Below are 144,179 nucleotides of genomic sequence, written 5' to 3' on the forward strand. Positions count from 1 at the left end.
GTTGTCTTTCTCAGGATGAATTTATCTGGTTCATTGCATCTGTCTACAAATTCATAATATCATACTATCTAAAAGCTGAATAATACTCCACTGTGTAAATATACCACATTTTCTTTATCCCGTCTTTTCTTAAGGGACATCTAGGTTGTTACCTGTTTCTGACTACTATGAATAAAGTCACTCTGAACATAGTAGAAAAAGTGTCCTTGTGTTAGAATGGAAACTCTTTTGGGTTGTGTCCAAAATTGGCAGGATCTTGAGGCAAAAATTAATTCCCAGTATTCTGAAGAACTGCCATATTTGTTTCCATAGTGATGATAGTTTGCACTTAGACAACCAATGGGAGAGTGTTTGACATGCTCCACATCCTTTCCCCCATGATCTGTCACGTTTGTTACTGATCATAGCCTTTCTGACATATGTAAGATGAAATCTCAGGATAGTTTGATTTGTGTCTCCTTGATGGCTAAGTATGATGAACATTTCTTTAAGTGTTTCTTGATCTTTGAGATTTCTCTCTAGTGAATTCTAAGTATATAATATACTTAGAATATGTATATGTATATGTTATTTCATGTGAGATGTCGGACAAACTCTGGATATAACAGATAGATAATAGATAGATAGATAGATAGATAGATAGATAGATAGATAGATAGATGATAGATAGATAGATAGATAGATAGATAGATAGATAGATAGATAGATAGATAGATAGAGTAGTTTGGTGAGGTCTAGGTTCTTAAGTTCTTTATATATTTTGTTTTTTGTTTCTTTTTTATTTTATCTTTAAGTATTATTATTAAAAATTTCCAAGACCTCCCCTCCTACCATTTCCCACCCCTCCTCCCACTCTCCCTCCCCCTTCCTATCCAGTCCAAAGAGCAGTCAGTGGTCCCTGCCCTCTGGGAAGTCCAAGGTCCTCCCCCCTGCATCCAAATCTAGGAAGGTGAGCATCCAAACAGACTAGGCTCACACAAAGCCAGTACATGCAGTAAGATCAAAACCCAGTCCCATTTTCCTTAGCTTCTCAGTCAGCACTGATTGTTAGCCACGTTCAGAGAGTTGGGTTTGATCACATGCTCCATCAGTCCCAGTTCAGCTGGCCTTGGTGAGCTCCCATTAGATCAGCCCCATTGTCTCAGTGGGTGGGTGCAACCCTCCCGGTCCTGACTTCTTTGTTCATGTTCTTCCTCCTTTGATTCTCATTTGGACCTTGGGAGCTCAGTCCAGTATCCCAATGTGGGTCTCCGTCTCTGTCTCCATCAATCTCCAGATAAAGGTTCTCTGGTGATATGCAAGATATTCATCAGTATGGCTATAGGATAGAGCCATTTCAGGCTCCCTCTCCTCAGCTGCCCAAGGAACAAGCTGGGGACATCGCCATGGACACTTGGGAACCCCTCTAAAGTCAAGTCACTTGCTAGCCCTAAAATGGCCCCCATAATTAAGATATATACTTCCCTGCTTCCATATCCACCCTTCCTACAGCCCTCTATTGATGAAAATAGTGTTCTGTCCTATAGGACGAATATTTGGACTTGGTGGTGGTTTTGTTTTTTGTTATTAAAATATTTTTGAATTCATGATGTCCCATTTATTGTTGTACCTGCTAAATACATGTTCTGTTTAGAGTATTGTCTCCAAACGTGATGCATATAATGCTCTTCTCTACTTTCTCTTTTATCAGGTTCAGTGTTTAGTTTTATGTTGAGATCTTTGATATATTCGGGCTTGAGATTTGTGCCGGGCAATGAATATGGATCAATCAGCATTCTTTTTCTTGCTGTACCTTGTAGATCAATAGCATTCATTAATGCATTCCTTTTTTCCCTTGAGTACTTTCTGGCTGATTTATCAAACCCAGTTTTTAAAAATTCTTCTCTAGTACATTATACCCTGAGGGTAGTTTTCCCTCTCTATTCTTACATGTTTCCTTCCACTGATTCTTTGGTTTCATGGGCATCTGGATCACTGTGTGCTGAATGCTGTGAGCATCTGTCACATGTGGAACGTTGCTGTAGTGCAGCTATTTGCTGTCATGTTCTTTCACTGCTTCTGACTGTGCACGCAACAATTTACTATTCAAAACCAAAGCACGACAGTTGTGGTTCATTCCCCATACAAAACACAGACATTCAATTGAAGTAAAATATAAATTCACAGGAAAAGGAATTGTGAATTGATGAGTTAATATTTCACAGTATAATATTATATACTTCATGAACAGAGAGGAGAGGTTGATTAAACATTTAACTGAGGCTGGAAGTACAGTTCCTGTGGGTTGTGATGTGATGCTAGTCCAGAGGTCTTGGAAGCCCCAGTGCTTCATTCTGTTATTTCATGTGAGATTTTGGCCAAATTCCCTCCCTTCAGAGCAGGTCAGTGTTTTCCTTCAGTTAGTTTTGGCAGTTTATGTTCAATACAAAAACAAATGTTAAACTATTGATGGTGCTCCCCAAAAGAAACCTTGCAGACCCACAGTAGGCTTAAGTATTCTTTGAAAATCCTGATTTTACTCAGATCAGACTCTAGGGCATTCCAATTTTGAATTTTTGGATTCAGAGATTTACTATGTCACGTAGGCTTCACTCAAATTCACAACTATTTCTTCCCCAGAGTTTGGATAGCAAAGTATGTGCTACTTATTAATCCACTTTTAGTCTTCAATCTGTCATTTAACTTAAATTATTAATCTGATTTTTACCTAAATAATTGTCTGCAGTGTTTAGCATTTTCTATGAAGTTTCTATAATTCAACTCTAAAATTTTTCGTTTGAAAGTTTATCTATCTCTGACTTTTAAAAATAAAATGATGTCCCATGTGTAATCTTTACAGTGTTGTGAATATATTTTAGATTTTGGAAACACAACATCTATTGAGTCTACATTCTCTTCAGTGACCAACCCTTGCATGTCTTCATTGCCATTCCAAAGCTGTTCTGAACATTATCATCCTTTTAAACTTGCTCTCTTTTGCTGACATCCACCAACACTGACTTTGCAATTTAGGATATAGATCTGTATGCACACCTGCAATGGTTAATTTTGGATATAAGATGAAATGCTGATTGACATCCCATTCTCACAGAAGCTCACTTAAGTCACCATAGTTCACATATTCCCACAGCTTAATTATCTCACCCACTGTGACAGTATTTATGGAAATAATGATTGGTAATTGTTTCAGTACTTATATCATACAGTGTGAATTGCCTTTGTCCCAGGCCAACATACAAACAGTGTTTAGATGAAATTTTGTGGCTATACTGCATGTCCTGTGAAGGTTCATGTTGACATTATATACACAAATAGAACTTCATAGAGAAATGAAAGAAGGTATGCAGATGCCACAGATTTTAAATTTCTAGGCAACTGTAGGATAGATTACTGTCTAGAAAGAACAGGTACAGCAAATCCTGAAAAGTGAAGTGTAGTGTCTGATGAGCAGAAAGGGACAGAATGCTGGGAAGCATGCTGACATAGCCACACCAGTGTTGGACAACCACTTAGTAACTACATCTTGTAAAGACAGATAAGCTGTAAAGACAATAGAGACTATATAGAAGAGAACGAAACAGCTCACTAGAATGAGGATGCTTTGTGTTGCTCTGGTCTCAGGTGATAACTTAAAAGACAGGGAACTGTGGATGTGCTGAACCCTTGCCTTGTGGTTGAACAGGATAAACACCATGTAGCTACTGGCCCACATCATCATTCCCATGAAGATGAAATCATTGAATATATGCAGGATTATAGTAACTATACCGATTTGCCTCTCTGTATTTATAATAACACAGTATCCAAGATCTTTTATCCCAGTAATATTTCTTTGACCCCTTATATCAGTTGTATACCAAGGAATCATCAAGTTTACCAATATCTGGAGGGTCCAGCACAGGCCCAGGGAAGGACCAATGATCCTGGGAGCTCTGACTTTGAACTGTGCCCACATGGAATTACTGGGACTGATGGTGATGGCCTGAAAGACACTCATCAGGGATGTGGAGCCAAGGGATACTCCTCTGGCAACCCTATGAATATATAAGGTAAGGCTACATGAAGCATAGTCTATATGGTGAGTCTGACTAAAAGTAGTTATTGTCTGAGGGATTCCTTTGCAGAGAACAATGAAGTTGGCTGTGGTTAAGTGTTTGACAATCAGGTCTGTGGGCTTCTTTGTCCTGTTTCCACAGAAGTCAGCAATGATTAAACTGAAAAGCAAGGCTGAGTTCCCCAATATTCCCAATAGAGTCTGGGACAAGAAGAAGAATCCTACAGCCACATCTCCGAAGGCCATTCTGTCATGGTTCTGTGCCACAGTCATCAGTTTTTGAGGATAGTTTTGAAACAAGTTTGATGATTTTCTTCTTAGCAACTCAAGCAGTATACTGCATAGACAATATCAACTCATGTTCATAAGTAATAGTAAAAGTTTTTCTGTCTAGTAAAGCATTTGCTAGATCTCAATGAATACCTGTAGTTTGAATTTCAGATAATTAACTGGGAAATTGTTGTAAAGTTAAACATTATATTGCCATTAATAACGAATACCATTTTCCAAGTGCTCTAGAATTAATTGATACCTTAACATTCAAAAGTGTACTGGTGATAGGGTCTACTAATGAAGATACATTCAGCTGAATGCAGACAAACGACAGGTTTCCAGTGACCCAACAACTAGCAAGAGGCAGAGACTTACCAGAAAGGAGACTGCGTGAGTCCACAGAAAAAAAAAACCACTTCTAAGTAAGATCCTATTGAGAACTGATACCTACTAGGAAAGGTGGAGTCTACTTCCTTTAAAATGTGACCCCTACTAGGTCAACAATTATGTAGAAATGGTATCACATCCAAGAGCATTTTGGCCATATAATCTGTGCTTCATATGTTAAAAATTAAAAAAGACATAAACGTAGGTGTTAATAAAAATATAGTAAATATGGATGTAATGGGAAAATATTAGCGCAATCAAAATATATGACACAAATTATATTACTCAAAGATATTAAGGACAATAAACTATAGAAAAATAGAACATGAACAAATTTGAGAATAAAACATAAATGGTAATAAAACTTAGAAGATATTTTATTTAGTGGCTGTTGTGCTTTGAATAGATATTCCACCCATAGGCTCATGTGTTTGAGTGCTTTGTTCGAAGGGAATAACCATATAAAGAGGAGTAGCCTTCTTAGATTAGGTGTGGTCCTAATGGAGAAAGTGTGTCACTATGGGAGTGCTGTTTAAGATTTCTAAGTTCAAGTCTAGCTCCTGTGGAGCATTCCTCTTTTGCTGCTTGCCAGCTCCTTTTCTATCAGTCTGTCTGCCTGCCTTCTGGCATACTTCTTTTGATAATAATATTGTCCTAAATCTCTGAAACTATATCCAGTCTCAATGAAATGTTTTCCATCATATTCATGGTGTCCCTTCACAGCAAGAAAAACCAAAGACAAAGACCATAAGACATCAGGAAAGAAAACATTGAACTCTTTGTCAGCACACTCACATGTAATTGCATTACAAATGTCTATGTACATATGTGGGTTATGTTTGCTTTTAAGTATTTTGAAAATTCTTTCCTAATCTCTAAATTGTTGTGCATTGTGAAAAATGCCATCACATATAATCATGTCTACAAAAATATTTATAGCAATTATTTTTAATGCATTTAGGGCAGGGTCATATGAAAATATTTATTCCATAGGAGGATTCCTGTTGAGTTTCTTGTACGTTTTTTATAATGAAATTAAAGTGCAATGGACACAATATAGAAATATTATATAAGAGTTGCATCATTTTTAACTCTGAGATATAAAATTTAACTATAGCAATATGTTACAGAAATTGAGAGATAATAAAATATTGTCATTCAAAGGTGCAATGGGTACTTGACATACAGCCCAATAATGACTGACATGTCTGTTTATTTCAATAGCAATTTATAGGTTAGGAATGGTAACACATGCCTTTAACCACAGCACATTTTAAGCCGATACAAGTAGATCCCTGCTGAGGTCCCCAGTTAGTTCCTTGGGCAGCTGAGGATAGGGAACCTGAAATGACCCTACCCTAGAGCAATACTGACGAATATCTTGCATATCATCCTAGAACTTTCATCTGGCGATGGATGGAGATAGAGACAGAGACCCACACTGGAGCACTGGACTGAGCTCCCAAGGTCCCAATGAGGAGCAGAAGGAGGGAGAACATGAGCAAAGATGTCGGGACCACGAGGGGTGCACCCACCCACTGAGACAGTGGAGCTGATCTACTGGGAGCTCACCAAGGCCAGCTGGACTGTTACCAAAAAAGCATGGGATAAAACTGGACTCTCGGAACATGGCGAACAATGAGGGCTGATGAGACGCCAAGGACAATGGCACGCGGTTTTGATCCTACGCAATTTGCTGCCTTGGTGGGAGCCTAGCCAGTCTGGATGTTCACCTTCCTAGATATGGACGGAGGGGGGAGGACCTAGGACTTACCACAGGGCAGGGAACCCTGACTGCTCTTTGGACTGGAGAGGGAGGGGGAGAGGAGTGGGGGGAAGGGGAGAGGGGTGGGAGGAGGGGGAGAAGAGTGGGAGGAGGGGGAGAAGAGTGGGAGGAGGGGGAGGGAAATGGGAGGCTGGGAGGAGGTGGAAATTTGTTTTTTTTTCTTTTCTTTATTCTCCTTTTATCAATAAAAAAAATTAAAAAAAAAGAAGATCCCTTTGAGTTGAGGCTATCCAGATCAACAATACAAGCTCCAGGACAACCCAGACTTGAAAATGACCCTGTCTCTAAACTAAATGAATAAAAAGTAAGTTCTGGGGAAAATGGATATCTGTGTCTGGAGGAGGTTGAAATAATAGGGACTTTGACCCAAGTGACATCAGGTCACATTCACACAGTTAATCAAATACCCATGGACTTGAAATCTGGATATTAAAATATCAGTTTACCACTTGTATCTCTTTTCATAACCCTAAATTTGTAGCACTCTAAGAATAATGTTAAGTTTTCACAATGCCACTCTGTACAGGCATTTCCAAGAAATAAAAAGAAAATTCTGTATCCACATAGAGCAGAATTGGAAAGCAGAATTTAAGGTATAAATATACCTCAAACAAATCACAAATTGCTCTTGTAACTAAATTCTGGGAGATATTTTACCTTCTAGTGAACAGTGTTTGTGCTTCCCAAAATAAAAAAAACAAAGTTGAATTCTGAGAAATGGAAACATTTTCAGATACCAGGATGCCACCATTCTGGGAACAATTATACTGTCGCCATCTTTGAAAAAAATACAAATAAAGAAGAATCCATATTATGTTTCTCACCTGCACCCTTGTCAAATCATGTTGGGTTAAGGTCTGGGGCTGAGATTCAACCTGCTCAGTTGCTCTTCCCTGAAAAAGGATGATCAGTTAGATTTCTTCTTTCAACCACCTTTCAGATACTGCCCTGTCCCCTGCACACTGGGTGCTGGAAGGAAAGCAGCTCACCTGTGCAGAGACAATACATATGTTGTGTAGGCTGCTTCATGGGGACCCAGGGACCAATAGGACCTATAACCCTCATATGGCTATGAAGTTGATGAAAACCCCTAAGATGAGGCCGAATGTTCTTAATATTCATCACCCAAGAGGATAACAAACACAGAATTGCTGGGTCATGCCAGAAGTGCAGAAAATAAAACTTTAGGGCAAATCTTCAATGCTGCATCGAGTGATTCCCTGATTTCCTTACTCCCTACAGTGCAATAGTACCTACCCCACATATCATTTTCCTCTCATGTTTTAATTCATTGTGATAAATGGGTACACAGGAAAATGAAATTTAAGAACAGGTACAAGACACAGCAGAATTAAATGGAGAAGGTACACACAATGCATGGCCGGTTTTATGAACTTTCAAGTAGTATTCCCTGGGATTTCTGATCATTGCCTGGAAGATATTCAAGAAGCAGATGGGCCAATGGACACACTCCTGACAAATCTTCAAATGAACAAAAAGAGCCTGCACAAAAAATTATTCAAAAACTGCTTCACCCAAAAGCTGCCATTTTGTGGAGGCACTCCTGAAGAGAGACTGATCAAGATATTTACATGAATGAGGTACATAACATTCAAGCATGTTGACTTTACTGTGCAATCTCTATAGTAAAGGAATAGATAGTAGAAAATAATAGAGAAAATTACAAGCATTCTTGTTATACATTTTGAAAATAAAATGATTATTATTGTCAGACTCCACAAGTCCATTCTGTAATTTGACACAATTTTCTTTAGAATATATTGCCAGGCTTTTCATCTGGTCATAATGAATAATAACAAATGTTTATACCAGGGGAACAAGGAGGACACATTTAATATATGAGTGTGCCAATAGTTAATAACAAAGGGTCCTTTAATCTCAGGATTTCGAGGGCTGCCTAGATCACATGAACTTTCCATGTATGTTGTTGTGAGATGGCTCAGATCTCAGAACGAAAAATTGTTGAAAAGAGAGCTATTAACTTTCATAGGAAATGCAGTATTCAGTACAATGTGATATTCATGTACAAGAAACAATGAAAGATGACACTCTGTACAAACAAACACAATCCAGGATATACTGGTATTTGCTAGTCATGGTATAAAAGAATACATCTTCATTAATGACCAAAAACCTTACATGCATAATTTTTTATGTATAGTGCTCCTAAAATTAAAAGATAAAAATGGGTTATTTGTATTTCCACTCAGAATGTTACTACAGCCTCCAATATATCCATCTACAATACAACTCCTGTCATCAAGTCAGGAAGATTTTAATAGCCAGGTTATCCACTATCTGCTGTGATATTATTTCTGCTAGAAATGTTGGGGAACATATGCCCTTGAAATTTCTATATGGTTGGCTATATACCTAAAATATGACACCAATAGAATGCTAACTTAGAAGGAGAAAATCTCATTGGTTGTATTTTATACGCTTTTATCAATTACTAAAGATATAAGTACATTTTTTGCATCATCCATTCACAGTCATGGAAGCTGTGACCTCTGTAGTCACAACACATGCCCTGAGACAGAACATGATCAATTAATTAATATGTGCAAAGTAAAAAAAAAAACTACATACCATTTCCAAGTTGAGGAGATGTCCTGTCATCATTGACTGTGGAAAAAAAATGTCTGTCCTGCTGAGCAAGAAATGTTTGTGCAATGGTCACCATGTGCCAGAGGCCAAGGGGCCACAATGACCAAAGTTTGCCTAGGAGGGTTCACAGCATGAACAAATGGTGTGGAGGTTCTGGTGTACTAGAGAAACAAACCATGGATCACAACCTACAGAAATAAGAGATTGAACAACATTTGGTATCAAAGACTCAGCAGAACTATATGGACCAGCATCATCTGTAGGTGGCTTATCAACTCCAAGAGAAAGATTTGAAAACCCAAGCTCAGTGACAAAAGTACTACAAAGAATTTTATCTAAAAGATTGAAAACCTGCTTGGAAATCAGGAAAACCTGACAATTGAAGTGGGGAGACAGGGCAATCAGGAGAAGATAAATGAGGACATAGTTGTTACTTTAACATTATAGACCCACAGGGATCAGGAATGTGGAGATGCTGAAATTGACCAGAAAGTGTTGGGAAAAATACTTTCGGAAATTGCTTGATTTCTAATTACTGAAGATGATAAAATACTTTTAAGAAATCCAAAGAGTGAGAAAAGCTTCTATGGAGAAAGGAAAGCATGAGTCTGAGTGCAAAAAATGCAACTAAAAAAACTCTAAAATCAGACGACAGTAATACACAAAATTTTCTCAGATTGACAGACCAACCCAAATATAACTACCTATACTAATGGATCCTAAGCATCCAGATGACATCCATTTTACAATCCAGCATAATGTTATTCTTTATTTCTCAAGAGCAGAGTTCTCCTAAATGTTTCTATAGCAAGTAGTAATAAAAACATTAGCCCTGTAAATGGTCTTGCTGAAGTGAATATTACTAAATGATACAAAATGGAATCCTCATTAGTTGCATTCCTTCTAGCTGCCTTTCTTGGAGTTATTCTCGAGTATTTTCATAAGTGTAAATGAATTCAGATGGTTTTAAAAATAGACTTCTGAATACCATTGCTGAGGAAAACAATAATAGATACACAAAATCCCATGGACTAATAATAAATCAAAATATATAATAGTTGTTGATTAAACTCCATTTATAAATTCCTTGAAGAAGTAAAATGTTCTCCAACATCTGAAATGCTTAATAAGAGATCTGAAAATCAGCAAAAGTGCAGCAGAGGTCTGTTTTTGATTTGTTAGTTAATGGGAACTTTTGAGATTCTTACAGCATTGTGTTTGTTCTACTTACTCTGTTGTAAGATGTGCTTCCTTTGTTAAATTTCCATGGAATGTATTGTTATGATCCTTGTTTCTTCAGTTGAAACAGTCTGTTAAAAACAAAGGAAAGTAATGAAAGAATAAAGAAAGAAAAAAGAAAGGAAGAAGGAAGGAAAGAATGAAAAAATGAAAGAAGGAATTGAGTTTGGGTTGAAATTTTTGGTTAAATGGCAGCTGTTGTGCACATAACCATCATAGAATCAAAATTTGAGACCAAATTCCCAACAAACACTTTTCTATGCTTGAGAACTGTGGTAATGACTGAGGGTTGTGTTCACCAAAATGTTGTCAGAACATCAGCAGCATGTTCATTATTTGCAAATTCACTACTCTATTTGTTGATCATTCATGTCCTGAATATAACATCATTTAGTATACAAACTGTCCACAGGACTCACGTAAAAAGTAAACTTTCCAAAAGATCAGCCCCACTGTCTCAGTGGGTGGGTGCACCCCTCACGGTCCTGACTTCCTTGCTCATGGTCTCCCTCTTCTGCTCCTCATTTGAACCCTAGGAGTACAAACCGGTGCTCCAATGTGGGTCTCTGTCACTATCTCCATCCATTACCAGATGAAGGTTCTATGGTGATATGCAAGATATTCATCAGTATGACTATAGGTTAGGGCCATTTCAGGCTCCCTCTCCTCAGCTGCCCAGGGAACTATGTTCTTACTGGTCTCATACAGTGAAATACCATTCGGACTTTTATATGTTCACTTTATTTTATTTTGCTAAGAGTTAAATTCATAATGAAAAATTTAATTTTATAGTTTTATTTTTATTATATACATACTGATCTGTGTTACTGCAGTTCTACAATCTTTTTCATGTTGCATTTATTATTATTATTATTAAAATTTCCACCTCCTCCCCTCCTCACCCTCCCACACTCTGCTCCCCTCCCTCTCCAGTCAAAAGAGCAGTCAGAAGTCCCTGCCCTGTGGGAAGTCCAAGGTACTCCCCCCTACATCCAGGTCTAGAAAGGTGAGCATCCAAACAGACTAGGCTCCCACAAAGCCAGTAAGTGCAGTAGGATCAAAACCCAGTGCCATTGTCGTTGGCTTCTAAGTCAGCCCTCATTGACACCCACATTCAGAGAGAACAGTTTGATCACATGCTCTATCAGTCCCATTTCAGCTGGCCTTGGTGAGCTCCCATTAGATCTGCCCCACCGTCTCAGTGGGTGGGTGCACCCCTCGCGGTCCTGACTTCCTTCCTCATGTTCTCCCAACTTCTGCTCCTCATTTGGACCTTGGGAGCTCAGTCCAGTATCCCAATGTGGGTCTCTGTCTCTATCACCATCCATTGCCAGATAAAGTTTCTCTGGTGATATGCAAGATATTCATCAGTATGACTGTAGGATAGAGCCATTTCAGACTCCCTCTCCTCAGCTGCAGAAGGAACTAGCTGGGGACATCTCCTTGAACAGCTGGGAACCCCTCTAGAGTCAAGTCTCTTCTCAACCCTAAAATGGCTCCCTTAATTAAGATATATACTTCCCTGCTCCTATATCCACCCTTCCTCCATCCCAACAGTGTTATTCCCTCAAGCTCTCCCCATCTTCCCCTTCTCACTTTTTTCTCCCCATCTCACCTTACCCTCACCTCACCCAACCCCCAAGTTTCCAATTTTTGCCTGGCAATCCTCTCTCCTTCCAATATCCAGGATAACTATGTTTTTCTTTGGGTTCACCTTCTTATTTAGCTTCTCTAGGATAAAGAATTATAGGCTCAATGTCATTTATTTATGGCTAGAATCCACTTATGAGTCAGCATATACCATATTCATCTTTTTGAGTCTGCATTACCTCACTCAAGATAGTGTTTTCTATTTCTATTCATTTGCATGCGAAATTCAAGATATCATTGTTTTTTCTGCTGAGTAGTACTCTAATATGTATATATTCTACACTTTCTTTATCCATTCTTCCATTGAGGGGAATCCAGGTTGTTTCCAGGTTCTGACTATTACAAATAATGCTAATATGAACATATTTGAACAAAAGCTTTAATAGTATGATAGGGCATGTCTTGGGTATATTCCCAAGAGAGGTATTGCTGGATCCTGGGGTAGGTTGATCCCACACTGATTTCCAAAGTGGTTGCACAAGTTTGCATTCCCAACAGCAATGGATGAGTGTACCCCTTTCTCCATAACCTCTCCAGCAAAGGCTATCATTGGTGTTTTTTAGCCATTCTGACAGGTGTAAGAGGGTATCTCAAAGTTGTTTTGATTCGCATTTCCCTGATCACTAAGGAGGTTGAGTATGACCTTAAGTGTCTTTTGGCCATTTGAACTTCTTTTGTTGAGAATTCTTTTTTTTTCTGAGACAGGGTTTTTCTGTAGCTTTTGGTTCCTGTTATGGAACTAGCTCTTGTAGACCAGTCTGGCCTCAACCTCACAGAGATCCGCCTGTCTATGCCTCCTGAGTCTGGGATTAAAGGCGTGCGCCACCACTACCCAGCTTCTGTTGAGAATTCTCTATTCACGTCAGTGCCCCATTATTAATTGGATTAATTAGCATTTTAAAGTCTAGTTTCTTGAGTTGTTTATATATTTTGGAGATCAGACCTTTGTCCATTAGCGGGTTGGTGAAGATCTTCTCCCAGTCAGTGGGTTGCCTTTTTGTCTTAATGACAGTGTCCTTTGCTTTACAGAAGCTTCTCAGTTTTAGGAGGTCCCATTTATTCAATGTTGCTTTTATTGTCTGTGCTACTGAGTTTATACGTAGGAAGTGGTCTCCTGTGCCCCATTTGTTGTAGACTACTTCCCACTTTCTCTTCTATCTGGTTCAGCGTGTTCAGATTAATATTGAGGTATTTAATCTATTAGGACTTGAGTTTTGTGCAATGGTGATAGATATGGATCTATTTTCATTCTTCTACAGGTTGACATCCAGTTATGCCAGCACCATTTGTTGAAGATGCTTTCTTTCTTCCACTGTATACCTTTAGCTCCTTTGTTGAAAATCAGGTGTTCATAGGTTTGTGGGTTAATATCCGGGTCTTCTATCCAATTGCATTGGTCAACTTCTCTGTTTTTATGCCAATACCAAGCTGTTTTCAATACTGTAGCTCTGTCATAGAGTTTGAAGTCAGTTATGGTAATGCCTCCAGAAGTTCCTTTATTGTATAAGATTGTTTTTACTATCCTGAGTTTTTTGTTTTTCAAAAAAGTTGATTATTGTTCTCTCATGGTCTGTGAAGAATTTTGTTGGAATTTTAATGGGGATTGCATTGAATTTATAGATTGCCTTTGGTAGAATTGCCATTTTTACTATGTTGATTCTACCCATCCAAGAGCATGAAAGATCCCTCCATTTTCTTGTATCCTCTTCAATTTCTTTCTTCAAAGCCTTAAAATTTTTGTCAAATAGATCTTTCACTTCCTTGGTTAGAGTTACCCCAAGATACTTTATGCTATTTGTGGCTATCATAAAAGGTGATGTTTTTCTGATTCCCTCTCTGCTTCTCTATCTTTTGTGTATAGGAGGGCTACTGATTTTTTGAGTTGATCTTGTAACCTACTGCATCACTGAAGTTATTTACCAGTTGTAGTTCTTTAAAGGTTTTTTAATGACATCTTCTATTTCCTCATGACTTATATGTCTATTTAAATTGTTTACCTGGTCTTGATTTAATTTTGGTAAATGGTACTGATCTAAAAATAAGTATATTTCTTTTACATTTTCCAACTTTGTGGCATATAAGCTTTTGTAATAAGACCTAATGATTCTCTGAATTTCCTCAGTGTGTTATGTCCCCTTTTCCATTTCTGATCTTATTAATTTGCATGTTCTCTCTCTGCCGTTTGATTAGTTTCGCTAGGTGTTTGTCTTTCTTGTCGATTTTCTCCAGGAACCAGCTTTTTCTTTCATTGATTCTTTGGATTGTTTTCTGTGTTTCTATTTAGTTGATTTCAGCCCTCAGTTTGATTATTTCCAGTCTTCTACTCCTCCTGGGTGAGTCTGCTTCTTTTTATTTCTAGAGTTTTCAGCTCTGCTGTTAAGTCTCCAATGTGAGCTTTCTTCTTTTTTTAATGTGGGCACTTAGAGCTATGAACTTTCCTCTTAGCACTGCTTTCATAGTATCCTATAGGTTTGAGTATGTTGCTTCTTTATTTTCATTGACTTCAAGGAAGATTTTTATTTCTTTCTTTATTTCTTTCCTGTCCCAGAGGTGGTTCAGTAGTTGACTGTTCAGCTTCCATGAATTTTTGGGCTTTCTGGGGGCAGACTTATTTTTAAAATTTAACTTTATTCCATGGTTATCCAATAATACACGGGTTGTTACTAATATTTTTTGTAGCTGTGGAAGCTTGCTTTGTTACTGACTATGTAGTCAATTTTTGAGAAGGTTCCATGAGATGCTGAGAAGAACGTATATTCTTTCCTATTTGGCTGGCATGTTCTATAGATGTCTGTTAAGTCCATTTGATTCATTACCTCCATTAGTTCTCTTGTTTATCTGTTAAGTTTCTGTCTGATTGACCTGTCCATTGGTGAGAGAGGATTGTTGAAGACTGCTATTATTAGTGTGTGGGGTTTGATGTCTGCCTTGAGTTCTAGTCATTATTTTACATAAGTGGGTGCTTTTATATTAGGGGCATATATATTTAGGATTGAGACTTCATCCTGATGGAATGTTCCTGTTATGAATATAAAGTGTCCACTCCATCCCTTCTGATTGATTTTAGTTTGAAGTCAGTTTTGTTAGAAATTAGTATAGCCACACCCACTTGTTTCTTAGGTCCACTGGATTGAATAACATTTTCCCACCCAACCCTTTACTTTGAGTAGATGTTTGTCTTTGTGGTTGAGGTGTGTTTCTTGTAAACAGCAGAATGTTGGATTCTCATTTCATGTCCAATCTCTTAGCCTGTGCCTTTTTATAGGTGAATTGAGTCCATTGATATTAAGTGATATTAATGACCAGTGGTTGTTAACCCCGGTTATTTTTCCCCCTTTTTTGGTGGTAGAGTTTGTGTGTTTCCCTTCTTTGAATTGTGCTGATGAAGGTTCGCTAGATGTCTGACTTTTTGTGGGCATTGTTGGATTCCTTGGATTGTGATTTTCCTTCTATTACTTTTTGTAAGGCTGAATTTGTGGCAACCTATTGTTTAAATTTGTTTTTATCCTGGAATATTTTGTTTTCTCCATTGATGGTGATCGAAAGCTTGGCTGGGTATAGCAGTCTGGGCTTGCATTCCTGGTCTCTTAGTTTCTGAAGCACATCTATCCAAGACCTTCTGGCTTTCATGGTTTCCTTAGAGAAGTCAGGTGTAAGTCTGATATGTTTACCTTTATAAGTTACTTGACATTTTTCCTTTGCAGTTCTTAATATTCTTTATTTGGAATATCCTTATTTAGGTTGGGAAAGTTTTCTTCTATAATTTGTTGAATATATTTTCTGGGCTGTTGACCTGCAATTATTCTCCTTCTTCTACCCCTATTATTCTTAGGTTTGGTCTTTTATTGTGTCCCAGATTTCCTGGATATGTTTTGATGAGAATTTGATGGATTTGCTGTTTTCTTTGATCAGTGCATTTATTTTCTCTATGGTGTCTTCAACATCTGAGATCCTTTCTTCTATCTCTTTTATTCTGTTGGTTATGTTTGTCTCCATCGTGTCTGTTTGTTTACCTAAATTTTTTATATTCAGCTGTTCCTCGGTTTGTTTTCTTCCTTGCCTCCATTTCAGTTTTCAATTCTTCAACTGTTTCCATTACCTGTTTAATTGTTTTTTCTTGGTTTTCTAGCGTATCTTTTATGGATTTACTCATTTATTCATATTTTTGTTATTTTTCTTACTCATTTCTTTAAGGGGTTTTTTTCACCTCCTGTTTAAGGGACTCTATCACTTTCATAATGTCAATTTTTTTCTACTTCTTCTGGATTACTGTGTTCAAGTCTTCCTGTTGTACGTTGCTGGATTCTGGTATTACCATTTTTTTTTAGATTGTTGGAGGAATTCTTGTATTGATGCCTTCCCACCTCTTCCTGCAAATGCACACCAGTGGATCTTCTGTTACAGGATCAGGGCCCCTTCCTGGCCAGTAACCTTGCAGAGAAAACACCTAACTTTTTGCTTACAGGCTTAGTGAAACCAGGGACAGGAGTCTTGGAGGTCAAATGACCCCCACAGACAAAAGGGCAAACTTGGAGAGGGGAGGGTTGTGTGGAGCCAAGAAGTCCCTGCAGCAGGAGCTGGAGGTGTCATGCACTCTTCTCTGGCTGGGCAGGTTCACACTCACCCCATGGGTGGGTAGCCTCAGTGCAGGAACAAGAACTGTTCCTGGGCCAAGGACCTTGCAGACACTAGGGCAGGCTTGGGGTTGGGGGCAGGGATGTATGGAACAAAGAAGTCCCTGCAAAAGGAGCTGGAGGGGCCCAGTGCTCCCTCTCTGCTTATTCCACCTCGCCCCAGGATGGCACCCACTCACCGGTCTGAAAGGTTGTCCTCAGCACAGGGACAAAGCTCTTATAGGTCGAAGGACCCCACAGACAAAAGGGCGAACTTGGAGGGGGAGGGTTGTGAAGAGCCAAGAAGCCCCTACAGCATGAGCTGGAGGTGCTGTACACTCCCCACCAGCCAGGCGGTGCACACTCATCCCTCTGGGTTGGTAGATTCTGTGTAGGAACAAGAACTGTCTTCTACAATCTTTTATAACTGATCATATAACATGTTGTGTATAACACAGACATAAGTCAAGGACCAATGCTCAGATTCCACTGATTTCTTTCTTAACTCAACAGTGACCACAATCTTATTGCACTCATTGAACACGACCACAAAAGCTCCCTCTCATATGTTCAACTTCCTTAATTATGCCTGGCCATCATCTATGATGCTTTAGTCACTATTGTCGCTTGTCAGCCAGAAATAACAATAAGTATCTAGTAACAATTAGACCCTTATAATCAGGTACTTATTTATCTTATAATGATTTATGTTCAACCTTTGATCAAAGAAATGTAGAAAATTTTATTCCTCAGTTTCTCTGCTTTCAAAGCATCACACTGATCATAGGTAAACAATTTGTAGTGGCCTCATAGTCCAGGTTATGAGAGACTAAGTCCTTCCTTATTCTGATGTCACCCAAAGTAAGAAGTTCAAATGTAGAGTATATCCTAATTTCCCTAATATTCTCTATTGAAAAGGATTCTACCTCCATACTCAAACTTGGATCTTTTCTATTTTGTGGATTACAAGTTAGACTTCACTGCTGTTTTCTACTTTTTTTGCAGTATTGTCTCATCTTATATCCTTGAAGTTTTAAGAAATGGCAGGTGCAACTAGGTACTAGTTAGCATGTGTTTAGATGCCCAACAGCAACAATAATTTATGAGTACAGCTATCCCGTTGGTTTGACACCATAACTGTCTGTTATGGATAATAACATTATTTATACTCTCAATACGTGATCTTAGAAACACAAAGGGTAAAAGCCTTTTAAATCCAAAAGCTGTGTGTGCCAGAGTGGATACCGGAAGGTTTTGCCCATGGGTAGTGGTTTGCAAACACAGTCACCTAAGTACATGATTATGAAGCAATGAGATTCATTCATAAAACTCTCCAGTCTTAACCACAATTTGTTTTCTTCACTTGACATTCTGCTGACTTTGTTGATACTTATTATATGCTTTTGGTTGAAAAAGTTTTCATTTTGTGTGTTGAAAGAAAGCTAATGTTAAAGAACACTTGCAGGTGTGGAAGAGAAGCTGGGTCAGTTCCCAGCACCCACGTGATAGCCATAACTGTCTTAACTCTAGTTTAAGGAGGATCTGACAACCGATCCTGTTTTCTGAATATACATATGTTCATGCAGGAAAAATATTCACACACACACAAACACACACACACACACACACACACACACACACACAAAACCCTGACAAATAAAGAAATCTTTAAAAGATTTAAGAGTTAAGACTAAAAGTTTACATTTTGAAATAAAGATATTTTCATAGGCAAATATCAAATGCAAAAAAAGCTTTTGAACTTTTACTAAAATGCAGAGTCCTCAAAGTATGGTCTGTCATGATAGAAACTGGTCCATTTCCCACACACGAGGGACCTGATATTTATGATGCCACCAAAATATGCTTTGTTTTCATAATGGTGTTAAAGTTATAGTTGATGTGGTATCCCCCTCTGTATGCTGTGAATAGCATTGGTTAGTAAAGGAACTGTTTTGAGTCTATAGTAGGGCTATAGGGGAGCAGAATTAGGTGGGGAAAACTAAAGGGAATGCAGTGAGCAAGGGGGCAGAGTCAGAGAGACAACATGTAGCCCCACTGGAGACAGATGCTGGAACATTAGTCTTAAAGTTACAGCAAAGTAATGATACACAGATTAATAGAAATGGTTTAAATTAATATGTAAGAGTTAGCCAATAAGAAGCTAGAGCTAATGGGCCAAACAGTGATTTATTTAATATAGTTTCTGTGTGATTATTTTGGTTCTGGGTGGCCAGAAAGAACAAGCGGCCTCTCACTACATATAGTTGTAGCTATAGGTAAATTACTAATACCATTACTCTGTAAAATTTGCATCATGAAACACTGATGTGTGCTGAAATTGCATATGAAGAAAATTAAGTTAGTATAATACTTAAAGTTCTGCATACACTTACTACTTTTTATATTGATGACTCTAATAAAATTTATAGTGCACTCAATTAAATATGATGTATGTGAGATATGTAAAACTGAAACTGAAGAATGTGAAATACTATAATACTGTCAAAAGTAAAGTAAAGAACTTAGTGCGGATACACATAGATGACGGGTAGTGAGTGCCCTGCCCTGCTATGCGGAAAGCCCTGTGTTTTATTAGCAACAATGATAATCAGTAAGATATGGCCTTCCATCAATTTGTACATATCATAGAATATTTTAGAAATAGAGAAGATAACTTAAGCTTAAGTAAAAGAGGTAGGTTTCAAGCCACTCGTTTTACAAGTGCTCATTTAATATAGATTCAGATACTGTATCTCAAATTATAAAACGTAAGTACTACATACTAATATCTTGTACTCCAGAAAAAAATATATATATATATGTATTCCGTGGTTGCGTGCTTTCTATATTTTAATGCAATATTTAATATCATCATGTAACCATAATAATTATAACAATCATACTGCAAAGTATAATCCTACTACAACTATAATAATCATACTGCAAATACAGTCTACACATCAGATAAGATAGGTGAATGATCACATTGACTTTTTACTTCAGTCCTACAGGACCTTCACAGACACACTGCATTATCCTGGTATTACCCACAGTCACCCTCTTTCAGAGATTTATATTATAGTAAAAACCAAAACCATCTCTGAGGAGTGAATGGCCATAGGGTAGAGAGAAGGTGAGGAGAGTGGAATGATGGGAGGAAAGGGCACTGGGTCTGTATGAAAAGGAAGATTACTTTAGAAATAAAATTAAAAAATAAACTATAATCCTAGCAGGGACTGGCACAAGGTTATAGAATTCTGTCTTTCCCATTAACCTCATAGCTCTGTAATTATTCTCACAAGTTCTCTGTCTCTCCCACAGATCTGTTTCTACCCAGGATACCAATTACTAGACCCCCGCAACTATGAAGGTCTCTCTTCTTTGCTGGCTCTGCTGGTCAGACTGAAATACAAAGTACGCACCTGGCTTCTTGTCTCTGCAGGGTGATGTGTTTATGGAGCTGATCCAGACTCATATATAAGCAGCCATGAGTGAGTCACTTGAGGTTGTTGACTCTGACCTCACCTCCCTTCACAACTGCAATCTTCATTTCACCTGCAGTGGCAATGGCAATGCTCTCATTGGGAGACAAAACTGCTTCTCAAACTTTCCAGTTACCAATTAACAAAGATAATTAAGAGCTTCTTGTGAATATTTCCAAATCAACAAAGTAAGATCCATTGAGTTTTCATGATCCCTCTAGGCTCAGCAGAGTCCTGTGGAAGGCTTTAGAAAGTTTGAGGTCAGATGTGAGAAAGTTAGAGAAGTCTCTGTGTCCCATTGGGTTCCTTGGTTTAATGACTCCTTCTAAGACAGAACACTTAGTCTTTTTTTATGATTTACATCATTTCCTACTTAAAAGTTTCTTTGAGTATATTATTGTTCAGGTCAAATTTATTTACCACTATCTCCTTTTAACTTTTTTTCTTGTCCCACACTCCAATTCCCTTCAAATTTAATGTTCTTTTTTATGAAAGAAAGAACAGCGTCTGCTAAAAGGTGCTAGCATGTGCATAGTGGAGGCACATCTATGAAGGGAGGGGTAGCCTCTCTCTTAAGCCCTGAATCCTTAAAGAAACCTGATACTTCTTGTCACAGAATTAAAGTGACCAACATCTTTTAATCCAGAAGTGGGCTTCCTGGATGTTTTTACTCTGCTGGAGTTTTGTCTGGATTGAGTTCTTAGTCTTGATCTTGAGTGGGTTTTGTGTACTGTTGCAATAAGTGAATTCACAAGTGCAAGTGTCCTCTTCTTCCTGAAAAAAAAAACCTGTTTCTTTGTATTCATCTTCCACCTCTAGTTTTTACACACTTTCTGCCGCTTCTTCCATGATGACCCCTAAGTCCTGGAAATAAAAGTAGTGATATACATACTCCAATTTTTCCTGGCCCTCCACAGTTTTCAGCAACTTGAATGAGTGTGGACTTCTGTGTTAATCACCATTCACTGCAAAAATAAGCTTCTCTCATGAGGCCTGAGGGATAGTCTAATCTTCCAGTATAAAAATAAGAACTATTGGGCATTTTATTGCTATGTCCCTTTAGCTGAGTTAATATTAGATTTTCCCCCAAGGTTTATATACTCTGAAGTCTATATAATTGTGCCTGATAATTTTACCAGGAATTGACACCATCATGTCTGCTGAGCTTTATTTTGATCATGAAGTCATTATTACTTGCACGATATTGATAAAATATTAACCCAAGCATATTGTTATTATAACTTTCATGAATAATACCGGGATAATAATATAAATGATTATCTCTATCACTGTGAAAACTATGCAGTATAGTTGGAGTTTCAACTGATTTATTCATGTTCTTTGCCTGAATTATATGGTATCTTTAGGAACATTGTCTAACCATAAGGAACTATAGATCTGTAATCATTACAGGCTACTGACATTGCTGTTGTTTGTCCTCTGTTTATTATTTACTTTTAAGCTCATACCCTGCCCCATTTTAGAGTACTTGATGAGGAACATTGCCAAATAATCCGAGAAAAACATCTAAAAATATCATAGTAAAAGAAAAAATACAATATCACAATTAGCACTTGAGATCACTAGAACACAGTAAAATACAACACAAATTAATTTCATAATAATGGGATAAAATATTCTGAGAAGATGAAAGAATATTGACCTTGTGGAACAAATTTTTAATTTTAAGGAATATTCATTACAATTTATATTTAAATATAATCACATCAATTCCCCTTCTCATTCCTCCTTCCAATCATTCCCATATATTCTGTCATCGCTTTTAAATGCATGCTTCTATTTCTATAACTGTATTCACTTGTTATATACACAGTCACAGACACATATATAAATGTTTTCAATATGTAATTATAGCCTGTTTTGTTCATTTATTGTAACCCGTATGTATAAAATTTCAATGCTGTTGATTTGGTTCAGATGACCAATTGGGAGTTTTGTCCCTTTAGAAGACTATTTCTCCCAATATAATAATTCTTTTGTTGCCTGTAGATCTCTGTTTGTGGTTTAGATCTCAAGAATTTCAACCTTTCCAAGGTTACATATCTATCAATAACCTCCCTTTGTTCAGGTTTTATTTAGGAAGACACATTGATGAGGATTCGTGGATATAGCCTTTCTGACATTTGTAGGAATTTCATTTTCATAGCAAACTGCTTTTTATTCTGGCTCTTGCAATCTTTCCAACCCTACATCCACTATGATCCCTGAGCTTTTAGTACAATTATATTTAGACATATTTGATGGGGCTGAGTACCACATAGACTCTTGTTCTTAGCACTTTGGTTTATTTTTAATGTCTGTAATGGACCACATCTCTTGTCAGCCATTTTTTTTGACAAGCAGCAAGAACTATACTTCTCTGTAGTTAAATATTCATGATGTGGTTAGGAATCATGCTCGTTCAGTAATATGGCAGTAGTATATTATCCTGTAAGATCCATAATATCAAGTGTTTTTGGGATTTTGATTTTTTAGTAGTTTTTAAGCATCAGGCATTTTATTCTGCCTAAAGGATAAATATTTCCAAATTCTTTTTAATACAGCTATTATTTATTGTTTTTTATATTTTTATTGATGTTTATTGAGCTATATATTTTTCTCTGCTCCCCTCCCTGCCTATCTTCCCCTTCATCCCTCCCCCAAGGTCCCTATGCTCCCAATTTACTCAAGAGATCTTGTATTTTTCTTCTTCCCATGTAGATTAGATCTATGTAAGACTCTCTTAGTATTCTCATTGTTGTCTAAGTTCTCTGGGATTGTGGTTTGTAGGCTGGTTTTCTTGGCTTCATGTTTTAAAACCACGTATGAGTGAGTCCATGTGAAAATTTTCTCTCTGTGTCTGGGTTACCTCACTCAAAATAATGTTTTGTAGTTCTATTTTCCTGCTTTCTGCTGTGTAGTACTCCATTGTATAAATGTACCACATTTTCCTTGTCCATTCTTCAGTCAAGGGGCATTTAGGTTTTTTTCCAGGTTCTGGCTATGATGAGCAATGCTGCTGTGAACATACTTGAGCACATGTCATTGTGGCACAATTCTACCTCCTTTGTATATATACTCAAAAGTGGTATTACAGGTCTTGAGGAAACTTGTCCAATTTTCTGAGAAATCACCACACTGACATCCAGAGGAGTAGTACCAGCCTGCATTCACATGAGCATTGCAGAAATGTTCCCTTTTCCTCACAACTTCTCCAGCATAAAATATCATCAGTGTTTTTGATCTAAGTCATTCTTAGAGGTGTAAGATGGAATCTCAGAGTTGTTGTGATTTGCATTTCTCTGATGACAAAGGATGTTGAACATTTCCTTATGTGTCTTTCACCCATTTTAGAATGCTCTGTTGAGAGTTGTCTGTTTAGGTCTGTACTCCATTTTTTTATTGTATTATGTGTCTTATTAGTGACCAATTTCTTGAGTTTTTTGTATGTTTTAGAAATCGGACCTTTGTCAGATGTAAGGTTAGTGAATATCTTTTTCCATTCTGTAGGCCCTCGTTTTGTCTTGTTGACTGTGTCCTTTGCTTTACAGAAGCTTTTCAGTTTCAGGCAGTCCCATTTATTGTTTCACTCAGTGTCTGTGCTGCTGGGGTTGTAATTAGGAAGTGGTCTCTTGTGCCAGTGTGTTCAAGTGTACTTCCTTTCTCTTCTATGAAGGTCAGTGTGGCTGGCTTTATGTTGAGGTCTTTGATCCATTTGGACTTGAGTTTTGTGTATGGTGATAGAAATGTATCTATTTCCATTCTTCTTCATGTTGATATCCAGTTATGCCATCACCACTTGTTGAATATGCTTTGTTTTTTCCATTTGATATTTTTCCTTCTTGTCAATAATCAGGTGTTTGAAGATGTGTGAATTGATATCTGTGTCTTCTTCGGTTCCATGGGTCTTCCTGTCAGACGCGGCAGAGAGACCAGACCAGCACACAGATGCGGCATAGAGACGGTGCAGACGCAGTGGAGAGACCGGCACTTAGACTCAGCAGACACAGGTCCAAGCATGAAACAGTGAAGCCCACACTGAGAGCAGATCGTCCCACTACAATTAAACCAAGTAGGTTTTTTGGGGGCTGGACTGCAGAGTAGTAGGCCTCTTATTGGCGAGGTCCCTGGTGAACAGGGAGCCTGGTCCTGTCCCTGAAGACACTCCTGAGAAGTGAGAGGGTTCTTGGCCTGTGGCGGAACCCAGGAAATGGAGCGGGGGCATTCCCCAACCCCCTTAACTCCCTGGTCAGTCTGCGAGGGCTGCTCCCCTCTGCTGGGGCTGCTCCTCCTCTGCTTTGACCTCTCTATCCCGGGCTCATCCCATCTTGTGCCCAGGGGCTTCCTTCCTTCTCCATCCCTACTGCAGGGTCACAGGATCACCCAGTTTAGCCTGTTTGAGGCACTGGGTCAGATGCTCAGGGCAGAGGGCAGCAAGAATTTCTTTGTTTTGGTAGAGAACGGGGAGCCTGGTCCTGTTCATGAAGACCCTTCTGAGTGGTGAGAGGGATCTTGGCCCACGGCGGGAGCCAGGAAATGGAATGGGGGCATTTTGTAAGCAGGGCCCCTGGCCAGCAGGGAAATCTGATCATGTTTTAGAAGACCCATTAGATAGCATTGGTAGGAGGAGATGGGCAGGCACCAAGGCAAGAATTCACCCAATAATCTGAAAAACAACATGAAAACACCAGAAACCAATGATCTTACAACAGAAGAACATGAAAACCCTAACAGAGAAGAAGTGGGAAAATTTGACTTTATGAAAGCAATAGAGTCCCTTAATCAACATGTAAAAAATGCCCTTATAGAAATGGATAAGAAGTATAACAAAAAGTTTGAAGAAATGAGTAAATACATAAATGATACCCTGGGAAACCAAGAAAAAGTGATCAAACAGGTAATGAAAACAGTTCAAGAATTGAAAACTGAAATGGAAGCAAGGAAGAAAACACAAACTGAGGACCAGCTGGATATGGAAAATCTAGGTCAATGAGCAGAGACTATAGAATACAAGAGATAGAAGAAAGAATCTCAGATTCTGAGGACACCATAGAGAAAATAAATGCACTGATCAAAGAAAACAGCAAAGTCAACAAAATCTCATCACAAAACATTCAGGAAATATGGGACACAATAAAAAGACCAAACCTAAGAATAATAGTGATAGAAGCAGGAGAAGAGTCACAGCTCAAAGGTCCAGAAAATATTTTTAACAAAATTATGGAAGAAAACATTCCCAACCTAAAGAAAGATATTCCTTTGAATATTCAAGAAGCATATGGAACACTAAATGGACTGGATTAAAAAAAAACCCTTGCCATATAGTAATCAAAACACAAAATATACAGATTAAAAAAAAGAATGTTAAGAGCTACAAAGGAAAAAGGTCAAGTAACCTATAGGTAAACTGATCAGACTTACACCTGACTTCTCTATGGAAACCATGAAAGCCAGAAGGTCCTGGACAGAGGTACTTCAGATACTAAGAGACCATGGATACAAGCCCAAAACTGCTATACCCAGCCAACTATTGTTCACTATCAATGGAGAGAACAAAACATTCCAGGATAAGAAAAAATTTAAACAATACGTAGCCACAAATCCAGCCTTATAGAAAGTAATAGAAGGAAAATCACAACCCAAGGAATGCAACATTGTCAACACTGCCTACAATAACTCAGGCATCTAGCATCCCCTCACCAACATAACTCAAAGAAGAAAGACACAAACTCTACTACCAAAAACAATAAGAATAAAGGGAATAAACAACCACTGGTCATTAATATCACTTAATATTAATGGACTCAATTCACCTATAAAAAGGCACAGGCTAAGAGATTTGATATGAAAACGGGATCCAACATTCTGCTGTTTACAAGAAACACGTCTCAACCACAAAGACAGACATCTACTCAGAGTAAAGGGCTGGGAAACAGTTTTTCAAGAAAATGGTCCTAAGAAACAAGCAGGTGTGGCCATACTAATTTCTAACAAAACGGACTTCAAACTAAAATCAATCAGAAGAGATGGAGATGAACATTTTATACTCATGACAGGAATAATTCAACAGCATGAAGTCTCAATCCTGTATATCTATGCCCCTAATATAAAAGCACCCACTATGTAAAAGAAACATGACTAGACCTCGAGGCAGACATCAAACCACTCACACTAGTAGTAGGAGACTTCAACACACCTCTCTCACCAATGGACAGGTCAATCAGACAGAAACCTAATAGAGAATTATTGGATGTAATGAAGCAAATGGACTTAATAGACATCTATAAAACACTCCACCCAAATAGGAAAGAATATACCTTCTTCTCTGGAGGTCATGAAACCTTCTCAAAAATTGACCACATACACGGTAATAGAGGAAACCTCCACAGATACAAAAAAATATCAGTGTCCACCTATGTCTTATCAGATCACCAGAGATTAAGGTTAGAAGGCAACAACAATGCTACCCCCAGAAAGCCAACAACCTCATGGAAACTGAACAGTCAACTACTGAACCACACCTGGGTCAAGAAAGAAATTAAAGTCTTCCTTTAAATTAATGAAAATTAAGAAACAACATACTGAAACCTATGGGACACTATGAAATCAGTGCTAAGAAAAAAGTTCATAGCACTAAGTACCCATATAAAGAAAATGGAGAAAGCACACATTGAAGACCTAACAGTCCACCTGAAAGCTCTAGAAAAAAAGAAGCAGACGCACCCAGGAGGAGTAGAAGTCTGGAAATAATCAAACTGAGGGCTGAAATCAACAAAATAGAAACACAGAAAACAGTCCAAAGAATCAATGAAGCAAAAAGTTGGTTCTTGGAGAAAATCAACAAGATTGACAAACCCCTATCCAAATTAATTAAATGACACAGAGAGAACACGCAAATAAATAAGATCAGAAATGAAAAGGGGGACATAACCACAGACACAGAGAAAATTCAGAAATCATTAGATCTTACTACAAAAGCCTGTATGCCACAAAACTGGAAAATGCAAAAGAAATAGACATATTTTTAGATAAGTACCATATACCAAAGTTAAACCAAGACCAGGTGAACAATCTAAATAGACCTGTTAGTAGCGAAGAATTAGAATCTGTTATAAAACCTCCCTTCCAAAAAAAGCCCAGGACCAGATAGTTTCAATGCAGAATTCTACAAGAACTTACAAGAAGAACTAATACCTATACTCCTTAATGTGTTTCACAATATAGAAACAGAAGAGTCATTGCCAAATTCCTTTTATGAAGCTACAGTTACTCTGATACCAAAACCACACAAAGACTCAACCAAGAAAGAGAATTACAGGCCAATCTCACTCATGAACATTGATGCAAAAATTCTCAATAAAATACTGGCAAAATGAAATCAAGAACACATTACAAAATTTATCCATTACGATCAAGTAGGCTTCATCCCAGAGATGCAGGGCTGGTTCAACATACGAAAATCTATCAATGTAATCCATCATATAAACTGAAAGAAAAAACTCATATGATCATTTCATTGGATGCTGAAAAAGCATTTGATAAAATTCAACATTCCTTTATTATAAAGGTCTTGGAGAGATTAGGGATACAAGGGTCATACCTAAATATAATAAAAGCTATTTACAGCAAGCCAACAGCTATCATTAAATTAAATGGAGAGAAACTCAAAGCCATCCCACTAAAATCAGGAACAAGACAAGGCTCTCCACTCTCTCCATGCCTCTTCAATATAGTGCTTGAATTTCTAGCAATAACAATAAGGCAACATAAGGTGATCCAGGTGATTCAAATTGGAAGGAAGAAATCAAACTTTTGTTATTTGGAGATGATATGATAGTGTACATAAGCGACCCCAAAAACTGCACCAAGGAACTCCTATACCTGAGAAACACCTTTAGTAATAAGGCAGGATACAAGATCAACTCCAAAAAATCAGTCGCCCTCTTATACACAAAGGATAAGGAAGCAGAGAGGGAAATCAGAGAAGCATCACCTTTCACGATAGCCACAAATAGCATAAAATATTTGGGGTAACTCTAACTAAGGAAGTGAAAGATCTATTTGAAAAGAACTTTAAGTCTTTGAAGAAAGAAATTGAAGACAACACCAGAAAATGGAAGGATCTCCCTTGCTCTTGGATGGGAAGGATCAACATAGTAAAAATGGCAGTTCTACCAAAATTCTATAGATTCAATGCAATCCATAACAAAATTATTCACAGACCTTGAGAAGAAAATAATCAACTTTATATGGAAAAACAGAAAACCCAGGATAGTCAGAACTTTCTAATACAATAAAGGAACTTCTGGAGGCATTACCATCCCTGATTTCAAACTCTATTACAAAGCTACAGTATTGAAAACATCTTGGTATTGGAAAAAAAAACAGAGAAGTCGACCAATGGAATCAAATAGAAAACCTGGACTTTAAGCCGCAAACCTGTGAACACCTGATTTTCTATTAAGAAGCTAAAGTATACAATGGAAGAAAGAGAGCATCTTCAACAAATTGTGCTAGCATAACTGGATGTCAATCTGTAGAAGAATGAAAATAGATCCATATCTATCACCATGAACAAAGCTCAAGTCCTAATAGATTAAAGACCTCAGTATCAGTCTGAACACACTGAACCTGATAGAAGAGAAACTGGGAAGTACTCTACAACACATGCGCACAGGAGACCACTTCCTACGTATAACCCCAGCAGCATTGGCATTAAGGACAACATTGAATAAATGGGGCCTACTGAAACTGAGAAGCTTCTGTAAAGCAAAGGACACTGTCACTAAGACAAAAAGGCAACCCACTGACTGGGAGATCTTCACCAAAGCCGCAACTGACAAAGGTCTATCTCCAAATTATATAAAGAACTCAAGAATCTAGGCTGTAAAAGGCTAATCAACCCAACCATAAAATGGGGCACTGAGCTGAACAGAGAATTCTCAACAGAGAAGTTCAAATGGCCAAAAGACACTTAAGGTCATGCTCAACTTCCTTAGCAATCAGTGAAATGCAAATCAAGACAACTTTAAGATACCATCTTATACCTGTCAAAATGGCTAAAATCAGAAACACCAATGATAGCCTTTGCTGTAGGGGTTATGGAGTAAGGGGTACACTCATCCATTGCTGCTGGGAATGCAAACTTATGCAACCACTTTGGAAATCAGTGTGGCATTTCTCAGGAAATTCGGGATCAACCTTCCCCTGGACCCAGCAATTCCACTCTTGGGAATATACCCAAGATATGCCCTATCATACAACAAAAAATATATGCTCAACTATGTTTATAGCAGCATTGTTTATAATAGCCAGAACCTGGAAACAACCTAGATGCCCTTCAATGGAAGAATGGATGAAGAAAGTATGGATTATATACATATTAGAATACTAGTCAGCAGTAAAAAACAATGACTTCTTGAATTTTTGATGTAAATGAAAGGAAATAGAAAACACTATCCTGGGTGAGATAAGTCAGACCCAAAAAGAGGAACATGGGATGTACTCACTCATAATTGGTTTCTAGCCATAAATAAAGGATACTGAGCCTATAATTCATGATCCTAGAGCAGCTAAATAAGAAGGTGACCCCAAAGAAAAACATATAGTCATCCTCCTGTATATTAACCTTCATCAGGCGATGAAAGGAGACAGAGACCCACATTGGAGCACCGGACTGAAATCCCAAGGTCCAAATCAGGAGCAGAAGGAGAGAGAGCACGAGCAAGGAACTCAGGACCGCGAGGAGTGCACCCACACACTGAGACAATGGGGATGTTCTATCGGGATCTCACCAAGGACAGCTGGCCTGGGTCTGAAAAATCAGGGGATAAAACCGCACTAGCTGAACATAGCGGACAATGAGGAATACTGAGAACTCAAGAACAATGGCACTGGGTTTTGATCCTACTGCAGGTACTGGATTTGTGGGAGCCTAGCCAGTTTGTATGCTCACCTTAGTAGACCTGGATGGAGGTGGGTGGTCCTTGGACTTCCTACAGGGCAGGGAACCCTGACTGCTCTTCGGGCTGATGAGGGAGGGGGACTTGATTGGGGGAGAGAGAGGGAAATGGGAGGCGGTTGTGGATGCAGAAATCTTTAATAAATAAATAAATAAATAGATTTAAAAAAAGAAAAAGAAAAGAAAGAACATGTGCCGCTCTTACAGATAACTTGGGTTTGATACCCAGCACCTTTATGGTGGCTCACAGTTTTCTGCAACTCCAGTTCTAGAGAGTATTGACATTCTCTTATGGGAACTGCAGGCACTGAATTCCCATGGTACAAACTTACATATTCAGGAAAACATTCATTCTCACAAAATACAGTATGCAATAAACACATCTTTATATAAATAAGGATTCATTTCCACATAAATGTTTATTCCACAGGGCAATGACAAGTGCAAATAAAGCTTTCAAGAGTGTAGTAAAATACAGTGTTCTAAGAGGTTTGACATGTCAGAAAGTTTATCCCAGTTTAATTTTACAAGCACATGATAAACCTGGTATTTATGATCCTGTCAGATATATGCACTGATACTATTGCAGAGATAAAGCATAGAGTGGTAACTGCAAATGGATTACTAACACTACTACTTGGTAGAAATGTGACATGAAATCCTAGCAGGTGATTAGCAAATAAGGGCATGAGAATAGCATTAAGTGAATAAAATGATTGACTTAAATATCTGCATGTATTTGCAAATGTTTTGCTGCTGTTTTTAAGTCATTGTGTCATTATGCAACTCTGGTTATTCTAGAACTCATTATATAGACCATGTAGACCTCAAACTAAAAGAGACCTGCATACCCCTGCCTCCAAAATCATGAGATTAAAGGTATATAATACCACAACTAGTGTATTTGATAATTCTTATAGTCATTTATCTATTATAATGACATCCATGTCCCATTAAAATAGATGTGGTATTGTAAGATTATAAAGAATAATAAGAATAATGTGAAACCTTAAAAACTGTCGAATGGAATACAGCACTAGTGTAGGTATAAAGTAGCTGAGTGGTTCATCCCAGGCCTGCAAAGCACAAGGCCCTGTGTTCTATTAGCAACAATGATAAACAGTGAGGGAAGGCATGCTGTCTGATTCTCCATATAATTATCATAAAAGCAATCGCGGAGTGATAGCTCAGGACACATAAGGTTCTGCTTGTCACTGCCCAATAGTTATACTCTACCTTCCATTCCATGCTACTTTTCCAATTTCAAGAGGAAGAGCTTTCAAAGCTGTTATTTTTCCATTGTCTATTCAATACAAATTTACCACTTCCTCTATAAACATATGAGAAATACAGTATCATGTAGGGATATTTCTTTTAAACCAGAAACATATGCACATCCTACATCTTCCCAGACTTGTAGTTTTCTTCTGTTTCCAATTTAACGATAACTTTGGGCATGAAACCATAGTAAGTTAACCTTTAATATTACTTCAAAATAGATCAAGACATCATGAAGAATAAGGAGAATCATTGTTTTAAAACAGTTCACATAGTACAGCCAGTGAACCTATCCAGTCTTGTCTGTGAGGATGGAAAGCATTTCAATTATTGACAAGATGTTTCATCCTAAGTGCTGCTGTCACCATTGAGACTCTTTGAATGATAGTGACCAAAAAATATGTGTACCATGAGCTTGAGAATTGAGCCACAGGGTGGCTCACAATCTTTGTTGACGTGAATCCAGATAATTTGGCTTTGCATGTTATTAATTATTTACAGCACCCATTGCCCAGAGTTTAAAATAGTAACATACTATTTTACTGAGATTAAAAATTTGTTTATTTCTATTTTAAAAACTTACCATTATATTTATATGATTTTTTGATATCTCACTACATTCAGTGTAGTGAAATAATGAAAGGAAACAATGACCACTGTCCACCACAGGCTGAGGCAACTCCTGTGCTCAGATTTGAGAGAATACTCCACCAAATCTATAATTGGGTGTTTGTCATCACAGACATAGAATTCTACACACAAAGGTGCAGTGTGGTAAATATACTGAAGTCAAATATTTTTAATATCTTGACTGGATTTATTTACTTAATTTTATTTTGTTATTTTTATTTTGTATAATTGCAAAATAATTTTTAAATATTTATTTTTATTGTGTATATCAACCTGTATCACTCAAATTCTACAGCCTTTCTTGCCTGATTATGTCTCTTCAACAAAGATGTAGAGTCCAATATTAGTGCTGAGGTCACATAATTTGATTCCTCCCTCAGTAGTGAACACAGTCTTATTCACTCAGTGAACAAAAGCTCCCTGTCATATGTTCAGACACCTAATCATCAAACCTCTAAATGGTTTACACTGTTAAAAATATATACAGGCTAAAGGTTAAAGTTCTCAGAGTAAAAAAATAGAAAGAAAGAAAGAAAGAAAGAAAGAAAGAAAGAAAGAAAGAAAGAAAGAAAGAAAAAGAGTAGCCTGGGAGGCAGAGACATATGGATCTCTGTGAGCTCAAGGATAGCCTGGTTTACAGAAGGAATTCCAGGACAAAGATATATAGAGAACCTGTCTCAAAAAGCCAAAAGTTAAAAGTAAAAAAAAAAAGAAAAGGAAAAGAAATAGAGGTTAAAATAAAGCCACGTGAAGATGGAAAATACACAGAGAATCTTGATACTGAAAGACCCCAAAATGGGCGTCACGTCTGAGGGATCCCCCTTCACCCAAGACAGAAACCAGGCCACTGGATGCAAAAGCAAGAGTAAGTATATTGGATACACAGGTGCCTATGGGCACGTCAGTCAGCACAGCTGAGAATAGTCAGCCTGCTGAATGAGCACGCCGGGCTGAGAATACATCATGCATTTATAGGGGGTTCAGGGGTTACATAAAATATGGCGTAGCAACATGCATTTCATTGGTTCTTACATATTGGGTGGGCTAGTGTCGAGATTGGGACAGGGTTGTTTATCCATTTGCAGTTTTATGAAAAACCATAAAATCTGGATATGGCTAAGTTCAGCTCTCTGGGTATTTTGACAGACTGTCACAGTGGTTAGCTGTCTTCCTGTCGGCCCAGTTTCTACAGAGCTAGCTGACCGCAGATATCCTGTTCAGCAGGGACCTATCTGCTTCTCTAAAATTTGTTTTTCTAAGTTTATGTAGGTGACTTAATTTGAACCTTGCTACAGACTGGAATGGGGGTCTTTCAATACTGTATATTATTATGCTCTTCTTGAATTGTTTAAATGCTGAGGAAGGAGCAACAGCTGCTAAAAGATATTTGCTTATAAATGCTGTAGAATTAATCCAAGATAGGTACTTTGACAATACCTTGGCTTCAAAATTGAAGTCAAAAGGTATGTTACTTTGGAGAAGAGATTTTGCTTTTGTTTCCGCAGAAAATGAGAGGCTGTGGATTTATCCAGAGTTCAGAAAAATCCAATTTGATCAAGGAAGAATACCTGAGAAGTCTCCAACAGGAATAGATGGCCCAGATGTCTGAGTTCTTCATTCAGAACAGGTTCAAGACTGCTGCCTGAGATGATCAAGATTCACAGGATACTTTAGTCAGGAGATCATAACTCTAAATTTTATTTAGGTCTCCATAAGATTATCAGCGCCCCCAACCAGCTAGAAGTAGCCTGAAATACTAAGCCCACATTCCCCTCAAAATGGACTATGGATATTTTCCTTTTTTTTAAGAGGGGGAAGTGATACAGGAGAATTGTCTGTATTCTGTCAATCATGTTTTAAATAAATGCTGATTGGCCAGGTAGGAAGTATAGGTATGTAAACAGGACAGGAAATAGAAATGATGTGATGAGAACAGGAGAATTCTGGGAATGAGAAGGAGGAAGTTGTTTCCTCCTACTCCTGCCCAGACCGCCGAAGCAGCAGGTTGTGATCTGCCCTACTGAAAAATGGTACTGAGCCACATGGCTAACATAGATCAGAAAAATGGGTTAATCAAGATGTGAGAGTTAGCCAGTGAGAGGCTAGAGCTAATGGGCCAATCAGCTTTATAACTTTTAGAGATCTACGTGTGATTTTTGGGGGGATAAACAGTTGTGGGGTACTTGACGGGACAAAAACCCAAACAAACAGGCCTGGCCCCTTCATGTTACAAAAGGGCATCAGAAATGTAGATCTGGAGGTAGAGATGGCTGTGAGCTGACATGTGTGTACTGAGAATTGAACACGGTGGATCTGGAAGAGTAGACAGTACTCATAGCCACTGTGTCCATTCTCCAGTCCCTGGTTTATTTTTTTAGTAGATTCCATGATTCTAATTCTTTGAGGAATCTATGACAAAATCAGAGAGGGAAGGCTGAGATATTAGATCCATGGTAGACAATTTTCTATAATGTACATGACTCATGGATTGAATACTATATCATAAATTAAATTAACGTTAAAATATGCATGAAATTTAGTGGCTCTAGTGTTACCTAATGCTGTTATCCATAAATTGATTAAGAAAAATAGGAACAAATAAAATTACTGCTTCTCATGAAATGGCAAGACAGATAATCAAGTTAAAGTGATTGTTGCTAGGCTTAGTGATTGGTGTATGATTCCTCAGACATTGTGGATGGTAAGAACTGAGTCCTAAATATTGTGCATTTACACATAGACCTCACACACAAACACACACACACACACAACACACACACACACACAGAGGAAGAGGTAGATATTTCATATCTATACATAAAATAATACAAAATTAAAAATTCTGTTTTTCTAGAAATAAGTAGCCAGAACATTAACATTTTAGCATAATCATACAATATTTCATGTTTGCTATTTTTATTTCTTTTTAATAATAGGTTTATTTTTGTTTTTATTTATGTGCATGTGTGTTTTGGAACATAAATGTTCTCACACACAGAGCATAGGATATGTGTCAGAAACCCTAGAATTGGAGTTCCACTGCTTCTGGTCTTCCTGTCATGGGTGCTAGGAACTAAACCTGAGTCCACTAGAGGTGCAGCAAGTTCTGTTAAACACTGAGTTATCTCTTATCTTCTTTCCTTTTGAAATAGCCACATATATTCAAGACTGGCCTTGAGCTCACAATGTAGACAAGTCCAGCCTTGAACTCATGATCCTTCTGCCTCCAACTGCTGAGAGCAAGGAACACAGACATGCATCAACAAATTCAACCATGCAAGATTAATATAATTTCATATATTATGTAATATTCAGGACTGAGAGTGTTTTGAATAAAAGTAATGAAATAAACCAAAATGAAATATCTAAGCCAGAGTTTAAATAGAAAACAATTAGATTTATGTTATCTTTCATGACCACAGTATTCGTTACCTTCCTTAAGCACTTTTTCTTCTATTAATAGTTAAAATTCAATTCTCCTTTCTACAGGTTATACTGTACCCATATACATTCGTTTGTATATGCCCATATTCCTACTTGTATGTAATGCATTTTGTCATATTGAACTCTGTCACACCCAATACATTCCCATTTCGCATTCTCTGGACCATTTACTAATGTTTCCCTCTATTGCTTTCAGATCTTACTGAAGATAAGTCAGTGATTTTATTTATGGCTACTTGAATGTGCACGGATGTGGGTTTATATATTGGATGTACCAGGACACACACACACACAAACACACGTCCTTAGTATCTTAGGACTTGACATATTGCCATACTGAGAACAGGAGAACATTTGATTAGGTTTCACCATACATCAGTGTGGGACTTGCACACTATTTCTATTGCTGCTAACAGGAAATGGATGATCAGGTAGAGGTTGGGCAATTCTTTAACACTTTACCAAAAATAATGGTAGTGACATAAGAGATTAAATTGATTTGACTGAAACTTTCCACAATTTACAAAAGATCAAAACACTACATTGTAGACAATAAATATACATATTGTTAAATCATCTTAAAAACCAAATATATTTAAACTGAAAAAAGCAAATAGGATATTGTTTCTAAGAATTCCACAAGACTACAAATGAGAGATATTCCCAAATTGAAACTCAGAAATTTCATACAATGAAATGCTAAAAAGATGAGAAATTTCCATAAAGTAAATAATGAAGCATTAACATGAAACATGATTCATTCTGTTTTATTGTGACCTTTTTCAAACTTTCTTTATAACATGAGCAACATAAGACAAATAGCTTTTTGTTTTATATAAAATTCATATTATACATATAAAAATATTAATGTATCTTGATGATAATATTCAAATACTTTAAAAGCAGTAGACTACTGGAGGATAATCAGGAAAGTGCATTGTTTCATGTTCTGCAGGCAAAACAGACCCGTGAGACCCTGGTGTCAGTGAGAATGAGCACATAAGGGCTGAATGCTGGAAAACAAGATAACAGCAGGACAGAGCTGTTCATTACCCACTGGTCACGTTTTTCAGCAAGAATGCTCCAAAGGATCAAACTAAGATAGACAGAATAGAAGGCTGTAAAGAAACACACCAGGATCAGAATTCTACATGTGGCTCTGTCTTCATGGGAAACACTAGAGGAGAAGCTGTATGTGTGAATGTGCTGGACTGTTTGCTTATGTCTGTGAAGCACAATAATCGCCAATATGCTAGCCCAGGACATGAAAATCAAACTTATAATATCAGGGGAAAAGTATAAGATATTATATAGGAAGACACATCCAGCAGGTATTGTCCAAGAGCAAAAACCACCATTGCTTTCTACACTGGCATTTCTCTCATTCAATGGACCATTCACTACAAATGGAAGAAATAAATTCATGAGGAGATGTAGGAACCAGTTGAAGAGACAGCAGTCGCCAATGAACTCTTTGGATTGTATTTTGAGTGCAATACACCTACACATTCTGGGTTTGAGCTTTATGGCCTGGAAGCCATTGAAGAGACAGGCAGTGCTGACTGACACCCCACTGCCAACTCTATACCAATAGAAGACAAGTTTGCAATTTGTATCACTCAGGAAACATTTCCATCCCAATGTTATCAATGTCTGTGGTATACCCTTAGACAACAAAGCTATTAAGTTGGCCAAAAGTAGTTGACTGAGAACCAAATCTATAGGTCTCATGTGATTTACAGTGAGCAGAGGGAAGATGTACAGAAGGAAGAGGGAAGAATTTCCCATTATCCCAATGACAGTCTGTAGGAGGAAAATAAACCCCATATTCAAATTTACAGAGTACATTTTGTTATCCACAAGAGGATACTGATTTTAATAGAGTCAGAAGAATGAAGGAGTTAAGCCAATTAAAATTGCTGCATGACACTCAAGCTTCTCTCAGTATTTATATACTTTTGTGTTCTCACTTTAAATAGCCGTGGAATATTTACTGTGCAAGGCTCAACTCAGTGAAGACTGTTAATTTTGTTTCCCTCAGTACCTATTAGGTCTACTTAGTTCAGAGTACTGTGGTCCACAGCTGAAGAAATACCGAGGGGAGATGGAAGCTGTTGCAAGTAGGGCGTCCTTGTTCATCCTGGCCGCCTGGCTATCTTAGCCCTGAAATAACCACACAGAAACTGTATTAATTAAATCACTGCTAGGCCCATTACGTCTAGTTTCTTATTTCATACTTACATCTTAATTGAACCCATTTCTATTAATCTGTGTATTCCCACATAGCTGTGGATTACCAGCAGATATTTAGCACATCTATCCCCGTTGGCAGGCCCATGGCATTCCACTCACTCTGCTCTCTTCCTCCCAGAGTTCAGTTCTGTCTTCTCCACCTACCTAAGTTCTGCTCTATTAGGCCAAGGAAGTTTCTTTATTCATTAACCAATACAAACAACACACAGAGGGCACTCCCACACAGGAAGATTTTTGTACTGACCAGGATTCCTACTTAGGAGATATGCTACAGGGCAATGAAAATACAGGAACTGTGCAACAAATATTTCCTTCTTGATAAAGTTTGAACTTGTAAATAAAAGAAAAAGGTTATACTGGGTGGAAGAGTTGAAAATAAGCTTTACAATGTGATATGATGTATGAAATAAATGTATAAAATATTCTTACATTCGCCTAGAATATTATGTGATACCATCACATGAAAATGAACAACTTTAAAATGTAAGTGAAAAATAGTTTAATTAGCTCTTACATACTCAATGTATATGAACTTACCAGAAATAATTCAGATAATTCAAGACCCACAGGTATCTATAAAGTAAAAATTTGTGTTGAGAAACAGAAAACCATTGCCCTCATTCATACTTGCAATTTCAGCAGGTAGGAATTTGTAGAATATTATTAACGATTGGTGAACAAAACTTTGAGAATAATCTATTGGAAAATATAAGAATATAAGCTAAATAGCTAAAGAAATACCAAATATTCTTCATGAATATAATTTCAAATATAATATTTAAGGAAATATCTGCTATTGATCTTTAGTAAAATAGAATAGAGTATTGACAGCTGTATATTATTCTTTCATAAAATGGTGTTGAATATGTAGGTAAAAATGGTGAAACTTGTTCAAAATGTTGTTATAACTTTTCCTCAGTTAAGGAATTTGAAAAGCTCAAGATCATGTAATCAGGAGAGGAAGGTCACCCGACAAGAACTGGTTTAGCTATCAAAGCCCTCATATACATATTCACGTTCTTCTGTGGCTACCAAGACAGTTCAGGCTGTGTGATCTGCCTCTTATCACTTGGAAGAGCCATACAGCAATGAAAAGATGAGTTAAGCATTACTGAGGAATTGAAGTCAAATGACATAACCAGGGCAGAGAAGAAAATGATGGGAAGGGAAAGAGTAGGCTGGATGGGGAGGCAGACGCTGAAATGAAGATGAGTGAAACAGTTGGCTCAGGAGAGAAATTTTAAATTTTGCTACAACTCTGGTTCTGAAAGACAAACCTGGAGTAATAAAGTTGTACCCATAACTCAGGGCAGAAATTCACAGTGCATAAGGGTCAAGATTCTGCTGATCACAGGAATCTATGGAGGTAGAAGGGATAAGGACATTATTGTCATGGGCCTCACACAAAGATGGGAATCTCCTCACCCAGTGGCATCTTTTGCTGAAATAGTGTTTTTATTTTCTGAAAAATTTCTAAAAGAGCTCTAGTAACATTAATAGTAGAAAGAAAATAAAACCAAACTGACCAAACTTGGCCACAAACTAACATAAAAGATGAATTCTAGCACTGACTAATTAAAATACCCCTTGGATTCTGACTTTCTTCCCACAACACAACTACCACAAAATAACCAGTAACAACCTGTGCTTTTTATGAAAGTCCTTTTCTTCGGTAACATGCATAAAACTATGAGCTTTATTGACCTATTCACAAATGTTACCTTTCTTTTAAAGAAACATAAATTTCACAGATACTATTGCAAAATTCCTTGGACCCACATATTTTTCTTAAACTGAAGGAAGTAAAAGCAAAAGCAGGAGCACATGCCAGTCACTCCCATTCAGGCCCTTGTGACTGCATAACTAGTTTAAGGTTATCTTGTGAATGATGACAACATCAAGTTTTAGCTATGAAACTAAGTATAGAAGATTCCATTCTGACACTGTGTAGATTAGTAAGTGGTAATATGACAGGGACTTTCTAAGAATTGTCTATCCATTATCATTCTCTCTCTTCCCATCACCTCTCTCCACCTCTCTGTGCCTCCTCCCCTCTTATTTCTGTGTCTATCCCTGTTCATAGTGTTGTATACCTGAAGCATGATTAATAAAATCTCAGGGAGAGAAATTTGGGTTCAACCTAAAAATCAAAAAGCAAAACAGCCAGCCACAGGATCTTACCTCGACATCAGTCTGAAATGGCCGTTCTTGCTTCTTGGGATCTCAGGAGACTATGTCTTTGAGAGCTGTATTGCCTCATCTTATATTCTTCTCTAGCACTGAGATTAAACGTGTGTACCACTGTTATTAAGGGCATCCACTACCCAGTATCTATGGCAACTAGTGTGACTACTGAGATTAAAGGTGCATGCCATTGTGGCTACTGGTATTAAAGGTACATGTTACCATAATCTGTTCTGGAAGGCTGAGTAGTGGGACTGTTTGACTCTCAGATCTTCAAGCAGCCTTAATTTATTAAAATATATTTGAAATGCCAGTATATATAAGCTCACCAATTTATATTATTATATTCTAAGACATTCAGACTTAATTTTTTGCACCCATTTGAACCATATCAAACCTCTGTGACAGAAAGGTGTGTACAGGGTAAACGTGGAGGATGAGTACTCAGGACAACATCATACTCACTTATTCCATATATTTGGAATTGGTGTCATGCCTGTACTGTGATTCTGACTTTCCTGATTTTTATGTTTATGAATCACTTTGAACAACTGTGGAAAATGTTCACAGATTATGAATGATTTTTCTACCAGGTATATGTTCATTCATAGTCAGGAGACAGACAATATCAGATTCCACAAATCTATATAAAAACCATGGAGCACCTGCAGGTGTTTCCTCTAGTCATCAGTGTAGGCTTTGAGGGAAATTTTAAAATCTTAAGTAAATGTGTAAAAAGCACTTCACACCATACACACACACACACACACACACACACACACACACACACACACACCTGGACATAAACACACACCCTCAAATCACCTCTGAAGATTCCAAGTACTTGACAAATAAAACATTTAGAACAGAATAAATAATGGACCATAAATTTTGCAATGTCACTGCACCTATAATGTGAGATATTAGAAATATAAAATTAAAATTTATCACACTGATAGCCTCACCAAATACCTACCTTTAAATGCATGTTATCCAGGCATTGTCTGCTAGATGGCTCTATGTAAATGTGGATTGGAGCCTCTGATATAGGTTTGGGATTGAATGATCTTACCTCCTCAGGGGCAAATGATAATTTCCCCTGTAAGTTTACTGACAGCATCTGTAAAGGGACTTGAGATTATCTGCAGAAGATTCTGTGTACTGTACAATCCCCAGTGACCACTAATGATGCCTGTCAGGAGGTGCAGAACTGGTTTCCTGAGATACAATCCCAAATACACAATAATGACACAGAGTTTATGAAGACCTCAGGGAATGTCTCATGAGTGCTACAAGTTTCGCCAGGGCTCTGACTGAGTCTTCATTATCTTGGTATTCAGGGATTCATGGTAATTTTGAGAATGCCCAGACCATGCCATCTCTCTTCAGCTTCCTGAAGTCACACTATATCAATAATTCCTCCTAGAGTTTGGTGGCTAGTGAAGATGTGTAATCTCTGCCATGGAGATGTTGGCATATGGTTTTAGAATGATGCCTTTATGATGTCATGGGATTCTATACTTGGAGCAGGGAGTATTGTTAAATGGATGATGGAAAGCTTGAAGCTCTGGTTTATAGAGATGCCATATGTGAAACAAAGACAATAAAGTTCCATTTACCGACTATGAGTGAGTACATCCAATGTAAATCTTTTTGGGTCTGGGTTATCTCACTCAGGAAAGTGTTTTCTATTTCCATCCATTTGCATGCAAAATTCAAGATGCCATTGTTTTTTACTGCTGAATAGTACTCTAATATGTATATATTCCATACTTTCTTCATCCATTCTTCCATTGAAGGACATCTAGGTTGTTTCTAGATTTGGCTGTTACAAATAATGCTGCTATGAACATAGTTGAACAAATGCTTTTGTAATATGATATGACATCTTTTGGGTATATTCCTAAGAGTGGTATTGCTGAATCCTGGGGTAGGTTGATCCCAAATTTACTGAAAACTGCCACACTAATTTCCACAGTGGTTGCACAAGTTTGCATTCCCACCAGCAAATGATGAGTGTACACCTTATGCACCCCCTCCAACAAAGGCTATCATTGGCGTTTTTGATTTTAGACAATCTGACAGGTGTAAGATGATATCTCAGATTTGTTTTGATTTGCATTTCTCAGATCACTAAGGAGGTTGAGCTTGACCTTAAGTGTCTTTTGGCCATTTGAACTTCTTCTGTTGAGAATTCTCTGTTCAGTTCAGTGTCCCATTTTTTAATTGGGTTAATTAGCATTTTAAAGTCTAGTTTCATGAAGTCTTTATATATTTTGGAGATCAGACTTTTGTCTTTTACGGTTTGGGGAAGATCTTCTCCCAATCAGTGGGCTGCCTTTTTGTCGTAGTGAAATTGTCCTTTGCTTTCCAGAAGCTTCTCAGGTTTAAGAGGTCCCATTTATTAAATGTTATTCTTAATGTTTGTACTGCTGGGGTTATATGTAGGAAGTGATCTCCTGTGCCCATATGTTGTAGAGTCCTTTCCACTTTCTCTTCTATCAGGTTCAGTATGTTCAGATGGATATTGAGTACTTTGATCCATTTGGACTTGAGTTTTGTGCATGGTGATAGATAGGGGTCTATTTTCCTTCTTCTACAGGTTGACATCCAGTTGTGCCAGCACCATTTGTTGAAGATGCTTTCTTTCTTCCATTGTATACTTTTAGCTCCTTCATTGAAAATCAGGTGTACATAGGGTTGAGGGTTAAAATACGAGTCTTCTTTACGATTCCATTGGTCGACTTCTCTCTTTTTAAGCCAATACCAAGCTGTTTTCAATACTGTAGTTTTGTAATAGAGTTTGAAGTCAGGGATGATAATGCCTCCAGACGTTCATATATTGTACAAGATTGTTTTGGCTATTCTGGGTTTTTTTTTCATACAAAGTTGATTATTGTCTTCTCAAGATCTGAGAAGAATTTTGATGGGACCTTGATGGGGATTGCATTGAATCTATAAATTGCCTTTGGTAGAATTGCCACTTTTACTGTGTTGATCCTCCCAATACAAGAGCAAGGGAGGTCCATCCATTTTTTGCTATCCTCAATTTCTTTCTTCAATGCCTTAAAGTTCTTGTCAAATAGATCTTTCACTTCCTTAGTTAGATTTACCCCAATATATTTTATGCTGTTTGTGGCTATCGTGAAAGGTGATGCTTCTCTGATTTCCCTCTCTGCTTCCATATCCTTTGTGTGTAAGAGGGCGACTGATTTTTTGGAGTTGATCTTGTATCCTACCACATTACTAAAGGTGTTTATCAGCTATAGGAGTTCTTTGGTGGAGTTTTTACAGTCGCTTGTGTACACTATCATATCATTTCCAAATAACGAAAGTTTGACTTCTTCCTTCCAATTTGAATCACCTTGATCCCCTTATGTTGTCTTTTTGCTATTGCTAGAACTTCAAGCACTATATTGAAGAGGCATGGAGAGAGTGGACAGCCTTGTCTTGTTCCTGATTTTAGTGGGATGGCTTTGAGTTTCTTTCCATTTAATTTGACATTAGCTGTTGGCTTGCTGTAAATAGCTTTTATTATATTTAGGTATGACCCTTTTATCCCTAAGCTCTCCAAAACCTTTATCATAAAGGGATGTTGAATTTTGTCAAATGCTTTTTCTGTATCTAATGAAATGATCATATGGTTTTTTCTTTCAGTTTATTTATATGATGGATTACATTGATAGATTTTCGTATTTTGAATCAAACCTTCATCTCTGGGATGAAGCCTATTTGATCATAATGGATAATTTTTCTAATGTGTTCTTGGATTCTGTTTGCCAGTATTTTATTGAGAATTTTTGCATCGATGTTCGTGAGTGAGATTGGCCTCTAATTCCCTTTCTTGGTTGAGTCTTTGTGTGGCTTTGGTATCAGGGTTTCTGTAGCTTTATAAAAGGAATTTGGCAATGACCCTTCTGTTTCTATATTGTGAAATACATTAAGGGGTATAGGTATTAGCTCCTCTTAGTGTGTGTGGTTTGATGTCTGCCTTGAGTTCTAGTCATGTTTCTTTTACATAAGTGGGTGCTTTTATATGAGGAGCATAGTTATTCAGGATTGAGACTTCATCCTGATGAATTGTTTCTGTTATGAGTATAAAATGTCCCTCTCCATCTCTTCTGATTGATTTTAGTTTGAAGTCAGTATTGTTAGAAATTAGTATGACCACACCTGCTTATTTCTTAGGTCCATTTGCTTGTTAAGCCTTTTCCCAGCCCTTTACTCTGAGTAGGTGCCTATCTTTGTGGTTGAGGTGTGTTTCTTGTTGGAACCTGCTTTCGTATCCAATCTCTATGCCTGTGCCTTTTTATAGGTGAGTTGAGTCCATTGACATTAAGTGATATTATTACCAGTGGTTGTTAACTCCAGTCAATTTTTTTGGTAGTAGAGTTTGCGTGTTTCCCTTCTTCGAGTTGTGATGGTGCAGGGTCACTAGATGTCTGAGTTATAGTGGGCATTGTTGGACTCCTTGGTTTGTGATTTTCTTCTATTACTTTCTGTAAGGCTGGATTTGTTGCTACATATTGTTTAAATTTGTTTTCATCCTGGAATATTTTGTTTTTTCCATTTATAGTGAACGAAAGCTTGGCTGGGTATAGTAGTCTGGGCTTTCATTCATGGTCTCTTAATTTCTGCAGTACATCTATCCACGACACTCTGGCTTTCATGTTTTCCATAGAGAAGTCAGGTGTAAGTCTGATAGGTTTACCTTTATAAGTAACTTGGCCTTTTCTTGCAGCTCTTAATATTCTTTCTTTATTCTGTATGCTTTATGTTTTAATTATTATATGGCGAGAGGATGTATTTTTTTTGATTCAGTCTATTCGGTGTTCTGTATGCTTCTTGAACCTTCATAGGAATATCTTTCTTTAGGTTGGGAAAGTTTTCTCTTATAATTTTATTAAATATATTTTCTGCGCCATTGAGCTGTACTTCTTCTTCTTCTTCTATCCCTATTATTTTTAGGTTTGGTCTTTTTATTGTGTCCCAGATTTCCTGAATGTTTTATAATGAGAATTTGTTGGACTTGCTGTTTTCTTTGATCAGTGTGTTTATTTTCTCTATGGTATCTTCAGTGTCTGAGATTCTTTTTTCTATCGCTTGTGTTCTGTTGGTAATTCTTGTCTCTGTAGTTCCTACTCATTTACCCAGATTTTCCATCTCTAGCCTTCCCTCAGTTTGTGTTTACTTTATTACTTCCATTTCATTCTTCAAGTCTTGAACCATTTCCCTTACCTGTTTGATTGCTTTTTCTTGTTTCTCTTGGTTTTCTTGGGTATCTTTGAGAGATTTGTTCGTTTCCTCTATCTTTTTGTTTGTCTTCTCTATTTCTTTATGGCAGTTTTTCACCTCCTGTTTAAGATCCTCTATTATTTTCATATAGTTCCATTTAAAGTCGATTTCTCCTATTTCTTCTGGTGTAGGGTGTACAATTTTTCTTGTTTCAGGATCGCTGGATTCTGGTGAAGTCTGGTTGCCTTTCTGGTTGTTGAGGAATTCTTGTATTGTTGCCTGCCTGTCTCTTCCTTCAAATGGAGCCAGGAGAGACCTGGTGTCTTGGTCCAGTCTTTGCTGTGACTTACTCTCTGGGTGTATCTCCTCAGTGTAGTAGCAGGAACTCTTCCTGTCTGGATTGAACTCCTCAGCACTGAAACAGGGGTGCCTGGTAACCCAAGGACACTGCAGACAAAAGCGCTAATGTGGGGAGCCAGGCAGGGTCAAGTAGAACACAGGTAACCCTGCAACACAAGCTGAAGGTGCTCGCAAGTTGAAGGTGCCCGCACGCCCTTGTGGGGACCTTCAGGCCTCCATAACATTTCTTTAAGTGTTTCTTAGTCTTTGAGATTCCTCTTGGCTTAGTTTACGAGCTACCGAACCATCAAGGAGATCTGATCTCCGCACCAGGAGAGCCATCATTGGGGTGAGTTTCTGACCCACGGCAGCAGCCGGGGACACAGAACTCAGAAGTTCCGCATCCCCCTTTATACTTCCTGGGCTTCCTGCAGGGCCTATACTCCCTGCATACTGCCTCTCTCTTTCTATCCCACCCAGCTTGCATATAGAATGCCCCCTTCTGCCTCCATCCCTCTTCGGGCACATAACATAACCCAGCTCAGCCTGTCTGGTTGCTGGGCCAAATCCTGAGGGCAACCAGGCGGGCGGGAGCTCCTTTGTTTCAATAGCCTGTCTGCAGCAAGCAATGTAGGCGCTTTGTTTACGAGCTACCCATCCAGCATGGAGATCTGATCTTGGCACCAGGAGAGACATCACTGGGGTGAGTTTCTGACCAGAGGTAGCAGCCCTGGACAGGGAACTCAGAAGTACTGCATCCCCCCTTATACTTCCTGGGCTTCCTGCAGGGCCTATACTCCCTGCATACTGCCTCTCTTTTCCTGTCCCACTCAGCTTGCATCCAGTACCCTCTCCCCTTCTGCCTCCCTTCCCTCTTCGGGCACATAACATCACCCAGCTCAGCCTGTCTGGGCGCTAGGGCTGAACCCTGAGGGCAACCAGGCAGCGGGAGTTCCTTTGTTTCTATAGCTTGCCTGCAGCAAGCAAGGTAGGTGCTTTGTTTATGAGTTACCCAACCAACAGGGAGATCTGATATCGGTACCAGGAGAGCCATCACTGGGGAGTGCCATCACTGGGAAGGTACATCAGTAGGCAAGGATACCTGATCCTGTAAAAGAAGATCCATAGGGGAGCATTAAATTGAAGAGATGGGTGATGGAGGAAGGTCATTGGTTAAATAAACTGCCTTGACCCTGATAGGTTAAAACATAGGTGGGTGGAGTAAACAGAACAGAATGCTGGGAGGAAGAGGAAGTGAGCTCAGACTCGACAGCTCTGCTCTGGAGCAGAGATGCCATGCTCCCCTCTCCCGGGTAGACGTGATAGCTCTGCTCTCTGAAGCAGATGCGATGGAGCAAGCCGCCAGGTCAGACATGTTGAATCTTTCCCCGTAAGACCGGTGCTCACAGATTATAAGAGATGGGTTGATCGGGATATCAGAATTAGCCAGTAAGGGCTAGAGCTAAAGGGCCAAGCAGTGTTTAAATGAATACAATTTGTGTGTTGTTATTTCGGGCATAAGCTAGCCAGGCATCCGGGGTGCTGGGGACGCAGCCCCGCCACTCCCAATTACTACAGATGGGAAGGCGCCAAGGCAAGAATTCACCAAACAATCTGAAAACAACATGAAACCACCAGAACCCAGTGACCTCACTGCAGGAGGACATGAACACCTTAATCAAGAAGAAGTAGAAAAAATTGACTTTAGGAAAGTGATTGACACCCTTAAAAAGCATGTAAAAATGCCCTTATAGAAATGGATGAGAAGTAAAACAGAAAATTTAAAGAATTGAATAAATCAGTGAATGGCACCCTGAGAAACCAAGGAAAAACAATCAAACAGATAGTGGAAACAGTCCAAGACTTGAAAACTGAAATGGAGGCAAAGAAGAAAACAAAAACAGAGGGCTAGCTGTACATGGAAATTCTAGGCAAATGAATACAGACTACAGAAACAAGCATAACCAGCAGAATACAAGAGATAGAAGAAAGAATTTCAGATTCTGAGGATATCATAGAGAAAATAAATGCACGGTTCAAAGAAAACAGCAAGTCCAACAAACTCTCATCACAAAACATTCAGGAAAAATGAGACACAATAAAAAGACCAAACTAAGAATAATAAGAGTGGAAGAAGGAGAAGAAGTGCAGCTCAACGGTACAGAAAATATACTTAATAAAATTATAGAAGAAAACTTTCCCAACGTGAAGAAGGATGTACCTATGAAGGTGCAAGAAGCATACAGAACACCTAATAGACTGGATCAAAAAAAAATCCCCTCGCCATATAATAATCAAAACACAAAGCATACAGAATAAAGAAAGAATATTAAGAGCTGCAAAAAAAAAGGCCAAGTTACTTATAAAGGTAAACCTATCAGACTTACTATGGAAACCATGAAAGCCAGAGTGTCGTGGATAGATGTACTGCAGAAATTAAGAGACCATGAATGAAAGCCCAGACTACTATACCCAGCCAAGCTTTCATTCACTATAAATGGAGAAAACAAAATATTCCAGGATAAAAACAAATTTAAACAATATGTAGCAACAAATCCAGCCTTACAGAAAGTAATAGAAGGAAAATCACTAACCAAGGAGTCCAACAATGCCCACAATAACTCAGACATCTAGAGACCCTTCATCAAAACAACTCAAAGAAGGGAAACACAAACTCTACTACTAAAAAGTGGCCGGAGTTAACAACCACTGGTCATTAATATCACTTAATGTCAATGGACTCAACTCACCTAAAAAAAGGCACAGGCTAAGAGATTGGATACATAAACAGGATCCAACATTCTGCTGTTTACAAGAAACACACCTCAACCACAAAGACAGGCACCTACTCAGAGTAAAGGGCTGGGAAAAGGCTTAAAGCAAATGTACCTAAGGAACAAGCAGGAGTGGCCATACTAATTTCTAACAAAGTTGATCTCAAACTTAAATCAATCAGAAGAGACAGAGAGAGACATTTTATACTCATAACAGGTACAATTCATCAGGATCAAGTCTCAATCCTGAATATCTACGCCCCTAATATAAAAGTACCCACTTATGTCAAAGAAACATTACTAAAACTCAAGGTAGCCATCAAACCGCACACACTAATAGTAGGAGACTTCAAGACTCCTCTCTCACCAATGGACAGGTCAATCAGACATAAACCTAATAGAGAAATAAGGGAATTAATGGAGGTAATGAATCAAATAAACTTAACAGACATCTATAGAATATTCCACCCAAATAGGAAAGAATATACCTTCTTCTCTGCAGCTCATGAAACCTTCTCGAAAATTGACCACTTACTCGATAACAAAGCAAACTTACACAGTTACAAAAAAATATTAGTAACCACCTGTGTCTTATCAGATCACCATGGATTAAAGTTAGAATTCAACAACAATGCTACCCCCAGAAAGCCTACAAATTCATGGAAACTGAACAGTAAACTACTGAACCATCCTTGGATTAAAGAAGAAATAAATAAAGAAATTAAAGTCTTTCCTGAATTCAATGAAAATAAAGAAACAACATACTCAAAATTATGGGACACTATGAAATCCGTCCTAAGAGGAAAGTTCATAGCACTAAGTACCCATATAAAGAAAATGGAGAAAGCACACATTGAAGACTTAACAGCCCACCTGAAAGCTCTAGAAAAAAAAAAAGCAGACTCACCCAGGAGGAGTAGAAGACTGGAAATAACCAAACTGAGGGCTGAAATCAACAAAACAGAAACACAGAAGACAATTCAAAGAATCAATGAAACAAAAAGCTGGTTCCTGGAGAAAATCAACAAGATTGATAAACCACTATCAAAACTAATGAAATGGCAGAGAGAGAATATGCAAATTTACAAGATCAGAAAGAAAAGGGGGACATAACCACAGACACAGAGGAAATTCAGAGAATCATTAGATCTTACTACAAAAGCCTGTATGCCACAAAACTGAAAAATGTAAAAGAAATGGACACTTTTATAGATAAATAGCATACACCAAAGTTAAACCAGGACCAGGTGAAAAATCTAAATAGACCTATTAGTCGCGAAGAATTAGAAGCTGTTATCAAAAACCTCCCTTCCAAAAAAAGCCCAGGACCAGATGGTTTCAATGTGGAATTCTACCAGATCTTCCAAGAAGACCTAAAACCTATACTCCTTAATGTGTTTCACAATATAGAAACAGAAGAATCATTGCCAAATTTCTTTTATGAAGCTACAGTTACTCTGATACCAAAATCACACAAAGATTCAACCAAGAAAGAGAATTACAGGCTAATCTCACTCATGAACCTCGACGCAAAAATCCTCAACAAAATACTGGCAAACCGAATCCAAGAACACATTAGAAAAATTATCCATTATGATCAAATAGGCTTCATCCCAGAGATACAGGGCTGGTTCAACATACAAAAATCAATCAATGTAATCCACCATATAAATAAACTGAAAGAAAAAAAACCACATGATCATCTCATTAGATGCTGAAAAAGCATTTGACAAAATTCAACATCCCGTTATGATAAAAGTCTTGGAGAGATTAGGGATACCAGGGTAATACCTAAATATGATAACATCTATTTACTGCATGCCAACAGCTAACATAAAATTAATTGGAGAGAAACTCAAAGCCATCCAACTAAAATCAGGAACAAGACGAGGCTGTCCACTCTCACCATACTTCTTCAATATAGTGCTTGAAGTTTTAGCAATAGCAAGAAGACAACATAAGGGGATCAAGGGGAATCAAATTGGAAAGGAGAAGTTAACTTTTGTTATTTGCTGATGATATGATAGTGTACATAAGTGACCCCAAAAACTCCACCAAAGAACTTTTACAGCTGATAAACACCTTTAGTAATGTGGCAGGATACAAGATCAACTCCAAAAAATCAGTGGCCCTCTTATACACAAAGGATATGGAAGCAGAAAGGGAAATCAGAGAAGCATCACCTTTCACGATAACCACAAGCAGCATAAAATATCTTGGGGTAACTCTGACCAAGAAAGTGAAAGATCTACTTGACAAGAACTTTAAGGCATTGAAGAACGATATTGAAGAGGATACCAGAAAATGGAAGGAACTATATTACTCTTGGATTGGGAAGATCAACATAGTAAAAATGGCAATTCTACCAAAGGCAATTTATAGATTCAATTCAAACCCCATCAAGGTCCCATCAAAATTCTTCTCAGAACTTGAGAGGACAATAATCAACCTTATATGGAAAAAAAAAACCCAGGATAGTCAAAACAATCCTATACGGTAAAGGATCTTCTGGAGGCATTACCATCCCTTACTTGAAACTCTATTACAGAGCTTCAGTAATGAAAACAGCATGGTACTGGCATAAAAACAGAGAAGTCGACCAATGGAATCATATAGAAGACCCAGTTTTTAACCCACAAACTTATAAACACCTAATTTTCTATAAAGGAGCTAAAAGTATACAATTGAAAAAAGAAAGCATCTTTAACAAATGGTGCTGGCACAACTGGATGTCAACCTGTAGAAGAATGAACATAGACCCATATCTATCACCATGCAGAAAACTCAAATCCCAATGGATCAAAGACCTCAATATCAATCTGATAGAAGAGAAGGTGGGAAGTACCCTACAACAGATGGGCACAGGAGATCATTTCCTATGTATAACCCCAGCAGCACAGACATTAAAGGCAACACCAAATAAATGAGACCTACAGAAACTGAGAAGCTTCTGTAAAGCAAAGGACACTGTCACTAAGAAAAAAAGGCAACCCATTGACTGAGAGAAGATCTTATCCAACCTGGAACAGACAAAGGTCTGATCTCCAAGATATATAAAGAACTCAAGAAACTAGACTTTAAAATGCTAATTAACCCAATTAAAAAATAGGGCACTGAACTGAACAGAGAATTCTCAACAGAAGAAGTTCAAATGGCCAAAAGACACTTAAGGTCAAGCTCAACCTCCTTAGTGATCTGGGAAATGCAAATCAAAACAACTTTGAGATATCATCTTACACCTGTCAGAATGGCTAAAATCAAAAACACCCACGATAGCCTTTGCTGGAGAGGTTGTGGAGGAAGGAGTACTCTCATCCATTGCTGGTGGGAATGCAAACTTGTGCAACCACTTTGGAAATCAGTGTGGCGGTTTCTCAGGAAATTCGGGATCAACCTACCACTGGACCCAACAATAACACTCTTGGGAATATACCCAAGAGATGCCCGAGCATATGACAAGGGCATTTGTTCAACTATGTTCATAGCAGCATTATTTGTAATAGCTAGAACCTGGAAACAACCTAGATGTCCTTCAATGGAAGAATGGATGAAGAAAGTATGGAATATATACACATTAGAGCACTACTCTGCGGTAAAAAAACAATGACTTCTCGAATTTTGAATGCAAATGAATAGAAATAGAAAATACTATCCTGACTGAGGTAACCCAGACCCAAAATGATGAACATGGGATATACTCACTCATAATTGGTTTCTAGCCATAAATAAAGGTCACTGAGTCTATAATTTGTGATTCTAAAGAGCTAAATAAGAAGTTGAGCGCAAAGAAAAATATATAGTTATCTTCCTGCATATGGGAAGTAGACAAGATTGCGGGGCAAAAAATTGGAATCTTTGGTGTGGGGCAGGATGGGGGTAAGGGGAGATGGGGAGAGAAAAGTGAGAATGGGAGGATGAAGGGAACTTGGGGAAACAGGATGATTGGGATAAAGTAAGGCTGGATAGGGGAGCACTGAAGCACATATCTTAGTTAAGGGAGCCACCTTAGGGTTGGCAAGAGACTTGAACCTAGAGTGGATCCCAGGTGCCCATGGCAATGTCCCCAGTTAGTTCTTTGAGCAGCTGAGGATAGGGAACCTGAAATGACCCTATCCTATAGCCATACTGATGAATATCTTGCATATCACCATAGAACCTTTATCTGGCGATGGATGGAAATAAAGACAGAGACCCACACTGGAGCACTGGACTGAGCTCCCAAGGTCCCAATGAGGAGCAGAAGGAGGGAGAACATGAGCAAGGAAGTCAGGACCATGAGGGGTGCACCCACCCACTGAGACAGTGGGGCTGATCTATTGGGAGCTCACCAAGGTCAGCTGGACTATGACTGAAAAAGCATGGGATAAAACCAGACTCTCTGAACATGGTGGACAGTGAGGGCTGATGAGAAGCCAAGGACAATGGCACAGGGTTTTAATCCTACTTCATGTTCTGGCTTTGTGGGAGCCTAGCCAGTTTGGATGTTCACCTTCCTAGACATTGAAAGAGGGGGAGTACCTTGGACTTTCCACAGTGCAGGGAGCCTGACTGCTCTTCGGACCGGAGAGGGAGAGAGACAGGAGTGGGGGGATTGGGAGAGGGCAGGAGGAGGGGAAGGGAAATGGGAGGCTGGGAGGAGGCAGAAATATTTTGGATAATAAATAAAAATGAAAAAAAGAAAAAAAGATTCCTCTGTAGTGAATTCTAAATATACATTATATGCATATGTATATATATATATATATATATATGTGTGTGTGTGTATATATATATATTTAACTTCATGTTAGATGTTGGATAAACTCCATATATCTAATTTAGTTTTGTTATGTCTAGGTTCTTGAGTTCCTTATATATTTTAAATATTAACCCTCTATTGATGAAAATAGTGTTCTGTCCTGTATGATGAATATTTGGACTTGGTGGTGGTGTTCTTTGTTGTTTAGATACTTTTTAAATTCATGAAGAGGTATGGAGAGAGTGGACAGCCTTGCCGTGTTCCTGATTTTAGTGGGATGGCTTTGAGTTTCTCTCCGTTTAGTTTGATGTTAGCTGTCGGTTTGCTGTAAATAGCTTTTATTATATTTACGTATGACCCTTGTATCCCTAATCTCTTCAAGACTTTTATCATAAAGGGATGTTGAATTTTGTCAAAAGCTTTTTCAGCATCTAATGAAATGATCGTATGATTTTTTTCTTTCAGTTTATATGATGGATTACATTGATAGATTTTCATATGTTGAACCAGCCCTGTATCTCTGGGATGAAGCCTACTTGATCATAATGGATAATTTTTTTAATGTGTTTATTCTAATCCAATACGGTTTGGGGCAACATTGAATAAATGGCACCTACTGAAACTGAGAAGCTTCTGTAAAGCAAAGGACACTGTCACTAAGAAAAAAAGGCAACCTACTGACTGGGAGAAGATCTTCACCAACCCCGCAACAGACAAAGGTCTGATCTCCAAAATATATAAAGAACTCAAGAAACTAGACTTTAAAATGCTAATTAACCCAATGAAAAAATGGGGCACTGATCTGAACAGAGAATTCTCAACAGAAGAAGTTCAAATGGCCAAAAGACACTTAAGGTCATGCTCAACCTCCTTAGCGATCAGGGAAATGCAAATCAAAACAACTTTGAGATATCATCTTACACCTGTCAGATTGGCTAAAATCAAAAACACCAAGGATAGCCTCTGCTGGAGAGGTTGTGGAGGAAGGGGTACCCTCATCCATTGCTGGTGGGAATGCAAACTTGTGCAACCACTTTGGAAAGCAGTGTGGCGGTTTCTCAGGAAATTTGGAATCAACCTTCCCCTGTACCCAGCAATACCACTCTTGGGAATATACCCAAGAGATGCCCGAGCATATGACAAGGGCATTTGTTCAGCTATGTTCATAGCAGCATTATTTGTAATAGCCAGAACCTGGAAACAACCTAGATGTCCTTCAATGGAAGAATGGATGAAGAAAGTGTGGAATATATACACATTAGAGTACTACTCAGCGGTAAAAAACAAGGACTTCTTGAATTTTGCATGCAAATGGATGGAAATAGAAAATACTATCCTGACTGAGGTAACCCAGACCCAAAAAGATGAACATGGGATGGACTCACTCATAATTGGTTTCTAGCCTTGAATTCATAAGCTCCCATTTATTGTTGCACCTGCTAAATCATTGTACTGTTTAGAGTATTGTCTCCAAACTTGATGCATATAATGCTCTTCCCTACTTTCTGTTTTATCAGGTTCAGTGTTTAGTTTTATGTTGAGGTCTTTGATATATTCGGGCTTGAGATTTGTACATGGTAAAAAATATGGATCAATTCGTATTCTTTTTCTTCCTGATCCTTGTAGATCAATAGCATTCATTGATACATTCCCCTTTTTTTCCAGAGCACATTTCTGGCTAATTTACCAAAACCATTTTTTAAAAATTCTTCTCTTGTACATTACACCCTCAGGGTAGTTTCCCTCTGTCTATTCTTCCATGTTTCCTTGTACTGATTCTTTGGTTTAATGGGTGTCTGGATCAGTGTGTGCTGGATGCTTTTAGCATCTGTCACATGTGGAACGTTGCTGTAGTGCAGCTATTTGCTGTCATGTTCTTTCACTGCTTCTGACTGTGCACTCAACAATTTACTATTTAAAACCAAAGCACGACAGTTGTGGTTCATTCCCCCATACAAAACACAGACATAAACTTGAAGTAAAATATAAATTCACAGGAAGAAGGGAATTGTGAATTGATGAGTTCATCTTTCACAGTAAATATTATATACTTCATGAACAGAGAGGAGAGGTTGATTAAAGAACTGGGACATTTGACTGAGGCTGGAAGTACAGTTCCTGTAGGTGGTGATGTGCTACTAGTCCAGAGGTCTTGGAAGCCCCAGTGCTTCATTCTGTTATTTCATGTGAGATATCGGCCATATTCCATCCCTTCAGAGCAGGTCAGTGTTTTCCTTCAGCTAGTTTTGGCAGTTAATGGTCAATACTAAAACAAATATTAAAATAAACTCTTGATGGTGCACCCCCAAAGAAACACTGAAGCACAACAGTAAGCTTTAATATTCTGTGAATGATGTATCTTTATTTTCCTCAGATCATTCTTTAGGGCATTCCAACTTTGAATTTTGGATTCATAGATTTACCATGTCACCTAGGCTGCACTCAAATACAAAACTTTTCCTTCCCAAGATCTTGCATTAAAAAAGTATGTGCTACTTACTAATCCACTTGTAGTCTTCCATCTGTCATTTAACTTAAATTAATAATCTGATTCTTACCTAAGTAACTGTCTACACTGTTTAGTATTTTCTATGAAGTTTCTATAATTCAACTCTAAAAATTTTCATTTGAAAGCTTATCAACCTCTGATTTTTAAAAAGGAATGATGTCCCATGTGTAATCTTTACAGTGTTGTGAATATATTTTAGAATTTAGAAACACAACATCTATTGAGTCTACATTCTCTTCAGTGACGAACCCTTGCGTGTCTTCATTACCATCCCCAAGATGATCTGAACAGTATCATCTTTTTAAACTTGCTCTCTTTTGCTGACATCCACCAACACTGACTTTGCAATTTAGGACACAGATCTGTATGCACACCTGCAATGGTTAATTTTGGATGTAACCTGGAATGCTGATTGACATCCCATTCTCACAGAAGCTGACTTAAGTTTCCATAATTCACATATCCCCACAGCTTAATTATCTCACCCACTGTGAGTTTCTTTATAGAAATAATGATTGGTAATTGTTTCAGTACTTATATAACACAGTGTGAATTGCCTATGTCCCAGGCAAACATGCAAACAATGTTTAGATGAAATTTTGTAGCTATACTGCACGTCATGTGAAGGTTCATGTTGACATTATATACCCAAATAGAACTTCATAGAGAAATGGAAAAAGGTATGCAGATGTCACAGATTTTAGATTTCTGGGCATCTGTAGGATAGATTACTGTCTGGAAAGAACAGGTATAGCAAATCCTGAAAAGTGAAGCATAGTGTCTGATGAGCAGAAAGGGACAGAATGCTGGGAAGCATGCTGACATAGCCACACCAGTATAGGACAACCACTTAGTGACTACATCTTGTAAAGACAGATAAGCTGTAAAGACAATAGAGACTATATAGAAGAGAACGAAACAGCTCACTAGAATGAGGATGCTTTGGGTTGCTCTGGTCCCAGGTGATGACTTAGAAGACAGGGAACTGTGGATGTGCTGGACCCTTTCCTTGTGGTTGAATAGGATAAACACCATGTAGCTACTGGCCCACATCATCATTCCCAAAAAGATGAAATCATTGAATACCTGCAGAATTATATTAACTGTGATGATTTTTCTTCCAGGATTCATAACAACACAGTATCCAAGATCTATTATCCCAGTAATATTTTGTTGGCCTTTTATATCAGTTGTATACCAAGGAATGAAGATATATAACAATATCTGGATGGTCCAGCACAGGCCCAGGGAAGGACCAATGATCCTGGGAGCTCTGACCTTGAACTGTGCCCACATGGAATTACTGGGACTGATGGTGATGGCCTGAAAGACACTCATCAGGGATGTGGAGCCAAGGGATACTCCTCTGGCAACTCTATGAAAATATAAGGTAAGGCTACATGAAGCATAATCTAGATAGTGAGTCTGACTAAAAGCAGCTATTGTCTGAGGGATTCCTTTGCAGAGAACAATGAAGTTGGCTGTGGTTAAGTGTTTGACAATCAGGTCCGTGGGCTTCTTTGTCCTGTTTCCACAGAAGTCAGCAGCGATTAAACAGAAAAGCAAGGCTGAGTTCCCCAATATTCCGAGTAGAGTCTGGGACAGAAAGAAGAATCCTACAGCCACATCTCCAGAGGCCATTCTGTCATGGTTCTGTGCCAATGTCATCAGGTCCTGAGGACAGTTTTGAAACAAGTTCGATGATTTTCTTCTTAGCAACTTAAGCAGTATACTGCATAGACAATATCATCTCATGTTCATAAGTAATAGTAAAAGTTTTTTCTGTCTAGTAAAGCATTCGTTAGATCTTAATGAATACCTATAGTTTGAATTTCAGATAATTAACGGGGAAATTGTTGTAAAGTTAAACATTATATTGCCATTAATAACTATTACCATTTTTCAAGTGCTTTAGAATTAATTGATGCCTTAACATTCAAAAGTTCACTTGTGATAGGGTCTACTGATCAAGATACATTGAGTTGAGTGCAGCCACACGACAATTTTCCAGTGACCCAACAACTAGCAAGAGACTTACCAGAAAGGAAACTGCATGATTCCACAGAAAATACTATCAACACTATAGAATCAATGAAACAAAGAGGTGGTTCTTTGAGAAAATCAACAAGATTGACAAACCCCTATCCAAACTAATCAAAAGGCAGAGAGAGAACATGCATACTAACAAGATCAGAAATGAAAAGGGGGACATAACAACAGACACTGAGGAAATTGAGAGAATCATTAGATCTTACTAAAAAAAAAGCCTATATGCCACAAAGTTGGAAAATGTAAAAGAAATGGACTTGCTTTTAGATAAATACCATATACCAAAATTGAATCAAGACCAGATAAACAATCTAAATAGACTTTATGTCATGAGGAAATAGAAGCTGTCATAAAAAAACTCCCAACTAAAAATAGCCTAAAACCAGATGGTTTTAATGCAGAATTTTACCAGAACTTTCAAGAAGAACTGATACCATACTCCTTAATGTGTTTCACATTATGGAAACACAAGAGTCATTGCCAAACACTTTTTATGAAGCTACAGTAACCCTGATACAGAAACCACACAAAGACTCAACCAAGATAGAAAATTACAGGCCAATCTCACTCATGAACATCGATGCAAAAATCCTCAATAAAATATTGGCAAACTGAATCCAAGAAGACATCAAAAAATTGTCCATTATGATCAAGTAGGCTTAATCCCAGAGATGCAGGGCTGTTTCAACATATGAAAATCTATCAATGTAATCCATTATATAAATAAACTTAAAGAAAAAAATCATATGATTATTTCATTAGATACAGAAAAAGCATTTGACAAAGTTCAACAGCCCTTTATGGTAAATGTCTTGGAGAGGTTAGGGATACAAGGAAAATATCTAAATATAATAAAAGCAATATACAGCAAGCCAACAGGTAATATCAAGTTAAATGGAGAGAAACTCAAAGATATACCACTAAATCATGAATAAGACAAGGCTGTCCACTCTCTACATACTTCTTCAATATAGTGCTTGAAGTACACTATGGATAGAGAAGCAGAGAGGGAAATCAGAGAAACATTACCTTTCAGAATAGCCACAAATAGCATAAAGAATCCTGGGGTAACTCTCACCATGGAAGTAAAAGATCTATTTGAGAAGAACTTTAAGTTAAGTCTTTGAAGAAAGAAATTGAATAGGATACCAGAAAATGGAAGGATCTCCCATGCTCTTGGATGGATATAATGCACATCGTAAAAATGGCAATTCTACCAAAAGCAATCTATAGATTCAATGCGATTTCCATCAAAATTCCAACAAAATTCTTCACAAACCTTGAGAGAACAATAATCAACTTTATATGGAAAAACAAAAAACCCGGGATAGCCAAAACAATCCTATACAATAAAAGTACTTCAGGAGGCATCAGCATCCCTGACTTCAAACTCTATTACAGAGCTACAATAATAAAACCAGCTTTGTATTGGCATAAAAAAGAGATGTTGACCAATGAAATAGAATCAAAGACCCGGATATTAACCCACAAACCTATGAACACCTGATTTTCAACAAAGGAGCTAAAGGTATACAGTGGAAGAAAGAAAGCATCTTCAACAAATGGTGCTGGCATAACTGGATGTCAACCTGTAGAAGAATGAAAATAGACTCATTTCTATACCATGCACAAAACTCAAGTCCAAATGGATTAAAGATCACAATATAAATATGACCACACTGAACCTTATAGAAGAGAAAGTGGGATGTAGTCTGCATCACATGGGCACAGGAGACCACTTCCTTCATAGAACCCCAGTAGCAGAGACAATAAGAACAACAACGAATAAATGGGAACTCCTGAAACTGAGAGGCTTCTGTAATGCAAAGGGCAGTCATTAAGACAAAAAGGCAACCTACTGAATGGGAAAAGATCTTCACAAACCCTATATCAAACAAAGGTCTGATCTCCAAAATATATAGAGAACTCAAGAAACTAGACATTAAAACTCTAATTAACCTAATTTAAAAATGGGGTATGGAACTGAACAGAGGATTCTCAACAGAAGAATTTCAAAGGACCAAAAGATATGTATGGACATGTTCAACTTCCTTAGCTGTCAGGGAAAATCTAAACAACTTCAAGATAACATCTTACATCTGTCATAATGGCTAAAATAAAAAACACCAATTTTAGCTTATGCTAGAGAGGCTGTGGAGTAAGGGGAACACTCATTCATTGCTGGTGGGAATGCAAGCTTGTGCAGCCACTTTGGAAATCAGTATGACAGTTTCTCAGTAAACTGGTAGTCAACCTACCTCAGGATCCAGCAATTCCACTCTTGGGAATATAACCAAGAGATGCCCTATCATACTACAAAAGCATTTGTGCAACTATGTTCATAGCAGCACTATTTGTAATAGCCAGAACCTGGAAACAACCTAGTTGCCCCTCAGTAGAAGAATGGATAAACAGTTGTGGCACATATACACATTAGAATTCTACTCAGCAGAAAAAGACAATGACATCTTGAATTTTGCATGCAAATGGATGGAAATAGAAAACACTTTACTGAGTGAGATAACCCAGACCCAAAAAGAGGAATATGGCATATACTCACTTATAAGTAGATTCTAGCCATAAACAAAGGACATTGAGCCTATAATTCATGATCCTAGAGAAGCTAAATAAGAAGGTGAACCCAAAGAAAAACATATATTTATCTTCCTGGGTATTGGAAGTAAACAAGAATGCAAAACAAAAGTTGGGAGCAGGAGCATCAGAGTGGGTTGAGGGGAAGGAAATATGGGGAGAAAGAGGGGAGAACAGGAGAATTGGGGAGAGCTTGGAGGAATGGGAATGTTGAGATGGAGGAAGTGATGGGGGAGAGTCTTCTGTTTTGTGTTAATTTCATTGGTTAAATAAAGAGACTGCCTTGGCCCTGATAGGACAGAAAATTAGGTAGGTGGAGTAGACAGAGAGAATGCTGGGAGAAAGAAACCGAGTCAGTCAGTTGCTGGAATTCTCCCTCTCCAGACAGATGCAGGTTAAGATCTTTCCTGGTAAGCCACCTTGTGGTATTACACAGATTATTAGAAATGGGATAGATCAATATGTAAGCGCTAGCCAATAAGAGGCTGGAACTAATGGGCCAGGCAGTGTTTAAATGAATGCAATATGTATGTTGTTATTTCGGGGCATAAGCTAGCCATGCGGCCCGGAGCTGGGGCGGCAGGAACGCAGCCCGCAACTCCCCACTACAAGGGAGGGTGGATATGTGAACAGGGAGTAAGATATCTTAACTAAGGGAGCCATTTTAGGGTTGGAAGAGTCTTGGCTTTAGAGGGGTTCCCAAGTATCCAAGGGGATTTCCTTAACAAGGTCCTTGGGCAGCAGAGGAGAGGGTACCTGAACTGGCCTTATCCCATAGCCACACTGATGAATATCTTGTATATCACCATATAACCTTCATCTGGCAATGGATGGAGATAGAAACAGAGACCCACATTGGAGCCCAGGACTGAACCCTCAAGGCCCAGTTGAAGAGCATGAGGAGGGAGACCATGAGCAAGGAAGTCAGGACCGCGAGGGGTGTGTCCACTTATGGAGAAAGTGGGTCTGATCTAATGGGAGCTCACCAAAGCCAGCTGGACTGAGACTGATGGAGCATGTGAGCAAACGAGTCTCTCTGAATGTGGGTGACATGGAATAGAGGACAAGCCCGCATGGGGACATTGTGATTCCAGTATCCAGGTTGCTGGCAGATAGGGAACGACCTTGGAGCAGGAGTAATGTAATACTGTGCCATGTGACCATCTGAGCCACACTTGAAACAGCTTTCCTGGGAGGCTGGCTTAGGCTGGGATCTATTAGGGTAGAGCCTTGTGGTTGGCTTCCATTGTTCTCCTTCCTGCAACCTGGGGCAGCTGCTAAGGCCTGGGCCTGTAGGGTAGCTGCCTGCTGTAGCCTTGTCTATTGATAAGATTCAGCTGATTCCTCTCAGACATTAAAATCTTTAAAGGTCATTTTTTTTTACTTATTTTTTAAAATTTATTTATTTATTAAGGATTTCTGCCTCCTCCCCGCAACCGCCTCCCATTTCCCTCCCCCTCCCCCAATCAAGTCACCCTCCCTCATCTGCTCTAAGAGCAATCAGGGTTCCCTGACCTGTGGGAAGCCCAAGGACCGCCCACCTCTATCCAGGTCTCCTAAGGTGAGCATCCAAACTGCCTAGGCTCCCCCAAACCCAGTACGTGCAGTAGGATCAAAAACCCACTGCGATTGTTCTTGAGTTCTCAGTATTCCTCATTGTCCTCTATGTTCAGCTAGTCCGGATTTATCCCATGCTTTTTCAGACACAGGCCAGCTGGCCTTGGTGAGTTCCCGATAGAACATCCCCATTGTCTCAGTGTGTGGGTGCACCCCTCGCGGTCCTGAGTTCCTTGCTCGTGCTCCATCTCCTTCTGCTCCTGATTTGGACCTTGAGATTTCTGTCCCCTGCTCCTCTGTCTCTGTCTCCTTTCATCGCCTGATGAAGGTTAATATTCATGAGGATGCCTATGTGTTTGTCTTTGGGTTCACTTTCTTATTTAGCTTCTCTAGGAACATGCATTATAAGCTCAATGTCCTTTATTTATGGCTAGAAACCAAATATGAGTGAGTACATCCCATGTTCCTCTTTTTGGGTCTGGCTTACCTCACTCAGGATAGTGTTTTCTATTTCCATCCATTTGTATACAAAATTCAAGAAGTCCTTGTTTTTTACTGCTGAGTAATACTCTAATATGTATATATTCCATACTTTCTTCATCCATTCTTCCATTGAAGGGCATCTAGGTTGTTTCCAGGTTCTGGTTATTACAAACAATGCTGCCCTTTCTCATAAAGGGGTTTGGGGAACCCCCTCAACCTTTCTCACCTTTTTCCATATATCTGGTACTGAGTGAGGAGTAAAATGGGTAGGCAAGACTTTGGCCCCAGCTGGGGAGATAGACCTAGCCTGGTATATTGGACCATGATTTCTTGTAACCAATTTAAATAAATGGCTGGATTTTCATCCAAAAGAAAAAAATACTAATTTCTAAGTAAGATGCTATTGGCAATTGATACCTACTAGGAAAGGTGGAGTCTACTTCCTTTAAATGTGACCCCTAATAGATCAACAATTATATAGAAATGATATCACATCCAAGAGCTTTTTGCAACATAATCTGTGCTTCATATGTTAAAAATTAAAAAAGACATAGGGGTAGGTGTGCATAAAAAGATAGTAAATATCGGTGTAGTGGGGAAGTATAAGCACAATCAAAATATGTAACACAAATTATATTACTCAAAGATATAAAGGACAATAAACAATAGAGAAAAATAGAACATCAACAAATTTGAGAATAAAACATAAAGGGTAATAAAAAATTAAAAGTTAAAATAGTGGCTGTGGTGCTTTGAATAGGTATTCCACCCATAGGCTCATATGTTTGAGTGCTTTGTTCGAAGGGAATAACAACATTAATAAGCCTTGTTAGATTAGGTGTGGTACTAATGGAGGAAGTGTGTCGCTAAGGGAGTGCTGTTTAAGATTTCTAAGTTCAAGTCTGGCTTGTGTGGTGCATTCCTCTCTTGCTGCTTGCAGCTCCTTTTCTATCAGTCTGTCTGCCTGCCTGCTGGCATGCTTCTTGCGATAATAATATTGTCCTAAAACTCTGAAACTATACCCAGTCTCAATGAAATGTTTTCCATCATAAGAGCTGCCATATTCATGGTGTCTCTTCACAGCAATAAAAACAAAACAAAGACACAGACCATAAGACACCAGGAAAGAAAACATTGAACTCTTTGTCAGCACACTCACATGTAATTGCATTTACATATGTCTGTAGACATATGATATGTGGGTTATGATTGCTTTTAAGTACTTTGAAAATTCTTTCCTACTCTTTAAATTGTTGTGCATTGTGAAAAATGCCATCACATATAATCATGTCTACAAAAATATTTATCACGATTATTTTTGTATGTGTTTAGGGCAGGGTGATATGAAAATATTTATTTCATATGAGGATTCCTGTTGAGGTTCTTGTACTTTTTTGTAATGAAAGTAAAGTACAATGAACACAATATAGAAATATTAAATAAGAGTTGCATCCATTTTTAACTGTAGGATATAAAATTTAACTATAGCAATAAATATTATAGAAATTGGCAGATATTAAAATACTGTCATTCAAAGATGCAATGGGTACTTGACATACAGCCCAATAATAATTGACATATCTGTTTAATTCAATAGCAATTTATAGGTTAGGAATGGTGACACATGCCTTTAACCACAGCACATTTTAGGAAGATGCCAGAAGATCCCTTTAAGTTTGAGGCTATCCTGCTCAACAATACAAGTTCCAGGACAACCCAGACTATGAAAATGACCCTGTCTCAAAACGAAATGAATAAAAAGTAAGTTCTAGGGAAATGGACATCTGTGTCTGGAGAAGGCTGAAATAATAGGGACTTCGACCCAAGTGAAATCGGGTCACAATCATGCATTTAGCCAAATGCCCATGGACTTGAAATCTGGATATTAAAACATCAGTTTACCACTTGTTTCTCTTTTCATAACCCTGAACTTTTAGCACTCTAAGAAGGATGTTAAGTTTCACAATGCCACACTGTACAGGCATTTGCAAGAAATAAAAAGAAAATTCTGCATCCACATAGAGCAGAATTTGAAAGCAGAATTTAGGGTATAAATATACCTCAAACAACTCACAAATTGCTCTTGTAACTAAATTCTCGGAGATATTTTACATTACAATGAACAGTGTTTATGCTTTCCAAAAGAAAAACAAAGGTGAATTCTGAGAAACGGAAACATTTTCAGATACCAGGATGCCATTTTTCTGGGAACAATCATACTGTCGCTGTCTTTGAGAAGAATACAAATAAAGAATCCATATTACTGTTTCTCACCTGCACCCTTGTCAAATCATGTTGTGTTCAGATCTGGGGCTGATCTTCCATTTGAGATTCAACCTGATCAATAACTGTTTCCTGAAAAAGGATGATCAGTTAGATGTCCACAGTCATCCACCTTCAAGAGACTGCCCTGTCTCCTACAGACTGGCTGCTGAAAGGAAAGCAACTCACCTGTGCAGAGACAATACATATGTTGTGTAGGCTGCTGCAAGTGGACCCAGGGACCAATGGGACCTATAACCCTCATATGACTATGAAGTTGATGAAAACCCCTAAGATGAGGCCGAATGTTCTTAATATCCATCACCCAAGAGGATGACAAACACAGAATTGCTGGGTCATGCCAGAAGTGCAGAAAATAAAACTTTAGGGCAAACCATCAATGCTGCATCGAGTGATTCCCTGATTTTCTTACTCCCTACAGTGCAACAGTACCTACCCCACATATCATTTTCCTCTCATGTTTTAATTCATTGTGATAAATGGGTACACAGGAAAATGAAATTTATGAACAGGTACAAGACACAGTGGAAGTAAATAGAGAAGGTACACACAATGCATGGCCAGTTTTATGAACTTTCAAGTAGTATTCCCTGGGATTTCTGATCACTGCCTGTAAGATATTCAAGAGACTGATGGGCCAATGGACACACTCCTGACAAATCTTCTAATGAACAAAAAGAGCCTGCACAAAAATTTATTCAAGAACTACTTCACCCCAAAGCTGCCATTTGTGGAGGCACTCCTGAACAGAGACTGATCAATATATTTACATGCATGAGGTGCATAACAATCAAATGTGTTGTCTTTATTGTGAAATCTCTATAGTAAAGGAATAGATAGTAGAGAATAAAAGAGAAAATTACAAGCATTCTTTTTATACATTTTGAAAATAAAATGATTCTTATTATCAGACTCCACAAGTCCATTCTGTAATTTGACACAATTTTCTTTAGAATATATTGCCAGGCTTTTCGTCTGGTCATAATGAATAACAAATGCTTATACCATGGGGACAAAGAGGACACCATTAATCTATGGATATGACAATAGTTAATAACAAAGGGTCCTTTAATCTCAGGATTTCTAAGCCAGCCTACATCACATGAACTTTCCATGTATGTTGTTGTGAGATGGCTCAGATCTCAGAACAAAAAATTGTTGAAGAGAGAGCCATTAACTTTCATAGGAAATGCAGCATTCAGTACAATGTGATATTCATGTACAATAAACAATGAAAGATGACAGTCTGTATACACAAACACAATTTAGGATATACTGATATTTGCTAGTGATGGTGTAAAAGAATATATCTTCACTAATGACCAAAAACCTTACATGCATAATTTTTTCTGTATAGTGCTTCTAAAATTAAAAGATAAAAATGGGTTATTTGTATTTCCACTCAGAATGTTACTATAGACTTTTGCCAGCCTCCAATTGATCCACCTACAATACAACTCCTGCCATCAAGTCAGGAAGATTTTAATAGCCAGATTATCAGCTATCTTCTGTGAGATTACTTCTGCTAGAAATGTTGGGGAACGTATGCCCTTGAAATTTCTATATGGCTGCCTAAAGAAGACCTATAATATGACACCAATGGAATGCTAACTTAGAAGGCGGAAATCCCATTAGGTTCTATTTTCTACATTTTTATCAAGTACTAAAGTCATAAGTTCATTTTTTACATCATCCATTCACTGTCATGGAAGCTTTTCCCTGAGTAGCCGCAACATTTGCCCTGTGACAGACCATGATCAGTTAATTGACATGTGCAAAATAAAAAAAAAAACTACATACCAATTCCAGGCTGAGGAGATGTCCTGTCATCATTGACTGTGGAAAATAGATGTCTGCTTTTGGAGAGCAAGATAGGTTTGTATATTGGTCACCATGTACCAGAGGCCAAGGAGCCACAATGACCGAAATTTGCATAGGATGGTTCACAGATGAAAAAATGGTGTGGAGGTTTTGATGTACTAGAGAAAGGCACCATGGATCACATGCCACAGAAATAAGAGATTGAACAACATTTGGTATCAAAGACTCAGCAGAACTATATGGACCAGCATCATCTGTAGGTGGCTTATCAACTCCAAGAGAAAGATTTGAAAACCCAAGCTCAGTGACAAAAGTAATACAAAGAATTTTATCTAAAAGATTGAAAACCTGCTTAGAAATCAGGAAAACCCGACAATTGAAGTGGGGAGACAGGGCAATCAGGAGAAAATAAATGAGGACATATTTGTTACTTTAACATTATAGACCCACAGGGATCAGGAATGTGGTGATGCTGAAATTGACCAGAAAGTGTTAAGAAAATTACTTTTAGAAATTGCTTGATTTCTAATTACTGAAGATGATTAAACACTTTTAAGAAAACTGAAGAGTGAGAAAAGCTTCTGTGGAGAAAGGAAAGCATGAGTCTGAGTGCAAGGAATTCAGTTAACACAACCCTCTCAAAGTCAGAAGACAAAAATGAACAAAATTTCCTCAGATTGACTGACCAACCCAAATATAGCTTCCAGATGACAGCCATTTTACAATCCAGCATAATGTTACTCTTTATTTCTCAAAAGCAGAGCTCTCATAAAGGTTTCCATAGCAAGTAGTAAGAAAAATATTAGCCCTGTAAATGGTCTTGCTGAAGTGAATATTACTAAATGATACAAAATGCACTCCTCATTAGCTGCATTCCTTCTAGTTGCCGTTCTTGGAGTTACTCTCGAGTATTTTCACAAGTGTAAACAAATTCAGATGGTTTTAAAAAGAGACTTCAGAATTTCAGTGCTGAGAAAGACACAAAATACACAAAATCCATAGACTAATAATACACAAAATCCCATAGACTAATAATAAATCAAAATATACAATAGTTGTTGATTTAGGACTCCATTTATAAAATCCTTGAAGAAGTAACATGTTCTCCAACATCTGAAATGCTTACTATGAGAACTGATCCTTTCAATAATGCAGCAGAGGTCTGTTTTTGAATTGCTAGTTAATGGAAATTTTTGGGATTCTTACAGCATTGGGTTTGTTCTACTTACTCTGTTGTAAGATGTGCTTTCCTTGTTAAATTTCCATGGAATGTATTGTTATGACCCTTGTTTCTTCAGTTGAAACAGTCTGTTAAAAACAAAGGAAAGGAAGGAAGGAAGGAAGAGAGGGAGGGAGGGAGAAAGGAAGGGAGGGAGGGAGGGAGAGAGAGAGAGAGAGAGAGAGAGAGAGAGAGAAAGAAAGAAAGAAAGAAAGAAAGAAAGAAAGAAAGAAAGAAAGAAAGAAAGAAAGAAAGAAAAAAGGAAGGAAGGAAAGAAAGAAATGAAAGAAGGAATTGAATTTGGGTTGAGGTTTTTGGTTAAATGGCAGCTGGTGTCTGCACACAACCCTCATGGAATCAAAATTTGAGACGAAATTCTCAACAAAAACTTTTCTATTCTTGTGAACTGTGACAATGGTTGAGGTTTGTGTTCACCAAAATGTTGTCAGAACATCAGGAGCATGTTCATTATTTGTGAATTCACTACTCTAATTGTTGTTCATTTGTGTCCTGAATATAACATGATTTAGTATACATACTGTCCACAGGGCTCACATAAAAAGTAAACTTTCCTGGAATATTTTTAATATTCTGCCTGTGGTCCCTATTGCCACACATGTGAGCATGGAAAAAAAACAGTTTTAGTCAAGATACCTAACCTGAAGAGTTGCTGTGGCATGTAAAATTCCTTGAGTGACAAGGACTAAGACATAGCTGGACTATGTGCTTTAGATTTGAGTTTTGAGTATCAAGCTGCATTAAGTGTAGGGTGGTAAAGAAGAAATGGGAAAGGAAGGAAACAGTGACTACTGCCACCAAAGTGTGAGACCATTCTTGAGCACAGATCTGCGAGGTCACTCTACTCAATCCTGGAAATGATTGTTTGTCTTTTCAGCCATAGGGTTGTGCACAAGAAGTTACCTTGTGTTCATACTGGTCTCATCCAGTAAAATGCCATTCTGACTTTTATATCTTCACTTTATTTTATTTTGCTGAGTTAAATTCATAATAAAAATTTAATTTTATAGTTTTGTTTATTTTTATTGTACACATACTGATCTGTGATATTGCAGTTCTATAATCTTTTATACCTGATCATATAACCTGTTGTATATAACACAGACATAAGTCAAAGACCAGTGCTCAGGTTCCACTAATTTCTTTCTTAACTCAACAATGACCACATTCTTATTAGACTCATTGAACTCAACAACAAAAGCTCCCTCTCATATGTCCAGCTTCCTTAATTATGCCTGGCCATCATCTATGATGTCACTTATTGTCACAAAAATATCATCCATAAATAACAATAAGTATCTAGTAACAATTAGACCCTGAGAATCAGGTAGTTATTTATTTCATAATGACTTAAGTTCAACCTTTGCTAGAAGGGATGTGGTAAATTTCATTCCTCAGTTTCTCTGCTTCCAAAGCTCTCACCCTGATCATAGAAGAACAATTTATAGTGGCCTCATAGTCCAGGCTATGAGAGACTAATTCCTTCCTTATTCTAAAGTCACCCAATGTAGGAAGTTCAGATATAGAGTATATCCTAATTTCTCTAATATTCTCTACTGACAAGGATTCTATCTCCATACTCAAACTTAGATCTTTTGTATTTTGTGCATTACAAGACTACACTGCTGTTTTCTACGTTTTTTTTCAGTATTCTCTCCTCTTATAACCTTGAAGTTTTAAGAAATGGCAGGTGCAACTAGGTACTAGTTAGCATGTGTTTAGATGCCCAACAGCCGTAATTATGAGTACAGCTATCCCGTTGATTTGACACCATTTTTTAATTTTATAACTGTCTGTTGTGGATAATAACATTATTTACACTCTCAATACGTGATCTTAGAAACAAAAGGGTAAGTGGCCCTTTAAACCAAACACTGTGTGTGCCAGAGTGGATAGCAGAAGGTCTTGCCCATGAATAGTACTTTGCAAACACAGTCACCTAAGTACATGATTATGAAGCAATGAGATTCATTCATAAAACCCTCCAGTCTTAACCACAGTTTGTTTTCTTCACTTGACATTTGCTGACTTTGTTGGTATTTATTGTATGATTTTGGTTGAAAAAGTTTTCACTTTGTGTGATGAAAGAACGCTACATAGTAAAGAACACTTGCAGGTGTTGGAGAGAAGCTGGGTCAGTTCCCAGCACCCACATGGTGGCACATAACTGTCTTAACTCTAGTTCAAGGAGGATCTGACTACCGATCCTTTTTTTCTGAAGGTGTTGGTGAATCATAGTATACATATGTTCATGAAGGAAAAATATTCAGACACACACACACAAAATTGACAATAAAGAAATCTGTTTAAAAGATTTAAAAGTTAAGACTAAAAGTTTTCATTTTAAAATAAAGATATGTTCATAGGCAAATACCAAATGCAAATAATGCTTTTGAACTTTTACTAAAATGCAGAGCCCTCAAAGTATGGTCTGTCATGATAGAAACTGGTCCATTTCCCAGTTTAATTTCACAGCACATGAGGGACCTGATAATTATGATGCCATCAAAATATGCTTTGTTTTCATAGTAGTGTTAAAAGTTATAGTTCATGTGGTATCCCCCTCTGTATGCTGTGAATAGCATTGGTTAGTAAAGGAACTGTTTTGAGTCTATAGTAGGGCTATAGAGGAGCAGAATTAGGCGGGGAAAACTAAAGGGAAGGCAGTGAGCAAGAGGGCAGAGTTAGAGAGACAACATGTAGCCCGACTGGAGACAGATGCTAGAACTTTAGCAGGTAGTCACACCCAAGTGATGATACACAGATTAATAGAAATGGTATAAATTAATATGTAAGAGTTAGCCAATAAAAAGCTAGAGCTAATGGGCCAAACAGTGATTTAATCAATATATTTTTATGTGATTATTTTGGTTCTGGGTGGCCAGAAAGAACAAGCGGCCTTCTCACTACATATAGTAGTAACTATAGGTAAATTACTAACACCATTACTCTGTAAAATTTGCATCATGAAACACTGATGTGTGCTGAAATTGCATATGAAGAAAATTAAGTTAGTATAATATTTAAAGTTCTGCATACACTTACTACTTTCTATATTGATGACTCTAATAAAATTAATAATGCACTCAATTGAATATGATGTATGTGAGATTTGTAAAACTGAAACTGAAGAATGTGAAATACTATAATACTGTCAAAACTAAAGTAAAGAACTTAGTGCGGATACACATAGATGACGGTTAGTGAGTGCCCTGCCCTGCTATGCGGAAAGCCCTGTGTTTTATTAGCAACAATGATAATCAGTAAGATATGGCCTTCCATCAATTTGTACATATCATAGATTATTTTAGAAATAGAGGAGATAATTTAAGCTTAAGTAAAAGAGGTAGGTTTCAAGCCACTCATTTTATAAGTGCTCATTTAATAGAGACTCAGATACTGCCTCTCAAATTATAAAACCTAGTATTACATGCTAATACCTTGTACTGCAGAAAAATATGTATATGTATATATACATATATATGTATTCTGTGGCTGTATGCTTCCTATATTTCCATGCAATATTTACTATCATCACGTAACCATAATAATTATAATAATCATACTGCAAAGCATAATCCTACTACAACTGTAATAATCCTACTGCAAATACAGTCTACACATCAGATGAGATAGGTGAATGATCACATTGACTTTTTACCTCAATCCTTTAGGACCTTCACAGACACACTGCATTATCCTGGTATTACCCACAGTCACCCTCTTTCAGAGATTTATATTAGAGTAAGAACCAAAACCGTCTCTGAGGAGTGAATGGCCATAGAGTAGAGAGAAGGTGAGGAGAGTGGAATGATGGGAGGAAAGGGCACTGGGTCTGTATGAAAAGGAAGATTACTTTAGAAATAAAATTAAAAAATAAACTATAAACCTAGCAGGGACTCGCACAAGGTTATAGATTCTGTCTTTCTCATTCACCTCATAGCTCTGGAATTATCCTCACAAGCTCTCTGTCTGTCCCTCAGATCTGTTTCTACCCAGGATACCAATTACTAGACCCCAGCAACTATGAAGGTCTCTCTTCTTTGCTGGCTCTGCTGGTCAGACTGAAATACAATGTACGCACCTGGCTTCTTGTCTCTGCAGGGTGATGTGTTTATGGGGCTGATCCAGACTCATATATAAGCAGCCATGAGTGAGTCACTTGAGGTTGTTGACTCTGACCTCACCTCCCTCAACAACTGCAATCTTCATTTCACCTGCAGTGGCAAAAGACAATGCTCTCATTGGGAGACAAAACTGCTTCTCAAACTTTTTTTAGTTACCAATTAACAAAGATAATTAAGAGCTTCTTGTGAATATCTCCAAATCAACAAGGTAAGATCCATTGAGTTTTTATGATCCCTCTAGGCTCAGCAGAGTCCTGTGGAAGGTTTTAGACAGTTTGAGGTCAGATGTGAGAAAGTTAGAAAAGTCTCTGTGTCCCATTGGGTTCCAGGGTTAATGGCTTCTTCTAAGACAGAACAACTTAGTCTTTTTTATGATTTACATAATTTCATACTTAAATGTTTCTTTGAGTATATTATTGATGCATGTATGTTTAAGTCAAGTCTATCTACCACTATCTCCTTTTCACTTCCTTTCTTTCCCTCACTCCAATTCCCTTCTAATTTTATGTTCTTCTTTATGAAAGAAAGAAAGGAAGAAAGAAAGAAAGAAAGAAAGAAAGAAAGAAAGAAGAAGAGAGTCTGCTAAATGGTGCTAGCATGTGCATAGTGGAGGCACATCTATGAAGGGAGGGGTAGCCTCTCTCTTAAGCCCTGAATCCTTAAAGAAACCTGATACTTCCTGTGACAGAATTCAGAAGTGACCAACCTCTTTTAATCTAGAAGCTTCAATGCTTCTAATCTGCTGGAGTTTTGTCTGCTTTGAGTTCTTAATCTTGATCTTGAGTGGGTTTTGTGTACTGATGTAATAAGTGATTTCACAAGTGCAAAGGTTCTCTTCTTGAAAAAACAAACCTGTTTTTTTGTAATCATCTACTACCTCTAGTTCTTACACACTTTCTGCCTCTTCTTCCATGATTATCCCTAAATCTTGGAAATAAAAGGAGTGATATACATACTCCAATTTTTCCTCGCCATCTACAGTTTATTTATTTCTTTTACTTTATTTTTTATTGAAAATTTCCACCTCTTCACCTCCTCCCACTTTCCTCCTTTCCCCCTCCCTCTCCATTCCAAGGAGCAATCAGGGTTCCCTACCCTATGGGAAGTCCAAGGACCTTCCTGCTGCCCCCAGGTACTGGAAGATAAGCATCCAAACAGAATAGGCTCCCACAAACCCGTCCATGTAGTAGAATCAAAACCCAGTGCCATTGACTTTGACTTCTCAGTCAGTCTCCACCATCAGCCACATTCAGAGAGTGCGGTTTGATCACATGCTCCATCAGTTTCAGTCCAACTGGTCTTGGTGATCTCCCATTAGACCAGTTCACCGTCTCAGTGGGTGGACGCACCCCTCGTGGTCCTGACTTCCTTGTTCATGTTCTCCCTCCTTCTGCTCCTCATTAGGACCTTGGAGCTCAGTCCAATGCTCCAATGTGGATCTCTGTCTCTATCTCCATCCATCGCCAGATAAAGGTTCTATGGTGATATGCAAGATATTCATCAGTGTGGCTATAGGATAAGGCCAGTTCAGGCACCTTCTCCTCTGCTGCCCAAGGAACTAGCTAGGGACATCTCCGTGGACACCTGGGAATCCATTTAGAGTCAAGTCTCTTGCCAACCCTAAAATGGCTCCCTTAATTAAGATATCTACTTTCCAGCTCCCACATCCACCCCTCCTCCATCCCAACCATCCCATTCCCCCAAGCTTTCCTCATCCTCCCCTTCTCCCTTCTCCCCTCCTTCTCTCTCTCCATTTTTCTTTATCCCCACCCATCCCTGTGCTCCCAACCCCGGCAATCTTGTCTACTTCCAATATCCAGGAGGATAACTGGATATAGTTTTTTTTATTCACCTTCTTATTTAGCTTCTCTAGATCACAAATGATAGGCTCAATATCTTTTGTTTATGGCTAGAGTCCACTTATGAGTGAGTAAATACCACGATCATCTTTTTGGGTATAGGTTATCTCACAGTTTTCAGCAATTGAATGAGTGTGGACTTCTGTGTTAATCACCATTCACTGCAAAAATAAGCTTCTCTCATGAGGCTTGAGGGATAGTCTAATCTCCCAGTATAAAAATAAGAACTATTGGGCAGTTTATTGCTATGTCCATTTAGCTGAGTTAATATAAGATTCTTACCCAAGGTTTATATACTCTGAAGCCTATATAATTGTCCCAGATAATTTTACCAAAAACTGACACCATCATGTCAGCTGAGCCTTTATTTCAATCATGAAGAAATTACTACATGCATGATATTGATAAAATATTAATCCAAGCATATTGTTGTTATAACTTTCATGATTAATACTGGGGTAATAATATTAATGATTACCTCTATCAATGTGAATATTATGCAGTATAGATGGAATTTCTACTTTGATTTCTTCATGTTCTTTGCCTGAAGGATTATGGTATCTTTAGCAACAGTGTTTTACCATCTAGGAACTATAGATCTGTAAACATTACAGGCTACTGACATTGTTGTTGTTTGTCGTCAATTTATTATTTAACTTTTAAGCTCACAGTCTGCCCATTTTAGAGTACTTGACAAGGAACATTGCCAACTAATCTTAGAAAAACATCTAAAAATATCATAGTAAAAGGAAAAATATGATATCACAATTAGCACTTGAGATCACTAGAACACAGTAAAATACAACACAAATTAACTTTATAGTAATCGGATAAAATATTCTGAGAAGATGAAAGAATTTTGACCTTGTGGAACAAATTCTTCATTTTAAGAAATATTCATTACAATTGAAATTTAAATATAATCACATCAATTCCCCTTCTCATTCCTCCCTCCATTCCTTCGCATATATTCCATCGTCACTTTTAAATGCTTGTCATCTATTTCTATACCTGTAGTCACTTCTTATACACACAGTAATAGACACATGTATAAATGTTTTCAATATGTAATTACAGCCTGTTTTGTTCATTTATTGCAACCCGTTTGTATAAAATTTCAATGCTGTTGATTTGGTTCGGATGACCAATTGGGAGTTTTGTCCCTTTAGAAGACTATTTCTCCCAATATCATAATTCTTTTGTTGCCTGTAGATCTCTGTTTGTGGTTGAGATCTCAAGAATTTCAGCCTTTCCAAGGTTACATATCTATCAATAACCTTCTTTGTTCAGGTTTTATTTAGGAAGCCACATTGATGAGGATTCATGGGCATAGCCTTTCTGACGTTTATAGGAAATTTATTTTCATGGCAAACTGTTTTTTATTCTGGTTCTTGCAATCTTTCCAAGCCCACATCCACTATGATCCCTGAGCTTTTAGTGCAATTATGTTTAGACATATTTGATGGGGCTGAGCACCACATGGACTCTTGGTCTTAGCAGTTTGGTTTATTTTTGTTGTTTGTAATGGCCTACATCTCTTATCAGCCATATTTCTAGGACAAGGGGAGAGAACTATACTTCCCTGTAGTTAAATATTTACAATGTGGTTAAAAATCATGCCAGATCAGTAATATGGCAGTAGTATATTTTCCTGTAAAATCCATGAAATCACATGATTTTTTTAATTTTGGTTTTTGAGTTGGTTTATAGCATCAGACATTTTACCCTGCCTAAAGGAGAAATTTTCCAAACTCTTTTTATACAGCTATTATTTATTGTTTTGATATTTTTTATTGATATTTATTGAGCTATACATTTTTCTCTGCTCCCCTCCCTTCCTCTCATCCCCTTCAATCCTCCGCCAAGGTCCATATGCTCCCAATTTTCTCAGGAGATCTTGTATTTTTCTTCTTCCCATGTAGATTAGATCTATGTAAGTCTCTCCTAGTGTTCTCATTGTTGTCTAGTTCTCTGGGATTGTGATTTGTAGGCTGTTTTTTTTTTGGCTTCATGTTTTAAAACCACCTATGAGTGAGTACATGTGATAATTGTATTTCTGTGTCTGGGTTAACTCACTCAAAATAATTTTCTAGCTTCATCCATTTTCCTGCAAAATTTAAGATGTCATTATTTGTTCTGCTGTGTAGTACTCCATTGCGTAAATATACCACATTATCCTATCCTCGTTCATTATTTGGCTGGAGGGCATTTAGGTTTTTTCCAGGTTCTTGTTATGACAAACAATGCTGCTATGAACATAGTTGAGCACATGTCCTTGTGGCACAATTCAGCATCCTTTGATTAAATACTCAAAAGTGGTATTACTTGGTCTTGAGTAAGGTTGCTTCCTAATTTTCTCAGAAATCGCCACACTGATATCCAAAGTGGTTGGTTGTACCAGCTTGCATTCCCACCAGCAATGCAGAAGTGTTCCCCTTTTCTCATAATCTCTCCAGCATAAAATGTCATCAGTGTTTTTGATCTAAGTCATTCTTACAAGTGTAATATGGAATCTCAGTGTGGTTGTGATTTGCATTTCTCTGGTGACTAAAAATGCTGAACATTTCCTTAAGTGTCCTTCAGCAACTTTAGATTGCTCTGTTGAGAGTTCTCTGTTTAGGTCTGTACTCCATTTTTTATTGTATTATGTGTTATTTTGGTGACCAATTTCTTGAGTTTTTTGTATATTTTGGAGATAAGACCTCTGTCAGATGTGGAATTAGTGAAGATCTTTTCCCATTCTGTAGACTTTTGTTTTGTCTTGTTGACCATGTCCTTTGCTTTACAGAAGATATTCAGTTTCAGGTGGTCCCATTTATTAATTGTTCCTCTCAGTGTCTGTGCTGCTGGGGTTATATTTAGGAAGTGGTCTCCTGTGCCAATGTGTTCCAGTGTACTTCCCAGTTTCCTTCTATATGGTTCAGTGTTGCTGGCTTTATGTTGAGGTTTTTGATGCATTTGGACTTGAGTTTTGTGCATGGTGATAGATATAGGACTATTTTCATTCTTCTACATATTGATATCCAGTTATGCCAATACCACTTGTTAGATATGCTTATGCTTTCTTTTTTCCATTTGATATTTTTTCCTTCTTGTCAAAATTCAGGTGTTTGAAGATGTGTGAATTGATATCTGTGTCTTCTCCGGTTCCATCGGTCTTTCTGACTGTTCTTATGTCAATACAAGGCTGCACAAACATGCTTCTTATTTATTTACTTGATGTTTCATATTATGATCATATACATAGGAAACATGACATTATTTAGGACTTATAATGTCCAAGAGGGGGCACATGAAAATGCAACATCCCTCTATGGTTTTTAAGTTCTACCTTCCTTCCATTGTTTCCTTGCTGAAATGTCAGGGCATCATCAGAGAATCAGATATCAAAGGACCTACACTCCTGCCTCTGAAAGGATAGAAAAATTACAAGTGCCAACAAATGTTTCATTCTAAGACATTCTGTGGCCTTGAAGACCCCTTTAATGACAATCACTAGGAAGTGTCCACATCTTTCAAAACTGAGAATTTCAGTGTCCACTTGCATTCAGTGTAGTGATTTAAGAAGAAATGTTGAGACCAACATGTGAGACCAATCCTGGGCTCAGATCTGTGAGGCACTCTGTCTAATTCTGGTATTGAGTAATTTACTTAACACTCAAAGCATTCAGTATGCAAGTAGAAAACTTAGTGGTCAAATCTAGTGAAGACTAAAATTCTAACTAGTAAATATTTACTTAGTTTTATTTGTTAAGAATTGAGGGTATAATGGCAAATAAGTCTTTTATGAGTTAAGTGCATATATGGCAGATAATACAAACAATTTGTGAGCCACTGGTCTCCTGTTTGTTTCATTCTATTCCTTGATTATAACTGTATCCTCTGGGCACTGTCATTATCTGACCTTAGCAACACTGAGGATACATGACTCTTTAAATTCAAAAAGGCTGTTTAGAGATAAAATAAATACAGAAAGGTCATGACCATGTCATTTCAGTGTGTGATCACAAAGCAATAACAGATGTTCTCAATCACATTTATTTCTTCTATGTGGTTTGTGTTCCCCACCTGACATTTTTCACTTTGTTGATATGTTGCTGTCTGCTTTCTGCGGTAAATATTCATTTGCAAGGACTCTCAAGATATCTCAGTGGTAAAGAACATGTGCTTCTCTTGCAGATGACCTGGGTTTGATACCCAGCACCTACATGGTGGCTCACAGTTTTCTGCAACTCCAGTTCCAATGAGTATTGACATTCCCTTATGGTAACTGCAGACACTGAATTCCCATGGTGCAAACTTACATATTCAGGAAAACATTCATTCTCACAAAATACAGTATGCAATAAACACATTTTTATATAAATAAGGATTCATTTCCACATGAATGTTCACTCCACAGGGCAATTACAAGTGAAAATAAAGCTTTCAAGAGTGTAGTAAAATGCTGTGTTCTAAGAGGTTTGACATGTCAGAAAGGTTATCCCAGTTTAATTTTACAAGTACAGAATAAACCTGGTGTTTATGATCCTGTCAGATATATGCACTGCTGATGGAGGAAGGTCATTGGTTAAATAAAAAGAAACTGCTTGGTCCTCATTGGTTAGAAGATAGGTGGGAGGAGTAAACAGAATAGAACGCTGGGAGGAAGAGGAAGTGAGCTCATACTCCACAGCTCTCCTCTCGGGAGCAGACGCCTCAGAGAGAAGCCATGCTCTCAGCTCCCAGGCAGATGCAAGCGATGAAGCTCTGACCCAGAATGGACATAGGCTAGGATCTTCCAGGTAAGCGCACCTAGGGGCGCTACACAGATGATTAGAAATGGGCTAAATTAATATGTGAGAATTAGCTTAGAAAAGGCTAGATAGAAATGGGCCAAGCAATGATTAAATGAATAAAGTTTGTGTGTTGTTATTTCGGGCATAAGCTAGCCAGGCAGCCAGGGTGCTGGGGACGCAGCCCGCCACCCTTATTACTACAAATGGCGCCCAATGTGATGGACTAAACCCACTTAAAAAACCTGAGAAGGCTTAAAAATAAGGGAGTGAGAGTTTAACACAGATTTTTGCTGTTTGTTGGTGGCGTGCTGTAGAGAGATTTCCTGATTCGGCAACAGCAGCAGAAAAAACCTTGTGTCATTTTAAAGCACAGCTTCTTGGGGCTGTGCTGCCAGCGTGAACTCTGGCTTTAAAGCATTTGTGGCACTCTGCTTGCTAGAGGCAAGCAAGCGCTCTCATCTTCCTGCTCCTGGGAAGATTCTAGCCTATGTCCATCCTGGGTCGGTGCTTCATCACTTGCATCTGCCTGGGAGCTGGGAGCATGGCGTCTCTCTGAGGTGTCTGCCCCTGAGAGGAGAGCTGTGGAGTCTGAGCTCACTTCCTCTTCCTCCCAGCGTTCTATTCTGTTTACTCCTCCCACCTATCTTCTAACCAATGAGGGCCAAGCAGTTTCTTTTTATTTAACCAATGTCCTTCCTCCATCACGCTGCTACTATTGCAGAGATAAAGCATAGAGTGGTAACTGCAAAGGGATTACTAAAACTACTACTTGGTAGAAATGTGACATGAAATCCTAGCAGGTAATTAGCAAATACAAGCATGAGAATAGCATTATGTGAATAAAATGATTGACTTAAATTTCTGCATGTATTTGCAAATGTTTTGCTTCTGTTTTTTAAAGTCATAGTGTCATTATGTAACTCTGGTTATCCTGGAACTCATTCTATAGACCATGTAGACCATGTTGATGTCAAACTAAAAGAGAACTGCATACCTCTGCCTCTCAAATTATGAGATTAAAGATATATAACACCACAACTAGTGTATTTGATAATTCTTATCCATGTCACATTAAAATAGATGTGGTATTTTAAGATTATAAAGAATAATAAGAATAATGTGAAACCTTAAAAATTGTCAAATGGAATACAGCACTAGTGTAGATATAAAATAGCTGAGTGGTTCATCCCAGGCCTGCAAAGCACAAGGCCCTGTGTTCTATTAACAACAATGGTAAACAGTGAGGGAAGGCATGCTGTCTGATTCTCCAATTCATTATAGTAACAGCAATCGCGGAGTGATAGCTCAGCACACATAAGGTTTGGCTTGTCACTGCCCAATAGTTATACTCTACCTTCCATTCCATGCTACTTTTCCAATTTCAAGAGGAAGAGCTTTCAAAGCTGTTATTTTTCCACTGTCTATTCAATACAAAGTTACCACTGCCTCTATAAACTTATGAGAAATACAGTATCATGTAGGGATATTTCTTTTAAACCAGAAACATATGCACATCCTACATCTTCCCAGACTTGTAGTTTTCTTCTGTTTCCAATTTAACGTTAACTTGCCACCACTGAGACTCTTTGAATGACAGTGACCAAGAAATATGTGGACCATGAGCTTGAGAATTGAGCCAAAGCATGGCTCAGAATCTTTGCTGACGTGAATCCAGATAATTTGGCTATGCTTGTTATTAATTATTTACAGAACCCTTTGCCCAGAGTTTAAAATAGTGTGTTTCCTATACCTACCATCTCCACTTTACTGAGATTAAAAATTTATTTATTTCTTTTTTAAAAATTTAGTGATATATATATATATATATATATATATATATATATATGATTGTTTGATATCTCACTACATTCAGTGTAGTGAAATATCTACTTCATGTTCTGGCTTTGTGGGAGCCTAGCCAGTTTGTATGTTCACCTTCCTAGACCTGGGTAGAGGAGGGAGGACCTTGGACTTTCTGCAGGTCAGGGAACCCTGACTGCTCTTTGGACTGGAGAGGGAAGGGGAGAGGGGCGGAAAGAGAGGGAGGAAAATGGGAGGCTGGGAGGAGGCAGAAATTTTTTTCTTTCAATAAAAAAAAGAAAAGAAAAGAAACAATGACCACTGTCCACCATCGGCTGAGGCAACTCCTGTGCTCAGATTTGAGAGAATACTCCACCAAAACTATAATTGGGTGTTTGTCATCACAGCCATAGGATTCTACCCACAAAGTTGCAGTAGGTAAATCTACTGAAATCAAATAGTTTTAATATATTCACTGGACTTATTCACTTAGTTTTATTTTGTTAAGTGTTATACATATAATGGCAAATATAATTATCAAAATATTTATTTTTATAGTGTTTATATGAATCTGTATCACTCAAATTCTACAGCCTTTCTTGCCTGATCATGTCTTTTCAATGAAGATGTAGAGTCCAATATTAGTGCTGAGGTCACATAATTTGATTCCTCCCTCAGTAGTGAACACAGTCTTATTCACTCAGTGAACAAAAGCTCCCTGTCATATGTCCAGTCCCCTAATCATTCTTGACCATCTTTTGAGATCTCTCAGTTCTTTATATTCACTGACATATCACCCGGAAATAACATGTCATTAGTGTCTCATAAAAGCCAGTCAGTCAGAAACTATTTATCTCATATGTGCACCCTTGATCTAGAAGAGAGGAATTAGGTTTCATTCCTCAATTTTTCTGTTTCCAAAGTTCTTACACTGACCACAGGAGATCTATATCTCAGTTGCCATAAAATTCTTGTTATGAGAGACTCCTTCCTCCTTATTTTGAAAAATCCCCTATGTATGTAGGCAGTTCAAATATAGAGTTTCGCCTAATTTTCTTAGTATCCTCCACTGATCCATGTTAAAAACCCAATGCACACACTCATTCGTAGATGTTTACATTTCTATGGATTACAACTTAGACTTAATGGCTGTTTCCGTTTTCCTTTTTGGTGACTTCACAACAAGAAGAGCATAGTGGGCTCCCTAAGACTGGAATTACAGACTGCTGTGAACTGCCTTGTGGATGCTGGAAACCGAAACCAAGTGCCTGGGAAGAGCAGCCAGTGTGCTTTACCATGGAACTATCTCTCTAGCCCCTTGTTTTATTTTTACAATATTTAATTATTTATTTATTTTTTATTGAAATCAAATTTCTGCCTCCTCCCAGCCTCCCATTTCCTTCCCCCTCCTCCTATTTCTCTCCCCCTCACCCAATCCTCTCCCCCTCCCTCTCCAGTCCAAAGAGCAGTCAGGATTCCCCGCACTGTGGAAAGTCCAAGGTCCTCCCCCTCCATCCAGGTCTAGAAAGGTGAGCATCCAAACTGGCTAGGCTTTCACAAAGCCAGAACATGAAGTAGGATCAAAACCCAGTGCCACTGTCCTTGGCTTCTCATCAGCCCTCATTGTCAGCCATGTTCAGAGAGTCCGGTTTTATTTCATGCTTTTTCAGTCCCAGTCCAGCTCCCAGTAAATCAGCCAAACTGTCTCAGTGGGTTGGTGCACCCCTCACGGTCCTGACATCCTTGATCATATTCTCCCTCCTTCTGCTCTTCATTGGATCTTGGGAGCTCATACTCACTCATAATTGGTTTCTAGCCATAAATAAAGAACATTGAGTCTATAATTTGTGATCCTAAATAAGCTAAATAAGAAGGTGAACTCAAAGAAAAACATATAATTATCCTCCTGGATATGGGAAGTAGACAAGATTGCTGGGCAAAAAAAAATTGGGATCTTGGGGGTGGGGTGGGATGGGGGAAAGGGCAGATGGGGAGAGAAAAGTGAGAAGGAGAGGATGGGGGGAACTTGGGAAAATGGGATGGCTGGGATAAAGGAAGGGTGGATATGGGACCAGGGAAGCATATATCTTAATTAAGGGAGCCATCTTAGGGTGGGCAAGAGACTTGAACTTTGATGGGCTCCCAGGTGCCCAGGGCGATGTCCCCATTAGTTCCTTGGGCAGCTGAAGATAGGGAACCTGAAATGGCCCTATCATATAGCCATACTGATGAATATCTTGCATATCACCATAGAAACTTCGTCTGGCGGTGAATGTAGATAGAGACAAAGATCCACATTGGAGCCCTTGTTTTATTTTATGTAAATGGTTCTTTTCCCTGTTTATTTTGCTGTGCACCACAAAACATTCAGTGCCCATGGAGGTCATAAAAGGGCATCAGAACTATGGATCTGGATGTAGAGATGGCTGTGAGCTGACATGTGGGTGCTGAGAATTGAACTCAGTGGATCTGGAAGAGTAGAGAGTACTCATAGCCACTGTGTCCTTTCTCCAGTCCCTGGTTTATTTTTTAGTAGATTCCATGATTCTAATTCTTTGAGGAATCTATGGCAATATCAGAGTGGGAAGGCTGAGATATTAGCTCTGTGTTAGACAATTTTCTATAATGTACATGACTCATGGATTGAATACTATATCATAAATTAAATTAACTTTAAAATCTGCATTTAATTTAGTGGCTCCAGTGGTACCTATTGACGTTAGCCATAAATTGATTAAGAAAAATAAGAACAAATAAAATTACTGCTTCTCATTGAATGGCAAGACAGATAATCAGGTTAAAGTGATTGTTGCTAAGCTTAGTGATTGGTGTATGATTCCTCAGACATTGTGGATGGTAAGAACAGAGTCCTAAATATTGTACGCTTATACATAGACTTCACACACACACACACACACAAAGAGGGAGAGATTTTATATGTATACATAAAATAAAATAATACAAAATTAAAAATTCTGCTTTTCTAGAAATAAATAGCCAGAACACGAACATTTTAGCATAATCATACAATATTTCATATTTGATATTTTTATTTCTTCTTAAAAATAGATTAATTTTTGTTTTTATTTATGTGCATGTGTGTTTTGGGACATATATGTTCTCACCCACAGAGCATAGGATATGTGTCAGATCCCATAGAATTGGAGTTCCAGTGCTTCTGATCTTCCTGTCATGGGTGCTGGGAACTAAAGCTGAGTCCACTAGAGGAGCTGCAAGTGCTGTTAAACACAGAGTTATCTCTTTCCTTCTTTCCTTTTGAGATAGCCACATCTACTCAAGATTGGCCTTGAGCTCACTACGTAGACAAGTCCAGCCTTAAACTCAAGATCCTTCTGCTGAGTGCAAGGATCACAGACATATCAACATATTTAACCATGCAGGATTAAAATAATTTTATTCATTATGTAATATTCAGGACTGAGAAAGTTTTGAATAAAAGTAATGAAATAAACTAAACTGAAATATCCAAGACAGAGTTTAAACTGAAAGCAATTAGATTTATGGTTGCTTTCATGACCACAGTATTCATTACCTTTCTTTAGCACTTCCTCTTCCATTAATAGTTAAAATTCGATTCTCCTTTTTACATGTTATACTGTACCCACATATACATTTGTTTGCATATGCACATATTCCTACTTATATGTAATACATTTTGTCATATTGACCTCTGTCACACCCATGACATCCCTCTTTCACATTCTCTGGACCATTTACTAATGTTTCCCTCTATTGCTATTATATCTTACGGAAGATAAGTCAGTGATTTTATTTATGGCTACTTGCATGTGCATGCATGTAGATTTATATATTGGATGTACTAGGACACACACACAAATACACATGTCCTTAGTATCTTAGGACTTGACATTTTGCCATACTGAGAACAGGAGAACATTTGATTAGGTTTCACCATACATCAGTGTAGGACTTGCACACTATTTCTATTGCTCCTCAATGGAAATGGTTGATCAGGTAGCAGTTGGGCAATTTTTTAACCCTTTACCAAAAATAATCATAGCGACACAAGAGATTAAAGTGATTTGACTGAAACTTTGCACAATGTACAAAAGATCAAAACACTACATTGCAGACAATAAATATACGTACTGTTAAATCATTTTAAAAACCAAATATATTTAAACTGAAACAAGCAAATAGGATATTGTTTTCTAAGAATCCCACAAGACTACAAATGAGAGATATTCCAGTATTGAAACTCAGAAATTTCATACAATAAAATGCTAAAAAGATGAGAAAGTAAATAAATGAAGTATTAACATGATTCATTCTGTTTTATTGTGACCATTTTTCAAATTCCTTTATAACATGAGCAACATAAGAAAAGCTTTTTGTTTTATATAGAATTCATATTATAGATATAGAATTATTAATATATCTTCATATTATGCAAATACCTTAAAAGCAGTAGACTATTGGAACATAATCAGGAAAGTGCATTGTTTCATGTTCTGCATGCAAAACAGACCCGTGAGACCCTGGTGTCAGTGAGAATGAGCTGCAAAACAAGATGCCAACAGGACAGAGCTGTTCACTACACACTGGCCCGTTTTTCAGCAAGAATCGTCCAAAGGGTCAAACTAAGATAGACAGAATAGAAGGCTGTAAAGAAACACACCAGGATCAGAATTCTACATGTGGCTCTGTCTTCATGGGAAACACTAGAGGAGAAGCTGTATGTGTGAACGTGCTGGACTCTTTGCTTGTGTCTGTGAAGCACAACAAACGCCAATATGCTAGCCCAGGACATGAAAATCAAACTTATCATATCAGGGGAAAAGTGTAAGATATTACATAGGAAGACACATCCAGCAGGTAGTGTCCAGGAGCAATAACCACCATTGCTTTCTACACTGGCATTTCTCTCATTCAATGGACCATTCACTAGAAATGGAAGAAATAAATTTATGAGGAGATGTAGGAACCAGTTAAAGAGACAGCAGAAGCCAATGAACTCTTTGGATTGCATTTTGAGTGCAATACACCTACACATTCTGGGTTTGAGCTTTATGGCCTGGAAGCCATTGAAGAGACAGGCAGTGCTGACTGACACCCCACTGCCAACTCTATACCAATAGAAGACAAGTTTGCAATTTGTATCACTCAAGAAACATTTCCATCCCAGTGTTATCAGTGTCTGTGGTATACCCTTAGACAACAAAACTATTAAGTTGGAGCAAAGTAGTTGACTGAGAACCAAATCTATAGGTCTCATGTGATTTACAGTGAGCAGAGGGAAGATGTACAGAAGGAAGAGGGAAGAATTTCCCATGATCCTAATGACAGTCTGTAGGAAGAAAATAAACCCCATATTCAAATTTACAGAGAACAATTTGTCATGCCCAAGAGGATACTGATTTTAATAGAGTCAGAAGAATGAAGGAGTTAAGCAAATTAAAATTACTGCATGACACTCATGCTTTTCTCAATATTTATAAACTTTTTGTGTTCTCACTTTAAAGCTGTGGAATGTTTACTGTGCAAGGCTCAACTCAATGAAGACTGTTAATTTTGGTTCCCTCAGTACCTATTAGGTCTACTTAGTTCAGAGTACTGTGGTCCACAGCTAAAGAAATGCCAAGGGGAGATGGAAGCTGTTGCAAGTAGGGCGTCCTTGTTCATCCTGGCCGTCTAGCTATCTAAGCCCTGAAATAACCACACAGAAACTGTATTACTTAAATCACTGCTTGGCCCATTACCTCTAGTTTCTTATTTCATTCTTACATCTTAATTTAACCCATTTCTATTAATCTGTGTACCCCCACATAGCTGTGGATTACCAGCAAATATTTAGCACATATATCCCCGGTGGCAGGCCCATGGCATTCCACTCACTCTGCTCTCTTCCTCCCAGAGTTCAGTTCTGTCTTCTCCACCTACCTAAGTTCTGCTCTATCAGGCCAAGGAAGTTTCTTTATTCATTAACCTATACAAACAACACACAGAGGGCACTCCCACAACAGAAAGATTTTTGTACTGACCAGGATTCCTACTTAGGAGATATGCTACACGGCAATGAAAATACAGGAACTGTGCAGCAAATATTTCCTTCTTGAATTAAAGTTTGAACTTGTAAATATAAGAACAAAGTTATACTGGGTGGAAGAGTAGAAAAATATGCTTCACAATGTGGTATGATGTATTAAATAAATGTATAAAATATTCTTACATTTACCTAGAATATTATGTGATACCATCACATGAAAATGAACAACTTTAAAATGTAAGTGAAAAATAGATTAATCAGCTCTTACATACTCAATGTATATGAACTTACCAGAAACAATTCAGATAATTCAAGACCCACAGATATCCATAAGGTAAAAATTTGTAATGAGAAACAGAAAACCATTGCCCTAGTCATACTTGCAATTTCAGCAGCTAGTAATTTGTAGAATACTATCTACGACTGGTGAACGAAACTTTTGAGAATAATCCAAAGGAAAATGTAAGAATATGAGCCCAAATAGCTCAACGAATACCAAATATTCTTCATGAATATAATTTCAAATATAATATTTAAGAAAATATCTACTATTTATCTTCAGTGAATTAGAATACAGAATATTGACAGCTCTATGTTATTCTTTCTAAAAATGGTGTTGAATAGAAAGGGAAAAATAGTGAAACTTGTTCTAAATGTCGTTAAAACTTTTTCTCAATTAATGAGTTTCAAAAGCTCAAGATCATGTAATCAGGAGAGGAAGGTCACCCCACAAGAACTGGTATAGCTATCAAAGCCCTTATATACATATTCACGTTCTTCTGTGGCTACCAAGACAGTTCAGGCTGTGTGATCTGCCTCTTATCACTTGGAAGAGTCATACAGCAATGGAAAGATTTGTTAAGCATTACTGAGGATTTGAAGTCAAAAGACATAACCAGGGCAGAGAAGAAAATGATGGGAAGGGGAAGAGTAGGCTGGATGGGGAGGCAAACGCTGAAATGAAGATGAGTGAAACAGCTGGCTCAGGAGTGGGATGTTAAAGTTTGCTATAACTCTGGTTCTGGAAGACAAACCTGGAGTAATAAAGTTGTACCCATAACTCAGGGCAGAAATTCACAGTGCATAAGGGTCAAGATTCTGGTGATCACAGGAATCTATGGAGGTAGAAGGGATAAGAGACATCAGTGTCATGGGCCTCACACAAAGATGGGAATCTCCTCACCCAGGGGCTTGTTTGGTTGAAATAGTGTTTTTGTTTCTGAAAAATATCTAGAAGAGCCAGAGTAACATTTATAGTAGAAAGAAAATAAAACCAAACTGACCAAACTTGGCCACAAACTAACATATAAGATTAATTCTAGCACTGACATATTAACGTACTTCCTTGGATTCTGACTTACTTCCCACAACACCACTTCCAACAAATAACCTGTGTTTTTTATGAAAGTCTTTTTCTTCTTTTACGTGCAGAAAACAATGAGCTTTCTTGAGCTATTCACAAATGTTACCTTACTTTTAAGGAACATAAATTTTAGAGATGCAATTGCAGAATCCCTTGGACCCACATATTTTTCTTAAACTGAAGAAAGTAAAAGCAAAAGCTGGAACACATGCCAGTCACTTCCATTTAGGCCCATCTGACTGTTTAACAAGTTTGAGGTTATTGTGTATGATGACAACATCGAGTTTTAGCTATGAAACCTTAGCATGAATGGAGTGTCTATGTCATATGTAGTCTTGCATCAATGAGAACAACTCTTGGCAGGTATATAACAATGAGAATAAGGAAGATTCTGTTCTGACATTGTGCAGGTTAGGAAGTGGTAATATGACAGGGATTTTCTAAAAGATGTCTATCCAGTATCATTCCATCACCTCTGTCTACCTCTCTGTACCTCCACCCCTCTTATTTCTGTGTCTATTCCTGTTCACAGTGCTGTATACCTGAAGCATGATTAATAAAAGCTCAGGGAGAGAAATTGGGGTTCAACCTGAAGATACAAAAGCAAAACAGCCAGGCACTGGCTCTCACCTCGACATCAGTCTGAAATGGCAATCCTGCCTCTTGGGATCTCAGGAGACTGCATCTGCGAGAGCTGTGTCACCCCATCTAATATTCTTCTTTAGGGCTGAGATTAAAAGTGTGTACCACCATCATTAAAGGTATCCAATACCCACTTTCTATGGCAAATAGTGTGGCTACTGAAATTAAAGGTGCATGCCATTGGGGCTACTGGTATTAAAGGTATGTGTTATCATAATCTGGTGTGTAAGGCTGACCAGTTCTAAGACATTCAGACTGAATGTTTTGCACCCATTTGAACCATATCAAACCTCTGTAGCAGAAAGGTGTGTACTCGGTACCGTGGAGGATGAGTACTCAGAACAACATCATATTTCATACACAGTTATTCCATATATTTGGAATTAATGTCATGATGTACTGTGATTCTGACTTTCCTGATTTGTATGTTTATTAATCACTTTGAACAGCTGTGAAAAATGTTCACAGAGTATGCATTTTTCCAATTTGTATATGTTCATTCATAGTCAGCAGACAGACAATATCAGATTTCACAAATCTATATAAAAATCATGGAGGTCCTGCAAGTGTTTCCTCTGGTCATCAGTGGAGGCTCTCGAGGGAAATTTTAAAAATTAAGCAAATGTGTAAAGAGTGGTATTGCTGGGTCCAGGGGTAGGTTGATCCGAATTTCCTGAGAAACCGCCACACTGCTTTCCAAAGTGGTTGCACAAGTTTGCATTCCCACCAGCAATGGATGAGGGTACCCCTTCCTCCACAGCCTCTCCAGCAAAGGCTATCATTGGTGTTTTTGAATTTAGCCATTCTGACAGGTGTAAGATGATATCTCAAAGTTGTTTTGATTTGCATTTCCCTGATCGCTAAGGAGGTTGAGCATTTCTTTAAGTGTCTTTTGGCCATTTGAACTTCTTCTGTTGAGAATTCTCTGTTTGTTCAATGCCCCATTTTTTAATTGGGTTAATTAGCATTTTAAAGTCTAGTTTCTTGAGTTCTTTATATATTTTGGAGATCAGACCTTTGTCTGTTGCAGGGTTAGTGACGATCTTCTCCCAGTCAGTAGGTTGCCTTTTTGTCTTAGTGACACGTCCTTGCTTTACAGAAGCTTCTCAGTTTCAGTAGGTCCCATTTGTTCAATGTTTCCCTTAATGTCTGTGCTGCTGGAGTTATACATAGGAAGCGATCTCCTGTGCCCATCTGTTGTAGGGTACTTCCCACACTCTCTTCTATCAGGTTCAGTGTGTTCAGATTGATATTGAGGTTTTGATCCTTTGGACTTGACTTTTATGCATGGTAATAGATATGGGTCTATTTTCATTCTTCTACAGGTTGACATCCAGTTGTGCCAGCACCATTTGATAAAGATGCTTTCTTTTTTCCATTGTATGCTTTTAGCTCCTTTATCAAAAATTAGGTGTTCTTAGGTTTGAGGGTTAAAATCCGGGTCTTCTATACTATTTCATTGGTCGACTTCTCTGTTTTTATGCCAATACCACACTGTCTTCATTTCTGTAGCTCTGTAATAGAGGTTGAAGTCAGGGATGGTAATGCCTCCAGAAGTTCCTTTATTGTATAAAATTGTTTTGGCTATCCTGGGTTTTTTGTTTTTCCATATAAAGTTGATTATTGTCCTCTCAGAACTCTGTGAAGAATTTTGATGGGACCTTGATGGGGATTGCATTGAATCTATAAATTGCCTTTGGTAGAATTGCCATTTGTACTATGTTGATCCTCCCAATCCAAGAGCGGGGGAGATCCTTCCATTTTCTGGTATCCTCCTCAATTTCTTTCTTCAATGCCTTAAAGTTCTTGTCAGATACATCTTTTACTTCCTTGGTTAGAGTTACGCCAAAATATTTTATGCTGTTTGTGGCTATCGTGAAAGGTGAAGCTTCTCTGATTTCCCTCTCTGCTTCCATATCCTTTGTGTATAGGAGGGCGACTGATTTTTTGGACTTGATCTTGTATCCTGCCACATTACTAAAGCTGTTTATCAGATGTAGGAGTTCTTTGGTGGAGTTTTTGGGGTCGCTTATGTACACTATCATCTCATCTGCAAATAACGAAAGTTTCACTTTTTCCTTTCCAATTCGAATCCCCTTGACCCTCTTATGTTGTCTTATTGCTATTGCTAAAACTTCAAGCACTATATTGAAGAGGTATGGCGAGAGCTGACAACCATGTCGTTTTCCTGATTTTAGTGGGATGGCTTTGAGTTTCTCTCCGTTTAATTTGATGTTAGCTGTCAGCTTGCTGTCAATAGCTTTTATTATATTTAGGTATGACCCTTGTATCCCTAATCTCTCCAAGACTTTTGTCATAAAGGGATGCTGAATTTTGTCAAATGCTTTTTCAGCATCTAATGAGATGATCATATGGTTTTTTTCTTTCAGTTTATTTATATGATGGATTACATTGATAGATTTTCGTATGTTGAACCAGCCCTGCATCCCTGGGATGAAGCCTACTTGATCATAATGGATAATTTTTCTAATGTATTCTTGGATTCGGTTTACCAGTATTTTGTTGAGAATTTTTGCATTGATGTTCATGAGTGAGATTGGCCTGTAATTCTATTTCTTGGTTGAATCTTTGTGTGATTTTGGTATCAGAGTTACTGTAGCTTCATAAAAGAAATTTGGAAATGACTCTTCTGTTTCTACATTGTGAAATACATTAAGGAGTATAGGTATTAGGTCTTCTTGGAAGTTCTGGTAGAATTCTGCATTGAAACCATCTGGTCCTGGGCTTTTTTTGGTAGGAAGGTTTTTGATAACAGTTTCTAATTCTTCGCGACTAACAGGTTTATTTAGATTTCTCACCATTTCCTGGTTTAACTTTGGTATATGGTGTTTATCTAAAAAAGTGTCCATTTCTTTTACATTTTCCATTTTTGTGGCATACAGACTTTTGTAGTAAGATCTAATTATTCTCTGAATTTCCTCTGTGTCTGTGGTTATGTCCCCCTTTTCATTTCTGATCTTATTAACTTGAGTGTTCGCTCTCTGTCGTTTGATTAGTTTGGATAGGAGTTTGTCGATCTTGCTGATTTTCTCCAAGAACCAACTTTTTGTTTTATTGATTCTTTGTATTGTTTTCGGTGTTTTTATTTTTCGTCCCTGGATCATTGGGCTACCGGCGGCCCTGTTTAGTTGCTGAGGAATTCCATCTGGACGGGTGAGTGTGTGCTATCCAGGGGCGGATTGTCCCAGAAGAGAGCACAATCCCCCCTCCCCCAGCTCCTTCTGCAGGGCTGTCTTTCTTTCGCATGACGCAGCACCCCAGCAACCCCTCCCCAACCCTGCCCTGCTGTATGCTAGGACCAGTGCTCAAGAACAGTTTTAAGCTCCTACACTAAGGCTACCCACCCAGAGCGGTGAGTGCCTGCCTACCTGGCAGGCCTCAGGGTCCCATGTAAGGGAGGCCACGCACCTTCAGCTCCTGAGCCAGGCTTCCTGTACTCTTCTGGATAACCCCCCCTTGCTCCATTCATCCTTTCGTCCCTGGATCATTGGGCTACCGGTGGCCCTGTTTAGTTGCTGAGGAATCCCATCAGGACGGGTGAGTGTGTGCTATCCAGGGGCGGACTGTCCCAGAAAGCCTACAAATTAATGGAAACTGAACAGTAAACTACTGAACCATACCTGGATTAAAGAAGAAATAAAGAAAGAAATTAAAGTCTTTCCTGAATTCAATGAAAATAAAGAAACAACATACTCAAACTTATGGGACCCTATGAAAGCAGTCCTAAGAGGAAAGTTCATAGCACTAAGTGCCCACTTAAAGAAAACAAAGAAAGCACACATTGGAAACTTAACAGCCCACCTGAAAGCTCTAGAAAAAAAAGAAGCAGACTCACCTAGGAGGAGTAGGAGACTGGAAATAATCAAACTGAGAGCTGAAATCAACAAAATAGAAACACAGAAAACAATACAAAGAATCAATGAAACAAAAAGCTGGTTCCTGGAGAAAATCAACAAGATTGACAAACCCCTATCCAAACTAATCAAACGGCAGAGAGAGAATTTGCAAATTAATAAGATCAGAAATGAAAAGGGGGACATAACCACAGACACAGAGGAAATTCAGAGAATCATTAGATCTTACTACAAAAGCCTATATGCCACAAAACTGGAAAATGTAAAGGAAATGGATACTTTTTAGATAAATATCATATAGCAAAGTTAAATCAGGACCAGGTGAACAATCTAAATAGACCTGTTAGTCGCGAAGAATTAGAAGAGGTTATAAAAAACCTCCCTACCAAAAAAAGCCCAGGACCAGATGGTTTCAATGCGAAATTCTACCAGAACTTCCAAGAAGACCTAATACCTATACTCCTTAATGTATTTCACAATATAGAAACAGAAGAGTCATTTCCAAATTCCTTTTATGAAGCTACAGTTACTCTGATACCAAAACCGCACAAAGACTCAACCAAGAAAGAGAATTAGATTAGACCAATCTCACTCATGAACATCGATGCAAAAATTCTCAACAAAATACTAGCAAACCGAATCCAAGAACACATTAGAAAAATTATCCATTATGATCAAGTAGGCTTCATCCCAGGGATGCAGGGCTGGTTCAACATACGAAAATCTATCAATGTAATCCATCATATAAATAAACTGAAAGAAAAAAACCATATGATCATCTCATTAGATGCTGAAAAAGCATTTGACAAAATTCAGCATCCCTTTATGATAAAAGTCTTGGAGAGATTAGGGATACAAGGGTCATACCTAAATATAATAAAAGCTATATACAGCAAGCCGACAGCTAACATCAAATTAAATGGAGAGAAAATCAAAGCCATCCTATTAAACTCAGGAACACGACATGGTTGTCAGCTCTCGCCATACCTCTTCAATATAGTGCTTGAAGTTCTAGCAATAGCAATAAGACAACATAAGAGGATCAAGGGGATTCGAATTGGAAAGGAAGAAGTGAAACTTTCGTTATTTGCACATGAGATGATAGTGTACATAAGCGACCCACAAAACTCCATCAAAGAACTTTTATAGCTGATAAACAGCTTTAGTAATGTGGCAGGATACAAGATCAAGTCCAAAAAATCAGTCGCCCTCTTATACACAAAGGATATGGAAGCAGAGAGGGAAATCAGAGAAGCATCACCTTTCACGATAGCCACAAACAGCATAAAATATTTTGGGGTAACTCTAACCAAGGAAGTGAAAGATCTATTTGACAAGAATTTTAAGGCATTGAAGAAAGAAACTGAGGAGTATACCAGAAAATGGAAGGACCTCCCTTGCTCTTGGTTGGGAGGATCAACATAGTAAAAATGGCAATTTTTCTGTTTTCTTTATGTGGGCACTTAGTGCGATGTACTTTCCTCTTAGCACTGGTTTCTTCATGTCTATTGGTTTGAGTATGTTGTGTCTTTATTTTCATTAAATTCATGTTACTCCCATTTTTTCTCCATTTATCAAACTGAGTTCTAAACTAATCCACATACCTTTATATCCTTCTTTAAGCATGATTCTAGCCAAGACACACTTCAATCTTCATCTATCAGGTAAATGGAACTGTATTGTCTTTGTTTCACACATGGCATCTCTATAAACCAGAGCTGCAAGCTTCCATCATCCATTTAACAATACTCCCTGCTCCAAGTATAGAATCCCATGACATCATAAAGGCATCATTCCGAAACCATATGCAAACATCTCCATGGAAGAGATTACACATCTTCACTAGCCACCAAACTCTAGGAGGAATTATTGATATAGTGTGACTTCAGGAAGCTGAAGAGAGATGGCATGATCTGGGCATTCTCAAAATTACCATGAATCCCTGAATACCAAGATAATGAAGACTCAGTCAGAGCCCTGTGAGAAACTTGTAGCACTCATGAGACATTCCCTGAGGTCTTCATGAACTCTGTGTCATTATTATGTATTTTGAGATTGTATCTCAGGAAACCAGTTCTGCACCTCCTGACGGGCATCATTAGTGGTCATTTTCAATAGTAGCTGGGGATTGTACAGTACACAGAATCTTCTTCAGATAATCTCAGGTCCCTTTACAGATGCTGTCAGTAAACTTACAGGGGAAATTATCATTTGCCCCTGAGGAGGTAAGATCATTCAATCCCAAACCTATATCAGAGGCTCCACTCCACATCTACATAGAGCCATCTAGCAGACAATGCCTGGATAACATGCATTCAATGGTAGGTATTTGGTGAGGCTATCAGTGAGATAAATTTTAATTTTATATTTCTAATATCTCTCATTACAGGTTCAGTGACATTGCAAAATTTATGGTCCATTATTTATTCTGGTCTCAGTGTTTTATTTGTAAAAGATTTGGAATCTTCAGGGGTGACTTGAGGGTGTGTGTTTATGTCCAGGTGTGTGTGTGTGTGTGTGTGTGTGTGTGTGTGTGTGTGTGTGTGTGTCTGTGTGAATTGCTTTTTACACATTTGCTTAACTTTTAAATTTTCCCTCAAGAGCCTCCACTGATGACCAGAGGAAACACTTGGAAGACTTCCATGGTTTTTTTATAGATTTGTGAAATCTGATATTGTCTGTCTCTTGACTATGAATTAACATATACCTGATTGCAAAATTCATAATCTGTGAACATTTTTCACAGCTGTTCAAAGTGATTCATGAACATACGAATCAGGAAAGTCTGAATCACAGTACAGGCATGACACCAATCCCAAATATATGGAATAACTGTGTATGAAATATGATGTTGTTCTGAGTACTCATCCTCCACGGTACCCTGTACACACCTTTTAAAGAGGTTTGATATGGTTCAAATGGATACCGAAAATTAAGTTTGAATGTCTTAGATTATAATAATATAATTTGGTGAGCATATATATAGTGGCATTTCAAATATATTATAATAAATAAAGGATGCCTGAATATCTAAGAGTAAAACAGTCTCACTGGTCAGCCTTACACACCAGGTTATGTAAACACCTACCTTTAATACCAGTAGCCACAATGGCATGCACCTTTAATCTCAGTAGCCACACTAGTTGCCATAGAATCTGGGTATTGGATACCTTTAATGACGGTGGTACACACTTTTAATCTCATTCCTAGAGATGAATATAAGAAGGGGCAAAACAGCTCTCAAAGATGCAGTCTCCTGAGATCCCAAGAGGCAGGATTGCCATTTCAGACTGATGTCGAGGTAACAGGCTGTTTTGCTTTTGGATCTTCAGGTCGAACCCCAATTTCTCTCCCTAAGCTTTTTTTAATAATGCTTCAAGAATACAGCACTGCGAACTGGGATAGACACAGAAATAAGAGGGGTGGGGGCACAGAGAGGTGGACAGAGGTGATGGAATGATACTGGATAGACATTTTTTAGAAAATCCCTGTCATATTACCACTTCCTAACCTGCACAGTGTCAGAACAGAATCTTCCTTATTCTCATTGTTATATTCCTGCCAAGAGTTGTTCTCATTGATGCAAGACTACATATGACATAGACACTCCATTCATGCTAAGGTTTCATAGCTAAAACTCGATGTTGTCATCATACACAATAACCTCAAACTTGTTAAACAGTCAGATGGGCCTAAATGGAAGTGACTGGCATGTGTTCCAGCTTTTGCTTTTACTTTCTTCAGTTTAAGAAAAATATGTGGGTCCAAGGGATTCTGCAATTGCATCTCTAAAATTTATGTTCCTTAAAAGTAAGGTAACATTTGTGAATAGGTCAAGAAAGCTCATTGTTTTCTGCACATAAAAGAAGAAAAAGACTTTCATAAAAAACACAGGTTATTTGTTGGAAGTGGTGTTGTTGGAAGAAAGTCAGAATCCAAGGGGTATTTTAATAAGTAAGAATTAATCTTATATGTTAGTTTGTGGCCAAGTTTGGTCAGTTTGATTTTATTTTCTTTCTACTATAAATGTTACTCTGGCTCTTCTAGATATTTTTCAGAAACAAAAACACTATTTCAACCAAACACACCACGGGGTGAGCAGATTCTCATCTTTGTGAGGGACCCATGGCACTGATGTCTCTTATCCCTTCTGTCTCCGTAGATTCCTGTGATCAGCAGAATCTTGACCCTTATGCACTGTCAATTTCTGCCCTGAGTTATGGGTACAACTTTATTACTCCAGGTTTGTCTTCCAGAACCAGAGTTATAGCAAACTTTAAAATTCCTCTCCTGAGCCAGCTGTTTCACTCATCTTCATTTCAGCGTTTGCCTCCCCATCCAGCCTACTCTTTCCCTTCCCATCATTTTCTTCTCTGACCTGGTTATGTCTTTTGACTTCAAATCCTCAGTAATGCTTAACACATCTTCTCAATGCTGTATGACTCTTCCAAGTGATAAGAGGCACATCACACAGCCTGAACTGTCTTGGTTAAAACAGAAGAATAAGTGAATAAGTATATGAGGGCTTTGATAGCTATACCAGTTCTTGTGGGGTGACCTTCCTCTCCTGATTACTTGATCTTGAGCTTTTGAAACTCATTAATTGAGGAAAAGTTTTAACGACATTTTGAACAAGTTTCACCATTTTGACCTTCCTATTAACATCATTTTTAGAGAGAATAAAATAGAGCTGTCAATACTCTGTTTTCTAATTCACTGAAGATAAATAGTAGATATTTCCTTAAATAATATATTTGAAATTATATTCATGAAGAATATTTGGTATTTATTGAGCTATTTGGGCTCATATTCTTACATTTTCCTTTGGATTATTCTCAAAAGTTTCGTTCACCAGTCGTAGATAGTATTCTACAAATTACTAGCTGCTGAAATTGCAAGTATGACTGAGGGCAATGGTTTTCTGTTTCTCATTACAAATTTTTGCTTTATGCATACCTCTGGGTCTTGAATTATCTGAATTGTTTCTGGTAAGTTCATATACATTAAGTTTGTACGACCTGATTAAACTAATTTTCACTCACATTTTAAAGTTGTTCATTTTCATGTGATGGTATCACATAATATTCTAGGTAAATGTAAGAATGTTTTATGCATTTATTTAATACATCATATCATATTGTAAAGCTTATTTTCTACTCCTACAACCAGTATAACTTTGTTCTCATATTTACAAGTTCAAATTTTAATTCAAGAAGGAAATATTTGTTGCACAGTTCCTGTATTTTCATTGTTTATAGCTTATCTTCTAAGTAGGAATCCTGGTCAGTACAAAAATCTTTCTGTTGTGAGAGTCCCCTCTGTGTGTTGCTTGTATTGTTTAATGAATAAAGAAACTTCCTTGGCCTGATAGAGCAGAACTTAGGTAGGTGGAGAAGACAGAACTGGATTCTGGGAGGAAGAAAGCAGAGTGAGGGGATTGCCATGGATCTGCCACTGGAGATAGATGTGCTAAATTTTCCCTGTTAAGCCACTGCTTTGTGGTGATACACAGATTGATAGAAATGGGTTAAATGAAGATGTAAGAATTAGCCAAGAAGAAACTAGAGGTTGTGGGCCAAGCAATGATTTAATTAATACAGTTTCTGTGTGGTTATTTCAGGGCTAAGATAGCCAGGCAGCCGTGATGAACAAGTGGGCCCTACTTGCAACAGCTTCCTTCTCCCCTAGGTATTCCTTCAACTGTGGACCATAATACTCTGACCTAAGTAGACCTAATTGGTACTGAGGGAACCAAAATTAACAGTCTTCATTGAGTTGAGCCTTGCACAGTAAATATTCCACGGCTATTTAAAGTGAGAACACAAAAGTATATAAATACTGAGAGAAGCTTGAGTGTCATGAAGCAATTTTAATTGGCTTAACTCCTTCATTCTTCTGACTCTATTAAAATCAGTATCCTCTTGGGGATAACAAAATGTACTCTGCAAATTTGAATATGGGGTTTATTTTCCTCCTACAGACTGTCATTGGGATCTTGGGAAATTCTTCCCTCTTCCTTCTGTACATCTTCCCTCTGCTCACTGGAAATCACATGAGACCTATAGATTTGGTTCTCAGTCAACTACTTTTGGCCAACTTAATAGCTTTGTTGTCTAAGGGTATACCACAGACATTGATAACATTGGGATGGAAATTTTTCTTGAGTGATACAAGTTGCCAACTTGTCTTCTATTGGTATAGAGTTGGCAGTGGGGTGTCAGTCAGCACTGCCTGTCTCTTCAATGGCTTCCAGGCCATAAAGCTCAAACCCAGAATGTGTAGGTGTATTGCACTCAAAATGCAATCCAAAGAGTTCATTGGCTTCTGCTGTCTCTTCAACTGGTTCCTACATCTCCTCATGAACTTATTTCTTCCATTTCTAGTGAATGGTCCATTGAATGAGAGAAATGCCAGTGTAGAAAGCAATGGTGGTTTTTGCTCCTGGAAAATACCTGATGGCTGTGTCTTCCTATGTAATCTCTTACACTTTTCCCCTGATATGATAAGTTTGATTTTCATGTCCTGGGCTAGCATATTGGCGATTGTTGTGCTTCACAGACACAAGCAAAGAGTCCAGCACATTCATACATACAGCTTCTCCTCTAGTGTTTCCCATGAAGACAGAGCCACATGTAGAATTCTGATCCTGGTGTGTTTCTTTACAGCCTTCTATTCTGTCTATCTTAGTTTGACCCTTTGGACGATTCTTGCTGAAAAGCGTGGCCAGTGGTTAGTAAACAGATCTGTGCTGCTGGCTTCTTGTTTTCCAGCATTCAGCCCCTATGTGCTCATTTTCACTGACACCAGGGTCTCACGGGTCTGTTTTGCCTGCAGAAAATGAAACAATGTACTTTCCTGATTATCCTCCAGTAGTCTACTGCTTTTAAGGTATTTGCATATTATCATCAAGATATATTAATAATTCTATATCTATAATATGAATTTTATATAAAACAAAATCTATTTGTCTTATGTTGCTCATGTTATAAGTGAAGTTTGAAAAATGGTCACAATAAAACAGAATGAATCATGTTAATGCTTCATTTTTTACTTTATGGAAATTTCTCATCTTTTTAGCATTTCATTGTATGAAATTTCTGAGTTTCAATTTGGGAATATCTCTCATTCGTAGTCTTGTGGAATTCTTAGAAACAATATCCTATTTGCTTTTTTCAGTTTAAATATATTTGGTTTTTAAAATGATGTAACAATATGTATATTTATTGTCTGCAATTTAGTGTTTTGATCTTTTGTAAATTGTGGAAAGTTTCAGTCAAATCACTTTAATCTCTTGTGTCACTACGATTATTTTTGGTAAAGGTTGGGTAAAAAATTGCCCAACCTCTACCTGATCAACCATTTCCAGCTCGCGGCAGTAGAAATAGTGTGCAAGTCCCACACTGATGTATGGTGAAGCCTAATCAAATTTTCTCTTGTTCTCAGTATGGCAATATGTCAAGTCCTAAGATACTAAGGACGTGTGTGTGTCCTGGTACATTCAATAGATAAATCAATATACATGCACATGCAAATAGTCATAAATAAAATCACTGACTTATCTTCAATAAGATATGAAAGCAATAGAGGGAAACATTAGTAAATGGTCCAGAGAACGTGAAAGGGGGATATCATGGGTGTGACAGAGGTAAATATGCCAAAATGCATTACATACAAGTAGGAATATGGGCATATGCAAATGTTTTGTGGTGCACAGCCAAGTAAGTAGGCAAAAACCCATTTACATAAAATAAAACAAGGTGCTAGAGAGAAAGCTCCATGGTAAAGTGCACTGGCTGCTCTTTCCAGGCACTTGGTTTCAGTTTCCAGTACCCACAAGGCAGTTCATAACAGTCTGTAATCCCAGTTTTAGGGAACCCACCACCCTCTTTTTGCTGTGAAGTTACCAGGACAGAAGTAGTGCAAAGACACACATAAAGCCAAAATCCTCAAACATTTAAAGATTGAACATAAAACGGTCTAAATCAAGCAATAAGCCAACTATAGAAATCCAAAGCAAGATTACTGTTTTTCCTGACTAGCAGAGAGTTTTTTCTCCTATGGATATCAAAGATGTGAGAGACATTGGCATCACTGCTGATGAACAAAAGGGATTGAAACCAGAGAAGCATGCAGCCAAAATTACAGCAGCATTAATCAGCCTCTGGTTTGGTTTCTGATAAGAACAAATAAAGAGTTGAAGTGGAATAGAGAGAGAGAAGGAAAAAACAAACATGGTCACCAGGCTCATAATGGTCCATGTAGCTCTGTCCTCTGGGGCAGGTCTCAAGGAGAGGCTATGGTTGTAGATGTGTTGACCTTGCTGCTACCTTCTATTAAGGGCAAGGAACATGAAACTGTTAGACTAAAAATTAGCATCAACGGAAAAGTACAAGAAGACATTATATAATAAAATTTTGTATTTTGTGGTAATGGTGAGAAACTAAACATAATCTGTGTTCATAATCATATTTTGACTGAGCCTTTGGCCAGTTACTCATATAAAAATAGAGAGATTCACCACAAGTTGCAAGATTCAAAAATATAAGCCATAGACCAACACACCATGGGCATCTTTTTTCTGGACTGCTTACACCAAAAGAATGTGGGACAAAGGTGGGTGGCCCAGAAGCCACTCATAAGGCATGTGTGTGACACTCAGTATCACTCAGGAAATTCTTTTATACAAAAGCTGACACTATCTGAGGGATCCTTCTGAACAGAACAAAGTTGTTGGCAAAAACTAGTTGGTTGAGGATAAGGTCTGTGGGTCTCACCTTTTGTCCAGTGATCAAAGGGAAACTATAATAGAGAAGCAATGAGCTTCCCATGATGCCTATTCCAGTCTGTGTAAAGAAGATAAACCCCATCGTAAAGCTGATGTCACTCACCACTTCCATATCAGGGCATACAGATTTTAACTCAAGACAGGAAACTATTTTTAAAAGTTACTTTCTTCAAACCCATCATTTATACTCCTCAGTCTTAGACATATTTCTTCTGTTTTTGTAATATAAATTTTCCATTCCCATTTTTGTTATTTATTTTACTTTATGTGTATCAGTGTTTGCCTATATGTATTTCTGTTCTGTGTGTAATAGGTGCCTAAAGAGTGAAGAAGGTACCAGATCCCCTGATAGTGAAGAGCTACTATGTAGGTCTCAGAGCAAAATCTGGGTTGTCTACAATCACAGTAAGTATTCCCAATTACTCAGGAATCTCTCCTTACCCTTGTTTTATATTTAAAATTAGTTTTTAATTAAATATTTGTGAGCTAAGTAAATATTGAGTAAGATCTGAAAATGGAATAAATTTAAGTAATAAATTTAGTTTCTTTGAAAATGTAAGTCTCCCTAGCTAAAAAATTAAATAAAATTATTCATCTCTCCCAATAAATGAGCTCTGTCGAAGAAAACCATCAAATAAAAAAGAGAAAAGAAAAGAAGAAACATAGCATTTTATGACTTTCTTATGAGTATGAAGAGATAAGAATATAATTAAATATGAAAGGATGACCCCAAAACAAATTAAATTGCAGTTATATATTTTTGACTTCACAGTTGGGATAAAAATATGTAGAACTACAACCTCAGTGGCATAGAAGAACAAAGACCTAACAGAATAGAGGGACAGAAGCAGAAATATTTGCATTTCTTTTATAGTTTTGACATTTAGATTTATATAATTTATATTACATTCATAAAAATATTTTACATAGCATTTTCATATTTATGCCCCATTATACAATATAACATGGACACAATTACAACTACTGATTTAGAATATAAATCCAAATACAAAATTTAAAAAAAGTACATTAAAATTTACTGTTAAGATTTTAGTCAAGGCTTTAAAATAAGTTATTGTTAAATTTAACTATATTATTTTATGGAGAAAGTGTCTTTCTGTATATTCTAAAATCTTCTTTAATTCTCAGGCTTATGTGAACCTATTGCATCAACATACCACTTTCTGGGACTTCGGTCATGCAGTGTTATGCCCTTCTACAGTTGTTTTTTTTAATTCAAGATACACACATACACCATACACACACACATACATATATATGTTGGTATACATGTCTTATATACATGTCTTATATTGCTACATTATATCTATATAGATATAGATATATAAAATACCCATAAAATATGTCATTACTAACATTTCATATTGATAAATAAATTACTATTACTGAAAACTATGTCTTTTACCAATAATGGAAACAAATAAACAAACAAAACTGTAATTTCAAATTCATTTGGAAGAATTAGTAATGATTTGTTCTGAAACAGATGTGTGTACTATTGTAGTGGCATTTCATTCTTATTTTAATAAATAAAAAAATAAAAGAAATTCAAATAACCAAAAGACAGTTAAGGTCATGTTCAACCTCCTTAGCAATCAGGGAGATCCAAAACAAAACAACTAAGAGAAACCATCTTACACCTGTCAGAATGGCTAAAATCAAAAACACCAATGAGGGCCTTTGCTGAAGAGGATGTGGAGTAAGGGGAATGCTCATCCATTGCTGGTGGGAATGCAAAATTGTGCAACCACTTTGGAAATCAGTGTGGCGGTTTCTCAGGAAATTGGGAATGAGCCTACCTCAGGATCCAGCAATACCACTCTTGGGAATATACCTAAGAGATGCCCAATCATACTGCAAAAGCATTTGTTCAACTATGTTCGTAACAGCATTATTTGTAATAGCCAGAACCTGGAACCTGGATGCCCCTCAATGGAAGAATGGATAAAGAAAGTGTGGAATATATACACATTAGAGTACTACTCAGGGGTAAAAAACAATGACATCTTGAATTTTGCATGCAAATGAATGGAAATAGAAAACACCATCCTGAGTGAGATAACCCAGACCCAAAAAGATGAATATGGTATGTACTCATTCATTAGTTGACTCTAGCCATAAACAAAGGACATTAAGCCTATATAGTTCACAAGCCTAGAGAAGCCAAATTACAAGGTGAACCCAAAGAAAAACATATATAGATCCTCCTGGAAATTGAAAGGAAACAAGATTGTGGGGCAAAAGTAGGGAGCATGGGGGTGGTGGTAGGGGTGGGGGAAGGGAAGAGGAGGAAAGGGAAGGGAGAAGGGAAAAACTGGGGAGAGCATGGGGGACTGGGAGGGTGGAGATAGAGGAAGGGCACATATGGAAGCAGGGAAGAACATATTTACATTAAGGGAGACATTTTAGAGTTGGCAAGAGACTTGGCTCCAAAGGGAATCCCAAGTGTCCACAGGACTGTCCCCAACTAGGTCCTTGTGCAGCAGAGGAGAGGGTGCCTGAACGGTCCTTGCCCCATTATCAAACTAATTATTGTCTCGAATATCACCATAGAATCTTTGTCTGTCGACAGATGGAGACAGAGACAGAGACCCTCATCAGAGCAAGGACTGGGCTCCCAAGGTCCAGCTAAAGGGCAAAAGGAGAGAGAAGGTGAGCAAGGAAGTCAGTACTGCGAGGGCTTGGTCCACCCACTGAAGCAGTGTGCCTGTTCTAATGGGAGCTCACCAAATTCAGCTGGACCTGGAATGAATGAGCATGTGATCAAACCAGACTCTCTGATTGTGGCTGACAATGTGGCTGACTGAGACGCCATTGATAAAGACACTGGGACTTATTTTACTGCATGTACTGGATTTTTGGGACCCTAGTCTGTTTGGATGCACAGCTTCCTAGTCCTGGTTGTAGGGGGAGTGCCTTGGACTTCCCACAGGACAGGGTTCCCTGCCCTCTCTCAAGCATGGGGGGGAGGGAGGAGGAGGAGTTGTGGAGTGGTAGGGGAAAGGGAGGAGGGAAGTAAGTGTAAATTTTTGAATGGAAAAATAAAAAATAAATAAACACTACGTAGAGATCAGAGAGTAAAACAGTCCGCTGTCAGCCTTATTGACCATGCTCTAATAACACACACCTTTAATCCCAGTAGCCAAAATTGTTGCCACACAAACCAGAAGGTGCATGCCTTTAATTCCAGTGGTACAAATCTTTAATTCAAACCTTAGAAAGGATTGTAAAGCAAGAGGAGACAGACCTCAGACAGTCTCATTCTGCAATTCCTGGAGGCAGGATCGACATTTCAGACTGAGTTCAAAGTAAAAGCATGGCTGCTTTGCTTCTATGGCTGATAGGTTGAATGCCAGTTTCTCTCAGAGTGTTTATTAATCATGCTTCAATCGTAACTCCAAATTTTGGGGCACAAATTTATAAAATAGTCATTTGCATGCGGCTTTTTAGTCACCAGCCAGGCCAGAGCTGGGATTGGAATTCCAACTCTAGGAATTGGAACCCAAACCTAAGCCACCTGGGTTTGGCAGAAACACTAGTGTTCCCAGCTCCCATCTGCCCATGCCTTAGCTTCCTCTCCTGTGATGACTGTCCTTGCTGCCATCCCAAGGGATACACACTCAGCTCCCCGCATCCCCACAGCTTCTTGTGGCTCCTGTGGTCTGGTGGCTTGATCCCATCCCTCCCTGTGCGTGGCTCCCACATGGCTGTCACAGCTTCCCCTGATGACCTGCAACTCATGTACTATTGCTACATGGCTGCCCTGACCAATGTCTCTTTATCAAAATTCTGCTCAGTTTTGGTTTTGAGTTACTAGAAAATCCACAGGTTTTTCTAGCCCACATCATTATTGCACCTTAAGAGTCTCAGAGCAACCATGATTTTAACAGAGGTTAGTAATCTACTAACTGTAACTGTTTTTGAAAATTGTAAACCATTACTAACATAATTGCAGATAATATCCCAATCCAGTAATTTAATAACTTTTCCTTTCTATTATGGATGAAATTCTAGAAGAGGTATATGGCCTACCTGGGACTTATATATTCGTAACCACAGCTGTTGACCCTATCCAAACTAATCAAATGGCAGAGAGAGATCCTGCAAATTTACAAGATTAGAAATGAAAAGGGGGACATAATGACAGACACAGAGGAAATTCAGAGAATAATTAGATCTTACTACAAATGCCTGTATGCCACAAAATTGGAAAATGTGAAAGAAATGGAACTTTTTAGATAAGTACCATATACCAAAATTAAATCAAGACCAGGTGAACAGTTTAAATAGACCTGTGAGTCATGAGGAATTAGAAGCTGTCATCAGAAACCTCCCTACCAAAAAAAGCCCTCGACAGATAGATGGTTTCAATGTAGAATTCTACCAGAACTTCCAAGAAGACCTAATACCTATACTCCTTAAGGTGTTTCACAAAATAGAAACAGAAGAGTCATTACCAAACTCCTTTTATGAAGCTACAGTCACTCTGATACCAAAACCACACAAAGACCCAACCAAGACCAATCTCACTCATGAACATCGATGCAAAAATTCTCAATAAAATACTGGCAAACCGAATCCAAGAACACATCAAAAAATTGTACATTACGATCAAGTAAGCTCTATCCCAGAGAGGCAGGGCTGGTTCAACATTTGAAAATCTATCAATGTAATCCATTATATAAATAAGTTGAAGGGATAAAAACATATGATCATTTCACTAGATGCAGAAAAAGCATTTGACAAAATTCAACACCCCTTTATGATAAAGGTCTTGGAGAGATTAGGGATACAAGGTTCATTCCTAAATATAATAAAAGCAATATATAGCAAGCCAACAGCTAACATTAAATTAAATGGAGAGAAACTCAAAGCCATCCCACTAAAATCAGGAACAAGACAAGGCTGTCAACTCTCTCCATACCTCTTCAATATAGTGCTTGAAATTCTATCAATAGCAATAAGACAGCATAAGGAGATCAAGGGGATTCGAATTGGAAAGGAAGAAGTCAAATTTTCATTATTTGCAGATGATATGATAGTGTACATAAGCGACCCCAAAAACTCTACCAGGAACTCCTACAGCTGATAAACACCTTTAGTAACATGGCAGGATATAAGATAAACTCCAAAAAAATCAGTTGTCTTCCTATACACAAAGGATAAAGAAGCAAAGAGGGAAAAAAGAGAAGCATCACCTTTCACGATAGCCACAAATAGCATAAAATATCTTGGGGTAACTCTAACCAAGGAAGTGAAAGATCTATTTGTCAGTTTGATAAGTAATATTATTGTAGAAGGATCTGCAGGTCGGCCTGCTTTTCGTCCCGCCTGGCTCCAGCATGGTTAGCTTAGCCCCAGAAATAACAACACACAAATTGTATTCTTTTAAACACTTCCTGGCCCATTAGCTCTAGCCTCTTACTGGCTAACTCTCACATCTTGATTAACCCATTTCTAATACTCTGTGTAATACCAGGAAGTGGTGTCTTACTGGGAAAGATTCAGCATGTCTGACCCGGTAGCTGGCTCCATCATGTCTTCCCAGAGAGGAGAGGCATGGTGATTGTCTCACTTCCTCCCAGCATTCTATTCTGTTTACTCCACCCACCTAAGGGCTGGCCTATCAAATGAGCCAAGGCAGTTTCTTTATTAACCAATGAAATCAACACAAACAGAAGACCCTCCCACATCATCTTATATCTTTAAAGAAATGGTTTGATAACAGAGTCAAGAATAAGAAACATTTAGATATGATACAGACTTTGCAGATTTGCAATGAGATATTGGCTGAAAGGGTTCAAATCATTGAAAGTGATAATCATAATTTGACATGCAAAATTTACTCCATGTCAATTGGTTATAAAACCTTACAAAATGGTACTCAGAGATTATTTAAAAAGATTCATACTTTTGAAACTGACAATCAAAACCTGCTGAAAAGTTATAACAAGCTAGCAGATAGAAGATCCCTCCTGGAAGGCAATCTACATGCCATCCAAATAATCTCTAAGAATGAAAAGATGTACATAAGATGTGGCAAAGGCTGACACTAGATCTATGAGTGTAGAACAAAAAAGAAGACAAATCAAGTGATTATCATCAGGAAACTCTTTGAGGGGCATCTTGTAGGCCTCCAGGCCAAACATGGTCTAGTCATTTCCAGTCACTGTGGAGAGCATATTACCCCCCAAAAATTAGAAAATCCACTGTCTGATATTAAAAAAATACTGCTCTGAATGATAGAATAACCATGGAAGATGAATCAAAAATTTCAACAGAAAATAGAAAATGTATATTTTGGCAGACTTCTATAAATTATCAAAGACCAAAGCTGAGAGTATGAATAAATAACTTAATTATGGAAGGATTATTAAACACAAGTGCAGATGTGACAATTATTACTCCAGAATCTTGACATCCAAATGAGCCTGTTCAGGAGCAGATGTTCAATTATTAGGAATTGGAATGATATCTCAGGTAAAACAAAACATGAGATGGGTTGAATGCTTAGAGCAAGAAGGACAGAGAGGAAGGACATATATGGCTAATATAGCAGTGAATATATGTGGTCATGACCTGTTACAACAATAGAATACCTAGAAAAATATTTCTGTAGTCTCAGGAACAGACGATAAACAAACTCATGTTTCTGAGAATGATATTATAAGGTACTATAAAAAAAAAACAGATACTGACCATTCAGGCTGTACAGAAATACAGAACAACTAATGAACTCTTGGAGGTACCAATAGATCTACCTTTAAAATGGTTGACTGAAAAACCTGTATAGGTTAGTCAATGACCTTTAACAACAGAGAAACTGAAGACTTTAGAACATCTGGTACAGGAGCAACTAGATGTTTACCATTTTGAAGAATCCACCAGCCCTTATAATTCTACTGTATTTGTTGTTAAAAATAAATCTGGAAAACAGAGAATTGTAACAGATCTAAGAACTGTTAATAAGGTGATTCAACCAATGGGCCCTCTACATTCTGGAATTCCTTTGCTTTCCCTGCTCCTTCTCTTATAGTATTGATTTAAAAGATTTATTTCTTCACTATACCTTTACAAGAAAAGGACAGAAAAAAGCTTGTTTTCATAGTGCCTACTTATAATAATTCTCATCCTGCTAAAAGATATCAATGGAAGGCTATATTAAAATGTGGAAAATGTTAAATAGCCCCATCTTGTACAAATATTTCATAAGAAAGACAGCCATTGGAAATGATACATAAGCAACTTCCTGAATTTAGAGGTTTTCATTACATGAACAACATTTTGATCTCTTATTCAAATGTTAATATTTTAGAAAGAATGTTGGAAAAAGTAAAGATAATTTTGCCTCATTGGGGAGTTCAAGTTGCTCCTGAAAAATTACAAAGGGTTTAATTAATTATTTATGTCATAAAATAGTTTACAGAAAATTATAACACAAAACAATGCAAATCAGAAGAGATCAATTACAGATTCTTAATGACTTCCAGAGATTGCTAAAAAGACATTTCCAATCTGTGACCAACTTCTGGGATAAAACCTGATCAAATAATTCATTTTAACAAAACCTTATATGGTAAAAAAAAAATTAAATAGTCTCAAGGAATTATCAGCTGAAACTGAGAGAGAATTGACTTTGAATTAAGAGAAATTACAGGAAGCACATGTATATTCTGTTAATCCAAATCTTAACTGCATTCTGGTCATATTATCCTCCAAACATTCCACTACAGAAATTTTAATGCACACTAAAGATATTAAAGTAGAATGAATCTTTTTACCACATAAACTGAGAAAAAATAAAAATTTATGTGGAAAAGATCTTTGAAATAATTATAAAAGGATAACTGAGACTTTGTCAATTAGCAGTAATAGACTCAGCAGAAATTACAGTACCTTTCACTAATGATGAAATTAGCAAATTATTGGAAGACAGTGAACCCTGGCAAAGAGCGTGTACTGATTTTTTGGAGAGAGATTAATAACAACTATCTAAAAAGTGGGATAATTAACCTTATACAGAGAGACAATTAGATTTTTCCTTGCATTGTACAGGACACACCAATAACTGGAGCACCCAGTTCCATACTGATGCAAAGGAATCAGAAATGGCAGATTACAAATCTGAAGACTTGAGTAAAATGGAACAAAGCCCTTATGATTCTGTCCAAAAGTCAGAATTATATGCTATCCTTGTAGTGATGAGGCAAGCAGGCCTGCTTTTCATCCAACCTGACTCCCGCATGGTTAGCTTTACAACAGAAATAACAACACGGAAACTGTATTCATTTAAACACTGCCTGGCCCATTATTTCTAGCCTCTTATTGGCTAACTCTCACATCTTGATTAACCCATTTCTATTAATGTGTGTAGCACCACGAGGTGATGGCTTACCACGAAGATTCTAACCTATGTCCATCTTGGGCCAGAGCTTCAAGGCGTCTGCCTCGCTGCCTTCTCTCTCCCACAGTTCTGTTCTGTCTTTCATACCTACCTATGTTCTGACCTATCAGGCCAAGCACTTTTCTTTATCAATTAACCAATGAAAGCAACAGATAGATAGAAGACCCGCCTACATCATCACTACAAATGGTGCCCAGACGTGAATAACTGAATCCACAGAAAGCCTGAGAAAGCTTGGGAAAGAATAGAGTAAAGCATATTTTCTTGGTAGCAGCAATTTCTCAGATCTGCTCTGCTTGCTAGAGGCAAGCAAGCACTCTCATTTAAGAGAGGCTTCCTGACTCAGCTTTAGCTGCAAAGCTTGTAGCTCTTTTAAGAGGTTTTGCCATGAAAATCTTAAACAATGTTGATGAAAAGCTGAACGTATGCTTTTTAGTTTTCAGCCATAGCAGGAAACAAGTTGCACCGTTTTAAAATGCTGGCATTCTGGGCCATCCTGCCAGGGCAAACTCTGACCCTTTCAAGCTGGCAGTCCTGACTATGGAGCTTTTGAGTGTTAAACAACACTCAACTTGTTTGCTGGCAAGGACATTGAAATGCCATAGAGTTGTGGCCATAAATATGGCTCCTGCGGTTACCTCCGCCATGAGCTAAGGAATGGGCTGGATCCAGCTATCAAAGCCATGGTTTTAATCCTCTCCTTATACTCATGTAGTTAGAAAAAAAGAGATATACAGTAAAGAGAGATTCAAAGAGGGAAAAAAAACCGCTAAATGTTTTACAGTGTGTTTAAAAATATATGTAGGCTTGAAAAAAAAGTTAAAGTTCTTAAAAAAGAAAGAAAGAGAGTAGTTGGGCATGGTGGTACACACCTTTAATTCCAAAACTTGGAAGGCAGAGGTAGATTGACCTCTATGACTTCAAGATGTGGCAGGACACATCTTTAATCTCAATGGCTGGGAGGCAGAAACCAGTGGATCTCTGTGACTTCAACGACAGCCTGGTCTACAGAGTCATTCCAGGACAAAAAAATACAGAGAACCTGTCTCAAAAAATAAAAGTAAAAATAAACAAAATAGAGGTTAAAATAAAGCTGAACAGAGATGGAAAATACACAGAGAATCTTGATGCTGTATACTATTATGCTCTCTTTGAATTGTTTGAATGCTGAGGAAGAAGCAACAGCCACTAAAAGATATTTGTTTATAAATGTTGCTGAACTAATCCAAGATAGATATTTTGAAAATACCTTGACTTCAAAATTTGGATCTAAGGTTATGATGCTTTGGGAAAGTTTTTCTTTTCTTTTCACAAAGGATGACACCCTGTGGATTGTTTCTATCCCAATATCGTATGATAGACCATGCCCTGCTGAAAGGTGGCTGTGAACACCCTCAAAAAATTACTTCACTCAACTGCCAATTGAGATGAACCTGGCACACAGGTTACACCATGAAAGATCTGACTAACAGCGCCCCCATTCAGCACGAAGCAGTTTGGAGAGAAATAACTACGTCCAAATTCCCAAATATTGTTTATAAATGTTCTTTTACATTTAAAGGGGGATATGATATAGATATGGATAATTTGCATTGGTATAAATTTAAGGTATATATATATATATATATATATATATATATATATATATATATATATATTTCTGATATTGATTAAGGTATTGTGATTGTGTAGTTCATTTAAAAATGTAATGTATAATTAGAAAATATAGGTTGTTAATGGAAAATCATCAAAATGGATAATAGTCAAGCTTATAGTCATTTTAGTTAGATTTTCTAAATGTGCATAGATATATTTCAGATAGGCATTCTTCATATCTTTCAATGACTACAGAATATGGCATTTTAAATGTTTTAATAACTTAGGACTTTTCATGACAATGAAACTCGTCTGCTCCTGGCAGCACTAATCTACTTCAAGAGGAAGATGAGCATTGAAGAGGCTCCTTATGGAGTTTGATAGCCATTTGGGCAAGAAACTGTTCTTGCCTGGACTGGTGCATAAACTGGACACAGAGAACCCTCAGAGAAAGGACTGCTGAACTTGCCTAAAGATGAGATAATCTTTTGGGGTTCCTAATTCATGGAAGAGTCTGCAAGACATTCTGCAGGACACAGCACGTAGTGACTGAACTACCTTTGAAATTTCCTGCTTCATGGAAATGTCTGCTGGATACTATGGGCCTGAAGGCCAAAGATGGATGCCCCAATGGTACAAAAACTTTGGGTCACTGTCCAGGCAGCGAGATGTCTCTGTCATTTCTAGAGTTTGGAAGTTGCTTATTTCTTGTTTACTTAGGTAGCATTATATCCTTCTGGAGTCTTTGATGAAGTCAAAGAATGGTTAGTTATCATTATAGTTTTCCTCAGTTATGATAAAAGATAAAATAGATATAAATATTGTAACTGTAATTCTTGCTTGATAACTATTTTGTTATATGTAATTTTACTATGTTAAAGTTAAAGCTTTTTTGTTTAAACAGAAAAAACAGAAATGATGTAGGTGGGTCTTCTATCTATCTGTTGCTTTCATTGGTTAATTGATAAAGAAAACTGCTTGGCCTGATAGGTCAGAACATAGGTAGGTATGAAAGACAGAGCAGAACTGTGGGAGAGAGAAGGCAGCGAGGCAGACGCCTTGAAGCTCTGGCCCAAGATGGACGTAGGTTAGAATCTTCGTGGTAAGCCACCACCTCGTGGTGCTACACACATTAATAGAAATGGGTTAATCAAGATGTGAGAGTTAGCCAATAAGAGGCTAGAAATAACGGGCCAGGCAGTGTTTAAATGAATAGTTTCTGTGTTGTTATTTCCAGGGCTAAGCTAGCTGTGCAGGAGCCAGGCAGGATGAAAAGCAGGCCTGCTCACCTCACCACTACATATCCTCATGGTGCCAAGGGATTTTAAAGAAGCTCTCAGAATAGTTACTAATTCGTAATATGCATAAAGAGATGTCTTGTATATTGAAACCACTGAATTTATACCAGATGATACAGAATTAACTTCATTATTTATACAGGTTTAAGGTATAATCAGGAAGAGGATTTATTTTCTATACATAATACACATCTGATCCTTTGCAGGTCTGCAAGGTCCTCTAGCATAAAGTAATACAGAAAGTTATCAATTATTGATTGTAAATGTGCTGAAGTCCACAGAATAAAAAAAATGCCCATCAGATAAATAGCAAAAGTTTAAAAAAGGACTTTTCATTATATGGCAACAAGCCAATAAAATTATAAGGAAATGTCCTACCTGTTCCTTACACAACCAAACACTACCTGCAGGAAGTAGCCCAAAGCATACTCCAAGGAATGAAATTTTGTAGATGGATGTGTTCCATTTTTGTAGAATTGAAAACTGAAATATGTACAACACACCACCAATACCTATTCAGGTTTTCAATGGGCAGCTTCTTTAAGTTCAGAAAAGGTTGATTTGGTAATCACACATTTACTAGAAGTTATGACCATCATCGGTATACCTGAACAAATAAAGACAGACAATGCTCCAGCATATTTCTCTAAGAAAATTAAACAGTTTTTTGCTTATTATAATATAAAGCATATTATAGTTATACCAAAAAAATCCTACAGGTCAGGCAGTTATTGAAATATCAAATATGTTAAACAAACAGTAAGGAATGAAAAAGACCCCCAAAAAAATAGATCGCATGATGCTTAATTAATCTTGAATTTTCTTAATGCTAATGAGAAAGGAACATTGGCTGAAAAGAGTCGTTGGATAATAGAAAAAATCAGCTGGTGTATTTCAAGGATGTGTTTACCTCAGAATGGAAACAAGAAGATGTGCCACATTGAAGAAGGTGATTCATTCTTGTTTCCACAGGAGAGGAAAAGCTATGGATACCATCAAAATTAATCAAGATTTTGTTAGAAAGAGGAAAATCTCCTGATAAATAGGAATGACAGATAATCCACAGAGATGACAATACTACAGTTGGTAAGGAAACTTTATAAAGGTTGGGACAAGGTTCTCTTCTTTTCAATACCTATCCTCAAAACTTCAAGAAAGCTTGGACATTTAGGTCTATAGAAGAAAAGATAGTTATGCAGAGAGAATCATCAAGCAAAAAATAATTGACTTATCATAACAATATCCTCTGTAGGCTAAAATTTCACTACCTAAACATATACCTCCCTACTTCTCAGTACAATGATAGTCGCAACTCACTTAAAAATCACAGCTGGCTTTGGAATTTGATGGTGGCTCCCCTTCTCTGTAGTGATATGGAACAGTGGGCTGCGGCCTGGCTCCCTTTGTAGTGATATGGAGCAGGGGGCTATAGCCCGGCTCCTGGCTAGCTTTACCAGAAATAATTACACAAAAACCGTATTCATTTAAACACTGCCCAGCCCATTAGTTTCAGCCTCTTATTGGCTAACTCTCACATCTTCATTAACCCATTTCTATTAATGTGTGTAGCACCACGAGGTGGTGGCTTACTGGGAAGATTCTAACCTGTGCCCATATCGGAGAGGAGAGCTATGGTGTCTGCCTCACTGCCTTCTTCCTCCTAGCATTCTGTTTTGTCTTCCCCTCCTACCTATGTTGTGACCTATCAGGCCAAGCAGTTTTCTTTATTAATTAACCAATGAGAGTAACACATAGACCAATGACCCTCCTCCATCACTTCTCTAAATCCAACCATATTATTAAAAGAAAAATTTAGGGTTTCTGTCTCATATTAGGAGCCACCTTGTGTGGGACAGAAGGAAGATAATATCTAGGGACAAAAGTTATCAAAACTCTGCTTTCAAAAATTTTACCTTTCCCCATACCTATGTTCAGTTCTACAGTACTTTTCTTTGACTATATGTCTATTGAAATTCAAACTTTCTGCTTTGATAAAAATAATGCTTAAGTTTTCCACAGTGAATATTAAATCTTCCTATGGTAATTTTTGAAGTCTTAAGGAAGAAGATAGGCTCCACAACAATGTTTCTTCTTGGTTCATATGATGCTATTCAGCTGATAGGACCACTTAAAAATCAGCTTTGAAGTACAAATTGCTCAGAACAATTTCAAGCTAGCTTGCTGTGATTTTTCAGCCTTATATACTACTCTGTCCATGATTTGAGATAAGCCCTACACTTTCCATTATATATAGATTGGACAAAAATGGTACAGTTACCTCTCTCAGGACTTGACAATTAACCCAAATTTTTCTTCTGGAATCCCCCAAAAGATACCATTGCCCCCAGACAGCAAGAAGTAAATTTAAGTATACAATACTCACATTTCAAAGATGTAAGGTAGATGGGTTTTTTTGTTCAGTGAATATTATAGGATAAAAAGGTAGATTTTTTAATTTACTCTGAAAAGAAAATGGAAAAATATAGATATAATAAAATAAAAGGTAGATTATTCTGCCCTTAAAAAGCCATTATTTGTTTTAAATGTTTTACATTGGATTTTACTTTTGTAATTTGTATGAAAATACTGCATATTGATACAAATTTGAGTTTCATTTTGTTATAGCAAACTGTGCATGCAATGAGATGTCTGCCAATTCTAGAGTTTTGGAAGTTGCTTACAATGAATTTATTGTTTACTTAGGTAATATATCTTTCTGGAGTCTGGATGGTGTTGAAGAATTGATAGTTATAGTTTTTCTTAGTTATGATAAAAGATTAAGTATATATAAATATTGTAACTATAATTCTTGCTTGATAACTGTTTTGTTATATGTAATTTTAATATGTTTAAGTAATACCTTCCTTTTTATTTAAACAGAAAAGAGGAGGTGATGTGGGATTCCCTTATATATGCAGTGAATATCATTGGTTAATAAAGGAACTACTTTGGACCGATAGCAAGGCAGAACTTAGCTAGACAGGGAAAACTAAACTGAATGCTAGGAGAAAGAAGGGTAAAGTCAAGAAGAAGCCATGTAGCCATGCCAGAGACAGACACCAGAACTTTAGTCAGTAATCCATAGCTAAATGATGATACACAATTTAAGAGAAATTGGTTAAATTGAGGATGTAAGAGTTAGCCAATAAAAAAAAAGAGTTAGCCAATAAGAAGCTATAGCTAATGGGCCAAGCAGTCATTTAATTAATATAGTTTCTGTGTGATTATTTCTGGAGTCTGAGTGGCCAAGAATCAAACAGGTGGCCTCCATAAAACAAAGACAGTGACCTTTAATCCTAACACATACCACTAATCCCAACACTAAGTAAGCACAGGCAGGTGGATTTTGGTGAGTTTTAGTCCACTCTGTATTACAGATTGAGTTCTTGTACAGTAAAGACTAGAGTGGAAGTGTCTCAAAACAACAGTAAACAGAAAAACAAACAAAAGGATGCTTGCAGTAGTGAGGCAGCCCTGGACTCCTCAGAACTGAGAAGTAGAAGCCATAGGATTAAAAGACAAGGTAATTCTGCAATTACTTTGTGAGTTTGTGAGAACACTAGGCTGCAAGAGAACATGTCCTAAGAACAGAAAACAAGAAATAAACAAAAACTAAACAGGGATAGAATCTACTGGAAAAGAAAGGTGTAAGCAAAAGAAAAAGAAAACAAAAACATTCTTGTATTTGGCCACACAATTTTAAATTTTTTTATATTTTTATTTTAAAAACACAAGCTATCTTTTTTCATTCTACATACCATCTTCAGTTCCCACTCCCTCTCATCCTCCCATTCCCTCAACCTTCCTCCACCCTACCTCCCATCCACATCTCAGAGAGGGTAAGGGACATTGCTTTGGGAAATGTTCAAGACCCTCGCTAATACATCTAGTCTGAGCAAGGTATGCAACCAAGGAGAATGGATTCTCCAAAAGCCACTACAAGCAGTAGAGATAAATCCTGGCACCACTGCCAGTGGCCCAGCAGTCTGCCCTAGCCATAGGACTGTCATCTACATTCAGGGGTTCTAGTTTGGTACTATGCTAGTTTCTTCTCTGTCCTGCTAGAGTTGGTCAGCTTCCTTTAGCTCAGGTAACCTGTTTCAGTGGTTGTGCCTCTCATGGTCTTGGCCTCTTTGCTCATTCTCACTCTTCCCACTCTTCAATTGGACTTTGGAAGCTCAGTCAGGTGTTCTTCTGCAGTTCCCTGCCTCTTTTTCCATCAGTTGCTGGATGAAGATTCTTTGAGGACATTTAAGATATTCATCAATATGACTACAAGGCATGGAGAGTTGAGGTGCCCTCTCCCCTATTACTTAGAATCTTAGATAGGGTCATTCTTGTGGATTCCTAGAAATTTCTCCAGTGCCATGTTTCTTGCTAGGCCCATAATGACTCCCTCAATCAAAATATCTCTTGCCTTGTGCTCATTTCTGTCTTTTCTTAATCACAACTATCCCATTCCATCATATTCTCTTCCCCATCTCCTTCTTACCTCCTGTTCACCTTTTCCCCTACCTTATCCCCCACAACCATGCTTCCAATTTGGTCAGCCAATCTTGTCTAGTTCACTTTTCCAGGGGGATCTATATATGTTTTTCTTTGGGTTTTCCTTGTTACTTAGCTTCTCCTAGGGTCATGGACTATAGGATTGTTATCCTTTACATTACAGCTAGTATACACTTATAAGTGAATGCATACCATATTCATCTTTCTGCGTCTGGGTCACCTCACTCAGGATGGTTTTTTCAAGTTCCATCCATTTGCAAGCAAATTTCAAGATGTTCTTTTTTTTTTACCACTAAGTAGTATTCCATTGTGTAAATGTACCACATTTTCTTTATCCATTCTTTGACTGAGAGGCATCTAGGTTGTTTCCGGGTCCTGGTTATAATAAATAATGCTGCTGTGAACATAGTTGAACAATATCCATGTAGTATGGTTGAATATCCATTGGGTATATGTCCAAGTGTGGTATTGCTGGGTCCTGAGGTAGATTGATTACCAATTTTCTGAAAAACTGACATACTCATTTCCAGGTTGGTTGTAAATGTTAACATTCCCACCAGAAATGGAGGCATGTTCCCCTTACTTCACATCCTCTCAGGCATAAGCTATCATTGATGTTTTGCATCTTGGCCATTCTTACTGATGTAAGGTGGTATCTCTGAGTTCTTTTGAATTGCATTTCCCTGAGGGCTAAGGATGTTGAACATTTTTAAGGGTCTTTCAGCCATTTGAGATTCTTCTGTTGAAAACTCTCTTTTTAAATCTGTACCCCATTTTTTAATTCAGTTATCTAAAATTTTGATGTTTAATTTCTTGAGTTCTTTATATATTTTGGAGATCAGTTCTCTTTATGATGTGGGATTGGTGAAGATCTTTTCTTATTTAGTAGGCTTCATTTTGTTCTATTGACTGTGCACTTTGCTTTACAGAAGCTTCTCAGTTTCAGGAGGTCCAATTTATTTATTTTTTTCCATCAAAGTTTGTGCTATTGGTGCTACTTTTAGGAAGTGGTCTTCAGTTCCCAAGCATTGAAGGCTAATTCCCACTTTATCTTCTATCAGGTTCATGTGGGCAGATTTAAACTGAGGTCTTCACTACATTTGGACTTGACTTTTGTGAATGGAATAGATATGGATCTACTTGCATTTTTATGCATGTTGACATCCAGTTATACCAGCAACATTGGTTGGCGATGCTTTCTTTTTTCAGTTTATAATTTTAGCTCCTTTGTCAAAATTAGGTATTCATAGGTATGTGGATTAATATCCAGGACTTTGATTTGATTCCATTGCTCCACCTGTCTGTTTTTATGCTGATATAAACCTGTTTTCATTACTGTGTCTCTATAATAGAGTTTGAAATCAAGGATGGTGATACCTCCAGAAGTTTTGTTTTTGTTTGGGTTACCATGTTTTGTTTTTCCATATGAAGTTGGGTATTGTTCTTTCAAGATCAGTATGGTGGTGTGCTGGGCTTTTGATGGGGATTGCACTGAATCTATAGACTGATTTTGTACAATTGCCATTTTACTATATGGATCCTCTCTATTCATGAGCATGGGTAATTTTTTCACTTTCTGGTATCTTCTTCGATTCTTTCCTCAAAGTCTTAAAATTCATGTCCAGCAGGTCTTTCACTTCTTTGGTCAGTTTTCCCCAACATATTTTGTGTTATTTGTAGATATTGTGAAAGGTGATGCTTCTCTGATTTTTTTCTCAGCTTTTTTATCATTTATACATAGGAGGGCTACTGATTTTTTTAGTTGATCTTATATACTGCCATATTACTGAAGGTATTTATCATCTGTAGGGGTTCCCTTGTAAAGTTTTTGAGGTCACTTAAGTATACTATCTTTTCATCTGCAAATAATAAAAGTTTGACTTCTTACATTCCAATTTGAATTCTCTTGATATCTTTTTATTCTCTTATTGAACCAGCCAGAACTTCAAGAACTACGTTGAATAGACACAAAGAGAGTGGACAGCATTGTCTTCTTCCTAATTTTAGGGGAATCATTTTAAGTTTTTCTCCATTTAATTTGATATTGGTTGTTGGCTTACTGTATATTGTTTTTTATTACATTTAGATGTGTTCCTTGTATCCCTAATCTCTCCAAGACCTTTACCATGAAAAGGTGTTGAATTTTATCAAATGATTTTGATAAAATCTAATCAGCATCTAATCAGATGTTCATATGTTGTTTTTATTTTGTTTTTTTAAATATGTTGGATTATACTGACGGATTTCCATATGTTGAACCATCCCTGCCCCTCTGGGATAAAGCTGACTTCATCATGTTGGATGATTTATCTAATGCATTCTTGGATTCAGTTTGCCAGTATTTTGTTGAGAATTTTTGCATCTATGTTCATGAGTGAGATTGGTCTGTAATTCTCTGTCTTGGTTGAGTATTTTTGTGGTTTCAGTATCAAGGTACCTTTAGCCACATAAGACGAGTTTGACAATATTACTTCTATTTCTTTTATGTGGAAAATATTGAGGAGTATACATATTATCTCTTCTTTGAAGTTCTGGCAGAATTCTGCACTGAAACCATCTGGCCTTGGGTTTTTATTGGTTGGAAGGCTTTTGATAAATGCTTCTATTTCCTTGCAGATTATAGGTTTATTTTTGTTTTTCAACTGGTCATGATTTAACTTTGGTATGTGGTACCTATCCAGAAAATTGTCAATTTCTTTTGCATTTTCCAATTTTGTTGAGTACATGTTTCTGAAGTATGACCAATGATTCTCTGTATTTCCATAGTGTCTGTTCTTATGTCACTTTTTCATTCCTGATTTTGTTAATTTTGATGATCTCTCTCTGCCTTTTGATTAGTTTGGGTATGGATTTGTCTATCTTGCTGATTTTCACAAAGAACCAGCTCTTAGATTCAGTGATTCTTTATATTGTGTTCTGTGTTTCTATTCTATTGATAATAGCACTCAATTTGATTATTTCCTGTCTTCTACTCCTCTTGAGTGAGTCTGATTCTTTTTGTTCTATAGTTTTTAAGTGTGCTGTTGAATTGCTTGTGTGAGCTTTCTCTACTTTCTTTATGTAGGCACTTAGTCTATGAAGTTTACTCTTAGCTCTGCTTTCAAAGTATCCCATAGGTTTGGGTATGTTGTGCTTTCATTTTGTTGAATTCAAAGAAGTCTTTAAATGAGTACACTAAGAGAGACTTACATAGATCTAATATACATGGGAAGTAGAAAAAGACAAGATCTCCTGAGTAAATTGGGAGCATAGGGACCTTGGGAGAGGTTTGAACGGGGGAGAGAAGGAACAGGGAGGGGAGCAGAGAAAAATGTAGAGCTCAATAAAAATCAATTAAAAATTGAAAATATTTCTGCTTTAGGGAGGGGAAAACATTCCTAGTTCTAGAAACCTGGACAAGAGCTAAGGACTAATTAGGTCATTGGTCTTAGAGGAGAATCTGCTACTGCCACTTTTCAAAACCAGCATGATTCCTAGACGTGTTTTAAAGATGTATCCTTAAGTCATAGATAAGTATATGTCTCACAACTCATCAGAGAAATGTGACCTGCAACCACCAAAAAGGGCTACAACAGACAAAAATGATGTAAAGGAGAGACCATGCGGTGCTCAGTATCAAATTATAAATTTAACACAACTGTACCTAAGATTCGGGCATCATAAGAGAAGGGAGGTTGGAAAGACTGAAAACCAAAGGAACATGAAGTTTGCTATGAAAATTCATCTCGCCGGGCGGTGGTGGCGCAAGCCTTTAATCCCAGCACTCGGGAGGCAGAGGCAGGCGGATCTCTGTGAGTTCGAGACCAGCCTGGTCTACAAGAGCTAGTTCCAGGACAGGCTCCAAAACCACAGAGAAACCCTGTCTCGAAAAACCAAAAAAAGAAAAAGAAAATTCATCTCCCAGAAATGTCAGAGAGACTATACTTATCAAGTTTTTTCAGTGATACTTTCTAAACCAGTCATGAACAAGGATGATATTGATACATAGGCCAGAATGTGCATGGTGAATCTCAGGAGACATCAACCACAGGCAAAGAATTATAGACAATCAAAGGATGCTAAGATTGGAATAAATATTCTTCTCCAGCCTTCTCCAGCTACGAGCACCCCTGCCCAAGGTAATGTATTGCCAAATAATCAACACTGAAATCTTACACATATTAGCAACACTCTATAACCAGGTTATATTCCTACATTTAGAACATTCATAAATTTGTGTGTGGTGTGTAGGGGTTGATTATAGTTAAAGAAATAGAGGCCTTCAATTTGAGAGAAACTGTGGAGTATATATGGGAAGGGTTGGAGTTAAGAATGAGAACAGAGAATGATGTAATTATATTAAAATTTCAAAAGAAAGTAATAAAGTCTTAAAATTTTAAAAATTTATTTCACTAGGTCAATATTTTTCCTTTTCACAGAATATGTTCATGCCATAATAATAAGATTAATTTTTATTACTTTTACTAAGTGTTCTAATATCTTCAAATGCTAATTATGGTATCATTTTCCCTTTCACTATTATTTCTTTAGATATTTTTCTCAGATCTGAGTGACTATGTTCCTCTACCAAGTACTCTACAATGGGGTAGATTAAGTGTTGGAAAAGTAAGACATAAATTAAGGACAACCGAGAGCAGTGTCAACAGCCTCTAGTTAGGTACCCACAGACTAAATGGAAATACTCTATTGCTAAAGATACTATATGCTCAGTCAAAGAAGATGGAGAAACCAATCTGGAAGCTTCATCCCGACTGGATAGTTTTCAGAGTGTTAGGTGTAATCATAAATATCATCCATGCATGAACCCTGAGAATAATAACAATAACAGGCCCTGTGCAGTGGTGTCTTGAGCATCATAGGAGTAACTAACCACTTCATGATGTAATTGAAGGTATAGCTCGCAGGAGGGTACCCTTGCCTGGCACCATTATCAGGGACAAGAATATGCAGCCAACGAGTATATAGACCCTGAGGAAGAACCTAATACCATTATTGAACTACCTGGACCTAGTAGCAAACTGCCACTTAAGATCTTATTTTATACTGGAGGATTAGTCAATCTCCCAATCCTTCATCACAGAAGCTTAGTTTTGCAATCTATGGTGATTCACACAGAGGCCCACAATCACTCAAGATGCTGAAAAAAAGAGACTCTGGAGGGCCCAGCGAAGAATGGCACATCCATGTCAGACATTTTCCTCTCAATAGTCAGGTATCATCATGGAAGAAGAGGCACAAAGGGCGTAAGAATAAGAAGTAGTAGATAAATCCAAGTAAACGGGTTTTGTCCAGATAGACACTTGCACATGTGAATTCACTTGTTAGCACAAAATTCACAAAACCTTCATAATATCCAGAACACAAAATCCAAACAGAGTGGGTGTAGAAGGAGGTCCCACTTGTATCCATGGTCACAGAAAGCTTCTGGGAAAGGAAGTGTCAGATTTCTTTAAGGGTTTGACTACCGACTGGCTACCAATGCTTTCAACAGATGCCCCCGCACTTGGCATATACTAACTAATTTTTTTGTGAACACATGAAAATTGGAGGGGATAGCTGCAGGAGACTAAGAAAAAGACTGGAAAGCAAATAATGTGGGTGAACTTGAATAAAGCATATATTAAGTATGACATACTCAATAAAATGTTTAAGTAATGAGTGTTCGACATCTTTTATAAAACTACTTAGCAGTAGTTTTTGTTGGAAGCAGTCATTAAAAACCTGGACCCAATGAGACAGTGAGACTTCCCTAACTTTCACACAACTCTGACCTCAAGGTTGCTAGGACCATCCCCAGGAGACATGGTCAGTCTTCTGGGGTAATGAAAATTTATTGCCTCCTCAAAGTACCTTGTCTCTTAGGAGACATGTGCAAGAAACTCTTAAGTATCTTTGTTAATTACTTACTGAAAGGATTTTGCAAATTGTTTTGTCTCCCAAAGTCAGTGCTGTCATTCCAACTGCAAGTGAAGAGAAAATTGCAGTTCTGGAGGGAGGTGAGGTCACCGAGTCACAGGTCTCTACCTCAGGTTTGAGGGGACACTCCTACAGCAACGCTTATTAAGAGTCAGAATCTGTCCAATGAACCCACCATCCTGCAGAGACAAGAAACCAGGTGAGTACTGTGCATTTCAGCCCTAGTGGTAAAGTCAGAAAAGATGAGAGGCCTGAGTAACTGCTCATGTCTGGTAAAGGGGATCTGGGATAGAAACTGATCCAGGGACAGAGAAGGCACAAGAATAATTCCATCTATAACAGATGAGTGAGAAAGACAGAAGTGTTCCTAACCATGTGCCAGTCCCTCTCATTTATTACCGATAATGTAAGTCCCCAACCCTCAGTGGCTGTGGTTAACAACAGGGAAATGCACCCCATCTATGAATGTGCTGAAGGACTGTGGTAATAAGTCAATGTAACAATTCACCTGATCTCACATGATGTGCAGACTAACTTTGCAGGATTTTTTTCAGATCCCTTTCTATGCATGCATCTTCTCTATTTGAATGTATTATAAATTTTATTATAATATGTTCATCAATATAAGAAGAGTAATATATACAGAGTTTAAATGGAAATATTTTATTTACTGATTTTTCTTTGCATGTTATTTTAGCATGTATTAGTAGTTCATGTTGCGTATTTACAGTGTTATGGTGCTAGCAATTCATCTGTATTTACCACTATCGCTTTTACCCCTGCAATAAAAACAATGCATATTTTCAGTGGTATAATAAAAATCAGGTCCATCTTGTGCTCTTGACATGAAACTGGGAGATGTGACAGCTTTCTGTCACAACAGGCCAGGCTTAGAGCATGATATTTTAGTAAAATCTCAAAAGCCATAGTTGCACCTGGTATTTGCCTATGAAATAAACATTCACATCAAAATAAACACTTATTTTTAAAAAGATTTATTTATCTATTATTATTTTATGTGAATAAATGTTTTGCCTGTGTGTATGTATTGTAACTAAGAGAATACAGTGCATGCAAGGGAAAGAAGAGGGTTATAGAACTCCCTGGAACTGTAATTACAGGCAGTTGTGAGCCACCACGTTCAGACTGGAAACCAAACTCAGGTCCTCTGCAGCATCAGCAAGTGACTGAATCACCACTGTAATACCCCCAAATAATAGTTTTTACAGTGAAAAACATAGAATAAAATACCAGCAAAGTGAATAAAATGTCAAATTACAGGTGCAAATTGCAGGTAGGGCTGGAGTATCATTAAGAGCATCTATCGTGACTTTGTGATCACAGACTTAGTTGACTGTTTTTGTGTCACACTAGTCATGTGCAAGTACTTTCAGCATCTACTCTGACACAAACAGCTGTTGGATTTAAAGAGTCACTTACCCTTGTGCGTCTGAGGTCATGTCCTGACAGTGGAAATAATACTGTTCTGCATAGCAAACATAATAATCAAAGAAGGTGTCACGCTAACAGGATAGCAGTGATTCATAAATTGTTACCTCTGTTGTTCATTCACATACTTAAATAATAAAAAGTTGAATAAGTTTCATCTTATAACTGTTACAATTCAAGAGGAATAGAGTATAGAGGATACAGTAGCAAACAATTATGAAGTCTAACCTGCAATCCACAGAAAGATTGAGTGTGGACATGGGTTATATATCATGGCATAATGGAGGATGCTACGAAAATTAGGAAAACTCTATATCTGAACTGATCACATTGGAGGCTATTTAGAACAAAGAAGGAAAGAGAGTGTCAAAATATGGATCATGAGATCACTGAAAGTGGATTCAATGGATCAGTGTAAGAGCTTCAGAAGAAGAGAAATTAAGGTATGCAACTTACCACCTGCCCTTGAGACAAACAGTATATATATGAATTAATATGATAAAAGTAGTTCCCTACTGACTGGCTCTTATGCATTATTAGGAACATATTGTTATTTCTGGCCGATATGCCAGTCAACATAAGGCACTAAAAGATAACAGAAGATGGCCGGGCATGATTGAGGAAAGTGAATACATGAGAGACAGCTTTTGTTGTCTAGTTCACTGAGTGGTATAAGACTGTTCTTTCTTCCCTGTATTTTCTTCAATTTCTTCACTGTGGAGTTAAGAAAGGAATCAAATCAGTGGGACCTGAGCACTGGTATTGGACTTTAGGTCTACATTGATCTAAAATGAGGATAATCAATTAATAAAAGCTGTCGGATTTGAATAGTGCAGATTGGTTGTATACATTCAATAAAAGTAAATCTTTTTAAAAATCATATTTGTTATTATATATTTAACTTTTAACAAAATAAAACAAAGTGAGATTTACCAGTGAGCATATTGTATTTTAGTTAATGTGACCAGTGTAACAACATCTGTTTTGTGTGCTGATGCTATTGCTGTGAAGATGAACACCCATTTCCAGAATTGAGCAGGGGGCCTCCCAGATCTGACCACAAGAGTTGTCTCATACTTTGTTAGATGGTGTTCATTGTTTCTTTTCTTTAACATTTCTTCTTAACTCACTACAATGAATGCAGGTGAATACCTAAATTTTCATACTCAGTGTTTTGATTGAACCAATGCCTCTTCCTTGATTTCTCTCCCCTTATTCCATTGTACACTATCTAATGTCCATTATTCCTTCTTCCACTTTAAAAACACGTATTGTTTTACCCTCCCCATCACAGCCCCAGACCTTCTAAAGGGCCTCTTTCAAGTTCCCTGACTTCTAAACACAGTCACTTTTACATAAACACACATTTCTAATCATTAGAAGCTATGAAATCACCCTTAGCTCATTGATATATGTCATTATGAACTTAAAATGCATCACTTAATAGAGTAGTTTTCTTTTCTGCCATAGCCATTTCCTAGGGTGTCCTACAATACCAGTGCTTGCAGAAGGGGAGACTCTAAGTACCTGAAAATTCCTAAAGTCTCAGTTCATGTGCCCACTCTGTTTAAACTCCTTCAGATCACCAGCCTCAATGCCAGTTATTCTCCAGGTTTTGCATATCCTGGAGGCTGTCCCTGCATGGTTGTTGAGTGGGAAAAGGCAACACTGCCCATCCTGGGGATGCTTGGTTGAGCCTGTTACTGACTCACAGTTGCTACTGCCTACTTCTGCAGGGGAACCTCACCTGGTTAGAGAAGGGTTTGCAGACACTTTCTTCACAGGAATAGTGAATGGTGTCCTGAGAGTTTCCTCTTACTGCACTGATGAGTTGGCTAACCCACTGCCTTCCTTCCTCTCATTTCCACTCTAGACTTAAGGGTGGTACATGATTATTCCAGACACAGTTTTAATAGAGACACTGAACATTTGTCAGATATTGTTCTTATCATTGACACTTGTCCAGGTATATTTTGCCTATTCTTATTTTTTGTACATCTTGTGAAATTTCATTCCACTTCATGTCCCCACTTCTTAACAGCCTTGACTTGAGTGTGCACACATGCATGTGTTGTCAATGTGTGTGGTGAATTTTTATAAGATATAGATCTTAAATTATTATGATGTAAGTTTTCACTTGAACCATCATCAAATAAGTTTTGTGTTCTTAAAAAAAAATCTTATGTAAGACATTTGTGGGGCTGGCACCCAAAGACCAGTCAGGAACATCAAAGTCCAAATTGAGAGTCAGCCTTAAGCAACTACCTGAAAAGAAACGCTTCTCATAGAGCTACCTCAGATGAATTTTAAAGAGTGCTTTAAAAGGCAAAGAACCCCAAAAGGCTCTATCTTTGTTGGCAACTGGCAGGGGGAAGCAAAGGAATAAAGCGGTTTAACACAATACAAAACGTGAAGTTATGTACACATTTCAACCCCCAGTTTCTAGAAAAGTAATATTCATGGAGGAGATAGGCAAGTGAGAGTCACTTTCAGATTAAACCAAACATGGGTTCACCTTAGACAAGATGAAGGAAACTGCTCTGTCACCACAACATAGATATATTTTGAGTGGTATTAGGAATTTTAAATTGCTTATATTTTAATTTTAAGTGAGCTATACAATAAGAATCAATATATATAAGTAATATGGTTATTACTGAATTTGTATTCTTTTACATAAGGACTAGGAAATATCTATATATCAAAATATCTGGAACTGGGTTTGTTTTTATGGGCTGTCACTCACCATTGTTTCTCACAGGCCTGCATAATATTGTCCTGAATGCTGGATTTTCTGTTAAAACTAACGGCTCTCCTTCCATCAGTACGTGCATTCTGAGTTATTGGGCAGTTTCATAGAGACATACACACAAAGTGGCTTCTTCTATCACAAGTTCTGGGACAAGATCTTCTTTAAAGGACCCTCTGTTCAAGCTAATCAGAAGCTCCATGGTTTAAAGGTGTGCTTTTTTACCACAGGCTACAAGCATTTGTTGTTATTCATTTTGACCACAGATATAGCAAGACGTAATCTAAAGGAAATTGTCCTGAATCACAGAATGGACTTTTGGATTATGGCGATCAGAATTACTTTCTTATCACAAACTACAACTGGAATTTTGGGAAATTTCTTTCTGATGTTCTACTACATAGTCCTTTACTACAGAGCATGCACATTAAAGCCCACAGATTTGATTCTCATGAACCTAATGACAGCCAATGCCATAATCATTCTCTCCTCAGGAGTGCCCCATACATTGGCAGCTTTTGGGTTGAAGCAGTTTGTGAGTGATTTTGGATGTTGGTTCCTATTATATATTCAATCATTTGGCCGTAGTGTGTCCATTAGCACCACCTGTCTCTTGAGTGTCTTCCAGGCTGTGACCATTCAATCCAGGGAATCCTGCTGGAAGTATAATAAAGTCAAAACTATAAATCCTATTGGCCGCTTCATTTCCCTACTCTGGGTCTTCTACATGTTAATACATTTTACTTTCTTTCTATACTCATCTATCAAAGTTAATAGCAAAAATGTGACAAGAAAACGAGATTATGGTTACTGCTCTATTGTAGGGCCTGAAGAAATCAGTGATTCACTCTATACATCATTGGTGGTTTGCCCTGAAGTCTTCCTTTCTGTGCTCATGGCCTGGTCCAGTGGATCCATGATTGGCATTCTGTATAGACACAAGCAAAGGGTTCAACACATCCGCAGCACTCATGGTTCAAGTGGAATGTCGCCTGAATCCAGAGCAACCCAGAACATCCTGGTCCTGGTATCTACCTTTCTGGTTTTTTATACTCTTTCATCCGTATTACGAGGCTGCTTTGCTTTTTTGCATAATCACCATTGGTGGCTAGTGAACATGACTCGCCTCACTTCTCTGTGTTTTCCTTCTTTTGGACCCATTGTTCTTATGAATCATTACTCCATTGTGTATAGGCTTAGTTTCAAATGGATCAGAAATAAAATTAATTTTATCTTATTGTAAATGCATAGGTGAAGATGTTTTCTGTGGGATTCAGTGTTTTGCTCACCCGTCATCCTCAGAAGGTCAATACAGAAAGTTAAATAGGACCCCAAGGTCCAAATCAGGAGCAGAAGGAGAGAGAGCACGAGCAAGGAACTCAGGGCCATGAGGGGTGCACCCACACACTGAGACAATGGGGATGTTCTTTCGGGAACTCACCAAGGCCAGCTGGCCTGGGTCTGAAAAAGCCTGGGATAAAACCGTACTCACTGAACACAGCAGACAATGAGGACTGCTGAGAAGTCAAGAACAATGGCACTGGGTTTTGATCCTACTGCATGTACTGGCTGTGTGGGAGCCTAGGCTGTTTAGATGTTCACCTTACTAGACCTGGAAGGAGGTGGGAGGTCCTTGGACTCCCCACAGGGCAGGGAACCCTGATTGCTCTTCGGGCTGATGAGAGAGGGGGAGTTGACTGGGGGAGGGAGAGGGATATGGGAGGCGGTGGCGGGGAAGAGACAGAAATCTTTAATAAATAAATAAATAATAAAAAAATTTTAAAAAAGAAAGTTAAATAGGTAGCAACTTGTCCTTCTAAGATTAACCAAAATGAATATGGGAGTTTTGTCAGCTGGTGAATTAGCAGCCTCAATAAGATTTATTGCTCCTAGATTCTTCCAATTTCCCATGTGACATCCGCTTGTGCTAGCCAACCAATTAATAAAAGCAATAAAATTGAACTTCGTGTTGCTTCCATCCTATCAGGGCCTCTTCATTGCTTGGTGATTTCACAGACACCTTGAGTAACCTACTATCTAACTTGAATGAAACTAAAATCATGACTGTCTATAACCTTGTGCTTTTGGAGACTGTGGTCCATCCACAACTACTTTTTCCTGCACCAGTTCCAGAAAACTATTTCAGCCTTAGCTTCTCTGATGAACTCCAAAGAATTTGAAATATAACTTTCCTTGTTTGCTTGTTCTGTCTTCTCTGATTTGAGTATATTGGTGACACTTCTTAAAATACCTTTCAGAATTCTGCTCTGGACTTATGCAAATATGAGTTCTCTTTAGTTGAATCATTTTTAAAATTACTACATCAAACTTTGCCATAAATTAGGTTGCCACAGTATTCACAGTTTATGTCTGACTACTATGTTTTATTCCCTCTGTTTTACTGTTTTATGCCAATATCAAGCTGTCTTTATCTTTGGCCCTTTAGTGTGATTCAATATCGTGTTTTATGATTTTACAGCTTGTTTTTACCCCTTAGGATTGCTTTAGCTATTTGTGGTGTTCTGTGGCTTTATATTAATTCTTATACTTTTTCTCTCTATAAAATATGGCTCCATAACTTAAAAAGGCATTGCATTAGGTCTATAGTTAACATTTTTAAAAATTTTTCCTTGCACTGAAAACAGATTATTTTTTGTCACATAATATCTTGTGGTTGTCATTTTCTCTCCCTCTTCTTCTCCCAGTTCTTCCTCACTTGCCCTCTCATCTGGATCCACTTCCTTTCTGTCTCTCATGAGGAAAGAACAGGCTTCCAAGGGATAGTAGTAAAATAAAATAACATCAAACAAAAACTAACAATTGGAGTTAGAGAAGACAGGCAGAAGAAAGAGAGCCAAAGAGAAGGCCTAAGAATCAGAAACACATGTATCCCAAACTCAGAAATCCAGCAGAGACCAAAAACAACCTGAAAGCTATAAAATATGCTTTGATAACTAGTGCAGCCCCATGCAGTTCAGATACATTCTTCCAAAGTCTCTGTATTCTTATGAGAGTTGTTTTTTTTTTTTTGGTGTCTTCAATTTCTTCTTGCTCTTTTACTTTCTTCCACCTCTTCTTTATAAAGTTCCATGAGGCTTGAGAGAAGGCATTTCTTAGAGACATCCTGTACAAGGTTATAAGTTCCAAGGTCTCTCACTCTCTCTACATAATATTTGGCTGCGAGTCTCTGTATTTGTTTTCTTCTGCTGTACTGGGAAACTACTGTGATACTAATTGAACAAGTTAATGGTCTATAGTTAGGAGTCATTTTATTGTTACTTTTCTTTAAACCAGTATTACTGGATTTTACTCTTGATCCCTGGGCTATTTAGTGTCTTGTTCTTGATATCCAAATAAATATTGAGTATTGTTTCTTCTTGTGGAACTAGCCTTAAGTCAAATCTGATATTCGTTTTTCTACTCCCCAAGATTTGTACCACAATTTCTCTAGCATATATTGTTGTTAGGATACCACTACACAGTTTAGGGCCTGCTTGGTGATTACCTTTCTCTTCTGGTAGTCTTCAGAATATCTTTCTATAACAACCATACTATAACATGAGGGTGAAGATTCTATGTAGGCACTAGCTCAGCTTCTCCATATTCAAAGTGATGTATAGGTGTTTTCTTTATCAGCGGGGCCCTTTCATTATCTTGTGCACAAAAACTATATTTTTGGCAACATCCTTGTTTGCTTGGGGATGCCTGTGGGATCCCTTTGGCCAACAACTCTAATAGATGTAACCTAATCATGGTAAAGAAGGCTTCTGTTGTTGGCAAGAGATGATCAGGTTGGACTCTGTCTCCTCCAATATTTGGCAATTTCAGTTAGATCAACACACACACACACACACACACACACACACACACACACACCATATATGGTCCTTAATTTCAGCTGTGTTTTTCTTTTTTTTTATTTATTTATTAAAGATTTCTGCCTCCTCCCCTCCACCGCCTCCCATATCCCTCCCCCTCCCTCATCAGCCCGAAGAGCAGTCCAGGTTCCCTGCCTTGTGGGAAGTTCAAGGACCTCCCACCTCCTTCAAGGTCTAGTAAGGTGAGGATCCAAATTGCCTTCACTTCATTGTCCTGCTTACCTTTCTCTATAAACACTTGATGCTCCTGTCCCATCTTCCTATCCGTCCATAGCCATCTATTATATTTCAATTTCCTAATGATATATACCTTTACACAGACAGGTTGGCCAATGGAATCAAATCAAATATTAACCCAGATTAATCCACACACCTAGGAACACCTGATATTTGACAAAGAAATTAAGGACAAATGTTACTGTGTAAGCTAATAAAATAAAGATAAATGTTTTAAAAGCAGACAAATAATCAATACAAAGTGAATGTAGAAAAGGCTAAAAATAGAAAATTTGGGAATATTAGTGGATAAATGTAGAATCTCCTGCTATAACAATCTATGTGAGTGTCATCACAAATGTTGGGAAATGAGTTGAATCTGATTAAGTTGCACATATATAAACCTATAAGCCAGTAATCACACACTTGGGTTTTTTTTCATGCAAATGGATGGAATTAGAAAACACTCTCCTAAATGAGGTGATCCATACCCAAAAAGATGAATATGGTATGTACTCATTCATAAGTGGATACTAGCTATAAACAAAAGACATTGAGCCTATAGTTTATGATCTCAGAGACGCTAAGTAATAAGGTGAGCCCCCCAAAATATATAGGTTCACCTAGAAATTGGAACAGACAAGATTGTCTGATAAAATTGGGACCATGGGACTGGAGGGAAGAGAGGGTAGAAGGTGAAGTGGAGGGGAGAAAGGGAGGGTTGAGAAGAACTCGAGGGGATGGGATATTTGAGATGCAGGATGAACAGAAAAGAAAGCAAGGAAATAAATATCTTGATTGGGGGAGCCATTATAGGATTAACAGAAATCTGGCTCTAGAGAAATTCCCGGGAATCCACAAGGATGACCCCAGCTAAGACCCTAAGCAAGAGAGGAGAAGGGGCCCTATCTTGACTTGCCATGTAATCAGATTAATGAATATCTTAAATAATACCATAGAACCTTCATCCAGAAAATGATGGAAACAGAGGTAGAGACCCACAATGGAGCACTGGACTGAGCTTCAAAAATCCACTTAAAGAATGGAAGAAATGAGAAGATGAGCAACGATATCAAGACCATAATGGGTTCATCTACTGAAACAGTTTACCAACTTCAATCTGACTGGGAAGGAACAAGCATAGGACCAAACTAAACCCTCTGAATGTGGCTTACAGTCAAGTTGCTTGGGCAGACTGAGGGGCCCCTGGCAGTGGCACCAGGATTTATCCCTACTGCATGTACTAGCTTTGGGGGATCCTATTCTCTTTGGATGTATAACTTGCTCAACCTAGATATATTAGGGAGTGTCTTGGAACTTCCACAAAGCAATGTGCCTTATCCTCTCTGAGGATTTAATGAGGGTGGGATATGAGGAGGGTGGGGAGGGAAAGGAAGACAGTCAAAGAGTGAGAACTTGAATTGGTATTTTTAAAATCTAATAAATTAAAGAAAATAAATGGTTAACTGAGAAACTCATATGGGTTAAACAATGACCTTTAATAAAAGACAAGCAGGGGCGGAACGCAACGCGGCCGGAACACCGGGCGGCGGAACGCAACGCGGCCGGAACACCGGGCGGCGGAACGCAACGCGGCCGGAACACCGGGCGGCGGAACGCAACGCGGCCGGAACACCGGGCGGCAGAACGCAGCCGGAGGACGCCCAGCGCAGCCGGCGGGGACCCACTGGGACCAGAGCGGCAGCAGAGGACACAGGCTGCTGGCGGCGGGAACCGTCCCAGCAGCAGAAGCAGGCTGCAGGGACCGCGCGCAACACCAAGAACAGATCGCCCCACTACAATTAAACCAAAGAGGTAGGCCTTCGGTTGGGGAGGTCCCTGGCAAAGGAGGAGCCGGGTCCTATTCCTGAAGACCTTTCTGAGGGGTGAGAGGGATCTTGGCCCCCGGCAGGAACCAGGAAACAGAGCAAGGGCATTTTGTAAGAGGAGCCCCTGGCCAGCAGGGGAACCTGAACCAGTTTTAAAAGACCCCTTAGATAGCATCGATAGGAGGAAATGGGCAGGCGCCAAGGAAAGAATTCACCCAATAATCTGAAAAACAACATGAAAACACCAGAACCCAACGATCTTACAACAGAAGGTCTCCAACACCATAACACAGAAGAAGTGGAAAAAATTGACTTTATGAAAGCTGTAGAGTCCCTTAACAACATGTGAAAAATGCCCTTATAGAAATGGATGAGAAGTATAACCAAAAATTTGAAGAAATGAGTAAATACGTACATAATACCCTGGGAAACCAAGAAAGAATGATCAAACAGGTAATGGAAACAGTTCAAGAATTGAAAACTGAAATGGAAGCAAGGAAGAAAACACAAACTGAGGACCAGCTGGATATGGAAAATCTAGGTCAACGAGCAGAGCCTACAGAAACAAGCATAATCAATAGAATACAAGAAATAGAAGAAAGAATCTCAGATTCTGAGGACAACATAGAGAAAATAAACGCTCTGATCAAAGAAAACTGCAAAGCCAACAAATTCTCATCACAAAACATTCAGGAAATATGGGACACAATAAAAAGACCAAATCTAAGAATAATAGGAATAGAAGAAGGAGAAGAGTCACAGCTCAAAGGCCCAGAAAATATTTTGAACAAAATTATGGAAGAAAACTTTCCCAACATAAAGAAAGATATTCCTTTGAATATTCAAGAAGCATATAGAACACCAAACAGACTGGATCAAAGGAAAACATCCCCTCGCCATATAATAATCAAAACACAAAATATACAGGTTAAAGAAAGAATACTAAGAGCTGCAAAGGAAAAAGGCCAAGTAACTTATAAAGGTAAACCGATCAGACTTACACCTGATTTCTCTATGGAAACAATGAAAGCCAGAAGGTCCTGGATAGAAGTACTGCAGAAGCTAAGAGACCATGGATGCAAGCCCAGACTTCTATACCCAGCCAAGCTTTCGTTCACTATAAATGGAGAAATCAAGACATTTCAGGATAAAAACAAATTTAAACAATACGTAGCCACGAATCCAGCCCTACAGAAAGTAATAGAAGGAAAATCGCAACCCAAGGAATCCAACATTGCCAACACTGCTTACAATAACTCAGGCATCTAGCGACCCTTCACTAGCACAACTCAAAGAAGGGAGACACACAAATTCTACTTCCAAAAACAATAAGAATATCTGGCGTAAACAACCACTGGTCATTAATATCACTTAATATTAATGGTCTCAATTCACCTATAAAAAGGCACAGGCTAAGAGATTGGATACGAAAACAGGATCCAACATTCTGCTGTTTGCAAGAAACACATCTCAACCACAAAGACAGGCATCTACTCAGAGTAAAGGGCTGGGAAAAGATCTTTCAAGCAAATGGTCCTAAGAAAAAAGCAGGTGTGGCCATATTAATTTCTAACAAAACTGACTTCAAACTAAAATCAATCAGAAGAGATTGAGATGGACACTTTATACTCATAACAGGAACAATTTGTCAGGATGACGTCTCAATCCTGAATATTTACGCCCCTAATATAAAAGCACCCACGTATGTAAAAGAAATATTACTAAAACTCAAGGCAGACATCAAACCACACACACTAGTAGTAGGAGACTTCAACACTCCTCTCTCACCAATGGACAGGTCAATCATACAGAAACCTAATAGAGAAGTAAGAGAACTACTGGAGGTAATGAAGCAAATGGACTTAACAGACATCTATAGAACATTCCACCAAAATAGGAAAGAATATACCTTCTTCTCTGCAGCCCATGGAACCTTCTCGAAAATTGACCACATACTCGGAAACAAAGGAAACCTCCACAGATACAAAAAAATATTATTGTCTACCTGTGTCTTATCAGATCACCACGGATTAAAGTTAGAATTCAACAACAATCCTACCTCCAGAAAGCCGACAAACTCATGGAAACTGAACAGTCAACTACTGAACCACACCTGGGTCAAGGAAGAAATCAAGAAAGAAATTAAAGTCTTCCTTGAATTTAATGAAAATAAAGGGACAACATACTCAAACCTATGGGACACTATGAAAGCAGTGCTAAGAGGAAAGTTCATAGCACTAAGTGCCCACTTAAAGAAAACAGAGAAAGCATACATCGGAGACTTAACAGCACACCTGAAAGCTTTAGAAAAAAAAGAAGCAGATGCGCCCAGGAGGAGTGGAAGACTGGAAATAATCAAACTGAGGGCCGAAATCAACAAAATAGAAACGCAGAAAACAGTCCAAAGAATCAATGAAACAAAAAGTTGGTTCTTGGAGAAAATCAACAAGATCGACAAACCCCTATCCAAACTAATTAAACGACAGAGAGAGAACACGCAAATAAATAAGATCAGAAATGAAAAGGGGGACATAACCACAGACACAGAGGAAATTCAGAGACTCATTAGATCTTACTACAAAAGCCTGTATGCCACAAAACTAGAAAATGCAAAAGAAATGGACATTTTTTTAGATAAGTACCACATACCAAAGCTAAACCAAGACCAGGTGAACGATCTAAATAGACCTGTTAGTCGCGAAGAGCTAGAAACCGTTATCAAAAATCTACCTTCCAAAAAAAGCCCAGGACCAGATGGTTTCAATGCAGAATTCTACCAGAACTTCCAAGAAGAGCTAATACCTATACTCCTTAATGTATTTCACAATATAGAAACAGAAGAGTCATTGCCAAATTCCTTTTATGAAGCTACAGTTACCCTGATACCAAAACCACACAAAGACCCAACCAAGAAAGAAAATTACAGGCCGATCTCACTCATGAATATCGATGCAAAAATCCTCAACAAAATACTGGCAAACCGAATCCAAGAACACATTAGAAAAATTATCCATTATGATCAAGTAGGCTTCATCCCAGAGATGCAGGGCTGGTTCAACATACGCAAATCTATCAATGTAATCCACCATATAAATAAACTGAAAGAAAAAAACCATATGATCATTTCATTAGATGCTGAAAAAGCATTTGACAAAATTCAACACCCCTTTATGATAAAAGTCTTGGAGAGATTAGGGATACAAGGGTCATACCTAAATATAATAAAAGCTATTTACAGCAAGCCGTCAGCTAACATTAAATTAAATCGAGAAAAACTCAAAGCCATCCCACTAAAATCAGGAACACGACAAGGCTGTCCACTCTCTCCATACCTCTTCAATATAGTGCTTGAAGTTCTAGCAATAGCAATAAGACAACATAAAGGGATCAAGGGGATTCGTATCGGCAAAGAAGAAGTTAAGCTCTCGTTATTTGCAGATGATATGATAGTATATATAAGCGACCCCAAAAACTCTACCAAAGAACCCCTACAGCTGATAAACACCTTTAGTAATGTGGCAGGATACAAGATCAACTACAAAAAATCAGTGGCCTTCCTATACACTAAGGATAAGGAAACAGAGAGGGAAATTAGAGAAGCATCACCTTTCACGATAGCCACAAATAGCATAAAATATCTTGGGGTAACTCTGACCAAGGATGTGAAAGATCTATTTGACAAGAACTTTAAGTCTTTGAAGAAAGAAATTGAGAAGGACACCAGAAAATGGAAAGATCTTCCTTTCTCCTGGATTGGGAGGATCAACATAGTAAAAATGGCAATTCTACCAAAAGCAATCTATAGATTCAATGCAATCCCCATCAAAATTCTTCACAGATCTGGAGAGGACAATAATCAACTTTATATGGAAAAACAAAAAACCCAGGATAGCCAAAACAATCTTATACAACAAAGGAGCCTCTGGAGGGATTACCATCCCTGACTTCAAACTCTACTACAGAGCTACAGTATTGCAAACAGCTTGGTATTGGCATAAAAACAGAGAAGTCGACCAATGGAATAGTATAGAAGACCCTGACTTTAACCCACAAAACTTTGAACACCTGATTTTCGATAAAGGAGCTAAAAGTATACAATGGAAAAAAGAGAGCATCTTCAACAAATTGTGCTGGCAAAACTGGATGTCAACCTGTAGAAGAATGAAAATAGATCCATATCTATCACCATGCACAAAACTCAAGTCCAAATGGATTAAAGACCTCAATATCAGTTTGAACACAGTGAACCTGATAGAAGAGAAAGTGGGAAGTACTCTACAACACATGGGCACAGGAGACCACTTCTTACGTATAACCCCAGAAGCACAGACATTAAGGAACTCATTGAATAAATGGGACCTCCTGAGACTGAGAAGCTTCTGTAAAGCAATGGACACTGTCACTAAGACACAAAGGCAACCCACCAACTGGGAGAAGATCTTCACCAACCCCGCAACTGACAAAGGTCTGATCTCCAAAATATATAAAGAACTCAAGAAACTAGACCGTAAAAGGCTAATCAACCCAATTATAAAATGGGGCATTGAGCTGAACAGAGAATTCTCAACAGAAGAACTTCAAATGGCCAAAAGACACTTAAGGTCATGCTCAACTTCCTTAGCGATCAGGGAAATGCAAATCAAGACAACTTTAAGATACCATCTTACACCTGTCAGAATGGCTAAAATCAAAAATACCAATGATAGCCTTTGTTGGAGAGGTTGTGGAGAAAGGGGTACACTCATACATTGCTGGTGGGAATGCAAACTTGTGCAACCACTTTGGAAGGCAGTATGGCGGTTTCTCAGGAAATTCGGGATCAACCTACCACTGGACCCAGCAATACCACTCTTGGGAATATACCCAAGAGAGGCCTTATCATACAACAAAAGTATATGCTCTACAATGTTCATAGCAGCATTGTTTGTGATAGCCAGAACCTGGAAACAACCTAGATGCCCTTCAATGGAAGAATGGATGAAGAAAGTATGGAATTTATACATATTAGAGTACTACTCAGCAATAAAAAACAAGAACTTCATGAATTTTGCATACAAATGGATGGAAATAGAAAACATATCCTGAGTGAGGTAAGCCAGACCCATAAAGAGGAACATGGGATGTACTCACTCATATTTGGTTTCTAGCCATAAACCAAGGACATTGAGCTTATAATTAGTGATCCTAGAGAAGCTAAATAAGGAGAACCCAAAGAAAAACATATAGGCATCCTCCTGAATATTAACCTTCAGCAAGCGATGAAAGGAGACAGAGACCCAAATTGGAGCACAGGACTGAAATCTCAAGGTCCAAATCAGGAGCAGAAGGAGAGAGAGCACGAGCATGGAACTCAGGACCGCGAGGGGTGCACCCACACACTGAGACAATGGGGATGTTCTTTCGGGAACTCACCAAGGCCAGCTGGCCTGGGTCTGGAAAAGCCTGGGATAAAACCGGACTCTCTGAACATAGCGGACAATGAGGACTACTGAGAACTCAAGAACAATGGCAATGGGTTTCTGATCCTACTGCACGCACTGGCTTTGTGGGAGCCTAGGCAGTTTGGATGCTCAACTTACTAGACCTGGATGGAGGTGGGGGTTCCTTGGACTTCCCACAGGACAGGGAACCCTGATTGCTTTTCGGGCTGGGGGGAGTCTTAATTGGGGGAGGGGGAGGGAAATGGGAGGCGGTGGCGGGGAAGAGACAGAAATCTTTAATAAATAAATAAATTTAAAAAAAAAATAAATAAATAAAAGACAAGCAGGTACAGCAGCAACTAGATGCTTACCATATTGAAGAATCAACCAGTATTTGAAATCTGGAAAATGGAGAAAGGTGACCGCTCTAAGCTGTCAAAAAGGTTATTCAACCTATGGGCTCTCTTTACTCTTGGAATTCCTCTCCCTTAGCTATTACCAAGAGGATGACTTCTTATATGTATTAATTTAAAAGACTGCTTCTTCACTATACCTCTTCAAGAAAAGGACAGAGAAAAAAATGCTTTCACAGAGTCTACTTATAATAATTCTCAACCAAAAGCTATTTGTGCTGAGGAAGTTGAATACCCATATAGAGATAACTCAAAAGTTGACACACACCACCAAGTTAAAATATAAAAACAAAGTAGATCAAACTATAGGGCATCTTGGAGGGAGACAGATCTAGCTTCCTTGAGAGACACATAACACTGATATAGTCTATCAGTTGCATAGATTAGATAGCACATGCTGTTCTTTTACCTGATTTGAATTGATTTCTATGTGTGTTAGACACCAGCCCCATCTCATGAGGTTCTATGTAGATATTTAGTTTTCCCTGCACTAAACACTCTTTACACACTGTGTATTCTTGGAAACTGTTGATTTGTCAGCCAATCATACATTTATGGGCTATTTTTTTCCATTATTCTGTTGCCAGTTTTTATGTCGGTATAATATCACATTTGTTTTTCTATTTTTTTAATTTTTTTATTTATTCCATTCAAAATTTTACACTTCCTTCCCTCCTCCCATTTCCCTCCCACTCCCCCACTCACCCTCCTCCCTCCTACTCCCTCCTTAAACGAGGGTAGGGAACCCTGCCCCATGGGAAGTAAAAGGCCCTCCCCCTACATGCAGGACTAGGAAGCTTTGCATCCAAATAGACTAGGGTCCCAAAAAGCCAGTACATGCAGTAGAAAAAAGTCCCAGGGCCTTTATCAATGGCTTCTCAGTTAGCCCCCATTGTCAGCCACATTCAGAGAGTTCGGTTTGATCACATGCTCATTCATTCCCAGTCCAACTGGATTTGGTGAGCTCCCATTAGAACAGGCACACTGCCTCAGTGGGTGGACCAACCCCTCGCGATCCTGATTTCCTTGCTCATCTTCTCCCTCCTTCTGCTCTTCAACTGCACTTTGGAAGATCAGTCTAGTGCTCTGATGTGGGTCTCTGTCTCTGTCCATCACCAGCCGGATGAAGGTTCTATGGTGATATTTGAGATATTCATCAGTGTGACTATGGGACAAGGTCAGTTCAGGCACCCTCTCCTCTGCTATCCAAAGACCTAGAAGAGCACATCCCCATCGAATCCTAGGATCTCCACTAGAGCCAAGTCTCTTGCCAACCCTAAAATGGTTCCCTTAGTGAAGATATCTTCTTCCCTGCTCCTATATCTACCATATGAACCCTCCCACTCCCCCAAGTTCTTCCCAATCCTACCCTTCTCCCTTCTCTCTCCCTGTCTCCCCTTCCCCCACACCCACACCCACCTCCAACCACCTGCTCCCAACTTTTGCCAGGTGATGTTGTCTGCTTCCATTTTCCAGGAGGATCTATATATGTTTTTCTTTTGGTTCACCTAATTATTTGGCTTCTCTGGGCTTGTGAACTATAGGCTCAATGTCCTTTGTTTATGGCTAGAGTCCACTAATGAGTGAGTACATACCATATTCATCTTTTGGGGTCTGGATTATCTTACTCAGGATAGTGTTTTCTATTTCCATCCATTTGCATGCAAAATTCAAGATGTCATTGTTTTTCTCCACTGAGTAATACTCTGATATGTATATATTCCACACACTTTCTTTATCCATTCTTCCATTGAAGGCCATCTAGGTTGTTTCCAGGTTCTGGCTATTACAAATATTGCTGCTATGAACATAGTTGAACAAATGCTTTTGTAGTATGATAAGGCCTCTCTTGGGTATATTCCCAAGAGTGGTGTTGCTGGATCCTGAGGTAGGTTGACTCCCAATTTCCTGAGATACCACCATACTGATTTCCAAAGTTGTTGTACAAGATTGCATTCCCACCAGCAATGGATGAGTGTTCCCCTTACTCCACATCCTTTCCAGCAAAACTATCCTTGGTGTTTTTTATCTTAGCCATTCTGAGAGGTGTAAGATGGTATATCAAGGCTGTTTTGATTTGCATTTCCCTGATTGCTAAGGAAGTTGAACATTTACTTAAGTATCTTTTGGCTATTTGAACTTCTTCTGATGAGAATTTTCTTTTTAGTTCAGTACCCCAATTTTTATTTTTTTTTATTGAAAAAAAAATTCTGCCTCAAGTACCCCAATTTTTAAATTGGATTATGATGTGGGAGTGTCATATATCAATCTGTTGATTTCATTGGTTAATCAATAAAGAAACTGCTTGGCCCTGATAGGTTAAAACATAGGTGAGAGGAGTAAACAGAACAGAATGCTGGGAGGAAGAGGAAGTGAGCTCAGACTTGACAGCTCTGCTCTCTGGAGCAGAGATGCCATGCTCTCTGCTCCCGGGCAGACACACACTATGAAGCTCCAACCCAGGATGGACATAGGCTAGAATCTTCCCAGTAAGCGCACCTCGGTGCTACACATTATTAGAAATGGGCTAGTCCAGGTGCAAGAGTTAGCAGAGAAGAGGCTAGATATAATGGGCCAAGCAGTGTTTAAAAGAATACAGTGTCCGTGTAATTATTTCTGGGCATAAGCTAGCAGGCGGCCGGGGTGCTGGGGACACAGCCCCACCACTCTTATTACTACAGGGTTATTTAGAATTTTACTGTCTAATTTTTTTTAGTTCTTTATATATTTTGGAAATCAGTCCTTTGTCTGATGTGGAGTTGGTAAAGGTGTTCTCCCATTCAGTAGGCTGCCTTTTTGTCTTATTAATTGTGTCCTTTGCTTTACAGAATCTTCTCAGTCTCAGGAGGTCCCATTTATTCATTGTTGCTCTTATTGTCTGTGCTACAGGGGTTATACGTAGGAGGTGGTCTCCCATGCCCATGTGTTGCAGACTACTTCCCACTTTCTCTTCTATCAGGTTCAGTGTGGTTGGATTTATATTGAGGTCTTTAATCCATTTGGACTTGAGTTTTGTGCATGGTGATAGATATGGATCTATTTTCATTCTTCTACAGGTTGACATCCAGTTATGCTAGCACCATTTGTTGAAGATGCTTTCTTTCTTCCATTGTATACTTTTAGCTCCTTAGTCAAAAATCAGGTGTTCATAGGTTTGTGGGTTCATATCCAAGTTTTTGATTCTATTCCATTGGTCAATGTCTCTGTTTTTATGCCAATGCCAAGCTGTTTTTATTACTGTAGCTCTGAAATAGAGTTTGAAGTCAGGGATAGTAATGCCTCCAGAAGTACCTTTATTGCATAGGATTGTTTTGACTATCCTGGGTTTTTTGTTTTTCCAAATAAAGTTGATTATTGTTCTCTCAAGGTCTGTGAAGAATTTTGATGGGATTTTGATGGGGATTGCATTGAATCTATAGGCTGCCTTTGGTAGAATTGGCATTTTTACTATGTTGATCCTCCCAATCCAAGAGCATGGGAGATCCTTCCATTTTCTGGTGTCCTCTTCAATTTCTTTCTTCAAAGACTTAAAGTTCTTGTCAAATAGATCTTTCACTTCCTTGGTTAGTGTCACCCCAAGATACTTTATGCTACTGTGGCTATTGTGAAAGGTGAAGTTTCTCTGATTTTTCTCTCTGCTTCTTTATCCTTTGTGTATAAGAGGGCTAATCATTTTTTTTAGTTGATCATGTATCCTGCTACATCAATGAAGGTATTTATCAGCTGTAGGAGTTTTTTGGTGGAGTTTTTGGGTCACTGATGTACACTATCATATCATCTGCAAATAATGAAAGTTTCACCTCTTCCTTTCCAAATTGAATCCCCTTGACCTCCTTATGTTGTCTTATTGCTATTGCTAGCAAGAAGCTAATAGGGGATGGACTTGAATAAAAGGAATGTTCATGTATGAAACTCAGAGACATTAAGTAGAAAGTGTTCTAAATCTTTTTTAAGAAAAACAAGTATATTTATTTGTATGGAAACCAGTCAAAGAAACCTAGATCCAATGAGGCATGGATTCTTCTGTAAATTTGTCCTGAATCTGAACTCAAAGTTTTTGGCACTTTCCACTAGAGAGCCAGTCAACCTTCTAGGATCAAGAAAACATACTGCCTCTTCAAAACACCTCATGTCATTAGAGATATTCACAAGAAACTCTTAAGTGTGGTTTTAATTAGCAACTGGAAAAAAAGTGCAAGAATAATTTTGTCTCCCAAAGCCACACTGTCAGTGCCAGTGCAGGTGATATGAAAATTACCATTCTATAGGGAGTTGAGGTCACAGAGTCTCAAACCTTCATCTTAGGATGAACTGACTTCCTCTCTGACATTGCAGATTACAATGAAGTCAGAATCTGTACACTGAGCCCACCACACTGCAGAGGTTGGAAGCCAGGTGAGTACACTATATTGCAGAGGGTGCTGCAGAGACAGCAATGAAGAGGCCTGGGAAAGTTATCATGTCTGATAATGGGAATCTGGAGTAGAAATAGATCTGTGTAACAGAGAGGGAAGGCACAAGAACTACTACATAGTAAAGAGGTTAGTAATAGAGAGCTAAGTGTTCCTAACCTTATTACAATCATCATTGGTTCTTTCTGTAATGTAAGTCCCTCACTCAGGGAGAATGTAGGTTACTGTAGGGTAAAACAGCCCATCTGTGAAGATGTTGAAGCACTGTGGTAGCAACTCAATGTGACTGTTTTCATTACCTCACAGGTATACTAACCTTGTGGATATTGTTATGATTATAGGTGAACATAGTGAACTTACCAGGGCTTCACACCCACACTAATATAAGAATGGAAATATAAGAAGCACACAACCATGGGAAGTTGCAGGATGTGAATCTGATTCTGGAGTAAACTGCATTCTTATGTAAGAATACATTTATGAGTTATAGTTACAGTAACTGTGTTGGGATTGACTAACCCCTGGTAAAATGATTGTTTGAAACTTCAATTTTCAACTAGGAAAGATAACACTGATAGAAGAGTATCAGTATGAGTATCAGGCAATGACAGCCAGGTCCAAATGTGCTTGAGTTCCATTTCTGGTTTAGTCATACTCAGATGTTAGGCATAATGTCATTCCATGCTATCCCACCGTTTATCATTGTTGTTAAAGTAACAGGGCCTTGCACATGGAAGTCCGGGGCTCTAACACTCACCTCATTTGTTTCCACATTTAGATCTCTATTTCAGTTTGGACAATGTTTAAGGTTTTACAATTTCAGATTCCTTTGTAGATATCCCATATGCATTTTCTCTATTAGAGTACATTATAAATGATACTATAATTAGTTCATCAACATAAGAAGTAGAAAGAATATACAGAATTTTAAATGAAATAGTCTTTTCACCTAATTCTCTTCTCATGCACATGTAATTTATGTTGCATTTTCTACAGAGTAATGGGGTTAGTAATTCATCTGTAGTTTCCACTCTAGGCTTTACCCGCCAGTGATAACAATGCATATTTCTGGTGGCATCATAAACATCTGGACCATCTTGAACTAATGAAATGATACTGGAAGATGGAACAATTTTCTGCTCACATCAGAACACATTTAGGACACTGAATTTTAGTAAAATATTTTTTCTTTTTTTTATTTTTTCTTAATTTATTTATTTATTTATTTCTTAAAGATTTCTGTCTCTTCCCCTCCACCCCCTCACACTTCCCTCCCCCTCCCCCAATGAAGTCCACCTCCCTCGTCAGCCCAAAAGCAATCAGGGTTCCTTGCCCT

General features: G+C 38.0%; 1 protein-coding gene across 1 annotated transcript; it reads left to right on the forward strand.

Moving 5' to 3' along the window:
• Positions 1-126,976: 126,976 nt before the first annotated feature.
• Positions 126,977-127,918, forward strand: LOC142857331 (vomeronasal type-1 receptor 4-like). Its single transcript, XM_075985432.1, has one exon. The coding sequence runs from the start codon at positions 126,986-126,988 to the stop codon at positions 127,916-127,918; it is 933 nt and encodes a 310-aa protein (XP_075841547.1). The 5' UTR covers positions 126,977-126,985.
• The last annotated feature ends 16,261 nt before the right edge of the window (positions 127,919-144,179 follow it).

The sequence above is a fragment of the Microtus pennsylvanicus genome, chromosome 1, assembly GCF_037038515.1.
Source record: "Microtus pennsylvanicus isolate mMicPen1 chromosome 1, mMicPen1.hap1, whole genome shotgun sequence".
NCBI classification, from domain to species: domain Eukaryota; kingdom Metazoa; phylum Chordata; class Mammalia; order Rodentia; family Cricetidae; genus Microtus; species Microtus pennsylvanicus.

What these genes read in the sequence shown, in the direction of transcription:
- LOC142857331 (XM_075985432.1), top strand. Translation starts at nt 126,986, where the DNA reads ATGGACTTTTGGATTATGGCGATCAGAATTACTTTCTTATCACAAACT.